The 144,179-nt window shown below is 49.6% G+C and overlaps 2 protein-coding genes across 2 annotated transcripts; one reads left to right on the plus strand and one right to left on the minus strand.

Annotated features, from left to right (window-relative positions):
• Positions 1-17,987: 17,987 nt before the first annotated feature.
• On the plus strand, positions 17,988-65,913 carry adar (adenosine deaminase RNA specific). The gene is made up of 15 exons (XM_060820720.1): positions 17,988-18,360; positions 22,950-24,548; positions 28,582-28,762; positions 30,163-30,329; positions 36,380-36,515; positions 37,241-37,455; positions 39,803-39,956; positions 41,591-41,762; positions 48,372-48,465; positions 54,702-54,821; positions 60,349-60,482; positions 61,734-61,916; positions 63,348-63,460; positions 64,425-64,552; positions 65,648-65,913. The coding sequence occupies exons 2-15, from the start codon at positions 23,056-23,058 to the stop codon at positions 65,886-65,888; spliced, it is 3,531 nt and encodes a 1,176-aa protein (XP_060676703.1). The 5' UTR covers positions 17,988-18,360; positions 22,950-23,055; the 3' UTR covers positions 65,889-65,913.
• Positions 65,914-73,158: 7,245 nt separating this feature from the next.
• LOC132805520 (neuronal acetylcholine receptor subunit beta-2-like) lies at positions 73,159-103,532 on the minus strand. The gene is made up of 6 exons (XM_060820632.1): positions 103,475-103,532; positions 93,253-93,398; positions 87,808-87,852; positions 79,795-79,904; positions 76,097-77,087; positions 73,159-73,323 (listed from the first exon to the last, which is right to left on the minus strand). Exons 2-6 carry the CDS (start codon positions 93,280-93,282, stop codon positions 73,159-73,161), a joined length of 1,341 nt encoding a protein of 446 aa, XP_060676615.1. The 5' UTR covers positions 93,283-93,398; positions 103,475-103,532.
• Between the last annotated feature and the right edge of the window lie 40,647 nt (positions 103,533-144,179).

The following is a 144,179-nucleotide window of genomic DNA, read 5'->3' on the forward strand; positions in this document are numbered from 1 at the left end:
GCAAGGATATTGGTCCCTTTCAAGTTAAGGTGAAACCTGTCCCTTTTAACAGGTCTTTTCTGGAAGAGATTCCAATGATTCAAAAATCTGAATCTTTGCACATTGCACCATCTATTAACCAATTGATCTCTCTGCTCTATCTTTTTATTCCTACTGATTAGAACATGGAAGTAAAACAGAGATTGCGATTTGCGAGGTTCTGCTTTTTAGCCTTCGAGTTAACCTCGTATTTACTCTGCAAAGTCTGAACCCTTTACTACCTCTGTCCTACCAATGTCTTTCGGCTACTCACTCTTCCCTTTGGCAGTATGCTTCAACTGCTTTGAGATGTCCTTAACCCTGGCACGAGGAGGGCAACGTAATATCCGAGATTCATGCTCATGGCTGCAGGATCTCCAGTCTGTGCCCCTGACAGGGCAGTCCTCTTTAACAATTATTCTTTTGAAACTTAAGCCCCAGTTAACGTAAGACTAATTTAATTCTTAGTGCCCAAGATCTGACTGCTGTTTCTGCTTTCCTCTGAAAGACTATCCCCTTTAACCGTATCCAAAATGGGATATCTGTTTGAGAGAGGAATAGCTATAGGACATTTCTGAACTAGCCTCTTGCCTTCCCTGACAGTCAGATAGATGGGTGACTGATCCATCACTACTCAACATTAGCTTGCTGTCCCTCCATGGATGCTGTCTGACCCGCTGTGATCTCCACCATGTTGTTTGCAGTATCTGACTGATCGTGCTATGTAACCACCTCTCTAACCTTCACAGTGTGTCTCTTGAGTGCCCTCAGTGACCTTAGGCCTAAAAAGAAGCTCTTAGATGCACCTTCTGTTTTTTTTTTAAAAAACTACCCTTCCTTACCCACATATTTTAATGTAAAAAGTGAGGTCTGCAGATGCTGGAGATCAGAGCTGAAAATGTGTTGCTGGTTAAAGCGCAGCAGGTCAGGCAGCATCCCAGGAACAGGAAATTCGACGTTTTGGGCAAAAGCCCTTCATCATGAAGGGCTTTTGCCCGAAACATCGAATTTCCTGTTCCTTGGATGCTGCCTGACCTGCTGCGCTTTAACCAGCAACACATTTTCACCACAGATTTTAATCTTAAGCATGCAAAAGATAAAAACAAATTTAAAATCTGACAATAACAATCAAGCACTTAGCTGAAACTCTCCATCAAAAAAAAAGCCATCTCCTCATTTACTTTCTATCTGATTGATGGGGACAGTGTAGAAGGAGCTTTATTCTGCATTTAGATCCTTGCTATACCTGCCCTCTGAGTAAACCTAATGGCAGCATTGGCTGCCTAACTGGAAAAGGTGAAAGTTTTAGCTGGGATTGAAGCGTTTGGTTTGAGTGTATGGTTAATAAAGCGCAGAGCACAGTTCTGCTTTCTACATAGCATGTTCCAGCTGCAGTCTTTGACCTTGGAATGGCAGCATTGACGTCAAATATCAGAATCAGAAGAGGTGCCTATTTATGAACATTCAGGCAGTGCAGTGGTTTGTGCTAGGACCCAGTGCAGAGTGCTTTCCTATGCTAGAGTATTCCAATCTCAGCCTGCTGCCTTAATGACCCAGGTGGGTTTTTTCTGTCAAAAACAGATGGTTACTTGGTGTCCTTAAACCCCACCAAAAAAAACTGCATGTGACATTTGTCCTGCTGTTTGTGGGAACTTTGCATGAAACAGCTATAAGGCGCACATTTATTTGAGATATATTAAATACACAGACAAGTCTCTCTTTCAAAATCTATATGCCTAATGTTCGTAACAAAAATAGAGATTGCTGGAAAAGCACAGCAGGTCTGGCAGCAACTGTGGAGAGAAATCTGTTAACATTTCAGGTAGAGTGACCCTTTCTCAGAAATGTCTAATGTTTGTACTTCACAAACCTTCTGCATTAGTGAAACTATGTGAATGCAGTTCTTTCCAGCCATTATTTTTCCCTGGGGTGGGTGGGGGAAGAGATAAGAGAACAGGGGAAGTTTGCATTTGCCCCCATTCCCTCCAGACCTCCGCCTTTCGTTCACATGCGCACGCGCACAACCACAACCACCAACTCTTCTTTCCTCACCCCGGCAAAGTCTCTACCACAGAAGATTGTGAAGCTCAGTCTGAGGTATGTTTCAGGTAGAAATTGATAGATTTCTGCATGCAGTGCATTCAAGGTTATGGGAAATAGATGCGTAAAAGGCATGATCTTTTTTGTGGGTGGGGGAGGCTCAGTGGGCTACTAATATTTGTAAGTTTCCATCTTCTGGAACTGAAATGTCCAGACCCACCTATCCCAACTTCTGTTATAGTTGGAAACTTTCGTTTCCAAAGGGCACCTTTACATTATAATTTATGTTAGAGGAAGGGCTCCTTGACATTACAATTTATGTTACTGAGAGGAAGTTTAAAATAAATTCCCAAATTCCTGCTATCTGTTCAGTGGCCTCCTGGTAAAGTGCATCTGCTGGTGTTTGGGATGAATGGGACTTTGTCTTGTCTATGATTTCTTCTCTTCTCTCCTCCCAGCCCCCCTCTTCCCTCTGTGCACCTGCTAGAAAAGTGCACACGTGTTGGTCATTGAGGGCCAGATTGATTCTGCAAGCACATAGTCTGTCAGTGTTAGTTGTCTGAATTCCAACATAATGTGAGTAATGGAGGTGTTGGAGAGATGCTGATGACTAAAGCTGTGCTCTATCATTATTATGTATCCTCTGAAGAGGAGTGAAAATTAGACAAGGTGATGGAGGAGTGTGTAAATTAATTACTTGTGAATTTTGATCAGCTAATCCTTGAGCCCGTCAAATGCACTTGGTCAATGTAAATAGATAAGTAGTCAAAGTAATCGTTCCACCTCGGGTGCGATGGGTCACAGTGAAAAATCACAGTTGTGAACTAAGGAATTTTAACAACTCCGCATGCAATTTTTTTACCATTTTATGTGTATATTTTTATATCCAAACAGCAAACAGGAATGCCATGTGTTGTTGAAGCATTCTTGACGTTCCCCATCACAAAATCAGAAGCAGTAATGAATACAATTGATTGACTTTGCAAGGTGTTTAGATAATTTGTCCATTGATTTCATGATGTCCTTGTAACCTCTGTAACGGAAGAGATTCTATTGCTAGAAGCAATATAGCAGGAATGCAGCAAGCATTGCTAGATACTGACATTAAAAGCATAGTTTCGATATAGCAAATCCTATTATGTTGGGTCTGAGTCAGCCTGGTTGCACTGCTTTTTTTTAAAGCAAGTGTGCGGAGGTGCTTGTCACTTCTGTTCGAAGGGTTTGTTTTCTAGTGATAATTAAAACTTTAATGTTGTTAGTGGGCAGCTGAGAGAGTGGTGCACAATCTGGAAGCCTGTAATTTTGGGGATGACAAAAATGCCAGAAGGATCAGAGGTGCTTGCTTCTCTGGTACATGCAGTTCATTACCTTGGAGAAATGATGTGGAGGAGCTGGTGTTGGACTGGAGTGGACAAAGTTAAAAATTGCAACACCAGGTTATAGCCGAACAAGTTTATTTGGAAGCTTTCGGAGCGCTGCTGCTTCATCAGGTATCCTGTCACCAAGTTACCCTTTACTTACTTGTGGCTAGCCAGCTTGCAATCAATCTCCTGTACTGAGGAGATTCTAAATCTCCTGTTTATACCTATTTTTTTCCTAATCAATCTATTCAGAGATGCTTGCATATGCCTGGAGTAGGAGGGACTTGAACCCAGATCAGAGATAGGGGCTATATTTCTTTACAAGGCCCAATCCCCTTTTTTTTCTTTTATTTTACACTGGCTGTTTGGCTAGCCGGCTTGGAGTCAGTCTGAACTGATTCCAAGTCCCCTGTTTATGTTTGTCAGCCAGGGATTCCTGATTGGGAGAGCAGGAATATCGACATTTCGCGAATGAGCTCTTCATCAGGTTTCCTGCTCGAAACGTCAACTGTCCTGCTCCTCGGATGCTGCCTGACTGGCTGTGCTTTTCATCTCTGATCTCCAGCATCTGCATCCTCACTTTCTTCCAGGACTTTCTGGTTTGCCCAGGTTAACAGATCCAATCAAGGATCTCGAAGTCAACAAGCACCACATGGTGCCTAACAGCTTCCATTTAATTTATTCTAAGCAGACGACATGAGGGATCTGTCTAATGCTTTGTCTGAGGACCCGTGATGTGTGAGCACCACCTTATCCAAGTGAGTTTAAAACACTAAGCATTAAATTGAGTTGCTGTGGGCTAAGTAGATGATCTACTAAGTAATATCTGCTCTGGATTTTTTTTTCTTTGGTAGAGACTAATTTTGACTAATTTAGGTGTGGTTGAAGGTGGTGACAGGATACCTGATGAAGAAGCAGCGCTCCGAAAGCTAGTGCTTCCAAATAAACCTGCTCGGCCTTAACCTGGTGTTGTGATTTTTAACTTTGTCCACTCCAGTCCAACACCAGCTCCTCCACATCATGTCTCCAAGGTAACGAACTGCATGTGCCAGAGAAGCAAGCATCTCCAATCTTGTCCAGTAGCAGTGTGCAGGGAATAATTGTCTAGAGTGAAATTTATCTTTATATGACTGAAAGAAGAGAAGCTGTTCAAGATTTGGTTTAGAAAGGAATATGTAGGTGTTGTACTTTTTAATCCAAATCCTCCTCTTCTCAAAAAGTAAGTACCTTGTATTTCTTTTCAAATGTCAAATCTCCTTGAGGAGTGGGAACTTGCCAAATCTTTGGAAGGGGTAGACTCTGTAAATACAAAGACAAGACAAATGTTATTGACTGAGACCCCCCCCCCCCAACTCCCACTCCATCCCTCCAGAGTGGGTAGAACCTTGATCTGAAATGCACTGGACCAACTGCAGGAGGTAAATTTCATTGATAATTCTACACAGAGTAGGGGTCTCATTTAATTAGAATATGGATTGCAAGTGAAAACTGACTGTGAATCATAACTGCTCTGGATTATCAATTTAGCTGATTTGTGATATTACACAATTAGCTGTTGTGCAGGCCCTTATCCTGCCCTCCTTCATCTCCTGCCTTTCTGATCTCCATTTCATTTCAGTTTTATGCCTGTGTAGTGTACTTGTGTAATTTCAATAGTGTCCCTCTGCCTCCCCATTGGAGAGAGACATTTCACTTCTGTCCATGTGTGAAGGGCACCATTCTGTCAGCAATAGGCAAGGTGTGGAGACAGGCTTTCAACCACTGTTGGCAGATATTCTGCATGATGCTCTAGCCAACTGTGCTAACCAGTCCTCTTTATATAATTGTACAATTATTACCACAGAGCTGGAGGCCATTTGGCTCGTCTTCACCGTTCTTGATCTCTGCCACAATTCAACTCCTCCTGCTTTTCCAGCCTTTTAAGCCCTGCGGATATCTTCGGGTGCTTTTTGCACCCACTTATGAAAGCCAAAAGAAATGAATGTGTGCACCCTAAAAAGCCTTTACCTCCTGTTGTCTTTATTGTTTTGCTATTCGCCTTTATATCTGTATCCTCTGACTCTTGACCGTTCTACCATTAGGTAGTTTTTCTCTGTAAACTGTCAAGATTCATCTATAAATTTTGATGATCTCAATGAAATCTCCTCTCTGGTGTCTCAAAAGAAAGCAACCCAGCTTCTCCAGTACCCAGAATCCCTGAGGTGCTTGCCAACCTTTTCTGCATCCTTACTAAAGCCACACATCTTTCCTAAAGAGCTGGGCCCAAACTTGTCGTAACTTCCTTGTTTGTGTTCTGTGTCTGGGATATTACGTGGCCTTTTAACCAACATTCTTAACTTGCCTTGGCACCTTCATCGATGTGTATACGCTCCAGATCTCCCTTCCTGCACTCCCTTTAGGGCTTAGTTGAGGTTCACCATGTGTTGACTTTTTTAAAAAAAATCTTATTCAGCTTTTAATACAACTGCTTGTTGTTTTCTATTTTTCAATCATTTACTAGCTTTGACCCGAGCTTTTATTTACTCATTTCATTCAGTTATTTTTTTCTTAGCTGAAAATGTGTTGCTGGAAAAGCGCAGCAGGTCAGGCAGCATCCAAGGAGCAGGAGAATCAACGTTTCGGGCATGAACCCTTCAGGGCACATAGTTGAGTTAGTTGAGTTATCCCTGCCCACAAATTAATGCCTTTTGTCTTTACAGATGATGGCAGATGGCTTTGTCTTTATTGTGTTTTCTCTTCCATTCAGATTCCAACTGTTCATGAAGTTGTTCTTATTCTGGATCTTCATTCTAGTTTTCACCCAATTATCATAGAACCCCTCCAGTGTGAAGCTGATCATTGGGCCCATCGAATCCACAATGACCCTCCAAAGAGCGTTCCATCCAGATTCCTATATTATTCCTGTAACTCTGCATTTCCAATTGCTGATCCTCCCAATCTTTGATTTTTCTTTTTGCTTATTCAATAATGGCATCTTCCATATCAGTGACACCCTTTGGTGGCCATGATGCTAGCTGCTAATGTTTAGCGCAATGGCTCACTAGCCTCTGAGTGTGAAAACTGTGGGTTCAAAGCCCACACCAGGGCCTGAGCACATCCGTTTAGGCCGACAATTCAGTACAATGCTAAGAAAGTGCCTTTTTCTTTTGAGATTCGATTAAGGACCTGTCTGTTCTCTCAGACCGATCTGAGAAAAGGTACCTCTTTCACCATTTTTAAGGAGGAAGTTCTTGCTTGTTTCTTGATTTTGTCATGTCTTGGAATTTGTTTTCAAAATTCTACATAATTGGTTTGAAACTTCCCGTTTTTAATAACTGTTCTTGTTTTTAAAAATGTTTTGCTGTTTATCCTGCAGAGATTGCTAACCTTTGTCTTGGTTGCCGTCTTGGCATTTTATCTTCTTGATCTCCTGGTCTACACTTGACTGCCAATGAAACTACTTTGTCTGAGTTATTATTGCAGTAATTTATGCTTGTGCATTAATCTGCCTTGACCTGCAGAATTGCCAAAGCCACATTTGGGCTGGTGTGGTGTCAGGTGGCCATGTTCAGGGACAAATGATTCCATTGTCACGATGAGAGTTTGACACGGGTGTGGTGCATTAATAAATGGGTCAGCTGAACTGGCTGGGTTGAACAGTGGTGTACAATTAGGAGTTTCCTTGGATGTCCTTAACATTGACTTTGGAACCCATGAAGTCTCCTGGCATCAGGTCAAACATGTGCAATGAAGTACCCTGCTGTTTAGCTTGTGATGTGAGTTTACGTGGTAATGAATCAGTACTCTTTCGCATTGACCATCACTTGCAGGAAGCACTGAGGATGGCAAGGGTGCGGAATGTGCTATATTCAATGTCCATCACCAAGGGTGACTCAGCTGTACTGCTACTGATTTGAGCTGATAGAGTTCTAAGGGGCATAACTGCTAAACTGGGTCTGTCAAGTGTTGAAGGAATCAACATAAAGGCAAAGCATACTTGGACCACATCCTCTCAATCCAGCAACACTCCTGAAGACTTGTTCTCTGGAATTTACTGCACTCCTATCCAAACTGTTCCGGTATGCCTACCACACTGGTCTCTGTTGACAACATGGAAAATTGTTCAGGGGTATTATTCCTGTGCACAATGTGAAACAAATCCAACTTGGCCAATTATTACCCCATCAGTCAATGCTCAAGCATCAGTAAAATGATGGAAGGGCTTACCAACAGTGCTGTGCATAGTGTAAGCAGATCAGCTAGACGTACCTCACAGACCTCCAGATTAACGGTCACAATCGGCAAGCCCTGGCTGACCGGTATAAACAGGAGTCTGAGGATCTGTCCACTGAGAACAGGCTCGAGGGAGCTAGATCAGTGTTAACGTCTCTCCACATGTAAATAAAGGGTGACTTGGTGAAAGGATACCGGCCACTGCGGAACAGCACTCAATCAGTTAAAAAAAAAACTGCCCACTAATCTGCTCCCGTTTGCATTCCACCAGAGTGTTTTTGCCTCATTACAGACCTTGGCTCAAACATTGCAAATAAACTGAATTCCAGAGAGGAGTCAAGGCAGCATTCCACTGAGTGTTGCATCGAGGTATTCCAGCAAAACTGGAGACAACAGGAAAGGGTTGTGGGGGGAGCTCTCAGCTGTTTCGAGTCATGCCTGGAATAAAATAAGCTGGTTGTGGAAGTCAGCCATCTCGGCTCCTGACATCACTGAAGAAGTTCCTCAGGATAACGTCCCAAGCCCAACCATCTTCAGCTGCTTCTACCAGTGCCCTTTTCTCCAGTATAAAGTCAGAACCAGAGATGATTACAGGATACTCTGCACCATTTTTACACACAGTGGTTCTTGTAAGGAATAAACTTTCAGATAGAGGTGAATGCATGCACTGTTACATCATTTAAAAGACATTTAGGTAAGTGCGTAAGAAAGAAATACTTGGAGTGATATAAGCCAAGTGCAGGCAAGTCGGGACCAGCTTAGTCTAGGAACATGGTTGACATGGACTGGTTAGACCAAAGGGTCTGTTTCTGTGCCGTATGATTCTATGGCCCAGAAATTTAAGGCGTGTGTCTGACTTCAGATATGCAGCAAACACGGCTTGTATTGTGTTCTCCTTCACTTGGATTATTTTCCAAGTGAATAAGATGGATGGTATACATTACCTGCCAAAGCAGACTGCATTTGAAATATAACCTAGTCCAAGAAGATGGTGGCCTCTAGAATGTCAGCTTTGAGAGGCGTAGAATGATTGGTGGGTGAAACTTTTGCCAATGTTGTTGATTACTGATGACCACGTCACCTCTCTGTGGTGTTTATTCCAGTGTTCAAAGAAACAGTGAAATGAAGTGTCATGGATTTGAAACATTTGCACTCTTTCTCCCTCTACAGATACTGCCTGATCAGTGTTTTCTGTTTTTAGTTTATATCTGTCAACTGGTAGCTGTTTGCTAGCTATGCAGTATGGTAATGACATTCCAATTACCAGCTTTTTCCTCTCTAGCTCGGAAATGCAGTCGACTATTCACAATTGTAGTCAATTGGAATTTGACATAACCGGCAGAATTGTACCTGTAACTTTGAAACACTCATTGTCCTGTAGCTTGTTACCTCCTAGTGTAGCTGTTGAGGGAATGACTGAGTCAATACACCAAGCCATTTTGATCCATCGGGTGTATGCTTGAGTTTGTTTCACTGTGAGGGAGAGGTTGGGGTGATGAGAGAGGAGGAATGCTGTCTGTGTGTGTGTGTGTGTGTGTGTGCGTGCTGTCTTATGTTACTTTTTTCTTTTGTAAGTTTCCTGCCTTCTCTCTAGTTTACGGTGCTTGGACTGATCAGTTTCACCATTGCTAATTTCTGCAAAGGCAGCAGGGATCCAGGAAACTGCGTAGCCCCATGTAAATTCTGAGTATTTGGTTACTCACATGTTTCCTTCACTGATTGAAACTTGATTTACAATTGAACTGAAGTGATCGAGAGACCAGCTCCGTTCTCTGCTTTCACACATTTTTAAATGCTCCTGCATGTCCTAGTTCTATACTGATGCAGTTTTCCATCCTGCTCCTCCCATTTAGTTTGTTTCCAGTTTAAATTTGCGAGAGCACAGGTATAAAGTAATTGGCAAGTAGGTAAAGATGGCATGAGAAACATTTTCATACTGAGTGGTTAGGATCTGGTGAATACTTCCTGATAGTGGTAGAGGCAGGTTCAATTGAGGCATTCAAAATGGAATGAGGCTGTTATTTGAAAAGGATCAATGTGCAGGATCATGGGGAGAAGGCAGGAGAGTGGCATGGAGTGAAATCCTCGGGGGCTGAGGGACAACCTGAGAAATATTTTAAAAATCATGAAAAGCACAGATAAGATGGGTTGCGGAATCTTTTTTCCCAGAGTGGAAATGTCAAATATAGGGGAGGGGCATAGGTTTAAGGTGAGAGGGGGAAAGTTTAAATAAGATACGTGTTTTTAAGAGTGGTAGATGCCTGGAATGCGTTGCTGGGGCGATGCTACCATATCTGCTTCTAGCAATGTTTGAGAGATGTTTAGACCGACGGGAAGGAACCATGTGTAGACAGATGGGATTAGTTTCGAATGGCTTCATGGTCAACATAGAGATGAAGGGCCAAAGGGCCTGCTCGTATGTTGTACTTTGCTATAGTATATTCAGAGTATCGGTGCAGACATGACACGCTAAACCTCTTCTAGTGGTGATAATTCTGTGACTATGTTCTGCACTCCTGAGCTGCACATGAATTTCCAAGCTCAGTAAAGTCACTGAAGATTGAGTGAACTGTTTTTTTTAAGTTATGTGGTACTTAGCAGTTTCTACATTTGGGATATGGCACTTCTTTGGAATCGAGGAATAATACCGAATAGGGTCATGCCTTGGCTAAGCGCACAATTTATTCTCGGGAAGGGCAACAGGGTTCCTGGGAGTGTGATAGTAATTGACCTGTGTGGGAGGCTTGCAAGTGGAAAGTGCAAAGGATCGTGTTGGGAACGGGTCTCTTGCGCTTCTAGTTCCGGCAAATTGGTACGCCGGTGAAACTGAAATGTGAAATGACCTAGTGGGTTCTAAAATAAACAACCATCTGCTTTGCACATATAAGCTACAGTAAGTTTGAGAAGTTGTCTGGAGCTGAAAAAAATTATCATATTGATGGAAACAGTAAATGGTCGGCAATTTGTATTCATCTCTGTCACATATGCTGTCATTCTAGCACATTTCGGGCATCATTTATATGCCAGCAGTTACTTTTTTTTTTAAAAAGCCATTTATATTCGACACAGCTTTTATTTTGACTGTATTCACATTAGAGTGCAAAGACACTTAGCTAAGTTACTTAGATGTTAAGCAGGCCATGCATATGTATGCAGAGTGTTAAGTCGAGTTTGAGATGCCTGATTTTGAGATGCAATAGGGGAAACCCAATTCTTAATATAGATCGGACTGTGAGGATGGAAATTAAAACAGGAAAATACAGACTGAACTGAGCAAACTTCAACACTGGGAACTGAACCAAATGGTATTACATCTGTGTTTTCTGTATTTGAAACCAGGAGAGATTCAGCACATTGTCTTCAAACAGTCACATGCTATTGAGGAACTTTAGTGTTGCTGAACAAAACAAAGATGTTGAAGGAGAAAGGGGCACTGACCATAAAATGCTGGAGCAGATGTAGGCCATTCAGCCCATTGCCTCTGCTCCTCCATTCAATGTGATCATGGTCGATCTGATAGTCCTCAACTCCATTTTCCTGCCTTGTCCCCATACTCCTTTGAACCCTTGATGATTTAAAAATCTGGGAGAAAGTGAGGACTGCTGATGGAAATCAGATGAGAAGTGTGATGCTGGAAAAGCACAGCCAGTTCAGGCAGCATCTAAGAAACAGGAGAGTCAATGTTTTGGGCATAAGCCCTGGTAAATAGCAAGTGGGACAGAATACCAATACTTCACCAGAGGCTCACTGATTATCTGGCATGTGACGAAATGTCTGAGAACAAATCTACCAGCTCAGCGAGCAAACTTAAAACCTGATAAGCCCTTCATCAGGAAGGGCTCGATTTTAAAAACCTGTCTATCTCAGCCATGAATATACTTGATAAAGCAGCCTCAATATTCCTCTGCAGTAAATAATTCCACAAATTGACTACCCTCAAAGAGCATTCTTTATCTCTGTCTTAAATGGGCAATCCCTTTCTCTGAGGTTTGTGAAGGTTTGGAGCTCAGGTTGAGGTTTAGGGTGTAGGTTTGCTCACTGAGCTGTAGGTTTGATATCCAGACATTTCATTACCTGGCTAGGTAACATCATCAGTGGTGACCTCCAAGTGAAGCGAAGCTGTTGTCTCCTGCTTTCTATTTATATCTTTCTCCAGGATGGGGTTCGTGGTGATGCCATTTCCTGTTCGTTTTGAGGGGTTGATAAATGGCATCTAGATCTGTGTGCTTGTTTATGGCGTTGTGGTTGGAGTGCCAGGCCTCTAGGAATTCTCTGGCGTGTCTTGGCTTAGCCTGTCCCAGGATAGATGTGTTATCCCAGTCGAAATGCCCCATTTCTCAGCGAGCAAACCTACACCCCTTTCTCTGATATTATGCCCTTTGCAAGAGCAAATGACTGCTCCGTGTCAATTTTGCATGCTCAGTTAGCAAGTGGAATCTCATCTCATTTGTTGAGATATTGCCATGGAGAAAACAACTGGGGAATTGTAAGATTCCTAAGTTCCCAAGTAAGTCAACAAAAAGTGTGAGGCTTGAACATCATTCTTTTGTAAGAACAGGTCCCTTCATATGAATATGGTTGCCTCCAGCATGCGTGTTTAAGCCTTGTGCCTCAATTTCCCAGGAGATAGAGAACCTATAGTTCACTGTACTCTCTGTGGCAGGCTATAGCCAATTGAAGTTTACCTGCTAGCCAGTCAGTCCCTTTTTTTTCCTCTTGCGGTATAAGTTGTTGTAATGATTTGAAATTTGACAATCTTCCGTTTGTCCTGGTGAGGTCAAAACTGAAAGGTTTGGTTTCTCTGCTCAGCCAGGTTCGAAATTGACATGAAATGTCCTTCATTTGCCAACACAATTTACATACTAAACATCAATCATGTTGCCTTATTACAAAAGGTTGCAGAATTGTGGATTTCAATTGTCTGTCTTGTGGGCTGTCTTTCTTTTCCCTGCCCAAGGCCACTGTGTCCTATATAGCAGCCACTTTTAAATATGATTTTCTGCTGAGTTGCCTGCTGTCAGTGGTAAAGGCACAGTGCTCTGTTATGAGGAACAGAGAATATCTTTATTGTTTTGGCCTTCAGCACACATGTTAAAAATCAGTTGTGACGCTCAACCAATCTAGTAGATAGGCCATCCCTTCCTAATGCAGTGCTGTACTGGACTTGGCATGGGATCGGGGTATTGACCTACGTCAGTTTGAAAGCTGAAAATGTGTTGCTGGAAAAGCGCAGCAGGTCAGGCAGCATCCAAGGAGCAGGAGCATCAACGTCGATTCTCTTGCTCCTTGGCTGCTGCCTGACCTGCGCTTTTCCAGCAACACATTTTCAGTTCTGACCTCCAGCATCTGCAGTCCTCACTTTCTCCTATGTCAGTTTGAAACCCTACCAATGCTACCTTGGCACTAGCTTTGTGTAAACCTGATGTTACAGCTGCAGCAGAACAGAATTAAAGCCTGCTTAATACTGTCCAATTGCTTTCACTGCCACCAGTGACCACGACACTTATTCAACTTTATTATGTAAGGCCAATCACATTCTCTAGGCACCAGTGACACTTCGGAGCATCGAGTCTAAATGCACTGCTAAAGCTCAAGTGGACACTGTGTGTGAATATCACGTTCCTTATCATGCTACCTATCACATAACAGAGCATCAAGGATAAATAAAGCCTGTGGTTGGATTTCTGATCACAAAATTACTGCTGCCTGTGAACACCCACCTATACACTGGTGTATCATGTGTTCAGTCGCTGTGTATAAAAATTCACCTAAATTTATTCTGTAGTCTGAGCAACGTGTAGTATCCAGCCTCCAGTTTCTAGATATGCATTTTGTGTTTATCATCACCCATGAGCAAAAGCTCATGAGTACTTCAAGTCCGATGGAGAATACTGAGACAGCATGAGAAGAGTGATTATTGTGGCAGCCTTTTCTGTGTGCTCAAGAAAATTCTTGTATAGGAGGAATGGTAACAAATTCTGTAACCAACATTCTTTGTCTGTTTCTAGTATCTGACTCCCTGAGGGCATAGAATTCACAGATCCTTGGCCCAATTGATTAAATTAGATTACTTAGTGTGGAAACAGGCTCTTTGGCCCAACAAGTCCACACTGACCCTCTGAAGAGCAACCCACCCAGACCCATTCCCCTACATTTACCCCTTCACCTAACACTGGGCAATTTAGGGTGGCCAATTCACCTAACCTGCACACTTTTGGACTGTGGGAGGAAACCAGAGTGGGCGGCACGGTGGCACAGTGGTTAGCCCTGCTGCCTCAGCGCCTGAGACCCGGGTTCAATTCCCGACTCAGGCGACTGACTGTGTGGAGTTTGCACGTTCTCCCCATGTCTGCGTGGGTTTCCTCCAGGTGCTCCAGTTTCCTCCAGGTTGCGCTTCGGCGGGTCGTTGTGGACTTGTTGGGCCGAAGGGCCTGTTTCCACACTAAGTAATCTAATCTAATCACCCGGAGGAAAGCCACGCAGACACAGGGAGAATGTGCAAACTCCACACACTCAGTCACCTGAGGTGGGAATTAAACCCGGGTCTCTGGCGCTGTGAGGCAGCAGTGCTAACCACTGTGCCACCGTGCCATTGTGAGGACAGACTGGGCTAGGAGTGTGAAGGAGGGTGACTGGGTGATGTGAGTGACGTGTCTAAGATCCTAAATGGTATTGAAATGATAATGCCTTCATAGAGATGTACCACATGGAAACAGACCCTTCACCCCAACTCATCCATGCCAACCAGATATTCTAAATTGCTCTACTCCCATCTGCCAGCATTTTGCACATATCCCTATAAACCCTCCCTATTCACATATCCATCCAGATGCCTTTTATTTTTTTTTCCCTGTTTGTATTTTTTATTTTATTAAAAAAATTACAAAAGTTTACAATAAACATTTACAGCTGTACAAGAGACAGCAATTTTACAAGGGAGAGGAGCAGCAAAGCTAGGCCCCAAACCCTATCGTTTGACCATTTTACAGGGAAATGAGGACAACCCTCAAATCCCAGTTCCACATTTAACAAGACAGTGACAGTGACATTTGTACTTTAAACAATACGATTACATACAGAAGTGCACCAGATACCTTTTAAATGCATCAATGTTTATGCTCCACACATGTCCCCTCGTTGAACATCGTTGTGAAGTGTTCTTAATCCATTCCTGAATGTGTCGAAAAATCTTAACACATCAATCCATATCCTTTTGCTCAATGTACATTTTTTTCCCGTGATTGGCATGACATTTGGCTATAGGAAGGATGTTTTAAACTGGAAGGGGTGCAAAAATTAAACTTACATGCATGTTACTCAGACTGGAGAGTTTGAACTATAGTGAGGGTCTGGATAGGTTGAGGTTTAGTTCCCCCTGGAATACAGGAAGAGGCTGAGTGAGGGGCATGGATAGGGTGAACAGCCAAGGTCTGTTTTTCCTGGGGCGGGGGTAGCGGGAGGGGAGTCCAAAACTATAGAGGGCTTAGGTTTAAGGTGAGAGGGGAAAGATTTAAAAGGGACTTGAGGGGAAACCTTTTCACCTTGAGGGTGATGCATCTATGGAACGAGCTGTCAGAGAAAGTGGTGGAGGCTGGTACAATTACAACATTTAAAAGATGTTTGGCCAGGATATGATATTGATCAAGAAGTGCGGTGCTGGAAAGGCACAGCAGGTCGGGCAGCATCTGAGAAGCAGGAGAGTCGATGTTTTGGGCATAAGCTCTTCAGCAGGAGTGTGGAAGGGGAAGGGGGCTGAGATAAAATACGGGGGGGGGGGGGGAGGTAAGTAGGTGGATGCAGGTGGGAGGTAATTGTGATAGATCGAGGGGAGGGTGGAACTTACTTTGGAAGGGAGATGGACAGGTCAAAAGGGCGGTATGCTGTGTTGGATGGTTAGAGCTGAAGTTGATATTGATGCATAGAGACCTGAGGCAGAAGGGTGGCATAGTGGCTCAGTAGTTAGCGCTATTGCCTCACAGCGCCAGGGACCCAGGTTCGATTCTAGCCTTGGGCAGCTACCTGTGTGGAATTTGCAAGTTCTCTCTGTGTCCATGTGCGTTTCCTCCCACAATCCAAAGATGTGCAGGTGAGGGTGGGTTGGCTATGCTAAATTGTCCCATTGTGTTCAGGGTTGTGTAGGTTAGGTGCATAAGTCAGAGGTAAGTGGAGAGTAATAGGGTCGAGGAATTGGTCTGGGTGGGTTACTTTTTCGAGGGTCGCTGTAGGGATTCTGAGAAAGATGAGGTGTTCTTCCTTTAGATGGCGGGTGACATTGATTTGGTAGTGGAGGCGGCTCAGGACTTGCATGTCCTTGGGGGGAGAGGTTGAAGTAGTTGGCCACAGGGCGGTGTGGTTGTTTGGTGCGTGCGTCTCAGGTGTTCCCACTCCAAGTTGGTGTTCTGGTATGGGCTAAGCTAACAAAAACTGCGACAGAAGTAGAAATTGCTGTAAAACCTCAGCAGGTCTGGCAGCATCTTTGGAGAGTAATCAGAGTTGATGTTTGAGGTGAAGTGACCCTTCCTCAGAACTGGCCCACCTGGTTGGCACGGACGAGTTGGACAAAAGTCTGATTCTGTGCTGTATGACTTGTATTTGGTATTGTCTGTGACCCACTGTCCTCTGATTGCAAAATTTGATAGCAAATTATGTGCAAAAATTACAATAGACAATAGGTGCAGGAGTAGGCCATTCAGCCCTTCGGGCCTGCACTGCCATTCAATATGATCATGGCTGATCATTCCTAATCAGTATCCTGTTCCTGCCTTATCTCCATAACCCTTGATTCCACTATCCTTGAGAGCTCGATCCAACTCTTTCTTAAATGAATCCAGAGACTGGGCCTCCGCTGCCCTCTGGGGCAGAGCATTCCAAACAGCCACCACTCCTCATCTCTCTCCTAAATGGTCTACCCTGTATTTTTAAGCTGTGTCCTCTGGTTCTGCACTCGCCCATCAGCGGAAACATGTTTCTTGCTGCCAAAGTGTCCAATCCTTTCATAATCTTATATGTCTCAATCAGATCCCCTCTCAGTCTTCTAAACTCAAGGGTATACAAGCCCAGTCGCTTCAATCTTTCAGTGTAAGGTAATCCCGCCATTCCAGGAATTGAATTACCCTGAAAATTGTCAAAAAAAAACAGGAAAATGTTTTTGGGGTGGTGGCTAACCAGATTACTAAGAGCAATGCTCAGAGGCAGAATTTCAGAGATTCACAGAATCCCTGCAGAGTGGAAGAAAGGCCTCCCAAAGAGCATCCCACTCATTCGCAGCCCCGCATTTCTGGTAGCTAATCCATCTAACCTGCACGTTCTTCAGGCGGAAACGGGACGAACGTGCAAACTCCGTGTGGGGGGAAGATGTCTCTAACACTGAGAGATGAGATTAGATTAGATTAGCTTACTTACAGTGTGGAAACAGGCCCTTCGGCCCAACAAGTCCACACCGACCCGCTGAAGCGCAACCCACCCATACCCCTACATTTACCCCTTTACCTAACACTACGGACAATTTAGCACGGTCAGTTCACCTGACCTGCACATCTTTGGACTGTGGGAGGAAACCCACGCAGACACGGGGAGAACGTGCAAACTCCACACAGTCAGTCACCTGAGGTGGGAATTGAACCCGGGTCTCTGGCGCGAAGAGGCAGCAGTGCTAATCACCGTGCCACCGCAAATTCGGGGGGGGGGGTCTGAAGTGCCCATACCATTGCTGTATTTGTCATCAATTGAATGAGTGGATCTGCATTCCTATAACGCCATGTGCGACCTTTGGACACCCCCCCCCCCCCCCCAATATTTACAGTGACGTCTATCTAATGTGTGGTGATGCTCGGGTGGCTTTACCTTCCAAGTTTACGAAACTTCGTCGATGACCGTCATTCTCCTCCTTTGAACATTTGACCATGCTAGTCAGTCTGTGGCGTTTTACTGCAGAAAGGCTTCGGTCGGTTCACTGGCTGGGTGTCATGAAAGAAAAATCCGGCCACCAGTAGCGATCAGCCTGTGCAGTTAAAGGCATGACTATGTGTGTTTTCAGAATGGGAGCGGGTACGGAAGATTTCGAGTAGTTCCTATTATTGGGTGAGCATGGAAGTTGCAGGCAACTCGTGAGCCCTCTGAACCGAATGTGTTTTTTAATGTGGGAATCGAAAGTGAAACTAGCCCGGGCGGTTTTATAAACCGGGAAGGTGGAGCTGAGTTTTTTTTCAATCAATCAGCCAGTGTTTAAGGAGGTCTGTAAATCCCCACCCGAGAGAGCAAATCATTCTCTTCATTGTGACCAGGCAGGGCGGATCAGAAACAAAACTGAAACTAGGGCCTTTCTGTAGGGTCGGTTCAGAACAGTCTGCGGTGCCGAGCAAGTGCTGGTTATTTTACTTATTCTTGTCAAAACTGTGCCAGTTAGACTAATAGAAAAGATAGATGATTTGTCTGTGAAGGCTAATTTACTTGATTGTGGCTTGTTCCCAAGTGGAATGAGCTGTTCTGTGTGGGGCTTCTGGAATACTCTGTTCTGGGGACCAAGTTTTGTAATCTGTCCCCTGCAGAATTTGGTAAATTTTAGACTCTGGAAATCTCACATCCTGAAGTTCCAGGTCGCAATTCACCTGACTTTCGCTGGCTCGGAATCTTGAATCTAGTTGATTTCCTGCAAGGAGACTGGCGATTAGAACCTGATCCTCCCCTCTCTGAAAAGGTGTTGCTGTTCCAGGAACTTATTCAGCCACAGGTACTCCTCATTGTTGAAGTGTGTTTGTTTGTGTTGTGACTTGTGATTCATTCTGGACTGAAGCATTTTGTTCAACTCTTCTGCTGAGCTGTTTGGTCCTGATTTGTTACACTAAGTATCTGATAGTCTAAATCTCTGTGCCTGCTCACATTTCTGTTCCAGATATTTTCTAATCAACCTGTTCAGGGGTGTTATTAAACTCCTCTGGAACAGGTAGGACTTGAACCCAAGATCAGCACCTCATTTTCCACTTGGGAACCCCTGCAGCCTTCTGGATTCAGTATTGATTCAATAACTTGAGACCTTGAGCTCTCCCATGTTCTTACCCCAATTCCCACACACCCAAGCCTTGTTATCTCACAGTCTGCTAATACACACAATCCATCATCCGTCACTAAAAGTCCCCATTAACAGCTATTACTCTCCTAGCCAGATCCTTATCCACCCCTTTGTCTGTCCAACTGCTCTTCTCTCTCTCTCTCTTTGGGCTCTATCTTCACCTATCATTTACTCCTTAACCCCCCTCCCCCAACCCTGTCTTCTGTATACCTGTATAAACTCACATTTTCCTGGCTTCCATCAGTTCTGGGAAAGGGTCACTGATTTCTCTGCAGACGCTGCCAGACCTGCTGAGCTTTTCCAACAACCTAAGCCTTCTGGCTCAGAGATAGGGACATTATCACTAAAGCACCATAAGTCGTTTTATACTGTTTGTGTTGGCTTGCACTTGCTTTGGCAACCCAGATACTAATATTGAAATGATACAGAGAAGGCTGCCTGATGCAAATGCAGTGATGACTTTTTTAAAATGCCAGGAGCTGGTAGTTTATTTTTCAATAGATGATTATTGGATGATTATTGTAGAATGTGTGCAGTGTGACAGGCCATATGGCCCAACTGATCTGATGTGTTTATGAGGTAAAAACAATGACTGCGGATGCTGGAAACCAGATTCTGGAGATAGTGATGCTGGAAAAGCACAGCAGTTCAGGCAGCATCCGAGGACCAGTAAAATCGACGTTTCGGGCAAAAGCCCTTCATCAGGAATACAGGCAGGGCGCCTGAAGGGTGGAGAGATAAATGAGAGGAGGGTTTATGAGCCTCCTGACATGAACCCTAATTCAGTTTTTACAAAAATAAAAAACAAACTTGTGCAGATGCTGTACATCTGAAGCAAACGCAGAAAATGTTGGAGAAGCTGAGCAGGTCTGGCAGCATGTATGGACAGAGAAACAGAGTTAATGCTTTCAAGTCCAGTATGACGAAGCCTCAGAACTGAAAGGGGTTGAGAACAATGTTTTAAATATTATTTACACACAGATAGAAGAGGGGCGAAGGGAATCGGTGGTTCGGAGGTCCTGTGCAAAATGATGGTGAAAGAGAAACAGCCGTGTAAGTTAAGGTGTGAAAGGGGGAGAATGGGTCTGCTCTGGTGAGATCAAAAAACAACTTCATCTCATCCTGCCTTTGAATTCATCTCTCCCTAGAGTATATTCCATTACATGGAAAACTCCCTTTGGTAACACCATTCTCTGAGAAAGGGAGTTTTTTTGAATTTGTTAGGGGCTTCAAGCCTCCTGGCTTTGAATGTAATTCCTCACCATTCCATGGACAGTGAGCATTGCTGTACTGGCTCACTGGTCCACCCTATTAAATGAACTTCAGTGTGATATTTCAGCAATATCAAAGCTGGTTCAGCACCGAATCAATGTTGCAGTGTTTTAGAATAGGTATCTGATTTGACAGCACGTGGGAGTTTTTTTAAAAAATGTATTCATTAGTGGGATTTGAGTGGCTGGCTGGCTGGCCAGCATTTATTGCTCATACCTAGTTGCCCTTGAGAAGGTGGTGGTGAACTGCCTCCTTGAACCATTGCAGGACTATGGTGGTTCTGTTACTGGATTGAGGAACCAGGATTAATGAGAGTCTGGGGTTAAAAAGCCTTAGTGACCCATGTACAGTAGCTACTGAATTGCCCAGAAAAGAAACCATCTGGTTCACTGAAGATTGTCTTGAAAGGAAATCTGCTGTCCTTATCAATACTCAACCCTAGACCCACAGCAGTGAAAAGTTTGTTCAAATCATTCAGACATTTAAAAGGTGGGTCACTGCCAGCTATCTCTCAAGGGTAATTAATAGAACATAGAACATTACAGCGCAGTACAGGCCCTTCGGCCCTCGATGTTGCACCGCCCTGTCATACTAATCTGAAGCCCTCCCACCTACACTATTCCATGTACGTCCATTTGTCTGTCCAATGGCAACTTAAATGCCCTTAAACTTGGCAAATCTACTACCAATGCAGGCAAAGTATTCCATACCCTTACTACTCTCTGAGTAACGAAACTACCTCTGACATCTGTCTTTTATACCTACCTCCCCTCACTTTAAAGTTGTATCCCCTCGTGTTTGCCGTCCCCATACTTGGGAAAAGGCTCTCCCTGTCCACCCTAAACAACTCTCTGATTATCTTATATGTCTCTATTAAGTCACCTCTCAACCTTCTTCTCTCCAATGAAAACAGCCTCAAGGCCCTCAGCCTTTCCTCGTAAGACATTCCTTCTATACTAGGCAACATCCTAGTAAATCTCCTCTGCACCCTTTCCAAAGCTTCCACATCCTTCTTATAATGTGGTGACCAGAACTGTACACAATACTCCAAGTGTGACCATACCAGAGCTTTGTACAGCTGCAGCATAACTTCCTGATTCAGGAGCTCAATCCCTCTATTAATAAAGGCTAAAACACTGTATGCCTTCTTAACAACCCTGTCAAATCTGGGTGGCAACTTTCAGGGATCTGTGTACATGGACACCGAGATCTCTCTGCTCATCCGCACTCCCAAGAATCTTACCATTAGCCCAGTACTTTGCATTCCGATTACTCCGGCCAAAGTGTTTCACCTCACATTTGTCCACATTAAACTCCATTTGCCACATCTCAGCCCAGCTCTGCATCCTATCTATGTCTCTCTGCAACCTACTACATCCTTCTTCACTATCCACAATTCCACTGACCTTAGTGCCGTCCGCAAATTTACTAACCCACCCTTCTAAGCCCTTATCCAGGTCATTTATAAAAATGACGAACAGCAGTGGACCCAACACCGACCCTTGCGGTACGCTGCTAGTAACTGGACACCAAGATGAACATGTTCCATCAACTACAACCCTCTGTTTTCTTTCAGCAAGCCAATGATGAGCTGTTAGTGATGAACTTGTATCTATTAACTTTTTTTAAAAAAAATTGCAACAACCAAATAGTGTGAAATAGCATTAAAATTTATATTTAAAATTTAAATACAGGATACATGTTATTTCTAAGTTCTTTTAATTCCCTGAAGTGTGCTCTTGACATACATTTAAGATGAGTCCGGTGCTATCAGAATTAGTGCTTGGTGTGCTGAAATGCCTGCTGATGCTAGTTAGAACTGACCCTTATTCTTTCAACCAACACCATTTGCTAGTTACCTGCTCTGAAGAAATATGGATTCTGGCAGTTTTGGAGTTACCTTCATTGCTTACCATGGTGCTGTTTCTAGAAATTCTAATTGTTCTGTTCTCTGGAGGGATATGACGACAAGTAATTGAAGCCACAGATTTCAATATGTTTTCTTAATTAAAATGTAATTCTGCAGCAGATAACTTGCAGTAATCTTTTTGTTCTCTGTGGTCTTGCAACTTTTATTACATCTACCTATTTATCCTAGAGCGGAGTTGATAGCTCAGCACCAACATACGTTGGTTGAAGCTGGATGGATGGATGCCTGCATGAGAGGAAATGTAGAAGAACATGTTGGTGGGGTGGGGTATAAACACTGGCTTGGATCTGTTGGGCTGAATGGCTGTCAAATTCTGTGTGCAGTTGTGAACATGCAGTGTTCATTATGCACAATGAAAAGACTTGGAGAATGGTGTGGTCAGGATATATTTAATGGCTTACACCAGCTGGCAGGTGGTAGCTCTGCAGAGCAAGTAACACTCGAAGCAAGCTTCTTATTTAGTTCATCGTGTTTGTTTGCTGAATGGAGCATTGGTATGATGTGCTTTCAGAGAGATTGAGGTCCTGTATACTGCTGGTTACCACCAAAGTAAAAAGGAAAAGCTCTTCGAATTTCTTGGGTCCCTGAGCTGAATGGCACTGGGAGCTGTGGACAGGGGGAGCACAAAATACAGACTTTTCTTTATCTGTGTCACACTCTTGCTGTCTCTGTCTTTCTCTCTCTGTCTCGGTCTGTCTGTCTGTCGAGCTCTCCCTCCCACTCCTCCTCTTTGTCTGTTCTCTATCGATTAAAGGTGTGATTATGGAGTGCTTTTCCATGCTTTATACAGGGTATTTTGTCCACCTTCGATGGTGTTGAGCTTACAGTGCTATTTTGCAGGTTCCAGCAACCCTCCATTCCCCTGTTCGTGTGGCTGTTCTCCTTGACCATTCCAGCCAGTGAGCATCGGCAGGGATCATAAGCTATCCAGTCATCACCCCAAAACCTCCATGTTTCTTTTCCAGCAAGAGGACTGGGAACCCCAACTTATTTTATGGTATAAATGTTTTCCACTGCCATAACTTTAATTTTCTGTTTTTTGTTTCAGGTGTGCGCAGGTGATTTGATCGATTGGATCAAGGTCCCCATTCAATCTGCATGCCCTTAGTGTGCCATCAAAGGCAAACATACCCCACAGTTCGTATTAAAGAGCTATGAGCAGAGGTAGTGGTGGTGATAAAAAAGCATATAGAGGTAAAGGTAAAGGTTCTCATCGATATAACCACCCCCACGATCAGTACAACTCTCATACAGCTCTGAACTCCTCGAACCAAGGAACGGGAATTGATTATTTTCGAAACCAGCAGATCCTGTTTCTCACGGGGCGGATCCCGCAGGCTCCTGCCTTTGTGCATCAGCAGCCTTACAGGAGCCAAGTATCGTACCAGCAAAAGCAGCGGGTTCTCCGTCCGCCAGCCAAGAGCTGGAGCAGCAACTTCAGCCCGCAGCCTGTTAAGACCATCTGGGCCCCAGCTCCCCCCGTCCAGAAAGTGAAAAACCCCAAGACTGAGCCGGAATTAGATAAGTTGTTCTCGCGTTTTGAGAATATCTCACTGGGTGGCAACACTCGCCAAGACATCCTGTCTATTTTGGGAAGACTTAGACCAACGGAAAGATTACCAGCACGTCAGATAGCCAGGCAACTCTGCATTCAGAAAAAAATAGTCAACCACGTCTTGTATGATCTGCTGAAGGAAAACCGAGTAAGGAAGGAAGGCATCTCGCCCCCTCTGTGGCATCTTGCAGGCCACACTGAAACCAGAGAGCAGGTCCCTGAAAGCCAGCGGTCCTCGCCCGAGGGCATAGCTTCACCTGTGTCGCCCAGCAAAGAAGAGCAAGCCTCTGACGACGAAGACAGCACTGACAGCACGGCGGATCACTCCAACATGGAAGACGGTGAAACCCAAAAGAACAAAATCTTCTCCTTCCTCTTGGAGAAGGAGAAGGCCACTGCCCTTGAGATTGCCAAAAACACTGGACTAAAGACAGCTCGGCAAATCAACCCCACCCTTCACTTGCTTGAAACTCAAGGTGACCTCTACAAGGAGTCTGCCTTTCCACCAATTTGGACCCTTTCAGACCGAAGGAAAGAAGTGCTGTTCAGGAAAAGGAAGCTGCATGAACTGGGTGAGCCCAGAATTGAAACATTGGAGAGAATACCAATGACCATTCAAGATGCAAGTGATGTTTCTCAAGAGGTCATTGAAGGGATCAAAGTCAAGGAAGAGGGCAGTGTAGGGAATGGCCAGGCAGTCGCTCTGCAAGAGGAAGCAAATGATTTGCATTCGCTGGCCACTTCAGCTCCGCTGCTTCTCGATGTTAAGGTGGAGAAACACAAGGCCAATCATGCTGAGGCAAACTACTACGACAGCACTACAGGAAACGGCCAGTGGGCATCTGACGATATCCCTGACGACCTGAACATCATCAACCGTGTGAGCGAGGCTGGCGAAACAGTTGGTCTGCCACAGGGCGTGTTGGCTGGCAAGCCTGGCGCTGATCAACACCCAACCCTTTCACCAACTGACCGGCTACGTGCCTGTTTAACGAAAAACCCAGTTAGTGGTCTCATGGAATATTCGCAGGGCTCAGCATTGCAGTGTGAATTCATCCTCCTCGCCCAGACGGGACCATCCCATGACCCACGGTAAGAGAACTCTACACCATGTATGCCTAGTGTGCTGATTCTGGTGGATCTTTCATCCTTGAGCAGGTGAAGCATGCATACCAGAGCAGTTTCTGGTCTGTACTGATACCAATCATTGCAAAGTCAGTATCACTGCCTGAATATTCCAGGTTAAGGCAAGAATACATATGCATGTCACAAATTTACACTTGAATGATCTTGCCTATTTTACACAATATGATTATGCTAGAGGAAGGGTGCACGCTGCTGCTCACGCGCTCTCAGTTGCTTTTCCTTGGTGCTAGAGGTGACGAGGGTCCGAGATGTCTTGCACAGCAACTGTGGTGGATGAATGACGTAGCATGTTACTTACCTATTGCTCTTCATCCCAGTCCTGTTGTGTCAGATGTGCTGGCAATACCAAATTCTTTGTAGTTTGTCTTCTCCCATGCCATAAGGAACTTTAATTCATTGTTCCAATATCTGTCTCTCTGGTAGGAGGTAGACATTAACAGGGGTCACCATGAGAACTGCTGGGTAGGGCATGAAGTGAGAGGCTGTAGATCCAGAGAGAGTTTGAAATTGGTCATCTTTTCACTGCTGAAGCATTGCTGGGACCCTGTTGATCACCACAGTCAGAATCATTTTGCAATTTTTAAACCCTTGCCTCTGATGTAAAAAGCCACTGGGACTTGGTTTTGAACATGGTGCAGCAACACCCACTTGAGTGGAGTGAACCTTAGGACATGAGGCATTCACCCTCTGAGCCAATCAGTTAAATTGTGGCTGATTAGCATTTCAGCTCCATTGACCAGTTGTCATTACCCATCATTATTGGCTATTACATTTTAACTTGACCCCACATTTTTAAAAACAAACAGTTTTGGAGATGGAAATCTCCAGTTTTCCATCGCCCTTAGTGAAGAGGGGCACTTTGTGACGGCACAAATGAATCATCTATGTTTTTAAGGTTTTTTCCCCCTCCTGCTTGGAAAACTGGTTATGATCAGTTTGCCCTCTGCCTTGATCACAGGCATTAAATGACCACTGGAGCTGTCTAAAGCTAGGAATCGGTTTGCTCTGGAAACCTGAACAAATGTGTGTGTTTGGAACTGGATGGCCTTGCTGATTGGCAACTTAGTTGAGTTGGCAAGGCAGGAGCGTGAGAGGGGCTGTTCTCGGGCCTCATTCTAAACTCAACTCAATGTCTACTGCCAGAACAGGGAGAAGTATACCGACAGTATATATAATCAGCATCTGAAATGAAGAATGTGTTTGGCACAGACTTCCTCCTTCACAGTTCTGTGTAATTCCAGTATCCACAAATGGCACCGTTCTCCTTTCCGTTGTGGTTGTTCCGCTGCCATGCAGTTAATTGAAGCCCGATCTGTACTTCCTCTTTCTAAGCCCGTTCGAGTACTCTTCACTAAACATTCCTACCCAACAAAGATTCATATTCATCCATCTGAGCTCTGAGGACTTCAGTTAACCTGTCCCACCCTCCACACAGGAGGAGAGAGTGATTTTCCCACTCGTAGATGAAACCAGTGGTCATTGGAATCACTGCAGTCCTGTGCTTGAGGCCACAGTGTTGAATTACTCACCATTTAGAATTAATTCGCACAAAATTGTCCATCTTAATTGGGACTATAAGAGCGCGATATTGAAAGGGGAAGTGTCATTGTTAATTGGTTGGATCATTCTAGTTTGTAGAAAGAGCTTTTCTAACAACGCTGTTGTGTCGAATCTGGGTTTTGGTTTGCGAGGGGAACATTTGCATCCAGAAATTGCTGGAGGAACTCAGCTAGTCTGGCAGCATCTTGAGAGAAAATAAGAGTTAACGTCTCGAGTCCAGTGACTGTCCTTCAGAACAAAGGACAATTCTGCTTTCTGTCCAAAGATGCTGCCAGACTAGCTGAGTTTCTCCAGCAATTTGTTTTTGCTTCACATGTGTTGCTTTTTGTTTTATTTCCAACACTTTTATCCACATTGGATTTATATACCTCAGAATCGTTGTGATTTGTGTAGCCATTTCTTTCTCGGAAACTGCAGATAAGTTTGGAGAATTACCTAACCTGTGTGGTTTAGCATCGTACTGCTAAACCACAGAGCTGAGAAACATTAAATTTTTTTTCTCAAATAGGAAACATTACTACTGGGCACCCATTGTTGCAGATGTGCCTTTAAATCAAGCTGTGAGAAACTTGCGTATAAATGTCAAGCCAATACTTTTAACACTTCCCAGGATGACTACCAGAGCTAATGTCTTGTCAGCCCTCTTCCCATCCAACATCTAGGAATTGCACCATAAAGATCTGAGAAAGCTGAGTGGCATTAGGGGTTAGAATCCAAATCAGAACAGAATCAGTAAGACAAAAGACAAATAGAGGTAGAAAGTGCTGGAGAAACCCAGCAGGTCTAACAGCACCAATGGAGGGAGAACGGAGTCAACGTTTTGAGCCCATTATGACTCTTTGTGACTTGAATGTTAAAACTTGCTTCTTGCTCTCTCGCTTACTCTCTGTCTTGCGCACTCTCACTTTCTATCTTGCTTATGTCCATGCTCTGTCTCTCGCTCTGTCCATATAGATGCTGCCAAACCTGTTGAGTTTCTCCTGTTTTTATTCCAGAGCCAGTCAGGTTCTGAGTTGCAGGGAGACCTTCTTGCCTGAGATATTCTGTGGGTCCAGGCTCAGTCTAGGATTCATTGAAACCCAGGCTTCAGACTACACAATGAAATACATTACAGCTACTGTTTATTGCCATTCTTTCAAAATCGACATTGGGAAGCAGTGTAAACATGCTGAAGCCTCCTCAGGCTTGTTTTCGGTTTTCAGCATTGGCAGTTTCTCAGAGCTTGGAGTTGGTGGTAAACGTGTTTTATTGCACAAGGTCTTTCATTGCTACATTTGGTGCTAGTTGTAGAGTGCATGTTCCAGCCTTCTGATAGTGTATGATCGCAAGACTGACCACTGTATCCCATACTGCATAAAGACAGTGCCGTCATGTCAACTAAGTACTCTAATTGACTGTGGGGCTGTTTGGAATACAAAGAACAGTACAGCACAGGAATGGCCCTTTGGCCCACCAAGACTGCGCTAACACACCCTTTCTAAACTGAAAATGTTTTACCTCTGCGCAGTCCATATCCCTCTATTCCCTGCCTATGTGTGTGTGTATATGTGTATATAGATGCCCCTCAGACATTTCTGTTGTATCTGCCCCCAATGCCACCTCTGGCAGCACGTTTCAGGCACTTCCTACCCTGTATATTTAAAAAGATTTAGCTTTCTCAACTCCTTTAAACTTACCCCCTTTTGCCTGTCTCATTGTAATTGATATTTCTATCCTTGCGAAAAAGACTTCATCGCTCTATATGATTGAGTATGAGTTGGGACATTAAGTTGAAGTTGTACAGGATGTTGGTGAGGCCTCTTCTGGAATACTGTGTCCAGTTCTAGTCACCCTGTTTTTGGAAGGATATTATTAAACTGGAGAGGACTCAAGAGATTTACCAGAATGTTACCAGGAATGGAGGGTTTGAGTTAGAAGGGGAGGCTAGATATGCTGGGAAATCTTTCACTGGAATGTAGGAGGTTGAGGGGTGACGTTATAGTGGCTTATAAAATTATGAGGGATGTAGATGAGGTGAATGGCAGATATTTATCCCTAAGGTGAGAGGAGGAATATCTTTTTTTTAAATCTGAAGGGCGGATTTTTAACTCCAGAATGGTTCATGTGTGGAGTGATCTTCCAGAGGAACTGGTGGTTGGGAATACAGTTACAATGTTTAAAGGCATTTGGGTAAGTACACGAATAAGCAATGTTTGGAGGGATATGGGCCAAGTGCAGTCAGGTGGGACTAGTTGTAGTTTGGGATTATGGCCAGCATGGACTGGTTGGACCGAAGGGTCTGTTTCCTTGCTGTATGACTCTGTGACTCTGACTAACTGTTCTGTCCATGTTTCTCATAATGCCTGGAAGTTTGGCAAAGCACTGTATAAAAGTCCTGTTTCTTTAACTGACCACCACTCTTTTTCCCTTGTGACGAAAGGTTCAGGATGCAGGCATCTATAGATGGCAGGAGATTTCCTCCGGCTGAAGCTAACAGCAAGAAGACAGCTAAGAAGGATGCAGCAACCAATGCCCTGAAAGTGCTACTGAAAGAGATTCTGGGTGAAGACATAGAGATTCCTCCTTCCTCTCCCCATTCTGAGCCTCTGGTCACAATGGAGGTTGGTATAGTATGTGCTCCGTGTATGCCACACCTTTTCTGAAACCAGTGGACTAGAAAGGCTTTGGCGTAAATGTCTGATTGTTGCAGTGAGTTAGACTCCAGGAACCAACAGGGAATATTTTGTGTGCTAAATTTTAATTAATTTTTAAGATTTCAATCTAACATTTCCCTGAAGGTGATTGTACCAGAAACCCCTGCATTGGACTGATTTGTGGAATTACTGTTTTCTATGCAGTATGAATGGTCCTCTGACATCTTGAACCAGCTCCAGAGGAGAGAGGTTCTTTCAGCCATGTCCGCTTATTATGCAGTAATGAAATGTCATTAGTTTTTTTGAACACTAGTGTAATGTAAATAATTGACAGGCAGGAAAAGACCAGCTGGTACAGCAGTCATGGTTGCTTCCTGCCACCCTCCCACCTTGCAGAGATAAATGTGCTCTGAGTAACTCCTGTCCCTCCGAGGATGGAAGCAAGTCCAAGTCACTGTACCTGCCTTCCATGCAATATAATCTCTGCTGTGGTGAGGGACCAGTCCTGCTCCCTGTAAACTGAGCACAGTATCAGCACTCCTTGCACCAGGCAGCGGCGTACTCCAGGGAATCGGTACTGTTTGGGAAATGGTTAATCACCTGATATCCCATCTGTCCTACTCTTTCACATTTTGCACTCGCGTTCCCTGATCCCTGTCCATCTGTTAAACTGGAATAATCCATCAACAGGGACATTAACCAACCTCTCCATTGTTTTGTAGGTCTCAATCAGGTCACCTGCACATTAAGCTGCCCAAAACTCAGTAGACCATGGCTGCTGCATTAAAGCAAGTGTTTCTGTGCCAACCTGTCTCTACCTTTCATAATTTTAAAGCTTTGTCAGTGGGCAGGACTCTGGCAATCAAAAGCCATTCTGCAGGCTTCAATTGCTTGTATTACTGAGGACTGTGGTGATTCTCTGCGCTGATGGTGTGAAACATACAGACTGCTTCACTTCTTCAGGGACAATAATCTGAATGTCCTGTTACCTTTTACTTCATTTGAGTGAAGATTTGTGTTGTGAGCAGTATTTCTGAATCACCTGTCAAGTGTTCCACCAGCAAGCAGTCATTGCATGAGCACCAACTGTGCTGAGAGCCGAGGGAGCTTCGCTGGTTCTAACCTTTTTCTGTAACTGCACGTGAAAGTAATTTATGTATCAGGATTAATGGGATGTTGGGATCTTCAATGTTGGATTAAATCTGAGATGGGTATGTTGACAGGATGAAATAAGATGGGCTGGGAGAAGACTGGTGTGGACAGGCGCATTGCATCTGAACTGTGCCCTGTGTTCTATAAATCTATGATTGTTTGTCTCTGAAATATGAACCTGGTATTGTATCTCTCCTCCCCACTCCCCTTCCCAGTGTACAGCTCTTCCAAGTGAAATGAAGACTGAACCGTGTACTCTGTCTCAACCCTCGCTGCCCACAGGGAAAAATCCAGTCTGCATGTTAATGGAGTATGCACAGAAGTCAGGCAATGCATGTGAATTTCAACTTGTATCACAGAGTGGTCCTCCCCATGACCCTAGGTATGTGGTGTCACATACAGATGTTCTGAGCTCTGGAAATAACTTTTAAGGAAGACGATTTTTTTTTTAAAAAGTCTGTTTTGTTTTCTTTGGGGGTTTGAAATGCTGATAAATGGAACCATGCCAATTTCAGGCTGTAGTCTTTCAAGCATAAGATGTGGAAAGCAAGGTGTGGTTAAACGTTTGAACTTGTTAATAATTCCAGGGCTGAATGTAGAAAGTTGGAGTAGGCTGTTCAGCCGGGAAAAGGTGAGGACTGCACATGCTGGAGATCAGAGTTGAGAGTGTGGCATTGGAAAGGCACAGCGGGGTCAGGTAGCATCCAAGGAGCACAAGAATCGACATTTCGAGCAAAAGTCCTTCATCAGGAATGAGGCTTGTAGGCCGGGATGGGTGGATAGATAAATGGGAGGGGGGTGGGAGTGGGGCTGAGGGGATGATGTTTTGATGTATTATTTTGGCACGTAGTTTGTGTGATGCCTCCTCGTTGGCCCCGCTGGTAAGCTCAGTAGCCTTGGCTGCTGAGTGATGAAACGACTGAGAAAAAAGTACGAGACGGCTGTGGTCTGAGCAAACTGGATACCTCGGTATCACTCTCGAAAAAACGGAACGAGTTTTCCATTTTCAATGGAGCAGTCGGCTGGGAAGCGTCCCGGATAACCAACCTCCCAGCAGCCTTGCAAATTGTAAATGCGCCTGCTCTACAAAGCTGGCAACAAGATCAGTCTCGAGTCAAACCGAGACAGTGATCTTGGGACAATACCTTTTGCTCTCTTGAAGCTGAGCTCGGCTACTCCTCCAAGGAGCCGACTAGTGGAGTAGTCGATGACATGGATAATGGTGTAGAAGGACCCGCATGGATGGCCCAGCCACCAGATGATATAAGCATCACTACCCAAATCTTCCACAACAAGGATTATCAAATATTGAAACCGGGCACAGAGCATTCGGCAATCGAGATTGATGGTATGACAACCGAGACAGCTGCCTTCATGGAAGGAGTTGTTATTGAACCAGCATATGACAGAACATCTGTCCGAGGGGTAATAATCCATTACCCCATTGACTGGTTGTTCTGCACAGACTGTGATACCCTCTTCCTCACGGTGAGCCTGTTCAAGCACATCACCAAGGTGCATTGAATTAAGAACATTCGGACAAAATGTTTACAATGCGATAGAGTAGGAGAGTACCACGCAATCTCCTGCCATTACCCTGTACGCAAAGGTAAGAAATCCCCTCCAGAAGGGGACTCTGCATGCAGTGCGTGACCAGTGGTTTACAACCCAGGCTGGACTTGGTCAACACGAGAGGCCTCAATACCCCGTTCTACAAAATTAAAATCGCCTCAAAATAGCACTCGAGGTCAAAGGCAAATCGGGGAGAAGTGACCACATATAATCACAGGAGGAAGTTGCACTCCTGAGGCAGTGAGAAAAGAGTTTTTCAGGATGCAAATTCATTAACAAAGAGTTCGCTAGCATCCTTAAAACAAAAACACACCAGCAAATAGCTGACAAATGCAGAACCCTTGCGAACACCCTGGCGGAGATCCAAATTCCAAATGGTGTGAGCATAGCTAACGACTTGCATGAATCTGAGACAATGTGTGTGTTTGGGATAATTCCGACGAACCAAGCCCACGCTAAAGAGCCAATCGCAGAACATCAGCTTCAATGCCTAAGCACAGGGATGTAGATGACCAGCTAAAACAAGTCGAGGAACGCCCCAGGCACTCTGGCCCTTGGGTTGGACTATTGGAGAATATTACCGACCTACTCGTGAATGGTAGGGAGAGACAGAATAAACGGAGAAAGCCTCAAGGTGGCCAGATTAAAAAAGGACACACGGACGGGCAATAATAACAGCACAAAGAAAAGATGGGTAACACTTAGAGCTGTGTTCAGAGTGACGCAGCAGCTCTACAAAACCAGCCGGCGCCAGCTAGCCCGAGAGATCATGGGGGTGCCAGGGCTTGTCCTGTCCCAAAAGAGGAACTGGAGGCATGTTTCCAGGAGAAACTGTTGGTACCAAATCATAAATCCCATATTGGTAAATACGCCCTGTATACTGGGAACATAGATGATGGATCCTTGATGAAACCCATAGAGGAAGTTGAGACCACTATCAGGGGGATAGACTAGCACAGTGCCGCTGGACCGGACACCCCGAAACTGGGTGATATAAGATCCATTCACGAGGAGGAGGAAACTCCTCTATCCCAACTCTTTTCCTTGTAGTTAAAATCAAGCACGATACCGGAATTACTAAAAAAAAAGAGTCAAATGGTCTTGATGAAGACAGCCTGAAAAACATTGACAGCTGGCCAATGCTGCTAAGAATTTTCACAAAACTAATGGCAAAAATGCCTCTGTGAAACTGTCAGAATTAACAACAGACAAAAGGGGTTTCTAGCAGCCATTTCCAGTTGCAATGAGAACGTTGTCATCCGAGAGGACATAATTAATGGAGCGAAACATAACCGTAAAGACCTTCCCGTTGTCTTTGTTGATCTGGCGAAAGCGTTCGACTCGGTTGGGCACAAATTACTATTGAAAACGCTGCAGAGAACACATCTCCCGAAAGCCTTTGTAGACCGGATCCAGGATCTCTACGCTGGCAATACAACTGTGATAGAAGGGAATGGAACTTATACCACTCCAGTAAACATTGAGAGGGGCGTAAAACGGAGGCGACCCACTCTCGCCCATATTATTTAACATCGCTCTGGATCCTTTGATATGCTGTCTGGAGAAGGTTGACTCTGGGGTCACCATGCCCCTAGGTGGCAGAAGAGTTAACTGCTTGACTTTGGTTTTCCCGGATGTCATAGTCCTTCTGCGTTACTCTCACACTGGTATGGCAAGGAATCTGAAGTTGCTCCAGTCATAGTGACCATAGGGACTCAATATTAACATCGTGAAGACAAAAGAGTTTCCACTTTGCATTCAAGAGGAAGGCATTACTGTATAATCACTTGGTTAACTGGAAGCTGTGTATTGAACCTCTATTCTATATACCCTCAGGCGATACTGAGAAATACCTGGGTGCCTGTATTGACTGGCGGGCAGGTGTGTTGGAAGGAGAATGGGAGGAGAGGCTTAAGACCTGGGTGAAAGGAATACAGGCAGCATCTCTCTGACCAAAGCAATGCCTAGAAATCCTAAAAACGCATGTTGTCCCAAGATTGTATTTTCGGTTAATCCTGTCCGAAGTATTTGAAAGCATACTCATAAAGTTGGACCAGATCATACAGAGCGCCATGAAAGAGTTCCTCCCCTTCCCACCTCATACCAACGATGGAATCCTGTATGCCAGCAACAGGAACGGTGGTCTGGGCATGTCAAAACAAGAAGTGTGGATTCTAGCCACGATTGTCTGCAAACGCCAGGCACTAGGGCTGTCCAAGGATGCGATCATATGGGTCTCCTTTCAATATAGAGGAGAATGCAACGGTTTCTCTCTCAAAGTCCTCAAAGAACTCGAAGATTTCCTGCCTTGCAGTCACAGTGGTAGTGAAGGGGAAATGGACCCAGTGACTCACCTCCAGGCCATTATGCCAGCACTTCAGGAGGTGGATGCTGGGCAACCAGAAACCACCTGAGCAGGTATGCAGGATGGAGAGAGGGGGAATGCCAAAAGTGGCGAAAGCTTGAATGTCAAGGAGCAAGCATTCAGTATTACAGAGATGACAGGATCGCAAACTCTTGGTTGAAACCCGCAATCCAACTAAAGTCTTCGCAGCTCGTAAACTGAGCAGTAATCTATACCTGACAAGAGCCACCTATCAAGAGGAACACCAAACAGAATCAACACTTGCCAAAAGTGTGAGACAGCAATCAAAACCATTTCGCACATCTCCGGTTGTTCCCCATTCATTTAAAAAAGCTTGAATGAAGCACCATAATAGTATTGTAGACAAGCTGCAGAAGCATGTCAGTAAGTTCAGCTGGACGTCATATGTTGAGCCGAGATTGTTCGTGAAAGATGGAAACCCGATCTCCTGTTAAGAAAGATCAAAAGATCGTGGTGGTCGATGTTACAGAGCGGTACGAAAATGACAGCAAAGCTCTGGAAATGGGGTGGTAGGAACAAATACAACCACCTTAACGCCAAGATAATGGAATTGACGGAAGACTCTGAGTCTAAGGCGGCTTCATAATGGGCGCTTGTGGCAAGTGGTGGGGCTTGAATAACAGCTTCATAAAATTCCTCGGCATTGAACGATTCTGAACATTGGCCCAAAAGACATCCAGGCTCACCTTATCACTGACACTCGAATTACTACAACTCGTCAGTGATAGGTGAGCAGAATACCACAGACTGGCCCTGGTCAGAGACAAGGTCCGGCCAAGCCCACCAAAAAAAAATTTAAAGAGCAAAACCAAGATGAGTTATGACGCCAGACTGATATATTACATCTTAGTTCGAGCCTCGTAATACCAGTACGACCCGGACCCTGGCCCGTGGTAATGTCAGAGAGTACATGTCATCGATAAGCGACGTAAAGACTCTGAAAAGGCACTCGTGTGTTTTTCAAAATAGATGGAGATAGGTCAGAGAGGAGGGTGGAGCAGATAGATGGGAAAGAAAATGGACAGGTCATGAGGGCGGTGCTGAGTTGGAAGGTTGGATCTGGGATAAGGCGGGGCGGGGGGAGCGGTGGCAAATGAGGGAACTGTTGAAATCCACATTGATGCCATGTGGTTGGAGGGTCCCATGGCATAAGATGAGACATTCTTCCTCCAGGCGTCAGGTGGTTAGGAAGCAAGGTTGGAGGGTGGAAATGTTCACCAACGATTGCACATTACTCCTCAGATTTTGAATCAGCCGTGTCCAAATATAGCAAGACCTGGACGCTATCCAGGCTTGTCTGAAAAATGGCAAGTAACATTGCTTGGCATCTGTGTGACATTATTGACCATCTCCAACAAGAGAGAGAACCTCCTAATCAACCCTTGACATTCAATGGGGTTCAGCGGTGGTAATGCCAACTGTCAACATCCTAGAGATCACCATTGAACAGAAACTGAACTGGACTAGCCATAAATACAAGAGGCTACAACAGCAGGTCATCCTGCAGCGAGTAACTCGTCCCTGACTCCCCAAAGCTTGTCCACCATTAACAAGGCGCAAGTCAGGAGGGTGGTAGAATGCTCCCCACTTGCCTGGATGGGGTTAGTGCCAACTGCACTCCAGAAACTTGACACCATCAGGACAAGCAGCCACTTAATTGACGTCACATCCACAAACATGCACTTTCTCCACATCAATACTGTCTAGCAGCAGTGTGTACCATCTTCAAGATGCACGGCAGAAACTCACCAAGGCTCCTTAGACAGCACCTTCCAAACCGTTTTCATCTCTAGGAACTAGGGCAGCAGATGCATGGTAACATCACTGTCTTCAAATTCTTCTCCAAGCTGCTTATCATCCTTGGAAATATTTCATCCTTCCTTCAGTGACAATGGGTCAAAATCTTGGAATCTCTACCCACAGCATTAACTGTAGTGCTTCAAGCTGGCAGTTCACCACCACCATCTCGAGGCCAGCTGGACTGACTGGGCAATAAATGTTGGCCACCCAACAACACCCTGTTCCTGTGAATGAAATTTTGAAAAATTTGGATGGGCTGTATGGTTAAATTCTTATCCAATTGTGCAACACTCCCACAATAGCACACCGTGAGGGTCGGTCTGGATTGGTGTTTGAGTCTTCGATGAGGGACTGTTCCACAACCATCTGACTCATTGGAAAAGAGGCCATTCTGATATTACTGTGGAGCTGATGAGTGAACTGGTTTGCCATCAGACCAGTTGTTAATCACATGCCCAGGCATGTGTGAATTTAACTTCTGACATTAAAGTGGTGAATTATTTAACTTCTAACCTTCAGAGAAACTCAATTATTTCTTTATAGTAAATCCTGAAGGGATAGTTGGGTCCCCATAGATTAAGGCTACTTGAGTGTATATTGTAAAAAGCCATTTGTTTCCAGTATGACCTGTTTTGCTGCACTCTAACCAATCTTGATGCTGTCCTTCCGTGTAGATTCACCATCATGGTTAAGCTGGGCAATGAGACCTTCCCGACAGCAACAGCTAACAGCAAGAAGCTGGCCAAGATGTTAGCGGCGAAGGCTGCTGTCGTCAATCTCTTGGGAAATTCTCCCCCCTTTCATTCCAAGGTAAGCTGTGGACCCACATGGCTGCAGCGTTGACTATTCCAACACCAGTGATGATGGTGTGGGTGTGGTGCTGAGGGCAATCCAAGAGTAGCACATGGAGTACAGAAGTGACCAGTGTAAAGTCCACATGTTCCGTTTGCTCCCTAGAATTTCCCGAGGCTGCTGTAGTCCTAAGCAATGTCATGTGCTGATTTTCAAACAGTCTTGGGCTTCAGGCATTCGACCTGCTTGAAGGGTCAATGCCAGAAGCTAATGTTCTCCTTTAACCTTTTTCTGAAATTCTCCTTCCTTGTACTGTCTTTTCCAAAGTGCTTACTTCATCACTTGTGTGAGAATACGTCACATTGGTACTCTGCACTGATCCGCTGTTGGAGAGAAGGACAGCCTGCAGGTCTGTTCTTTCACTGAACCCTTTACTTGGGCAACGAAGCTTTCTGTGCACTACGTAGCTGCGTCAGTAATAATTCCACCTCCGCACGGTTAAGGTCAAGCTACACCATAGCATAATCTGTGTCAATATTGTAGTTAACCTGAGGTCCCATCAATTCATTCAGTTATACTTTCAAGATCCCATTGTCTTGTTTGAAAAGAGAATCCCACAAAACTGAAATACTCCAGGCATGGATCCTCAGAATTCGCTTCTGATTGTCTTTAAGGCTCCCACCTTCTTCCTATTGAACTGTTCCAATCAGTGTCACTGGTAACTTTTCTTTTCTCTGTGTTAGCCCTCAGACACAAACACAGAGAATTCTGTTGCTCAGGGCTCCATTCCATCCCTGTCATCGATGGAGCTGGAGGCTGCCCACGCAGCTGGCCTGGGGGAGCTGATCACCTACCTGAACAAGAACCCTATTGGAGGGCTCCTGGAATACGCACGCTCAAAGGGATTTGCAGCCGAGCTCAAGATGATTGACCAGTCAGGGCCGCCACATGATCCCAGGTTGGTACCTCCCCCTCTTTCAAAGTGGTTGTTGAAATTGCTACCCCACAGGCAGAGCACGGAGCATACCAAATCATAGTAGCTCACTGCACTTTTTTTAAAAAATCAACAGAACCTGGATTTTTGCCCATTATCTGAAATCTGTCTCCCCTGATCCTCCCAGCAATGGGAATAGTTTCTCCACTGATGACTCTACAGGGTTTTTTTTAACACCACTGTTACATCTCACTGTAACCTTCTCTGTTCTGAAGGTACAATCGCAACATTTAAAAGGCATCTGGATTGGTAGATGAATAGGAAGGGTTCAGAGGGTAAAGGGCCAAATGCTGGCACACGGGTCTTGATTAATTTAAGAAATCTGATTGGCATGAATGCGTTGGACAGAAGGGTCTGTTTCTGTGCTGTCTGACTCGGAAAACAATCCCAACTTCTCCAACCTTTTCATAGTGATTGAAATCTTACCCTCCCGGGTGCCATTCTCGTAGATCCCTCCCCTGCCAACGATCTTTAGCTTTCCGCTGAACTTTCAATGAAGTGACTCTCAGCCTGTGGAATTTCTGTGCTGATGAACTAGACTTTTGCTTTTAAACAAACGCACATTAATTAGTTATAAATTCCATCCTTCTGAAATTGGATTGTGCCTGGGCGAGAGCTTTTTAAACCATACAACACCTGCAACAAAACAACGACAGGTTTGCTTATTTGTGAGGGGAGCATTTTAAGGTGATAAATTTAAGAGCATTGCACAGTACTGAAGTGTGAGACCTTTCCAATCCAGTGGTGTGCATTTACTAAATGAGCCTCATGACCAAACCGTTTGCTTGATACTGTGCACCATGTAGGGTTTTGGTCCTATTTCAGTAAATATATCAGCGTTATGGCACAGAGACTAACCTTAAGGTGTGAGGGATGAAAAGAATCTGATCATTGCTCTTTTAAAATCGCTGTTTGACATAGTTGAAGTTCCTGCTGTTAGCGTATTGTCTTGAGTTTTTGTCAGGAGGAGTCACAGAAACCTGGATCACAGGAGGAGCTTATTTCTCTGGCTCTTTGAAGAGCAAGCAGTTGAATGTCACACCCCAGTTTTGCTTCCTATAACCAATCTGATTCCACTTTGCAAGCAGTGAGTTTTAAGTCCTAGCAGCCCTCGGTGTGAAAGGTTTTGCTTTCAAGAAGCAAGTAATATTTGCAGTTTCTAAGCCTACCTTCTCTGTTTGTTCATGATGCTATTAACATGACCTTTCCCCCTTATTCATGTATGTAGCTATCTCTTAATTGTATCTCTGTTTTCCCTTTTAACCACTCCTTCCATGTTCTCAACACTCCTGAATTCTCTGAATGACTTGAATTTATGAGTGATCCCCTTACACTTGTGGTGCCAATTCTGGTTTAAGTCACCCTTTTTTTTTCAGCCTCATCCTGTTAAACCTGTTTATTTTCTATCCAATCATTCCTTAATCTTCTCCTTTCTAGGGGAAAAGGACCCCAGCCTTGTCAGTCTTTCCTGGATGTCATAGCTTTTCAATTTTGTGCTTGATTGAGTTCGCAATTACCCCTGCGATCATGGTGTCAGAGAGGTCTATAGTGTAGAAAAAGGCTCTTCAGCCCATCACAGCTGTGCCAGCCAAAAAAACAAGCCCTGCGTACTGTCATCCCATTTCCCAGCACTAGGCCCATAGCCTTGTATATCTGGGTATCACAAGTGCATGTCTAAATGCTACTTAAATGTTATACGGTTTCTGTTTCTCTCACCCTTACAGACAATGAGTTCCAGATTCCCAACGCCCTGTGAGTGAAAAAGCATTTCCTCGTTCCCCTCTCAACCTCCTGCCCCTCACTTTTAATCCATATCCCCTGTTCATTGGTCACTCCACAACAAGCAACCTTCCTTCTTGTCTACCCTATACATGCCCCTCATGATTTTATGACACTCCCTCTGTCTTCAAGGTTAACTACCCCAGTCTACTCAATCTCTCTCCATAACTGAAGCTCTCCAACCCCAGGCAACATCCTGGTAAAACTCTTCGGCAGCCTGTCCAATGCAGTCACATCCTTGCTATAATGTGGATTTCAGAACAGGACTCTCATTCTTGGATTGTGAAGTAACCACGACTTTATAGAGTTTACGACGTAATGTCCGTGCTCTCGATTAGGGAGCCTGCTCATGCCTCCATTAGCCCGTTGACCTCGTGCACAAGTTACCACTTGTTAGCAAATGCCTGTCATGATGATGCTTGAGCACAAAGCTGGGAGAGAAACAGGTGCTATTATTTAATGGTGGTACTCAATATTCTGTGCTGACTTAAGAAAGATTAACATTATTTTTCTTGCTTCTATTTTGGTGCAGGTTTACCTACCAGGCGAAGGTTGGAGGTCGCTGGTTTCCTCCAGTGAGCTCCAGCAGTAAAAAACAGGCGAAGCAGGAGGCGGCGGATGCTGCCCTTCGTGTCCTCATTGGCGAGGGCGAGAAGGCAGCTCGGACTGGAGAGTTTCCTTCAGAGGTAGGCTCTTCTAAAGTAAGAGACCTCGGAGTGCAGGTACACAGTTGTTTGAAAGCTGCGACACAATAATCAGGGTGGTGAAGATATTTAGCACGCTTACCTTTTATTGCTGAGACCTTTTGAGTATCGGAGTTGGGATGTCATGTTGAGATTGTACAGGAAATTGAGGCCTCTTCTGGAATTCTGTGTGCAGTTTCTGGTGGCCTTGTTATAGGAAGGATATTATTAAACTGGAGAGGGTTTGAAAGATTTATCCAGGACGTTGCCAGGACTGGAGGCTTTGAGTTATAAGGATGGGCGGGGACCTTTTCACTAGACCATAAGAGGTTGAGGGAGTGACCTTCGAGAGGTTTATGAGATGAGGGGATAAATAAGGTAGATAGCAATGGTTGTTTCCCTAGGGTGGTGGTGGTTGGGGGGGGGGGGGGGGGGGGGAGGTTAGGAGGTTAAAACTAGAGGGCTTATTTTTAAGCTGAGAAAAGAAAGATTTAAAAGGGATCTGAGGGGCAACCTTTTCTCACAGAGTGTGGTGCGTATACGGAGTGAACTGCCAGAGGAAGTGGTAGACGCAGGTACAGTTACAGCATTTAAAAGACATTTGGACAGGTTCGTGAATAGGAAATGTCTAGAGGGATGTGGGATAAAAGGTGACAAGTGGGACTAGTTTAGTTTGGGAAACTTGGTTGGCATGGACTAGTTAGACCAAAGGGTCTGTTTCTGTGCTGTATGACTCTTTACCACAGCATGTTGGGGTTGAATTGTGTAACTGGTTGGAGATTCAATACATCCAGCCTCTGTGCCAGAGACAAAAGCAGTGGCGGCTTACCTATTCCTGATCAGATCTGGCATACTCCTGCATACTTATGTGAGAAAGAGAGAGAACCTGGCCCAGGGCTACCATTGTGTACTACAGTGAAGTGCCCCACACTGCTCGCTGCAATCTTGCAACTGCTAAACATAATATGGAAGAAATTGAGTGGGCAATCTCCTTTTACTTCCCAAAGCCACCCATCCATCCACCACCACCTCAAAAGGCAGGAGAAACAGGGACACCATTACCTCCATGCCAAACACATCGCCCTGACCTGGGCACGTGTTGGCCATTCCTGTTAGGATGTTTTGGGTCAAACTTCCTTTCTGCCATCGATGTGGGAGCACCTGTGGCGTGGGTTGCAAGGAGTTCAAGAAGTTGGCTTGCCACCAGCACCTCGAAGGCATGAGCAATAAATGTCAGCCTTCCCAGCAACACCCACATCCCGAGACTGAACTGTGAATAAAAGCTGCACTCTGGCCTGAGTCAGCAGCCTCAGCTGAAGAGAGGGAAAACTGTGGGCGGGCGAGCGAGTTCAACCTCGTAACGTGGGAATTGTTTGGCTGCTGAGTGGAGTTGTTTTGCAGAGTATAGCTTGCCTTTGCTGCCATGGTAACTGGGGTACCGTGTGGAGGCGATGGGCTGTGTCAGTGGAAATGGTGCCACATTGCAGTACAGTAAGCAACAAAGGAACAATATTTGCTGATAATGTAACTGAGGGTTAAATTGCCTGTGAAGAGATGAGCTGTGCTTCATCTCAGCAGTCTCCTGCTCCCACCGCTGAGTAATTCTCTCTCTCTCTCTCTCTCTCTTGTTTCTGCAGTTGCCTGTGTCCGGGGGTACAATGCATGATCAGATTGCCATGCTCAGCCACCAGTGCTTCAACAATTTGACTGCACGGATCCAGCACAGCTTGCTGGGTCGAAAGATCCTGGCAGCCATCATCATGAAAAAAGGCGATGATGATCTGGGGACCACCGTCAGCCTGGGCACAGGTACGCATCACGGGGTTGTGGTGGCTGTGCGCCTGCTATAATCAATCATGAGGGCCTACCGCATGGAGCTTCCCACAGGATTGCAAACTTACAATTTTGGAGCAGGATTAGGCCATTCCAGTTTGCTCTGTTATTTACCAACATTATGGATGACCTTCAGTTGACAACTCTACATTCCTGTCTCTCTTCCAACCCCCACCTACCCACACTCCATTAATCTTCCATCCCCTTTTGCTTAGGAAGATGCTAACCACCTCTGTCTTTGGGAATATTTCGAGAAAGAGATTGCATCCCACTGCCTTTTTAAGGACAGAGTCCCAAAGACTTGCTACTCTCTCAGCAAGTAAACATTTGCTTCATTTTTATCTTAAATGGCCTTGGATTCACCCGAAGGAGGAAACCTTTATTTTCCATGTCCACGTTGTCAAAGCCCTTCAGGATCTTTCTTTCAGCCGTGCCGCTGCTCATTCTCGCAAACTCTGGCGGATACAAGCCTAGTCTGTCCACCTTTTCCTCATAACACAACCTGGCCATTCCAGCTATTAGTCTCAGCTCCTTCCTTCGTGTTTATGTCCTTATTTAAATAAGGAGACCAGACCATGTGCAGTACTTCAGGCGTAGCTTCATCTATAACTGAAAGATAACCTCCCTACTTTGTTATTATTGTGAGGGGAACTGAAAACCATATTCACTTTTCCTAATTGCTAGCTATATCTGCATACTAACCTTTTGCAATTGATAACATTGCATAGGATCAATGGCACAGAAAAACACTCTCTTTGACCCAACAACTTTGTCAGATTATATCCCCACTCGAGCCTTCTCTCGTCTTTTTTCCTCTAGATCTACTACCTTAACCACACTTCTCCCTGTGCTTAGAGTCAGAGAGAAGCACAGCACCGAAACAGACCCTTCGGTCCTACTCATCCATGCTGACCAGATATCCTAAATGAATCTAGTCCCATTTGCCAGCACCCGGCCCATATCCCTCTAAACCCTTCCTATACATGTACCCATCCAGATGTCTTTTAAATATGGTAATTGTACCGGCCTCCATCACTATTTCTGGCAGCTCACACCACCCTCTGTGTGAAAACTTTGCCCCTCAGATCCCTTAAGTCTTTTCCCTCTCACCTTAAACCTATGCCCCCTCTAAATTTTGGAGCCTACCCCTTCCCCCTAAAAGAAACGGGAAAAGACCTTGACTATTCACCCTGTCCATGCCCCTCATGATTTTATAAACTTGAATAAGGTCACTTCTCATCCTCTGGTGCTCTATGGAAAGCAGCCCCAGCCTATTCAGCCTCTCCCAATAGCTCAACCCCAGCAACATCTTTCCTATAGCTTGTCCTTTGTCCCTAAATTCATCTATTTGGATTCGCTACAACCACTCCGTGCTAGTGAGTTCCAAGTTCCTACCACCCTCTGGGTAAATGAATTTCTTCTGAATGCTTCATTAGATTTCTTTATGTCTTATTTTGATAGCCTATATTTATGCTGCTCTGTGCTTTATGCTGTGTACCCACTGTACTGAAACCTTCCATCACTTTAAAGGTCTCCACTAGGACCCCTTTGACTTGGTTTCAGCAGGAAAGAGGCTCACCCAGTAAGTCCTTCCCGGATACGTACACTGTCACATCCCTGGAATTGTCCTTGTAATCTTCTCTTCACCCTTCCCTGTGTCTGTGTATCCAGAACTGCATGCTACACTCCAACTAGAGTTTGATATAGGTTCAGCATAACTTCCTTACTTTTCAGTTCTGTCCTTGCAGAAGTCAAAACAAATGCTTAGCCATGCTAACCTGAGGTGTGCTATTGTAGTGATTGATGTGTTTGTTCTCTATAATCCCTTTCTTTGTCCACACCACCCTAGACTTGAACCTTCTGAGTTCAAAGTGACTTTCACGTTGTTCGTACCGAAGTGTGTTACCTCGCCACACCACTCTGTGTGGTAACAAATCTCACAAACAGTTAAAAAGATATGACCAGCTTTTTTGAAATCTCTCCCTCTTTAAAATGTCCTCATAGAGTGCAAGGGTGGACAAAAATGATTGTAGATTTATACGAAACAAGGTCTCAGTTTTGAACTCAACATCAGAAAAAGGGCCATCAAAACATACAGATTAGATTGACCAGGCTGATGCCAGTGGTGTGAGAATTGTAGTTCCAAGAAAAACTTGTGATCCTGAGATTATTTCTCCCAAAGCAGAGACGGCAATATTAGGTTAAATTGAAGCTGTTAAAGTTATGAACTGTCTTAAAAGAAGTAGGGAGAAACCATTCCTTCTGGTTGTAAGGTCAGTGACAAGATGTCATTAATTTTAAATCCTCATTAAAAGTGAGGGGGAAAATGTGCAGAAGTTTCTAAACATAGGTCTGTTTGAGCATGAAGCAAAACAGAAGCTGCTGGAAAAGCTTAGCATTAGATTACTTAGTGTGGAAACAGGCCCTTCGGCCCAACAAGTCCACACCGACCCGCCGAAGCGCAACCCACCCATACCCCTACCCCTACATATACCCCTTACCTAACACTATGGCCAATTCACCTGACCCGCACATCTTTGGACTGTGGGAGGAAACCGGAGCACCCGGAGGAAACCCACGCAGACACGGGGAGAACGTGCAAACTCCACACAGTCAGTCGCCTGAGGTGGGAATTGAACCCAGGTCCCTGGCGCTATGAGGCAGCAGTGCTAACCACTGTGCCACCGTGCCGCCCTGTGAAGAGAAATCATAATTAACCACAGTTCTAAGAAAGGGTCACCGGACCTGAAACGCTAACTCTGATTTCTCTTCACAGGTGCTGCCAGACATACTGAGCTTTTCCAACAGCTTCTGTTTTTTTTTGTTTTGAACTTGCAGCGTCTGCAGTTCTTTTGGTTTCTGTTAGAGTGTGATGTAACTTAAGTGAGAAGCAGAGGCAGCTGCCATTGTATCTCTTAAGAAGTGAAGAGGCCACTTGGTGGAATGCCTATCCTTACCACACTGTGTTAACTTCATGTTCTTACAATTATTCAGCTCGTCCTGCAGGCATTTTCCTGCTTCGTAACAACACGGCTGGGGGAATGGCAAAAAAAAGTCTTTTTAAGAGCTTCCATCTCTGTTCAGAATGGCTTTGAGCCATTCCACATCCATTGCTCTGAAAACTCTGCTCCCATTGTGTGTGAACTGTGATAAATTCCACCGTGGCAGCTGAGAACCCAAACCCTTGAAGCAGTTTGTCCCATCTCCCAGTGTTAACGGGCCCTTAAAGGAAACCCCAAGATCCAGATACTAACCTTTACTTAAAAACCATCAGTTCTGGTGTGGGCAGTATCATTCTTGTGCCAAATTTTGCTGGAAGTCATCAATTAATTCTTACAATATGTTTTATAAACCAGGGTGAAACTGTGTTTCTGTCAGTGGCAGAGGTAATGAAAAATTGAATGCACAATTGAAAAGGAGAAAGAAACAGGGATAGGAAGAAAAGCAGAGCAGTGAGGATCGGTTTTTGACTGTGCTGGTAAAATCAGCACAGCTATGGTGGGCTGAATTCCTTCAATAACTTGGCTTGTTACTCAGTTTGTTCTGTGTATTTGCTGTATCAATGTTATTTTTTAAAAAGAGGCTTGTGTTCAACTACATAAATCTGAAAACCCTTCACCTTCAGGTAGAGAGTTTTGTAGCCGACATGGTTTGATAAATGAGGACCCTAGAGGTTAGTGCAATACTTCCACATGCGTTTGGCGTCTGCTTGTTTCTCATTCTTCTTGGGAAGATTGTTGAGGCAGCTGACAGCTTGTTACATAATAGACCTTTTCTTTTTCTTTTAAGATAACTATAAGTAGAAACATCAATCTTAAACAAACTGTGAGAGAAAGTAAGATGTACATTTCTTGTGTTATGCTCAAGGTCCCTTCTAAATCTACCATTCTTTGTAACCTTCAATTTCTGCTTACCTCTCTGCAAAAGAGTGGAGTTTTGGTGCTGGATGTTAGATTACTTTCAGTTTTAAGCATCAGCTCCTCCAGGACAGGGCATTTAAACTGAATGTAAAACGTTGCCTACATTGTCCTCGACACTCCCTAAACGCGGTATAACGTAGGCTAGATAAAGATTAAATCTCCCTCTAACTTGTTCCATTCACACATCTCAGATTCCACCTCCAAAGTGTTTTCATATATCCTTCTCCATGCATTCCCTGGTAGTGGTACGGTCAGAAAGAGTAGCCTGGCTTCTCCATTTTCTGGCAAGACTATTGCGGGCTGTATAGAAATTACCTGTGGAATTCTCTGCCACAGAAAGTGGTTGAGACCATTGAATGTTTGCAGGAAGGAGTTGGATATAGTTCTAGGGGCTAATGGGAGAAAGTGGGAACAGGGGACTGAATAGAATGATCAGCAAAACTCAAAAGAGTTTAGCATTGATTTATTGCAAGGAGTCTATTAGCAAAGACAGAAATGTTGAGGTCTGGGAGGGTGAAGTGAATCCAAATGTAAATACTAGCCAGTCCTTTTAAAATGCCTCTTGTACAGGAACAGTCAAAGTTGTTTTTTATAAATTTTATTGAATGGCAGATAGGCTCGAAGGCCTGAATTGTGTTCTCCTGTTCCTATGTCTCCCAGGTCTCCAGTTGCAATGAATTTGGGTGGGTGTTTTACCAGTTGTATGACTTCTTTTGAAAGCCCAGCTTGGAGTGTTAACAGTGCTGCCTTGCCTGATTTGTCCTTTCGTCATGAGACTAACCATCTTTGTAAGATATTTCAGGCTCACTGGTGTCCCCCAAGCCTTAGCAGTAAAATGAGAGGCTGAAACCGTGTTAAGTTGCAGGTTTCTGAAAGCTAATCACAATTAGAACCCTTGTAAAAAAAAATCACACTTTGTCTCTCCTTTCATAAGGAGATAAATGATGCAAAGAGTGCTGAATTAGGGTTAAAGCATTGGAGTTACTGTGGCTAGCCAAATGCATTGGAGGTTCCAGCAAGTTAAATATTGCACCTGTACAATTGGCAACACACCAAACTGTTTTAACTAGTGAAGATATACATCACAAGTTGCTTGTGACGAGTATCTCCAGGTTTCCCCTCTTGTATCGTCTTTTTTTTTTCTGCCCGACCCTATGTCTTGCCAAGTTTTGCTTTCCACATTGCACAGACTATGGGTCATCTGCTCCATCATCTCCATTCGTCAACCTTGTGGTATTAACTTGTACAGGAGCAAAACTCAAGAGTTTAGCATTGATTTATTGCAAGGAACCTGTTAGCAAAGCCAGGAATGTCAAGGTCTGGGAAGTGAATCCAAATATAAATACTAGCCAGTCCTTTAAGAATGCCTCTTGTACCGGAACAGTCAAAGTTCTTTTTTTTTTAAATTTTGTGCTTTTAAGCGACAAATCATTTCCGTAATCTGTGGAGTGTAAATAATTATTTAATGTGAAATGGATTTAGCCGGGTTTGCACTGTAAGCTCTAACAGCATCGTGTGGCCCAGTGCGTTCAGCAGCCCCATGCACACCTGCTTAATACTGGATTACTGCCTGTACCCAAGCATTAAGGATTTTTTGTATTACAAATGACCAGAAACCAAGGCTATTCCTTGAGGCTTTTAATTTTAGTTTTTATTTACTGTAACCTTTCTCTGGACTGCAATTTCATGATGGAAGACAGTCTGCTAGAGCAGTCTTCGGCGGAGTGATCAAGCCCAGCTCACTGTCATACATCCCCAATTCTTGGATTATGTGGATGGGCAGTGAAGCAGGTTATTCTGTTGGGAAGGAGCATGGGAAGTAATGTTTTCAATGTGAGTCCTCAACCAATCTGAACTACTGTGGAAGAATCGTTTGAAATGCTCATGAGGTTTGCTGAGACCACATTTGTAATCTGTACCAACTTAACCGATCCCAGCCAAATGAATGTTTTGGGGACACCTCAGTTACAGCACGTGACTTTGAAAGAGGGGCCGGGGAGAAACCAGGTTTATTGAGATATCTGTGACCACACCAAGAGAGCGAAGTCAGCCAGGGTTCCTGATCCTAGTCACTGCCCATAACTCTATGTTTGAGAGAGAGAGTGTTTTGTGTGTGGGGGTTGGAATCAGCCAGGGTTCTCAATCCTGATTAATGTTTCCTTAGCCCCCATGTTTGAGCGAGCAAACGGATATCTGTCAGGGCTCCTGTCCAGTGACTTGTGCTCGCAAGGTTGTGTGTGGATGACCGCATCATGCCTGTTGTAAGTTCCGTAGTCAAATAGCCTGTTGAGTCATGAAGGTTAGTGCTTTAGTTCAGGTAAGGGAAAGTCTGATTAACTTTACTTTGGCAAATGTCAGAACATCAGGAGAAAGCAGTAAAGAATGCATAGGGAGCATCTTTAAAACAAAAGAAATAAAGTTTAATAAATTTTCACTGATTCTAAGAGTGGAGATTGTTTTTGGCACTTACTCTGTGGCTATTTAACATGGTCACAGTTGATGCCATTGCTGTGTGACCTGAGGATGTGAAAACATAATGACTGATGCATTTTTATCAGTTTGAGTTCAATCGAATCAGTCTTTTGGTAGAACCTTCAGGGTATACTGTTGAAATGTTAGGGTTTGCTGAGACTGTGCTGATACACTTTCTCCTGCTTTCTCACAGGTAACCGATGTGTTAAAGGAGAGGAGCTCAGCCTTAAAGGGGAAACCGTTAATGACTGTCATGCAGAAATCATCTCCCGGAGGTGCTTCATAAGGTAAAGGGGTTTGTAGAGACAGGGAGAAGAACTGAGAGGTTTAACCTTAGCAGGCAGTGGGCTTGTTTGCAATGATACTTTGCTACACAAACCAGGAAGATCATAATTTTAATTGCAGGTCTGTCCTCGGTTGATTGGAGAACCACAAACCACTAGCAAAAGAGGCTTAGTTAGCCTCCCCTCCCCATGTGTTGACTATGTATTTTGATTTTGTATCTTGTTGGCAGAGTAGACCCAATTTCTCCTTTCTACTGCTAACGTTTTCTGACAGAAAGTTGATATCGGACTCGACATGTTAACTTTGTTTCCACAGACGCTGCCAGATCTGCTGAGTTTTTCTACTGTTTTCAGTTTTTGTTTTTGCCAATAGAAGGGACTGCTATGATTCATGTGGGACCGTGAACATAATGACTGATGATCAGGGTACTGCAATTGAGTGGTAGAAGTTGGATGAATGGAATGATGTTTCTACATCTTACCATTGCTCATACTCTCTTCTGTCCCAGCTCATTGTGCAGCATCTCTCATTTGAGAGTACGTGTATACGTATGGGAACAATAAGGATGAGGACAGGGTCAGGCTCATAGCCCAGCAGAGAAATCAAGGGGCAGGATTAAACACACACCGTGGAAAAATTAAAAAATGGAAACGGGACAAGCCATGTTAAAATGACGAGCTTTAAGGCTTAATGCACAGCAAATTCGCAATAAAGTAGTAGAATTAATCATGCATTTAGATGAAAATAGGTATGATTATAATAGGGATTACGGAGACATGGCTGCAAGGTGACCAGGGATGGCAACTGAACATCCAGGGTATTCAGTTTTTAGGAAGGACTGACTAAAACAGAAAGGTGGTGGAGTTGCAACCCTAGTTAAAGAGGGGATTAACGCAACAGTAAAGAAGGATATTAGCTCTGATGCTGTGGAATTTGTATGTTAAAGCTGAGAAAGACTTGAGAAAAAAAATCAAACCTCATATGGTGGAGGTGAGCTCAGAAATAGCATTAAACAGAAAATTAGGTTCGTGTGCAATAAAGGAACATCTGGCTGACTTTAATTTTTTTTTATCCATTCATTGTGTATGGCTGGCTGGGCCAGCATTTATTGTCCATTGAGGATGAATGCAGATATTTAGCTGCTAGTTAAGAATAAAAAAGAATCGTATATTAGATATAAACTGTTGAATTCAAATGAATCTCCTGAACAGTATAAAGTGTTGCGGCGTTCTTAAGAGGGAGATCAGGAAGGCAAAGAAGGGGATATGAGATAGCCTTGGCAAATAAGGTCAAGGATAATTCGAAAGGATTCTTCAAGTGCTTTAAGAGTAAAAAAGCTACTCGAGAGAGAGAGTAAGGTCCCTTAAAGATCAAAGAGGTCATCTTTGTGTTGAACCCCAGGAGGTGGGACAGATCTTAAATAAATATTTCAAGTCAGTTTTTACTGTGGAGAAAGAAAGGGAGACTAGAGAGATGTAGAACTAAATATTGAACATTTGAGACAGTTCATATTACAGAAGAGGAAGTGCTGGAGGTCTTAGAAAATGTGTCCCCCATTATATTGAAAAAGGGAGGTAAAGAGAAACCAAGAATTATAGATCAGTTAGTCTGACGTCAGTCATGGAGAAATTGCGAGAGTTCATTATAAAACAATGAATAGCTGAGCATTTAGAAACTAGTGACGTGATTGGACGGAGTAGCGTGGATTTACAGAAGAGCAAACCTGCTTGGTGAATCTGTTGTTACTCTTTGAGGACATAGCTTGCAGAATTGATGAGGGGAGCCAGTGGGTGTGGTCTATGTAGACTTTTAAAAGGCTTTCAACAAAGCCCCACATAAGAGCCAAGTGTGTGGGATTGACTGGAGTGTTAAGATGGATAGAAAACTGATTGGCAAATGGAAAACAAAGAACAAGAATAAATGGGTCTTCTTCTGAAACTTGGGTAGTGATGGTGGGATACCGCAGGGGTCAGTGCTAAGACCCCTTACTATTCATAATACATACTAATGATCTGAACGAGGGAACTGAATGTAATGTATCAATTTGCAGATGACACAAAGTTGAGTGGGAGGGGAAGCTGTGAGGAGGATGCAGAGTCACCTCAGTGCAACTTTGACAAGCTGAGTGAGTGGGCAGATGCAGTATAATGGGAATGAATGGGAGTTATCCTTTTAGAAAGCAAAAACAGGAACGCGGATCATTGGCTATAAATTGGTAGAGGGGAATGTGCAGTGAGAACTGGGTCCCCTTGTTTCAACCCCCTTCCCCGCCCGCCCCCCCCACTGTGGCTCAACACTTTAACTCCCCCTCCCACTCCACCAAGGACATGCAGGTCCTTGGAATCCTCCATCACCAGACCACAACAAATCTGGGTTGAACTCAGATTTCTCCAGTTTCCTCATTTCCCCCCCCCCCCCCCCCCCCCCCACCTTGTCTCAGACCCAACCCTCAAACTCAGCACCGCCCTCCTAACCTGCAACCTTCTTCCTGACCTCTCTGCCCCCACCCCCACTCTGGCCTATCACCCTCACCTTAACCTCCTTCTGCCTATCGCATCTCCAATGCCCCTCCCCCAAGTCTCTCCTCCCTACCTTTTATCTTAGCCTGCTTCGCACACTCTTCTCATTCCTGAAGAAGGGCTCATGCCCGAGACATCGATTCTCCTGCTCCTTGGATGCTGCCTGACCTGCTGCGCTTTTCCAGCAACACATTTTCAGCTCAGTCACTGAAAGTAAGCATGTAGCTGTAGCAGGGAGTAAAGAGGGTAACTGTATACCACCCTTCATCGTGAGAGGATTCGAATACAGGAGCAGGGATGTCTTACTGCAAATACACTGGGCCTTGGTGAGATCACACATGGAGTATTGTGTGCAGTTCTGTTCTCCTTCCTGCAATGGAAGATGTTCAGCGAAGGTTTCCCAGACTGATCCCTGGCATGGCAGGACAGATGTAGGAAGAGGGACTGGATCGATTCGGGCTACATTCACTGGAGATCTCCTAGAAATAAAATTCTAACAGGTCTAGGCAGACTGAATGCAGGAAGGATGTTCCCAGTGGTGGGTGAGTCCAGAATTGGGTGACACAGTTTAAGGATATGGGGTAAACCATTTAGAATTGAGAGGAGGGACATTTTCTTCACCCAGAGAGTGAGGAATCTGAGGAATTCACTGGCATGGAAAGCGATCTATGCCAAAACATTGTATGATTTCAAGAAAGAGTGACATAAGCACTTGGAGCTAAAGAGACCAGTGGATATCGGGTTGGGGGAGAAGCAGGAACAGATATTGAGTTGGTTGATCATCACGAATGCTGGAGCAGAATTGAAGGGCCAAATGGCCTACTCTTGCTCCTTTTTTTAATGTTTCTGTGAATTTGAGGCACTTCATTTAGTGACGGTGACGGAACAGCCCTTTGGGAATGCTGCCTGCCTCAGGTGAGGCACTTCCTGTCGCTGTCCTTGTCGATGTCGTAGAGGTTGCATGGCTGGGGAGGTGCTGGGAAATAATCCCAGGAAGCAAAGATCTGGCGTATGATTCAGCAAAGTATACCAACCTGAAGGAAAAGATTCCTTGCTGCATGACTGGGCTTCTTCATAAAATGTATACTGCCTGTCAGCAATGGCGAGGGACATTTACTTGCTTCTCACCCCCCTCCATGGCATATAATTAAAGTTGGCCTTATCCCAGCCACAACTGTGCTGTCCAAATCTCTGCAGATCCTTATTTTTAATTCTCCTGACTAGAATCCTGCAGTGCTAAATCCCAGTTTAACCTTCACTCTCTCCTTCACGAGCTATCAAAGTCACATGCAATGGTCCGCTAAGCGAGTTGAAACCGAAATATCAAACAATGTTTACAGGATATTTTTCCCTCCAATGTTACAGTAGCAATGAGTTTGCAGTCTTGTGAGGAGTTTGGAGGTGAATATGAAAGAGCAGGAAAGCATCGCCCTGGAACAGATGGTTTGCAGATTGCTTCTGCCTCATGGATAGGAGCAGTATCACAATGGGCTGCTTCTGACAGCTTTGTAAGGACTGTTTAGGAGCAGGATTTAATAAGGTGGACTGTAGCAGAGACAGGTTGTAAGTCACTGGTGCACAGAATTAATTCAAAACATGAATGCAACAAAATAAAACCCTCTAATGAGCATGAGCTGACCTCCATTTCAGCATTCACTCCAATTTTTTTTGGTTAATCCTTTGAGAGCTGCAGACTGTACAGGCTTAAATGTCCAAATTTCTTCCACCTTCGTGCTCCCCCTCTTAATACGTTATTTTTCCACCAATCCTGCACCGAGGGAATGCCATCATGTTTCCTGAAGGATGCTGAAAATGTGTTTTGATTTGTGATGTTTTCCCCTCTCCATCTCAATATCGACACGAAACCCCTGCAGATATCAGCATATGTCCTGGGATTCTACTCTGTAACGGTTGACTTTCAGAAGATTCAGGGAGAAAGTGAGGACTGCAGATGCTGGAGATCAGAGCTGAAAATGTGTTCCTGAAGAAGGGCTCATGGCCGAAACGTGGATTCCCCTGCTCCTCGGATGCTGCCTGACCTGCTGCGCTTTTCCAGCAACACATTTTCAGCTCGTTTCAGAAGATACAGCCTCTCAATTCCAGTACAGCTTCTTCCCTGCTACTATCGAACTTTTGACCAAACCTCTCCATTCTCTCCTTCCCTCTCCATCCCCCCAACCCTGTCTCTCTTTTTCTCTCTCTCTCTCTCTCTCGTTCGTTCTCGCTCTCTCGTTCTCACTCTCTCTCGTTTTCTCACTTGCTCTCGCTCGTTCTCGTTCTTTCGCTCGTTCTCGTTCTCTCGCTTGTTCGCTCGTTCTCGTTCACTCTCTCGTTCTCTCATTCGTTCTCGTTCGTGCTCGTTCTCGTTCTCCTGCTCGTTCACTCTCTCGCACTCGCTCTCGCTCTCGCACTCGCTCTCGCACTCGCTCTCGCACTCGCTCTCGCACTCGCTCTCGCTCGCGCTCTCGTTCGCGCTCTCTCTCGTTTTCTCGCTCGCTCTCGCTCGTTCTCTCGCTCGTGTTCTCTCTCGTTCTCGTTCACTCTCTCTTGTTCTCGCGCGCGCGCGCTCTCTCTCGCGCGTGCGCTCTAGTTTTCTCGCGTTCTCGTTTTCTCGCTCGCTCTGGTTCTCGCACGCTCTCTTTATTATAAGAAGGATGTGGAAGCTTTGGGAAGGGTTCAGAGGAGATTTACTAGGATGTTGCCTGATATGGAGGGAAGGTCTTATGAGGAAAGGCTGAGCGACTTGAGGCTGTTCTCGTTAGAGAGAAGGTGGTTGAGAGGTGACTTAATAGAGATATACAAGATGATCAGAGGGTTAGATAGGGTGGACAGGGAGAGCCTTTTCCCAAGTATGTTGACAATGAGCATGAGGGGGCATAGCTTTAAATTGAAGGGTAACAAATATAGGACAGATGTCAGAGGTAGTGTCTTTACTCAGAGTATCAACAGTTGTAGATTTGCCAACTTTAAGTACATTTAAGTCGTCATTGGACAAGCATATGGACGTTCACGTTCATTGCGCTCTCTCTCGCGCTCTCTCTCCACCTTCTAACTGTTCACATTTTCCCAGTCTTATACCCCTAAAGCATCAGATTCTTTCATTTGCTTGTTAATATTGTCACAATAGTAAATTCAAACTTGATTGGAGTTTTTTTGGGCTTAAATTGGCTTAATTTGAATATGTTTTTGTTTCCTGGCAGCCAGCTACACTGCTGGACCAAAAGGTTACACGATACCTTGTTCAAAACACTTGGTGGTGTCAGGTAGTTCTGCTACCTTTTAACTTTCTTAAAGATACAGTCCACTTCCTACACCTTGTTGTTTGACAAATGGCCATACTTCGTGATGGGCTGCCTTCTCTTGCCTCTTTGCTGCTGGTAACTTGTTTAGTGGTACATGAGGCCACTCTTTCCCCATGACCTTGGTGATATTCTAGTGCTCCCGTCGGAAGAATGACGTCACAGAGAGGCACACAACTATTCTGCTTTAAGATATTTCAAGTATTAATAGATTAATTTTCAGCACATCGATGCAGATTTGGGCAGGAACGGAGAGAACAAAATTGGTGCAGTACACGCTGTACTGAAATAAAAGCTGGACTACCCAATCAGTTCAGTGGTATCTGTGGAAGGAGTAGTCTAGTTAAGGTTATAGCTGTTGTCTTTTTTAACATTTCCACTGTTCTGCCTTCTCACGTTAGCCTTGTGCTTTGTTTGCAGGTTCCTGTACAGTGAGCTGTTGAAGTATAATCCTGCGTCGCCAGATGACAGCCTTTTCATTCCAGCTCATGACAACCGGTTACAGATTAAACCGGGAATAACTTTTCACCTCTACATCAGGTCAGTTTAAACTTCCCCTCTGTGTGGTCGAATGTGGTGCTTGTCCGTGACAGACAGGGGGGACATTTGTTTTCTTTGCTTAAACGCTCGTTTGCACAGAGAGTTCTGGTTAAAATGAGGAAGACCATCTTTTCTGGAATGCGTTGAGCAGATTGGGCCAATGTTCATTAGAGTTTTGAAGAAATGAGAGGCAATCTGAGTTTATATGGCTTTGAGTTATAAGGAGAGACTGAGAGATAACCTTTTATATAGGTTTATAAAATCATGAAGGCTACAGATAAGGTGAATGGCAAGTGTCTTTTCCCCATGGTGAGGGATTTCAAGACTAGCGGGCTTATTTTTAAGGTAAGAGGAGAAAGATTTAAAGACATGAGACACAACTTTTTTTTCACGTGGAATGGTTCGTGTGTGGAATGAACTTCCCAAGGAAGTGGTGGCTGCAGGTACAATTAAAACATTTATGGTTCCTGGCCCCAAAGTGCTCCCCCACTGATACCTCAGTCACTTGTCCTGCCTTATTTCCCAAGAGTAGGTCAAGTTTTGCACCTTCTCTAGTAGGTACATCCACATACTGAATCAGAAAGTTGTCTTGTACACACTTAAGAAATTCCTCTCCATCTAAACTGGAAAAGGATAGGTCAGATCTAAAAGTTGAAGTTCTAAATTGGAGAAAGGCCAATTTTGACGGTATTAGGCAAGAACTTTCGAAAGCTGATTGGAGTCAGATGTTCGCAGGTGAAGGAACGGCTGGAAAATGGGAAGCCTTTAGAAATTAGATAACAAGAATTCCTGTTAGGGTGAAAGGGAAGGGTGGTAGGTATAAGGAATGCTGGATGACTAAAGAAATTGAGGGTTTGGTTAAGAAAAAGAAGGAAGCATATGTCAGGTATAGACAGGAGAGATCGAGTGAATCCTTAGAAGAATATAAAGAAAGTAGGAGTATACTTTAAGAGGGAAATCAGGAGGGCAAAACGGGGACATGAGAGAGCTTTGGCAAATAGAATTAAGGAGAATCCAAAGAGTTTTACAAATACATTAAGGACAAAAGGGTAACTAGGGAGAGAATAGGGCCCCTCAAAGATCAGCAAGGCGGCCTTTGTGTGGAGCCACAGAAAATAGGGGAGATACTAAATGAATATTTTGCATCAGTATTTACTGTGGAAAAGGATATGGAAGATATAGACTGTCGGGAAATAGATGGTGACATCTTGTAAAATTGCAGGATTACAGAGGAGGAAGTGCTGGATGTCTTGAAATAATTAAAAGTGGATAAATCCCCAGGACCTGATCAGGTGGACCCGAGAACTCTGTGGGAAGCTAGAGAAGTGATTGCTGGGCCTCTTGCTGAGATATTTGTATCATCGATAGTCACAGGTGAGGTGCCGGAAGACTGGAGGTTGGCAAATGTGGTGCCACTGTTTAAGAAGGGTGGTAAAGACAAGCCAGGGAATTATAGACCGGTGATCCTGACATCGGTGGTGGGCAAGTTGTTGGAGGGAATCCTGAGGGACAGGATGTACATGTATTTGGAAAGGCAAGGACTGATTAAGGATAGTCAGCATGACTTTGTGCATGGGAAATCATGTCTCACAAACTTGATTGAGTTTTTTGAAGAAGTAACAAAGAGGATAGTTAAAATCCCCTACCATCCTTATTATTCTTACGGATAGCTGAGATCTCCTTACAAGTTTGTTTCTCAATTTCCCTCTGACTATTGGGGGGTCTATAATACAATCCCATGAAGGTGATCATCCCTTTCTTGTTTCTCAGTTCCACCCAAATTACTTCCCTGGATGTATTTCCGGGAATATCCTCCCTCAGCACAGCTGTAATGCTATCCCTTATCAAAAATGCCACTCCCCCTCCTCTCTTGCCTCCTTTTCTATCTTTCCTGTAGCATTTGTATCCTGGAACATTAAGCTGCCAGTCCTGCCCATCCCTGAGCCATGTTTCCGTAATTACTATGATATCCCAGTCCCATGTTCCTAACCATGCCCTGAGTTCATCTGCCTTCCCTGTTCGGCCCCTTGCATTGAAATAAATACAGTTTAATTTATTAGTCCTACCTTGTCCCTGCCTGCCCTAACTGTTTGACTCATTTCTGTTCTCAACTGTACCCATCTCAGATCAATCTCTTTCCTCACTATCTCCCTAGGTCCCACACCCCCACCTTACTAGTTTAAATCCTCCCAAGCAGTTCTAGCAAATTTCCCTGCCAATATATTAGTCCCCTTCCGATTTAGATGCAAACCGTCCTCCTTGTACAGGTCACTTATATGTGATCTGTATGGACTTCAGTAAGGCGTTCGACAAGGTTCCCCCTGGGAGACTGATTAGCAAGGTTAGATCTCATGGAATACAGGGAGAACTGGCTCAAAGGAAGAAGACAGAGGGTGGTGGTGGAGGGTTGTTTTTCAGACTGGAGGCCTGTGACCAGTGGAGTGCCACAAGGATCAGTGCTGGGCCCTCTACTTTTTGTCATTTACATAAATGATTTTGATACGAACATAAAGGTACAGTTAGTAAGTTTGCAGATTACATCAAAATTGGAGGTGTGGTGGACAGCGAAGAGGGTTACCTCAGATTACAACAGGATCTGGACCAGATGGGCCAATGGGCTGAGAAGTGGCAGATGGAAATTAATTCAGATAAATGCGAGGTGCTGCATTTTGGGAAAGCAAATCTTAGCAGGACTTATACACTTAATGGTAAGGTCCCAGGGAGTGTTGCTGAACAAAGTGACCTTGGAGTGCAGGTTCATAGCTCCTTGAAAGTGGAGTCGCAGGTAGATAGGATAGTGAAGGCGGTGTTTGGTATGCTTTCCTTTATTGGTCAGAGTATTGAGTACAAGAGTTGGGAGGTCATGTTGTGGCTGTACAGGACATTGGTTAGGCCACTGTTGGAATATTGCGTGCAATTCTGGTCTCCTTCCTATCGGAAAGATGTTGTGAAACTTGAAAGGATTGAGAAAAGATTTACAAGGATGTTGCCAGGGTTGGAGGATCTGAGCTACAGGGAGAGGCTGAACAGGCTGGGGCTGTTTTCCCTGGAGTGTCGGAGGCTGAGGGGTGACCTTATAGAGGTTTACAAAATCATGAGGGACATGGAAAGGGTAAATAGGCAAAGTCTTTTCCCTGGGGTGGGGGAGTCCAGAACTAGAGGGGCATAGGTTTAGGGTGAGAGGGGAAAGATATAAAAGGGACCTAAGAGGAACTTTTTCACGCAGAGGATGGTGCATGTATGGAATGAGCTGCCAGAGGATGTGGTGGAGGCTGGTACAATTGCAACATTTAAGGGGAATTTGGATGAGTATATGAATAGGAAGGGTTTGGAGGGATATGGGCCAGGTGCTGGCAGGTGGGACTAGATTGGGTTGGGATATCTGGGTCAGCATGGACAGGTTGGACTGAAGGGTCTGTTTCCATGCTGTACATCTCTATGACTCTATTTAACAGACTTTTAGATGAGTGTATGGATAAGAAAAGTTTGGAGGGATATGGTCCAACTACAGGCAGATGGGACTAGTTTAGTTTGGGATTATAGTCAGCACGGACTAACCGAAGGATGGATGACTCTGACTCTATCGTGTTGAAGCACTTAAATTCTGAGGGACCTCGGTGGGGTTGGGGGGATTTCCCTGTTTCAACTGAAATGAAAAGGAGCTTCTTTGTTGAGGGGCACTTTGTATTTGAAGCACTCTTCACGGAGAGCAGGGAAGGCTGCATCATGGAATAGATTCAAGATCGAATTGTACTGGACAAGGGAGTCCAGGGGTTAGGGAAGAGTCAGGAATGTTGGAGTTCAAGCCAATCCGATCAGCCGTAATCTGAGGCTGGTGGGGAGCAGGCTCATGGGGCAAGCTGACCTCCCTTTATTTACAGTCTCTTTCAGGGTCACAGCACACCCTAACCTGGTCATCTTTGTACCCACTGAACTGTCGCGACTATTGCGATGTAGAAAACCTGTTTGTTGTTGATGGGATCTTCCTGTGCACAATGTGATAATCATTGGGCTAAGTTGTGGTGTCACTTGAGGAATAAATATTGTCACACTCTGGGAAGAATTCCATGCCCCGCTCTCCCATTAGTGCCATGGGATCCTTTATATCCAGCAGGCGAGGTTCCTGCTGAGGGTCTTATCCAAAGTCTTATCCAGTGGTTAGCACTGTTGCCTCACAGCGCCAGAGACCCGGGTTCAATTCCCGCCTCAGGCGACTGTCTGTGTGGAGTTTGCACGTTCTCCCCGTGTCTGCGTGGGTTTCCTCCGGGTGCTCCAGTTTCCTCCCACAGTCCAAAGATGTGCGATTCAGGTGAATTGGCCATGCTAAATTGCCCGTAGTGTTAGGTAAGGGGTAAATGTAGGGGTATGGGTGGGTTGCGCTTCGGCGGGTCGGTGTGGACTTGTTGGGCCGAAGGGCCTGTTTCCACACTGTAAGTAATCTAAAAAAAAATCTAAAAGTTTGGCACCTTCAGTGCAAACCCCCTGTCTCTCTAAGCTGCAGGGATTCATAGAGTCCTGCAGTAAAGGAGAGACCCATTTGTCCATCAAGTCTGTACCAACAAAACAAAACTATTCCAAGTCAACGCTATTCCCACTTTCCAGCACCTGGCCTTGAACAGTAGCACATTTTCACTGCTTCTCTAGGTACCTTTTGAAAGGTTGTGAGGTTTCCTGTCTCCGCTACCCTCCAGGCAGCACATTCCAGATTCCCAGCACCCTCTGGGTGAAAAGGCATTTCCTCAAATTCCTCAAAATCTCCTGGCTGTCACCCTAGAATGATGCCTCCCCTTGTTATTAATCTGTTATTGAGTGCAGTAGCTAGTTCCTATCCACCCTCGCTGTTTCCCTCTTATCTTTATATCGGGATCTGCTGTCAAGAAAACCACCTGAGCTTCCCCAGCCTGCTTTCATAGCTAACATTTCCCATGCCAGGCTGCATCCTGGTAAATCTGCTCTGCACCGCATCCCCTTCAGTGCAGTCACATCCTTCCTATAGCACAGTACTCCAGCTGTCATCTAGTCAAAGTCCTGCACAGCTCCGGCATAACCTTCCTTCTCTGATCATCTGTAACACAGCTGGTAAAGGCAAGTGTCCCGAATGCCATCCCAACCACCCTGTTAACCAGTCCTGCTGCCATCAGGGATTTTTGTTTACATTCTGGTTAAATCTCTGGCATTGCACTTGGACATGCAGTCTCCTAAAACAGGAGGGAAAGTCTTTCTCCACCTGCGCATGACTAACAGAAGCTGAGAGCAAGAAAACAATGGGAAAATATTTCCTATCTGAACATTGGCCTTCTGAAGTAGTGATCTAACTTTAAATACAGGACTGTACCCTAACAGTAGCAAAGGGTCAGCTTTAATTTCCATGGGAGCCATGGGTTTTATTCAGCAGCAATGAACGTCCCCATAAGACCATTAGATTACAGAATTTGACCATTCAGCCCCTCTAATCTGTTCCGCCATTCAGTCGTGAGACTCGAGAGCCCTCATTCTGAGCCTACCTTGAAACTGTACCTTTCCTCAGCACTGCCCCTTGTGGTGATGGAGCCCTGTTCGATAAATCATGCAGTGAACCTCCCACTAAAGAAGGAGATGACACACATCACCCGCTGTTTGAGAACATGAAGCAAGGCAAGCTGCGCACCAAGGTGGAAAATGGTAAGTGACAAACGTTAGAGACAGACAATCCTGTCAAATGTGACTGTACTTGAAATGAAACAGTTGAGTTCTCAACTGTAGGCATTTGTAACATTCAACTGGGTACGATGACTGCATTAAACTCAAGACACTGAGCTCCATTCTCTGTATCTAACCCCGTGCTGTCCCTGTCCTGAGAGTGTTTGAGTGGGGGGCACAGTATAGAGGGAGCTTTACTCTGTATCTGACCCCATGCTGTCCCTGTCCAGGGAGTATGTGATGGGGGGACGGTGTAGAGGGAGCTTTACTCTGTATCTGACCCCATACTGTCCCTGTCCTGGGAGTGTGTGATGGGGGGACAGTGTAGAGGGAGCTTTACACTGTATCTAACTCCCATGCTGTCCCTGTCCTGGGAGTGTGTGATGGGGGGACAGTGTAGAGTGAGCTTTACTCTGTATCCAACCCCATGCTGTCCTTTCCTGAGGCAGGTTTTGATAGAGACAGGGTACAATTGCTCTTTCTAACTCATCTAATGCCCGTATGATTGTTGGTGACACTGCGTACCAACGAAAATGTGAACATTCCGTTTCAAATAAATCTCTAGAAGCAAGTTTACTCGAGCTGAACTCTGATCGCAGTCCGTTGTCTGCACCAATGTATTGACTTCAGGCAAGTTACAGGTATAAACTCAGCAAGATGCCAGTGAATGCTTTGTGCTTTCGTGCCCTTTGTCTTAAAAGCACAACATACGTCTTCATTATCACCTGTGGATCCAGAGCTGCACCCCCTCGACAGTTAGATCCTGATATGACCTGTAGTCCCCCATTACAGTTCACAGCCAGATGTAGTGTAATGTTGTAATGTGCGAATGTAATGTTGTGATCCCACTGACTAATTCATTCCCCAGAGCTGAACTCATGTGCTGCAGCTCATCCTACTATTAATTCTTTGTTTTTATTGCTGGGGTGTTGTTTGAGGAGTTGCAGTTGGCCTCAGTTTCCCCTGATCTGGAATATTTGAAGATTGTTGATGTTTACACTCCTGTCAGCTATTGCACGACATGTCGTCCTTGTCCTTGTGGAGATGCTGTGTAAGGGCGCGGTTAGCCTGGGGACTGTTGCATCTGACAACCCGAGAGCTGGCTGCACCTGGTTTTACCTCCGGTGAACATTTAAATGAGGGAATAGATTGGTCTTTCTAACCTCGCTTCCTGCTTTAACTGTGAATGAGACTGTTGTGCATTTGAATGTTTCACCATTTTCTAATCTGCAGGCGAAGGCACCATCCCAGTGGAATCGAGCGACATTGTCCCAACGTGGGATGGGATTCAGCACGGGGAGAGACTGCGCACCATGTCCTGTAGTGACAAGATTCTGCGCTGGAACGTGCTGGGCCTTCAGGGGGCACTGCTCTCCCACTTCATCCACCCAGTCTATCTCAGCTCCGTGACCCTGGGTGAGCTTCCAGCATCACTTGCTAGCCTCTCTTCCCTGAACCATGATAACGAGGGAGTTAGGGTCCCGTTAGACAAGGAATCAGCATTGTCACATCAGCAGGAAGACTTTCTGTACAGTCTCTACCATACCCCCTAACAAAGACCCTTCATTCTTCACCCAATTCATTATTTTAAATGTAGTCTGCTGCTTTTCTTAGCTGCAAATGTGTTGCTGGTCAAAGCACAGCAGGCCAGGCAGCATCTCAGGAATAGAGTCTCTATTCCTGAGATGCTGCCTGGCCTGCTGTGCTTTGACCAGCAACACATTTGCAGCTGTGATCTCCAGCATCTGCAGACCTCATTTTTTACTTGCTGCTTTTCTTAGACAACCATGGAATTGCACAGACATTACTGCAGTGAAGGGAAACTGCTGCAGGAGATGTTCTGTCTGGGTAAGCGTGGGACTAAAGGAGGGCTGCCCCACCACAATGGAGGGTTGGAGGAGAATCCAGAAGGCTAATATGTAAATAATTCTTTTGCTACTTGTGCCTCTGAGCACCCCAAAGTGCCAGTAAAATACGCTGGGTGTGTCGTCATTGTTATAGATGAGGGAAAATGGTAGTGGTACAGGCCAAGTGACTGCATCTCTGACAGCATACTAACTCCTTGTCCTGGAGTACCAGCTGTGGCTTCTGGGGTTGGATCTGGAGCCCTTCTCCTTCCTAACTCAGGAGATGAGATCAGCTGGTCTGTCCTTACAAATTGGTGAAAGTCACAGAGTCTGTGCTTGGGTAGGGGCTGACGTCAGACTGGAGGGATTCAAACCTGGAGATGTGCAGAGAGAGTGATGGATTCTGGGAGGCCGTGGTTCAGCAGGCAGGTCACTGGACTAGTATTCCAGAAACACCAGGCTAATGACAGCTGAAGAAATCTGAATCCCAGAAAAATTCTGGGGATGGGGAAGAAAATAAGCTATCCCAATGGTGACCCACACAACTACTACCAGTTATTAGAAAAAGCTATCTGGTTCATGATGTTCTTTAGGGAAGGAAATCTGTCATCGTTACTGGGTCTCCAGACTTAAAGCAATGTTGCTGACACTTTACTACCCTCTGGACAATTAGAGATGGGCACTAAGGCTGGCCTAGCTGGAGATGCCTTCGTTCCATGAACAAAGAACAAAACTGATTGGTTGGAAATGGTGTGGCAATCTATGAGGAGTTTTAAATTGAGGGTGGGGGGTTTATTTTTGAGGAAGTAGATGACTGCAGTTTTAAGATGGGTGTTGGGAAGAGGGTGAGCGCTCCCTGAATCCACCATTCTGCACGGAATGGTGCTCCCTCACGCTGGGGGACAGTTATTGGGTGAATGTTGACCTGGGAGTTTTCTCTCCCCTTTAGCGTGGGAGTCTAGTGATACTGTTCAGGATAAACCACTTCCTCTTCCCACAGGTTACCTGTACAGCCATGGGCACCTGGCTCGAGCAGTCTGCTGTCGCATGTCTAGGGACGGTGAGGAGTTTCAGAGGAGTCTACCGTACCCTTACGTCCTGAATCATCCACAGGTAAAAACAAAGCAACGTCATGTTTGAGGTACTGGGCGAGAGTGCCGATAGAGGAGCAGAACGGTGCCGTTTGGTGTAGCTGATGGGAAGGTTGATATATGGCCAAGCTGGGTTACTGTGAGACCTGGATGTGTGGTTACATCTCCCTGAATACACTAGCTGGAGATCTTGGGAGCCTAGCACTTACCAACTCTGGACTACTGCATTCACGAAAGTGGCTGTTGATGAATTTAAACTTGGAAATGGAAACTTTCCCATGTGTGCTTCGAATTCGAAGCCGCTCTCTCCCTCCAAGGCGTACAGCTGGTGACACGCTGGTCTGGATCACCCACCCAGCAGAGTTGAGCTCCCTAAATAAGATGTACCTCCTTTAGAGAATGGAGAGCCATCAAGGCTGGGAAAGGTTAAACCAACTCAAAGTGGATAGAGGAGGGAAACATCTCGGCTTTGCAGACAAAATGAGTCAGGGAATAGGATATGTTAGTTTCTGTGTGTTTTTCTCTCTCTCGCTCTTGTGCTCTCCCTCACACCCCAACCACCCCCCCCCCCCACACACACATCCAACCCCCCCTCCCCCACACATCCAACCCCCCTCCCCCACACATCCAACCCCCCCTCTCTCCCCCCGTCTTCCCCTCTCTCCCTTCCTCTCTCTCTCACACACATGCTCCCTCGCTCCTTCACACACACTCCTTCGCGCTTACTCTCGTGCCCCCCTCTCACTACCTCTCACTCCCTCGCTCGCTCCCCCCCCTCTCTCCGTGCTCACACGCACCTCCCGTTCTCAGCCGTGCTCCCTCTCTCTCTCTCCCTCTCTCACACTCCCTCGCTCACTCTCCCTCTCTCTCCCTCCCCCTCTCCCATGTGCTCTCACGCACCTCCCCATCTCAGCCATGCTCTGTCTCACCCACTTGCTTACCCACATGCCCCCTCCTTGGATTGAAGGATTGCTTTCTGCTTGCAGATTGGCCGGGTTAGTGTCTACGACTCAACGCGACAGACTGGGAAAACAAAAGAATCGAGCGTCAATTGGTCTTTGGCAGATGGAGCAGAAGTGGAAGTTTTGGATGGAACCAAAGGAAAAGTTGACGGGTAATTTGAACTCCCAGCCCCTGGCATGTTTGAAACATTAGGCATTGTGACATTCCTGACAAGAACCAGGAGGTGATGGTGTAGTGGTATTATCGCTTGTCTGTCAATCCAGAAACCCAGGTAGTCACTGGGGACCCGGGTTCAAATCCCACCATGGCAAATGGTTCACTTTTAAATCAATTTTTTAAAAATCTGGAATTAAGAGTCTAATGATGACCACAAATCCATTGCCAATTGTCAGGAAAAATCCATCTGGTTCATTAATGTCTTTTATGGAAGGAAACAGCCACTCTGACTCAGTCTGACCTTCACGTGTCTCCAGACTGTCTGCAACATTGTCAACTCTTAGCTGCCCTCTGGGCAATTACGGATGGGCAATAATAAATAAAGGCCGAGCCCGCAACACCCACCATCCTGTGAATGAATTTTTTTTTAGAAGTTCCATCTTCCATTGGGAATTATTCTAGCTCAACAGAGTTCAGTACCTCTTGTTCACAGCTAAATGGACACCCAAGACTCATGGTACTGGCCATGAGCAGGTCATCCTGGGCTGTGTGCTCAGTCTCTGGAGGAGCACTTGAGACCCTGATTCAGTGAAACAGGTGTCTGTACCCACAGAGCCCATGGTCAAGACTGACCCAATCAGAGCACAAACCACTAGTGCAGGTCCAGTGCAGCACTGGATGCTGTAAAATCGTAGTATCCCGAAAAAGAATCCCACCCAGACCCACCACCCCACCCTATCCCTGTAACCCTGCATTCCTTATGGCCAATCCACCCTAATCTGCACATCCCTGGGCACTATGGGACAATTTCCCATGGCCAATCCACCCTAACCTGCACTTCCCTGGGCACTATGGGACAATTTCCCATGGCCAATCCACCCTAACCTGCAGATGTTTGGACTGTGGGAAGCAACCAGAGGAAACCCGCGCAGACATGGGGAGAATGTACAAACTCCCTGCACACAGTCACCTGAAGGTAGAATCGAACCTGGGTCCCTGGCGCTGTGAGGCAGCAGTCCTAACCACTGAGCCACCATGGCATGTTGATTCTCTTTTATTTTTGTTGTTGTCTTCTCTCCCATCCTGTCAGGCCTCAGCTGGATGTGTCCCGGGTCTCTAAGATCCACCTGTACGATCTGTTCCGGCAGCTGTGCAAGAAGAACAATCGACAGGATCTGCTGGCGATGGTCTCCTACTCTGACGCCAAGGCAGCGGCTGCCGACTTCCAGAACGCGCGCACTCTGTTCTTCAAAGCGCTGGAGCAGATGAACTATGGTAACTGGATCCAGAAACCTCTGGAAGAGAAGAGCTTCATGAACAGTGAAGCGTAATTTCCTGCCTCAGGGTTTGGTAGGGGAGAGGGTGGGGTGGGGTGGGGGTGGGGGCTGTGGGTTTACAGGAGGGGCAGCAATTCTGTACAGTGGTTGTAGAGAATTTAAAACAAAACTCCGAAAACCTTTTTAAAAAAAAAACTATTACCATATAATTCCCGACATTCCTTTATAAATCTGTCGAATGTTTATAATCGAATGTAGTTTAAAAAAAAATAATGTAGAATTGATTTTAAAAAAACAAAGTCTTTTAAGCTAAGGAGTAGAGAGATTGTTGAGGGTGGGAGCCTCTTTCACACAAAAGCCCCCACAACGGCCGAGGGGGTTGAGCGTTCCTCTCGGGAAGGAGATTGGAGACTCGCTCTCGGCATGGCATTGTCATACCTCAATCCCTGTATGTTATTGGACCAACTGCATGACTCTGGAAAAAAGGGGTGGGAAAGCAGGAGGTAAATGGATTGAAACAAACCCCTTGCTGGCACGCTGTGGTCATCTCGGCCGTCCACTTTGCCAGCTTCCTGCTCTGTTTCCACCCCATGCCCCTGAGACCCCGCCTGCATGCCTAGCAGCTTCGAGACTCCAGTTACATATCCCATGCTCGAGTTCAGGTTACGGAGCAAACAAGGTTCCGCCAAGACCCACTTCCCTCCCCATCTTGAATACGGGCAAGAAGGCTCTCTTTAAAAGAAAATGTATTCCCGCGCTCGCCTCCTGTTTTTTGTTTTGGAGAGCGATCTGTGCAATGTCGGCACGGCAACCTGGTTTTTTTCCCACCCATGTTACATTTCCTCGCCCAACGAACCGAAACACACTCCAGCTCACATTTCAGACTCTGCCCTCCATCCCCAGTTGCAGGACAAACCGGGAGGAATCCTCCCAGTTGACAGGATGGAATTAATGTGCATGCGCACAAGGATTGGGTGTGAATTTCTTCACTTCCTGTTCTGACCACCCACGTGTGATTCCAGCACCCATCCTCTCTTCTCTCTCTCTTTTTCTCAACCCCCAACCTCTCTCTCTCTCTTCTCTTCTTCTCTCCCTCTCTCTTGCTCCCCTCTCTTGCTCCCCTCTCTTGCTCCCGCTCTGTTCCCCATCTCTCCCCCTCTGTGTCAAGGCCTGTCACTGAAAATGAAATAACACCTAATAGAGCAGGGTAGGCTACCTGTTCTCCCCGTGCCTCTGATGCAGGTCCCCCTTACCTTCATCGCCAGGAAAGGCTGGGTGCTGAGGTGGTGGGGAACAGCGTGTGAATGTCAACAGATTGGGAGTTTGGTGAGGAGGCAGTGAGTTAGTTGCTGGGAGTCGCCATCTAACCTACCTGTCTCTGAGCTGGCTGCAGACGCCGATGACACCCTGATTTGATAGCCTGACATGCGTCCCCATGCGCTCTGCAAGTGTGTGAACTTTCGGCCAGGTTTCAGGGTTAGTGGCAGGAGGGGCTGGAGCCGGAGACTGGAACTCCTGCTACAGATGGGACCGTGAGCTCAGTGGGTTCAAAGAGTCTCAATTACCTGTGTGTACAAGTGAAACCACGGCGGCCCTGTTGGTGTTGCATGTTTTTTTTATTGTTCATTATTAAAAGACTGACCAACAACTGTGTGGAAGTTTAAAGCAAAAAGACAACTTATTAGAAGCTGCAGAAAGCTTCCACTCAGTGTTAAACATGACTCTCGCGCTCAGAATGACTGTTTCTCTCTGACCATGGTATTGAAACCTCAGGCAGTGGGCCCAATATACTGTCTCCTGGTCATTTTGGGAAGCTACAAGATGGGTTCATGAACAACAGGGCACCAATCTCCCCTCTGGGGCAGATGAATGTGATTGGGCGTGGGGCATGTGTGCTGACCCTGACAGCTGAGGGCATTGTATTTCCTGCAGCCACCTCCCTCTCACCTCAGACTTTCTCATCCTGACAGCAGAGAATTACTTATGGCTTTGCACTTAATCACCTGCTGTTCATTGTCGAAGAAGGGTAGCACAAGGTGGCTCTTTCTGTAACACAGGATACAGTTCTAGGGGTCAGGCCTATCACTGAATAACATTGGGGTACAGTTCCAGGGAGATAGGTCTGTCCCTGTATAACACTGGATACAGTTCCAGGGGGACAGTTCTGTCCCTGTATAACACTGGGATACAGTACTGGTGGGGGACAGGTCTATAAATGGGATAACACTGGGGTACAGTACTGGTGGGGGACAGGTCTATAAATGGGATAACACTGGGGTACAGTACTGGTGGGGACAGGTCTGTCCCTGTATAACACTGGGGTACAGTACTGGTGGAGACAGGTCTGTCACTGTATAACCCTGGGGTACAGTACTGGTGGGGGACAGGTCTGTCACTGTATAACCCTGGGGTACAGTACTGGTGGGGGACAGGTCTGTCACTGTATAACCCTGGGGTACAGTACTGGTGGGGGACAGGTCTGTCACTGTATAACCCTGGGGTACAGTACTGGTGGGGACAGGTCTGTCACTGTATAACACTGGGGTACAGTACTGGTGGGGGACAGGTCTATCACTGTAGAACACGGGTACAGTACTGATGGGGACAGGTCTATCACTGTATAACACGGGTACAGTACTGGTATGGGATAGGTCTGTCACTGTATAACACTGGGGTACAGTACTGATGGGGACAGGTCTGTCACTGTATAACCCTGGTGTACAGTACTGATGGGGGACAGGTCTATCACTGTAGAACACGGCTACAGTACTGGTATGGGATAGGTCTGTCACTGTATAACACGGGGGTACAGTACTGGTGAGGGATAGGTCTGTCACTGTGTAACACTGGGGTACAGTACTGGTGGGGGCAGGTCTGTCACTGGGGTACCGTACTGGTGGGGGCAGGTCTGTCACTGCACTGGGGTACCGTACTGGTAGGGACAGGTCTGTCACTGTGTAACACTGGGGTACAGTACTGGTGGGGACAGGTCTGTCAATGGAATAACTATAGGAATCAGTTTGTGCTCTTGACCTAATTGGTGGTGGTTTATTTGACTTGTCAGTTGGTAACGATGGGAAATATATGTTGTGGAGCGATGAAGGCATAAACAGGAGGTTGTTGAGAGATTTCTAACTGGTATTTTCACCTGTTAACGGCAGGTTGTGGGAATTGTGAGTGTAATTACCAATCTTGTGTTCTAGATGGAAACAGCCAAGTGTGCTGCACAGTGAAATATCTCCCTACCATGCTCCATTCCCTTCGTTGGGAAGAGGAGAGCAGTCCGGGTCATGCCCTACTGTTTGAGAGTGGAGATGTGTCTCTAAAGGCGAAGGAACCTGTCAGCGTTTCAGTTTCTTAAAAAAAAGTTTAATTACTCATAGTTTTGGAAAGTCTGCCTGAATTGGATTTGATTTTAGTTTCCATTCAACATTCTGCAGGATCCAAGCGCTGCATGTTCTGATGTGGTGGTGCAGTCCTGGTTCAGAACAAGTGTGCCCCTGTCCCAACCCTTCATTGAATTAGGGTGGGGAGTAGGAGAGTTTGTTGATACTTGACAGAAAACACACTCCACTTAAATAACCAACACCTCCACTTTTACTGCAGTCTCCTGAGGCATAGTGCTATCGAGGGGTGATAGTCGATTGGTTGTCAGATCAGCAACCGAGTCTGTTGTCACTCCATCACTACCCTCATGTGTTTATGCCCCCACACTGTTGCCCTGGATCATAGGAATATGGGGTGCTTTTGTTCAGAGTCGCAGAGTATGGGCAAGCCATAGACTTCAAAAGTAGGAGAGGCTGGTCAGTCCTCGGCGCCTCTGGTTTTGTCTGATTGAAGGGTAATGTGGCGGAGGTTGGGTGTCAGTGGGATATTGCACACAAGCCCTTGGAGGGAGCAGAGGGAACCACATACGGATTGTCTCAGCTTTCCAGACTATCCCTTTTTATCATCAACCTTTCTTGCAAGGTTAGAGTGCTGGAAAAACAGCAGGTCAGGCTGCGTCCGAAGAGCAGGAAAATCGATAGGTCGGTCGAAAGCCCTTAATCAGCAGCCTGACCTGCTGTGCTTTCCCAGCACCACTCTAATCTTGACTCTGCTGTGAAATGAACACCCCCTCCCCTCACCAACCCCACCCAGATCAATCAGCCCTATCCCATGTTTGTCAGTACTCTGGATCTAAAAGGCTTGAGAGCACAAGTATATTTTCTGCCCGTGTTCCCACACAGACACCACAGGAGGAGAATGTGCAAACCCCACACAAACATTTTCCATTCATCTTTACAGGGCTTTAGGTTTGGTTGTAACATATAGCAAGAGACCTGGTCTCATCCATTCTGACCTCCACAATAAATTTGATGTTCGTCTTTTCAGAATTGGTGTAGGATGTGATGTGTAGTGATGAATCTGTGGTAGTATTGTCCTCCGTCTCTTTTAGACTGAGATGATACTCACTGGGAGTTATTCACCCTAACCTGCACATCTTTGGACTGTGGGAGGAAACCCACGCAGACACGGGGAGAATTGCAAACTCCACGCGGGCAGTTGCCTGAGGCAGGAACTGAACCCAGGTCTCTGTCGCCGTGAGGCAGCAGTGCTAACCACTGAGCCACCGTGCTGCCCTAATATATCGCCATTCCTTCTCTGTTGTCGGGACACAATCCTGGAATTCCCTCCCTGAGTACATTGCGGGTCAACCCACAGCAGGTAACCTGCAGTGGTTCAAGAAGGCAGCTCAGCCCCCCCACCACCTCAGGGGGCAACTAGGGACAGGCAATACCATGCTGACCAGCCAGTGACGCCCCCAAATGAATAATTTTTAAAAATGAGTCCAATCTATTCGATCTCTCCTCAAAAGACAAACCCTCCGTACTCAGGAGGAGCCAAGCGAACCTTCTCTGTTTCCAATGGCAGTATATATATATTTTTTGTTATATATATCCTTCTCAAGGACAGCTATGGATGGGCAATAACTACTGGCCAGCCAATGAAACCCACATCCCTGGAATGCAAAGCAAAGGCCCCAAAACTATTCACGTTATCCCAGCTGTGAACTGACCAGTGTCTTTTACAATTTTAGCAAGACCTCTTCGTTTTTACACTCTCTTCCCTGTGAAATAAAGGCCAGCGTTCTATTTGCCTTCTGTCTTGACCTGCTGAACTTGGGTTTGTGATCCGTGTGACAGAAAATCTGTAATTTTCGGAGGAAAAACAAAGTCTAAACCTCGTTTCGGTTTGATTTTACAAACTACGTTTTTTTTTATTTGATAGCAAAGCACAGTGGGGTGTCAGTGAGTCATTGCTGTGTAGAGTCTGTCCCTCTAGTTAAAATATCAGTAACGGCAGCTAGCCTGCTGAATCAACTCAGTTGCATATAGCTCACCCCCATCAACCCACCCACAGGCAACTGATAGATGTGTTTCAGGTAGAATCAAGGTGGGGGGGGTGCCAGGCGCAGGGTAAATTACTTTGTGGGCTACCATCCCCGGGGGGTTAATACACATTGTGTGGGATCCTCTCCAGGGTAAATCAAAACATGTGGGCCTCCCTCCCTCCCCGACAGGGTGAATTGCACAGTGCAAGGTTCACCCACCCAGGGCACGCCACACTTTCCAATACCCCCATCTGCTGCAGTGCAATACAATGCAAGAGGTCACAGTGCTAGCTACTCTTGTCACCTGTTCAAACACCAGCCTTCCCTACCTACCTCTGCACGGCTTTCAGTTCCTCCCTGGTGCCCAGTGTGGGAGCCCATGCAGCTCACTCCCATTCAAGGGGCAGTACTGAGGACAAACAGTGCATGGCAGAGTTGAGCCACTATCTGAACTTGAGGGGTAGAATAGGCTTGGCACTGAATGGCCTCCCCCTTCCAAATCGTCCACAAAACCTTCGTGGCTTAACTTTGTGAATTTTGAGAATGTTGGAGAACTTTTCTCAGAGATAAAATAGGCTGTGAGTATGAGGTTAAATATTGAGGGGAATGTTGTCTTATAGCAGGGATGGGCACAAGGTTAACCCATTTAAGTTAAGTGTGGCTGGGAAATTCGCCACTCGACCAAGCTGATTGACAAAAGCATCACATTTACAAACGTCAGGCAAGACTGAGGTAGGCAGATATGCCAAAATATGTATTCCATCAAATTTACATCAAACAGTCCCAGGACAGGGACACAGCATGGGATTAGATACAGAGTAAAGGTCTCTCAAAACTGTCCCCCATCAAACACTCCCAGACAGGGACAGCACGTGGTTAGATACAGAGTAAACCTCCCTCTACACTGTCCCCCCATCAAACACTCCCAGGACAGGGACAGCACGTGGTTAGATACAGAGTAAAGCTATTTTATTTCAGAATGGACAGGATGTCTGACACCCCTGTTTATTTTTTTTTCCCCAAGCTGTGTGTGTGCAGGTGTGAGACACAGTGAGAGACACAAGGTGCATGAATCTCTATTCAGTTTCCACCACCAGGAAGAAAGGAAACACCCGAGTGGCCAGTGACAAGCAGTGCCCTTCACATCAAAGGGCAATGCTGTGTGATCAAACAGTGACGGGAGGGCAGGGACTAAATCAAAATAGAATTGAAGGGGGAAATGATGCACTCCACTCCCTGCGGCACCCACCTCTCCCTGAACAACTCCAGGGTGTTGGTGGACACCGCGTGCTCCTTCTCCAAGGACACCCGGGCTCTAACGTAACCGCGGAAGAGGGGCAGGCAGTCGGCCCTAACAACCCCCTCCACGGCCCGCTGCCTGGACCTGTTTATGGCCGGTGTGGCCAGGCCCGGGAGCAGATAAAGCTCCTTCTAAACTGCCCCAATTTCAGAGGTGTGATTTTTCCCTTTACTGATACTGATGTAAAGCTTTTGTGAGTGAGCTCTGTCCTGAGAAGGAAGCTGTGGAGATGAAAGTGTTCCTCCAGTCCCCTTTGGTTACCCCCCTTCAGCCTCCCCCCTCTCTGCTTCACTGGATGAACCCAGGGCTTTGAGGTTGGGTGGGATTCAATATGCCCTACCCTACTCGCTCACTTTAATCAGATTTGATGAGGACAGTGTAGAGAAAGCTTTACTCTGTATCTGAGTGAGATGAGGTCTGCCATCTGTGTTTGGCTCCCCAATCCATCCTGCTCATGAATGGGAGCCTGGCTGATATTTTAATCTCTTCTGTCTCTCTCCTCCCCCGCCCGCCCGCCCGCCTTGTAACCTGATCATCACAGCCAGTGGTATATGAGCCTGGACCCTCTCTTCCAGACAGTGGTCCCATTCAGCAGCAAGAGTGGAGGGGTGGTGCATTGAGCGTGGAGGGAGAATTGGCCTCGCCGAATCCTACTGCTGTTCAGGAGCGCCAAACGGGATTAATTTCTTGAGCTGGAAGTCCTGGCAGAGTGACTGCAAGAACATTGCTGTTGTCCCAAGCACACAGACCACCACAAACAGCCAGAGGAAAAGCCGGTCAGTCACTGCAGCAACGTACTTCCAGTCCTCCACCACCTAGAAACACAGAAACCAGAGAGTTTACAAAGGCCCCTCCTCCACCTCAAAGCATTCCCACCATACTTTACTGAAACCAAGGTGCAATGGAAGCCAGGCACAGAACGATCCCACAGACTGTAACAGGGTAATGATTGTGCCCACATCTTCTGATGTTGGTTGAGGGATGCACATGAACAGGAGGAGAAATCTCGCCTGCTCTTTGATGCAGCGGCTGAGGAAGGCAGATGGGACTTGGTTTTTAATGTCTCATCTGAGACAGTGTGTGTAGCATTCCTTCAGAACTACACCAAGGTTGGAGTTGGAATGGGTTTGTGCTCAGTTTTCTAGAACTAGTTCCAGATTCAAGACTTTTCTAACTTCACCTAGGCAGGGTGAGTGATGCTATCCCATGGTTAAAGATGGCTTTAAGGAGGCTTCAACTGATCACTTGCCCACAGTGGATTCTTCACAAGCGTTGAAGTGATGCAGTTTCACTGTTTCCATTCTTCCAATCCCCAATTACTGTCTCTCGGAGCTTTGGTTCCTAGCCCTTCCCTTTCTATTATCTACAACCTGCTGCCTTGTGAAAATCAGGAGGGGGTCTCTGAGCTTTCTGGGTCATTGACATATCCCCTGGGTTATACAGATAACAGGGTGGTGAGGCAGTGAAAAGAATCAGCTCCTCTGTCAGTCTGTTCTACACACCAACCCTGGAGTACCAAGACGACAGGCTTGGAATTACACAGCAGGGAAACATACCCCTCGGTCCAACTCATCCGCACCAACCAGATATCCTAAATTAATCAAGTCCCGTTTGCCAGCATTTGGCCCATATCCCTCTAAACCTTGCTTATTCATACATCCATCCAGATGCCTTTTAAATGTTGTAATTGTACCAGCCTCACCCACTTTCTCTGGCAGCTCATTCCACACACACCACCCTCTGCGTGAAAACGTTGCCCCTCAGGTCCTTTAAATGTTTCCCCTCTCATCTTAAACCTACACTTTCTCCACTTTTTGATTCCACCCATCCTGGGGTAAAAGACCTTGGCTATTCACCCTATCCATGATTTTATAAACCTCTATAAGGTCACCCCTCAGCCTCCGACGCTCCAGGGAAAACCACCTCAGTATGTTCACCTTCTCCACGTAGCTCAAACCCACCAGTCCCAACAACATCCTTATAAATCTTTCCTCAACCCTTTCAATTGTAACAACATCCTTCCTATAGCAGGGAGAATAGAATTGAATGGAGTATTCCAAAAGCGGCCTCACCAATATCCTGTACAGCTGCAATGTGACATCCTAGATGTTCTCCCCCCCTCCATTCTCCTCACCTTCCCCCCGCCCCCCCCCCCCCCCCCCCCCCCCCCACTCCATGACACCATGTAATCTCCCAGGAGAGGTGTACCACACCTGGAGTACTGTGTGCAGTTCTGGTCGCCAAATTTGAGGAAAGACATTCTGGCTATTGAGGGAGTGCAGCGTAGGTTCACGAGGTCGATTCCTGGAATGGCGGGATTACCTTACACTGAAAGACTGAAGCGACTGGGCTTGTATACCCTTGAGTTTAGAAGACTGAGAGGGGATCTGACTGAGACGTATAAGATTATTAAAGGATTGGACACTCTGGCAGCAGGAAGCATGTTTCCGCTGGTGGGTGAGTGCCGAACCAGAGGACACAGCTTAAAAATACGGGGTAGACCATTTAGGACAGAGATGAGGAGAAACTTCTTCACCCAGAGAGTGGTGGCTGTGTGGAATGCTCTGCTTCCAGAGGGCAGTGGAGGCCGAGGCTCTGGATTCATTTAAGAAAGAGTTGGATAGAGCTCTCAAAGATAGTGGAATCAAGGGTTATGGAGATAAGGCAGGAAGAGGATACTAATTAGGAATGATCAGCCATGATCATATTGAATGGCGGTGCAGGGCTCGAAGGGCTGAATGGCCTACTCCTGCACCTATTGTCTATTGAGAGAGTTGAAACAATCAAGGAACAATAAAAAGAAAGCAATGTGGGAGTATCCTCTCCGATCCCATGGAGCAGGAGCCCATGCAGATAGAAGGTCCACCTTATATATACTGAACTGCCAAATAGACACACTGCACTGGACAGGAGCCTACCCTAGACACTTGCTACACTCTGGGCAACGCTGAACCACTCGATGGATACACTACTACCACCCTCACACTGTTGGTCACCTTGGTGCACGAAGTGAGCTCTTTGTCATTGGTCCAACTCGCAAGTCCAGGGGCCCCTCAGCCCTGACATGGCACCTTTCAGCCAGGCTCTCTGTCTCCCTTCCCTTGCATTCGCTCCCTCTCCACTCTTCCATTTCCCAATCCCAGGAGGATTGTGACCATACGTGTCTTCAACTCCGAGCAGCTGACTCTGTGGAGAATTGAGCTTGGGATACAGCTAAATCTCTGGAAGTATCAACTGGTTTTTTTACATAATTCTGCACACAGGAATACAGCCCAGTGCACCCAATCAGGAGTTGACAGTAAATTTGAAGAGCTATTGGCCTCAGGGTCTTGGAAACCTGGTCAATGTTTTAACGTTAAGGAGGGAGGGCTGATCACGGTACAACATCCATTGATTATGTTTGTAAGGCGCTAGTATGGGCACAATTGGCCTTAATTTAGAAGGGTTTGACGAGGAAATTCCAGATTCAGGGCCATTTAGGCTAGGCCGGATGAGGTGAAAGACCTGGCAAGAGTTGAAGAAGCTAGGGGTTTGAAAGAATGTCTGAAGAGACCGCGTGCCCGGTAAATACAACGAGAATGGACTCACGCTTTCAGCATCATTGTTGCTCCTCATGTGATGGGCGATGAATTCCACTCCATCCATCATCTCTGCAAACCGTGGGCTGCCAGACTCATCACCCACCGCCTCCTCCTGGCAATCTCGCTTCCCATTCACAGCCTCTGGCAGCTCCAAGACACGGACCTTGCACCCACCCATGGATGCCCCCTGGTTGACGAGGCAGGTGCCACTCCTGGATGGATGCCACCTCCCACCTCCTCTTCCTCCTTGGCACCCTGGCAGGGTGCCCCACTGCTCCCGCAGCCGCCGCCTGGCACAGTGTTCCCTGGGCGGTTTCATGAACAGCAGGCCGGGCAGCTTGTCCAGGAAGACCAAGCGCACCCAGGCGGGCATGGTGTGGGTGGTGGGCGAGCGGTGGTGCACGTTGAGCACGCACACGCTGCTGACGATAGAGAAGGTGACCAGCACCATGGTGAACATCAGGTACTTGCCCATGAGCGGCACCTCCAGCGAGGTGGGTGGCACAATCTTGGAGATGAGGAGCAGGAAGACGGTGAGGGCCAGCAGTACAGAGATGCACAGGGTTATCTTCTCCCCACAGTCTGAGGGTAAGTAGAAGACCAGGATGGCCAAGGAGGTGATCAGCATGCAGGGGATAATCAGGTTGATGGTGTAGAAGAGAGGCTTCCTCCGGATGATGAAGTCATACGTGATGTCCACGTAGGTGTGGTCGTGCGGGTTCTCGTTACGCCGGCCCGGCAGGGCCACTATGTCCCACTCGCCACTCGGGGTGAAGTCATCCAGGCTAGCCACCTCCGAGCGCAGCACCAGGTCTATCTCCGTCCGGTCGTAGGTCCAGGAGCGGAACTTGAGGGTGCAGTTCTGCTGGTCGAAGGGGAAATGCCTGACTTCGATCCTGCAGGCGCTTCTGTAGATGGCGGGGGGCAACCAGAAGATGCTGCCGTCATGTGAGACCACTGCGTTGGAGTAAAAGGACACCTCGTAGGTGCCATCAGCGCTGTGAGGGGTAAGAGGCAAGACACGTCACCTGCGACAGCAAAGACCTGAGGCTAGAACAACGAAGGGGGCTGGATCTCATAGAAACCTGTAATATTCTAACAACAACTAGGCAGGGATCAGGAATGTTCCTGATGACGGGGGGTGGGGGAGGTCACACTCCACAGGAGGACGGAGAGGAGGATAAATATCTTCAGCCAGAGATGGGGGAGCCTGTGGAATTCTCTGCCTTAGAAATCAACTAGAGCCGAAAACACTGAATGTCCTCAATCAGGAGTAAGATATAGACCAAAAGGTCTGGCCAATCTAGTTATAAATAGGTCCAAGTAGTGGGCTGTGGAGGGGGTCATCTCTGATAATTGTCTTCCACAATTACATCATTGGAGAGAGAGCCCATTGATGCCTTTGGGGAGGGAGGTGGGCACCTGCAGGGGATACTGTGCTTTATTTCCCCCCCCCCCACTCCCTCCCTCATTTTTGATATTCTGCGTTGTCCATAATGGGTTTTGTTGGTAAATATCAAACACACGTGTTTTTACTGGTGGTGGTCAGTCGTTTAGAAAAAACAACAAACAGGGAGTGTCACGGTGATTTTGGTTATGGGATGGTCGCACACTTGTGGATGGTAATATTTCAAGATTGGAAATAAAGGGTGGCATGGTGACTCAGTGGTTAGCAGTGCTGCCTCACCGCACCGGGGATCTGGGTTCAATTCCAGCCTCAGGCAACTGTCTGTCTGCATGGAGTTTGCACATTGTCCCCGTGTTTGTGTGGGTTTACTCTGGGTGCTCCGGTTTCCTCCCACCTTCCAAAGAAGTGCAGGTTAGGGTGGATTGGCCATGGGGAATTGTCCCACAGTGCCCAGGAATGTGCAGGTTAGGGTGTATTGGCCATGGGAAATTGTCCCATAGTGCCCAGGGATGTGCAGGTTAGGGTGTATTGGCCATGGGAAATTGTCCCATAGTGCCCAGGGATGTGCAGGTTAGGGTGGATTGGCCGTGGGAAATTGTCCCATAGTGCCCAGGGATGTGCAGGTTAGGGTGGGTTGGCCATGGGAAATTGTCCCACAGTGCCCAGTGATGTGCAGGTTAGGGTGGATTGGCCATGGGAAATTGTCCATAGTGCCCAGGGATGTACAGGTTAGGGTGGATTGGCCATGGGAAGTTGTCCTGTGATGTCCAGACATGTGTGGATTAGCCATGGGTAATACAGGATTACAGGGATAGGGTAGAGGGGGGTTGGCTGAATCTGAGTGAGACGCTCTTTTGGTGGGGGGGGGGTGTCAGTGTGGACTTGTTGGGCCGAATGGCCTGTTTCTACACTGTAGGGATTCTATGGATGTGGATTCTTTGAAAGCCAGAACAGGGGACTGAGTTGGAATGTTTGCTGTGAGAGTATTGAACACTGGAGCAGCTCTTTCTTTCTGTGCTCCCACACGGTCTCGCAACCTCCCAATGTACTGAGGTATTTTACAGACAACGTTTCGGGGGTTTTTTTCACGTTTGGCCCCAGGAGATGCTGACAGTCAAATACTGTACAGCAAGATTCTGGGCACTGAGAGTCTGTGAGGCGTGTTGGCACCTGGCCCCGCCAAGCCTCAGTGAAGACCCATCTCCATAATGAGATGCCCCTGCCATTACAGAAGCAGGCCACTTTTGGAATAGTGCCTTCAATTCTGGTCTCCCTCCTCCAGGAAGGATGTTGTGAAACTTGACAGGGTTCAGAAAAAATTTACAGTGCCAGGGTTGGAGGATTTGAGCTGCAGGGAGAGGCTGAACAGGCTGGGGCTGTTTTCCCTGGAGCGTTGGAGGCTGAGGGGTGACCTTATAGAGGTTTATAAAATGATGAGGGGCATGGATAGGGTGAATAGACAACGTCCTTTCCCTGGGGTGGGGGAGTCCAGAACTAGAGGGGCATAGGCTTAGGGTGAGAGGGGAAAGATATAAAAGAGACCTGAGGGGCAACTTTTTCACGCAGAGGGTGGTACGTGTATGGAATGAGCTGCCAGAGGAAGTGGGTATGATTACAACACTTAAAAGGCATCCGGATGGGTATATGAACAGGAAGGGTTGAGGGATATGGGCTGGGTGCTGGCAGATGGGACTAAACCAGTTTAGGATATCTGGTTAGGATAGATGAGTTGGACTGAAGGATCTGTTTCCGTGCTGGACAACTCTGTAATTGTACCAAATCTCACTATTTTAGAGAAGACAGTGGAAATACAGAATTAAAACAGAACATCAGATCGTGGACATCTGAAACCAACCAAAACAGAAATTGGTGGAGAAACTCAGCAGGTCCGGCAGCGTCTGTGGAGAGAGAAACAACAGGAACTGTTCCACATCAGTGACCATTGTCCAGAACCGATTCTGAAGGGGCAGATAACTGTTTAAGTTTTAAAGGCGTCAAGGGTAACGGGGGATACAGCAAATGTGGTAGATTATCGATCATGATCCCATTGCATGACAGAACAGGCTCAAAGGGCCGAACGGTCTGTACCTGCTCCTGTTTTCCATGTTCCCTGAGGAGGTGGCCCACAAGATGCTCCACCAAGCCTCAACGAGTGGCTCGGGGGGGTCAGTGGTGGAGGGTGGGGTGAATTGGTCGGGGAGAGGGTAGCCAATATTCCTCAGTCTTCCCTTCCAATGTCAACGTTTCACCAATTGTCTCTGCCCCATGTACAAGGCAGGAGAAGGTCTGCTACCTACTTATTGTACAGGACCACGTCCGGGAGCCAGATGCGAGTAGACGGCAGCCGGACTTTCACAATCCCATCGTATTCAGCTGGGTTCCAGGCCAGTCGGTAATCAGTCCATTCCTGCAGGAGGACTACCAACAGGTTAGGCCTTGGGTCAGGCAGAATGGTTCGAATGGTACAAAGCCTCAGGCAGACTGCTGCCAAAGATCACTTCACACACTCCCAGGACAGGAATAGCACTGGGTTAGATACAGAGTAAAGCTTCCTCTACACTGTCCCCCATCAAACACTCCCAGGGACAGGGACTGCACGGGGTTAGATACAGAGTAAAGCTCCCTCTACACTGTCCCCCATCAAACACTCCCAGGGACAGGGACAGCACGGAGTTAGATACAGAGTGAAGCTCCCTCTACACTGTCCAACTCATCAAACGCTCCCAGGACAGTGACAGCATGGGGTTAGATACAGAGTAAAGCTCCCTCTACACTGTTTCCCCCATCAAACTCTCCCAGGACAGGGACAGCACGGGGTTAAATACAGAGTAAAGCTCCCTCTACACTGTCCAACCCATCAAACACTTCCAGGAAAGGGACAGCCACAGGGTTAAATACAGAGTAAAGCTACCTCTACACTGTCCCCCCATCAAACACTCCCAGGACAGGGACAGCACGGGGTTAAATACAGAGTAAAGCTCCCTCTACACTGTTCCCCCCACCAAACACCCCCAGGACAGGGACAGCACGAGGTGAGATACAGAGTAAAGCTCCCTCGACACTGTCTCCCATCAAACACTCCCAGGACAGGGACAGCATGGGGTTAGATACAGAGTAAAGCTCTCTCTACACTGTTCCCCCATCAAATACTCCCAGGAACAGGGACAGCACGGGGTTAGCTACAGAGTAAAGCTCCCTGTACATTGTCCCCCCATCAAACACTCCAGGACAGGGACACATGGGGTTAGGTACAGAGTAAAGCTCTCTCTACACAGTCCCCCATCAAACACTCCCAGGACAGGGACAGCACGGTGTTAGGTACAGAGTAAAGCTCTCTCTACACTGTCCCCCATCAAACACTCCCAGGACAGGGACTGCACGGGGTTAGGTACAGAGTAAAGCTCTCTCTACACTGTCCCCCATCAAACACTCCCAGGACGGGGACAGCACGGGGTTAGATACAGAGTAAAGCTCCCTCTGCACTGTCCCCCATCAAACACTTCCAGGACAGGGACAGCATGGGGTTAGATACAGAGTAAAGCTCCCTCTACACAGTCCCCCATCAAACATTCCCAGGACAGGGACAGCATGGGGTTAGATACAGAGTAAAGCTCCCTCTACACTGTCCCCCCATCAAATACTCCCAGGACAGGGACAGCATGGGGTTAGATACAGAGTAAAGCTCCCTCTATACTGTCCCCCCATCAAACACTCCCAGGACAGGGACTGCACGGGCTTAGATACAGAGTAAAGCTCTCTCTACACTGTCCCCCATCAAACACTCCCAGGACAGGGACAGCACAGGGTTAGATACAGAGTACAGCTCCCTCTACACTGTCCCCCATCAAACACTCCCAGGGGCAGCACAGGGTTAGATACAGAGTAAAGCTCCCTCTACACTGTCCACTCATCAAACACTCCCAGAACAGGGACAGCACGGGGTTAGATACAGAGTAAAGCTCCCTCTACACTGTTCCCCCCATCAAACGCCCCCAGGACAGGGACAGCACGAGGTTAGAAACAGAGTAAAGATCCCTCTACACTGTCACCCCATCAAACACTCCCAGGGACAGGGACAGCATGGGGTTAGATACAGAGTGAAGCTCCCTCTACACTGTCCAACTCATCAAACGCTCCCAGGACAGTGACAGCATGGGGTTAGATACAGAGTAAAGCTCCCTCTGCACAGTCCCCCATCAAACACTCCCAGGACAGGGACAGCATGGGGTTAGATACAGAGTAAAGCTCCCTCTACACAGTCCCCCATCAAACACTCCCAGGACAGGGACAGCATGGGGTTAGATACAGAGTAAAGCTCCCTCTACACTGTCCCCCCATCAAATACTCCCAGGACAGGGACAGCATGGGGTTAGATACAGAGTAAAGCTCCCTCTATACTGTCCCCCCATCAAACACTCCCAGGACAGGGACTGCACGGGCTTAGATACAGAGTAAAGCTCTCTCTACACTGTCCCCCATCAAACACTCCCAGGACAGGGACAGCACAGGGTTAGATACAGAGTAAAGCTCCCTCTACACTGTCCCCCCATCAAACACTCCCAGAACAGGGACAGCACGGGGTTAGATACAGAGTAAAGCTCCCTCTACACTGTTCCCCCCATCAAACGCCCCCAGGACAGGGTCAGCACGAGGTTAGAAACAGAGTAAAGATCCCTATACACTGTCCCCCCATCAAACACTCCCAGGACAGGGACAGCACGGGGTTAGATACAGAGTAAAGCTCCCTCTACACTGTCCCCCCATCAAACACTCCCAGAACAGGGACAGCACGGGGTTAGATACAGAGTAAAGCTCCCTCTACACTGTTCCCCCCATCAAACGCCCCCAGGACAGGGACAGCACGAGGTTAGAAACAGAGTAAAGATCCCTATACACTGTCCCCCCATCAAACACTCCCAGGACAGGGACAGCACGGGGTTAGATACAGAGTAAAGCTCCCTCTACACTGTCCCCCATCAAACACTCCCAGGACAGGGACAGCACGGGGTTAGATACAGAGTAAAGCTCCCTCTACACTGTCCCCCATCAAACACTCCCAGGGACAGGGACAGCACGGAGTTAGATACAGAGTGAAGCTCCCTCTACACTGTCCAACTCATCAAACGCTCCCAGGACAGTGACAGCATGGGGTTAGATACAGAGTAAAGCTCCCTCTACACTGTTTCCCCCATCAAACTCTCCCAGGACAGGGACAGCACGGGGTTAAATACAGAGTAAAGCTCCCTCTACACTGTCCAACCCATCAAACACTTCCAGGAAAGGGACAGCCACAGGGTTAAATACAGAGTAAAGCTACCTCTACACTGTCCCCCCATCAAACACTCCCAGGACAGGGACAGCACGGGGTTAAATACAGAGTAAAGCTCCCTCTACACTGTTCCCCCCACCAAACACCCCCAGGACAGGGACAGCACGAGGTGAGATACAGAGTAAAGCTCCCTCGACACTGTCTCCCATCAAACACTCCCAGGACAGGGACAGCATGGGGTTAGATACAGAGTAAAGCTCTCTCTACACTGTTCCCCCATCAAATACTCCCAGGAACAGGGACAGCACGGGGTTAGCTACAGAGTAAAGCTCCCTGTACATTGTCCCCCCATCAAACACTCCAGGACAGGGACACATGGGGTTAGGTACAGAGTAAAGCTCTCTCTACACAGTCCCCCATCAAACACTCCCAGGACAGGGACAGCACGGTGTTAGGTACAGAGTAAAGCTCTCTCTACACTGTCCCCCATCAAACACTCCCAGGACAGGGACTGCACGGGGTTAGGTACAGAGTAAAGCTCTCTCTACACTGTCCCCCATCAAACACTCCCAGGACGGGGACAGCACGGGGTTAGATACAGAGTAAAGCTCCCTCTGCACTGTCCCCCATCAAACACTTCCAGGACAGGGACAGCATGGGGTTAGATACAGAGTAAAGCTCCCTCTACACAGTCCCCCATCAAACACTCCCAGGACAGGGACAGCATGGGGTTAGATACAGAGTAAAGCTCCCTCTACACTGTCCCCCCATCAAATACTCCCAGGACAGGGACAGCATGGGGTTAGATACAGAGTAAAGCTCCCTCTATACTGTCCCCCCATCAAACACTCCCAGGACAGGGACTGCACGGGCTTAGATACAGAGTAAAGCTCTCTCTACACTGTCCCCCATCAAACACTCCCAGGACAGGGACAGCACAGGGTTAGATACAGAGTACAGCTCCCTCTACACTGTCCCCCATCAAACACTCCCAGGGGCAGCACAGGGTTAGATACAGAGTAAAGCTCCCTCTACACTGTCCACTCATCAAACACTCCCAGAACAGGGACAGCACGGGGTTAGATACAGAGTAAAGCTCCCTCTACACTGTTCCCCCCATCAAACGCCCCCAGGACAGGGACAGCACGAGGTTAGAAACAGAGTAAAGATCCCTCTACACTGTCACCCCATCAAACACTCCCAGGGACAGGGACAGCATGGGGTTAGATACAGAGTGAAGCTCCCTCTACACTGTCCAACTCATCAAACGCTCCCAGGACAGTGACAGCATGGGGTTAGATACAGAGTAAAGCTCCCTCTACACTGTTTCCCCCATCAAACTCTCCCAGGACAGGGACAGACGGGGTTAGGTACAGAGTAAAGCTCTCTCTACACTGTCCCCTCATCAAACACTCCCAGAACAGGGACAGCACGGGGTTAGATACAGAGTAAAGCTCCCTCTACACTGTTCCCCCCATCAAACGCCCCCAGGACAGGGACAGCACGAGGTTAGAAACAGAGTAAAGAACCCTCTACACTGTCCCCCATCAAACACTCCCAGGGACAGGGACAGCATGGGGTTAGATACAGAGTGAAGCTCCCTCTACACTGTCCAACTCATCAAACGCTCCCAGGACAGTGACAGCATGGGGTTAGATACAGAGTAAAGCTCCCTCTACACTGTTTCCCCCATCAAACTCTCCCAGGACAGGGACAGCACGGGGTTAGGTACAGAGTAAAGCTCTCTCTACACTGTCCCCCATCAAACACTCCCAGGACAGGGACAGCATGGGGTTAGATACAGAGTAAAGCTCCCTCTACACAGTCCCCCATCAAACACTCCCAGGACAGGGACAGCATGGGGTTAGATACAGAGTAAAGCTCCCTCTGCACAGTCCCCCATCAAACACTCCCAGGACAGGGACAGCATGGGGTTAGATACAGAGTAAAGCTCCCTCTATACTGTCCCCCCATCAAACACTCCCAGGACAGGGACTGCACGGGCTTAGATACAGAGTAAAGCTCTCTCTACACTGTCCCCCATCAAACACTCCCAGGACAGGGACAGCACAGGGTTAGATACAGAGTACAGCTCCCTCTACACTGTCCCCCATCAAACACTCCCAGGGGCAGCACAGGGTTAGATACAGAGTAAAGCTCCCTCTACACTGTCCCCTCATCAAACACTCCCAGAACAGGGACAGCACGGGGTTAGATACAGAGTAAAGCTCCCTCTACACTGTTCCCCCCATCAAACGCCCCCAGGACAGGGACAGCACGAGGTTAGAAACAGAGTAAAGATCCCTCTACACTGTCACCCCATCAAACACTCCCAGGGACAGGGACAGCATGGGGTTAGATACAGAGTGAAGCTCCCTCTACACTGTCCAACTCATCAAACGCTCCCAGGACAGTGACAGCATGGGGTTAGATACAGAGTAAAGCTCCCTCTACACTGTTTCCCCCATCAAACTCTCCCAGGACAGGGACAGCACGGGGTTAGGTACAGAGTAAAGCTCTCTCTACACTGTCCCCCATCAAACACTCCCAGGACAGGGACTGCACGGGGTTAGGTACAGAGTAAAGCTCCCTCTACACTGTCCCCCCCCATCAAACACTCCCAGGACGGGGACAGCACAGGGTTAGATACAGAGTAAAGCTCCCTCTGCACAGTCCCCCATCAAATACTCCCAGGACAGGGACAGCACGGGGTTAGGTACAGAGTAAAGCTCTCTCTACACAGTCCCCCATCAAACACTCCCAGGACAGGGACAGCATGGGGTTAGATACAGAGTAAAGCTCCCTCTACACTGTCCCCCCATCAAATACTCCCAGGACAGGGACAGCATGGGGTTAGATACAGAGTAAAGCTCCCTCTATACTGTCCCCCCCATCAAACACTCCCAGGACAGGGACTGCACGGGCTTAGATACAGAGTAAAGCTCTCTCTACACTGTCCCCCATCAAACACTCCCAGGACAGGGACAGCACGAGGTTAGATACAGAGTAAAGCTCCCTCTACACTGTCCCCCATCAAACACTCCCAGGGGGAGCACAGGGTTAGATACAGAGTAAAGCTCCCTCTACACTGTCCCCCCATCAAACACTCCCAGAACAGGGACAGCACGGGGTTAGATACAGAGTAAAGCTCCCTCTACACTGTTCCCCCCATCAAACGCCCCCAGGACAGGGACAGCACGAGGTTAGAAACAGAGTAAAGATCCCTATACACTGTCCCCCATCAAACACTCCCAGGACAGGGACAGCACGGGGTTAGATACAGAGTGAAGCTCCCTCTACACTGTCCCCCATCAAACACTCCCAGGGACAGGGACAGCACGGGGTTAGATACAGAGTGAAGCTCCCTCTACACTGTCCAACTCATCAAACGCTCCCAGGACAGTGACAGCATGGGGTTAGATACAGAGTAAAGCTCCCTCTACACTGTTTTCCCCATCAAACTCTCCCAGGACAGGGACAGCACGGGGTTAACTACAGAGTAAAGCTCTCTCTACACTGTCCCCCATCAAACACTTCCAGGACAGGGACAGCACAGGGTTAGATATAGAGTAAAGCTCCCTCTACACTGTCCCCCCATCAAACACTCCCAGGACAGGGACAGCACGGGGTTAAATACAGAGTAAAGCTCCCTCTACACTGTTCCCCCCACCAAACACCCCCAGGACAGGGACAGCACGAGGTTAGATACAGAGTAAAGCTCCCTCTACACTGTCCCCCCATCAAATACTCCCAGGGACAGGGACAGCACGGGGTTAGATACAGAGTAAAGCTCTCTCTACACTGTTCCCCCATCAAATACTCCCAGGAACAGGGACAGCACGGGGTTAGCTACAGAGTAAAGCTCCCTGTACATTGTCCCCCCATCAAACACTCCAGGACAGGGACACATGGGGTTAGGTACAGAGTAAAGCTCTCTCTACACTGTCCCCCATCAAACACTCCCAGGACAGGGACTGCACGGGGTTAGGTACAGAGTAAAGCTCTCTCTACACTGTCCCCCATCAAACACTCCCAGGACAGGGACAGCACAGGGTTAGATAAAGAGTAAAGCTCCCTCTACATTGTCCCCCTTCAAACACTCCCAGGACAGGGACAGCACAGGGTTAGATACGGAGTAAAGCTCCCCCTACACTGTCCCCCCATCAAACACTCCCAGGGACAGCACAGGGTTAGGTACAGAGTAAAGCTCTCTCTACACTGTCCCCCATCAAACACTCCCAGGACAGGGACTGTACGGGGTTAGGTACAGAGTAAAGCTCTCACTACACTGTCCCCCATCAAACACTCCCAGGACAGGGACAGCACAGGGTTAGATAAAGAGTAAAGCTCCCTCTACATTGTCCCCCTTCAAACACTCCCAGGACAGGGACAGCACAGGTTTAGATACAGAGTAAAGCTCCCTCTACACTGTCTCCTCCCCCCCCCCATCAAACACTCTTAGGGACAGGGACAGCACAGGGTTAGATACAGAGTAAAGCTCCCTCTACCCTGTTCCCCATCAAACACTCCCAGGGACTGGGGCCGTATGGGGCTAGATACAGAGTAAAGCTCCCTCTACACTGTTCCCCCCATCAAACACTCCCAGGGACTGGGACAGTATGGGGCTAGATACAGAGTAAAGCTCCCTCTACACTGTTCCCCTCCCCCATCAAACACTCCCAGGGACAGCACAAGGTTAGATACAGAGTAAAGATCCCTCTACCCTGTTCCCTCCATCAAACACTCCCAGGGACTGGGACAGTATGGGGCTAGATACAGAGTAAAGCTCCCTCTACACTGTTCCCCTCCCCCATCAAACACTCCCAGGGACAGGGACAGCACAGGGTTAAATACAGAGTAAAGCTCCCTCTACCCTGTTCGCTCCATCAAACACTCCCAGGGACTGGGACAGTATGGGGTTAGATACAGAGTAAAGCTCCCTCTACCCTGTTCCCTCCATCAAACACTCCCAGGGACTGGGACAGTATGGGGTTCGATACAGGGTAAAGCTCCCTCTGAAGGGGACTATGTTGTCACTGACCTGTGTGAGCCAGACGTTTGTGGTCATTATCTGTTCCCGTTCATGCTGCAAAGCAAGACACCAACAATCACCAACAACCACCAACAATCACCAACAACCACCAACAATCACCAACAACCACCAACAAACACCAACAATCACCAACAACCACCACCAATCACCAACAATCACCACCAACCACCACCAATCACCAACATACACCAACAACCACCAACAACCACCACCAATCACCAACAACCACCAACAATCACCAACAACCACCACCAATCACCAACAACCACCAACGTACACCAACAACCACCAACAAACACCACCAATCACCAACATACACCACCAATCACCAACAATTACCAACAACCACCAAAATACACCACCAATCACCACCAATCACCAACAAACACCAGAAATCACCAACAAACACCACCAATCACCAACAAACACCATAAATCACCAACAAACACCACCAATCACCAACAAACACCAGAAATCACCAACAACCACCACCAATCACCAACAAACACCACCAATCACCAACAAACACCAGAAATCACCAACAAACACCACCAATCACCAACAAACTCCAGAAATCACCAACAACCACCACCAATCACCAACAAACACCACCAATCACCAACAAACACCAGAAATCACCAACAAACACCACCAATCAACAACAAACACCAGAAATCACCAGCAACCACCACCAATCACCAACAAACACCAGAAATCACCAACAACCACCACCAATCACCAACAAACACCAGAAATCACCAACAAACACCACTAATCACCAACAAACACCAGAAATCACCAACAAACACCACCAATCACCAACAACCACCAACAATCGCCTACAAACACCACTAATCACCAACAACCACCAACAATCACCTACAAACACCAACAACCACCTACACTCACCACCAACCACCAACAATCACCAACAACGACCACCACCAATCACCAACAACGACCACCACGAATCACCAACAACCACCACCAATCCCCACTAATCCCCATCAATCACCAACAACCATCAACAATCACCACCCATCACCAACAATCACCAATCACCAACAATCACCTACAAACACCATCCATCACCAACAATCACCAATCACCAACAATCACCTACAAACACACCCATCACCAACAATCACCAATCACCAACAATCACCTACAAACACCATCCATCACCAACAATCACCAACAATCACCTACAAACACACCCATCACCAACAATCACTAATCAACAACAATCACCTACAAACACCACCCATCACCAACAATCACCAACAATCACCTACAAACACACCCATCACCAACAATCACTAATCAACAACAATCACCTACAAACACCACCCATCACCAACAATCACCAACAATCACCTACAAACACCACCCATCACCAACAATCACCAACAATCACCTACAAACACACCCATCACCAACAATCACTAATCAACAACAATCACCTACAAACACACCCATCACCAACAATCACCAACAATCACCTACAAACACACCCATCACCAATAATTACCAATCACCTACAAACACACCCATCACCAACAATTACCAATCACCTACAAACACACCCATCACCAACAATCACCAATCACCAACAATCACCTACAAACACCACCCATCACCAACAATTACCTATCACCAACAAACACCAACAACCACCAACAAACACCACCAATCACCAACAAACACCAACAACCACCAACAAACACCACCAATCACCAACAAACATTACCCATCACCAACAATTACCAATCACCAACAACCACCAACAAACACTAGCAATCACCAACAAACACCACCAATTGCCAAACACCAACAACCATCAACAAACACCACCAATCACCAACAAATACCACCAATCACCAACAACTACCAACAAACACCACCAATCACCAACAAATACCACCAATCACCAACAACTACCAACAAACACCACCAATCACCAACAAACACCAACAATCACCTACAAATACCACCCATCACCAACAATTACCAATCACCAACAAACACCACCAATCACCAACAAACACCACCAACCACCAACAAACACCAGAAATCACCAACAAACACCACTAATCACCAACAACCACCAACAATCACCTACAAACACCAACAACCACCTACACTCACCACCAACAATCACCAACAACGACCACCACCAATCACCAACAACGACCACCACGAATCACCAACGACCACCGCCAATCCCCACTAATCCCCATCAATCACCAACAACCATCAACAATCACCACCAATCACCAACGACCACCACCAATCACCAACAATCCCCCCAATCACCAACAACCACCACCAATCACCACTATTCCCCACTAATCACCAACGATCACCACTAATCACCACCAACCACCACCAATCACCAACGACCACCACCAATCACCAACAATCCCCCCCAATCACCAACGACCACCACCAATCACCAACGACCACCACCAATCACCAACAATCCCCCAATCACCAATGACCACCACCAATCACCACCGACCACCACCAATCACCAACGACCACCACTAATCACCAACAACCACCAACAATCACCTACAAACACCAATAACCACCTACAATCACCAACGACCACCACCAATCACCGCCAACGACCACCACGAATCACCAACAACCACCACCAATCCCCAATAATTCCCATCAATCACCAACAACCATCAACAATCACCACCAATCACCAACGAACACCACCTATCACCAACGACCACCACCAATAACCAACAATCCCCCCAATCACCAACAACCACCACCAATCCCCACTATTCCCCACCAATCACCACCGACCACCACCAATCACCAACAACCACCACCAATCACCAACAATCCCCCCAATCACCACCAACCACCACCAATCACCAATGACCACCACCAATCACCAACAATCCCCCTATCACCAACAACCGCCACCAATCACCACCAATCACCAATGACCACCACCAATCACCAACAATCTCCACCAATCACCAACGACCACCACCAATCACCACCAATCCCCACCAATCACCAACAATCACCACCAATCCCCATCAATCACCAACAACCACCACCAATCACCAACAATCACCACCAATCCCAACCAATCACCACCAATCACCAATGACCACCACCAATCCCCAACAATCACCACCAATCACCAACAACCACCACCAATCCTCACCAATCACCAACAACCACCACCAACCACCACCAATCACCAACGACCACCACCAATCACCAACGATCACCACCAATCACCAATGACCACCACCAATCACCAACAATCACCACCAATCCCAACCAATCACCACCAATCACCAATGACCACCACCAATCAGCACCAATCCCCACCAATCACCAACAACCACCACCAATCCCCACCAATCACCAATGACCACCACCAACAATCACCAACAATTACCAACAAACACCACCAATCACCAACAATGACCACCACCAATCCTCACCAATCACCAACAACCACCACCAACCACCACCAATCACCAACGACCACCACCAATCACCAACGATCACCACCAATCACCAATGACCACCAACGACCATCACCAATCCCCACCAATCCCCAACAATCACCACCAATCCCCAACAATCACCAACAACCACCACCAATCACCAATGACCACCACCAATCCCCACCAATCAGCACCAATCCCCACCAATCACCAATGACCACCACCAATCACCAATGACCACCACCAACAATCACCACCAATTACCAACAAACACCACCAATCACCAACAACGACTACCACCAATCACCAACAACCACCACCAACAACCACCACCAATCACCAACAACCACCACCAACAACCACCACCAATCACTAACAACAGCATTCTATGTGTTACTGAGCCCACTGCTAGGATCCATTCTAGTCCATTGGGCTTCAGGGGCCATTGGAACGTGTGTTTGTCTGTCTGGCCTTATTGAAGACCTCTGGAGATATTCATCCATGTATCAGGTGGGAAAACTAAACCAAGCTCTCTGCTATCCATCACCACTCCCCCAGCAACCCCAGGTTCTCGATGTGTCTGTCAAACCTCTCTGTCTTTCTCACTCTTCTGTCTCCACACAGCCTCTCTCCTATTCACATTCTCTAACTCACACTGACTCCCTCACACACTCATACACTCACACTGACTCCCTCACACACACTCACACTGACTCCCTCATACACTCACACTGACTCCCTCACACACACTCACACTGACTCCCTCACACACTCACACTGACTCCCTCACACACTCACACTGACTCCCTCACACACACACATACACTCATAGTGACTCCCTCACACACACACTCACACTGACTCCCTCACACACTCACACTGACTCCCTCACACACTCACACTGACTCCCTCACACACACACATACACTCATAGTGACTCCCTCACACACACACTCACACTGACTCCCTCACACACACACACACTCACACTGACTCCCTCACACACTCACACTGTCTCACACACTCACACTGACTCCCTCACACACTCACACTCTCACACTGACTGTCTCACACACTCACACTGACTCCCTCACACACTCACACTCTGACACTCACACTGACTCCCTCACACACACACACTCATACTGACTCCCTCACACACTCACACTGTCTCACACACTCACACTGACTCCCTCACACACTCACACTCTCACACTCACACTGACTCCCTCACACACTCACACTGACTCCCTCACACACTCACACTCTCACACTCACACTGACTCCCTCACACACACACTGACTCCCTCACACACTCACATTCTCACACTCACACTGACTCCCTCACACTGACTCGCTCTCCCACACTGACTCGCTCTCCCACACTGACTCGCTCACACTGACTCCCTCCCACACTGTGTGTGTCTCTCTCTCTCTCTCTACCCCCCTCCACTATTCTCACTGTGTGTGTGTGTGTCTGTGTTGTGTATCTCTCTCTCTACCCCCCTCCACTATTCTCACTCTGTGTGTGAGTGTGTGTGTATCTCTCTCTCTCTCTACACCTCCCTCCACTATTCTCACTCTGTGTGTGTGTGCGTCTCTCTCTCTACCCCCCTTCACTATTCTCACTGTGTGTGTCTCTTTCTCTCTCTCTCTCTCTACCTCCCTCCACTATTCTCACTGTGTGTGTGTCTCTCTCTCTCTATATACCCTCCTTCATTATTCTCACACTGTGTGTGTGTTTGTGTGTCTCTCTCTCTACCTCCCTCCTTCACTATTCTCACTCTGTGTATGTGTGTGTGTCTCTCTCTCTCTACCCCTCTCCACTATTCTCACTCTGTGTGTGTTTTGTGTGTGTGTGTCTCTCTCTCTCTACCCCCCTTCACTGTTCTCACTGTGTGAGTGTGTGAGAGTGTGTGTGTGTGTGAATGTGGATTACACTCACCACACTGATGAGCTGTGCGAGGGACACCATCAGTTGCACTGACACCAGTTGTGAGCTTGTTATTGCGGGGCGGATCAGTTTGTTGTAATGTGCTGGGTTCAGCAGGTGGATCACTAGCCTCTCCTCCGTGGAGATTGATAGATCCCCTGACACAGACACAGACACAGGAAACAGACTCTGTTCACAACATAATCCCGAATCTGCTGTTCACACTACAACCCCCTCCTGAAGGGGCTGACTCTTACTGGGGTACGGGGTCCCCCTCCCCCTCCTGAAGGGGCTGACCCTCACTGGGGTACGGGGTCTCCCTCCCCCTCCTGAAGGGGCTGACTCTTACTGGGGTACGGGGTCCCCCTCCCCCTCCTGAAGGGGCTGACCCTCACTGGGGTACGGGGTCTCCCTCCCCCTCCTGAAGGGGCTGACTCTCACTGGGGTACGGGGTCGCCCTCCCTCTCCTGAAGGGGCTGACTCTCACTGGGGAATGGGGTCTCCCTCCCTCTCCTGAAGGGGCTGACTCTCACTGGGGTACGGGGTCTCCCTCCCCCTCCTGAAGGGGCTGACTCTCACTGGGGTATGGGGTCTCCCTCCCCCTCCTGAAGGGGCTGACTCTCACTGGGGTATGGGGTCCCCCTCCCCCTCCACCTCCCCCTCCTGAAGGGGCTGACTCTCACTGGGGTACGGGGTCTCCCACCCTCTCCTGAAGGGGCTGACCCTCACTGAGGTACGGGGTCTCCCTCCCCCTCCTGAAGGGGCTGACTCTCACTGGGGTACGGGGTCCCCCTCCCTCTCCTGAAGGGGCTGACTCTCACTGGGGAATGGGGTCTCCCTCCCTCTCCTGAAGGGGCTGACTCTCACTGGGGTACGGGGTCTCCCTCCCCCTCCTGAAGGGGGTGACTCTCACTGGGGTATGGGGTCTCCCTCCCCCTCCTGAAGGGGCTGACTCTCACTGGGGTACGGGGTCTCCCTCCCCCTCCTGAAGGGGGTGACTCTCACTGGGGTACGGGGTCTCCCTCCCCCTCCTGAAGGGGCTGGTGTATGACTGAGTTTAATCGTCTGTTTGTTGAACACACAGTGACCATGATGTGTAGTCAGCTGAGACCATGGCCAACAAACCAACTCTGCCTAACTGGCACCATCCTGGCAGCACGTCCTCATTAATTGCCCTTCTCTCTGGCTCCGTGTCCACGTCTCTCTGTCATATCTTGTTGGATTGGTCCCCATTCATTGCCTCGCTGGAGAGTGAGAGGCTGGCTTAGAATGGCAACTAGATCTTGTTTCCATGGTTATCCGTCAGGTCGTCCACAACAAAATGAGCCTGGACCTCTCTTGGGATGAACACAATTGCCTTACCTGTCGTTGTAGATACCTTCATTCACAGCTCACCAAAACAAAAACAGAATCTTTCCCTTTTGACCCCTCGCCTGTGGGATGTCCACTGACCTGAAACTGAGTGGGACCCAGTCAGGTACACTCAGTGGCTACAAGAGCAGGTCAGAGGCTGGGAATCCTGCAGAGAGTAACTCCCCTCCTGCCTCCCCAAAGCCCGTCCACCATCTACAAGGCACAAGTCAGGAGTGTGATGGAATACTCCCCACTTGCCCCTGGATGGGGGCAGCTCCAACAACACTCAAGAAGCTCTACACCATCCGGGACAAAGCAGCCCAAGTGATTGGCACCACATCCACTCCCTTCACCACCAGCACTCAGTAGCAGCAGTGTACCTCATCTACAAGATGCATTCCACCAAGGCTCCTTAGACAGCACCTCCCAAACCCAGGACCCCTCCCACCTTTGGAGAACAAGGGCAGCAGATACATAATAAGAAAAACCAAATGCAGATGCTGTAAATCGGAAACAGAAATGGAAATTGCTGGAAAAGCTCGGCAGGTCTGGCAGCGTCTGTGGCGAGAAATCGGAGTTAATGTTTCGGGTCCAGTGACCCTTCATCAGAACAAGAACCGGGCCAGCAGATACATGGGAACACCAGCCCATGCACATTCCCCTCCTAGACACTCCACCATCCTGACTTGGAAATATATCGCCGTCTCTTCACTGTCGCTGGGTCAGAATCCCATCCCAGAAACTTCTCCACGTGGGCTGCAGGGTGTAAGAAGGCAGCTCACCATCACCACACCAGCTCAAGGGGCAACTAGGGATGGGCAAAAAAGTGCTGGTTTATCTAATAACACTCACACCCCATGGCAGAGTGAAAATATCCAACACCGACCTGTGAACGAATTCTCAAAGCTAGGGGAAGCAGGATGTTTGGCCACATGTAGCTGCACAATGAGGCTACGTTCTCCAGCAGGAGGGCGTCTGCCAGGGACGAGAAGCCAAAATGACCCATCATGCCCTGCAGCCCCACCCCATTAGTCTGTGGGAGGGGGAGTCACTAAGGGCAATTATTTCAAAGTACCCTCCAAGCCCTCACTGAGTTTCTGAGCCACTTTTCGAATACGAGCTGACCTTGCAACATGCACCCGCCCTTGAGGCAATACCTGAGCTCCAGTTAGGCCAACGATGCACAAGAGTAGCACAGGCAGCGGTGCCCAGTTAACAGGCCTCTCCCAAGCATTGGGATCATGCTGTGTATAAAGTGACTTCCTACCCACAATAAAAGCAGTCAGTAAGCCGCACTTTGACAGCACACTCAGTGCGGTAGGACAACAAACTGTTCTCTGCCTTTCAAAGGTTGCAGGAGGTGATTTGACGAGAGGCCCAAACCCCCCAGTCCCAGGAGTCCAGGGCACTGTGGAACATCTACAACATCAACTGTTCCCTCCACGCAATATCTGCCATGGTCAGTGCTGAGGAAGTGCCGCACTGTCGGAGGGTCAGTGCTGAGGGAGTGCCGCACTGTCGGAGGGTCAGTGCTGAGGGAGTGGGCACTGTCGGAGGGTCAGTGCTGAGGAAGTGGGCACTGTCGGAGGGTCGGTGCTGAGGGAGTGGGCACAGTCGGAGGATCAGTGCTGAGGGAGTGCTGCACTGTCGGAGGGTCAGTGCTGAGGGAGTGGGCACTGTCGGAGGGTCAGTGCTGAGGGAGTGGACACTGTCAGAGGGTCAGCACTGAGGGGGTGCCGCACTGTCAGAGGGTCAGTGCTGAGGGAGTGGGCACTGTCGGAGGGTCAGTGCTGAGGGAGTGGGCACTGTCGGAGGGTCAGTGCTGAGGGAGTGGGCACTGTCGGAGGATCAATGCTGAGGGAGTGGGCACTGTCGGAGGGTCAGTGCTGAGGGAGTGGGCACTGTCGGAGGGTCAGTGCTGAGGAAGCGCCGCACTGTCGGAGGATCAATGCTGAGGGATTGCTGCACTGTCGGAGGGTCAGTGCTGAGGGAATGGGCACTGTCGGAGGGTCAGTGCTGAGGGAGTGCCGCACTGTCGGAGGGTCAGTGCTGAGGGGGCGCCACATTGTAGGAGGGTCAGCGCTGAGGGGATGCCACACTGTCAGAGGGTCAGTGCAGAGAGAGTGGGCGGTCAGAGGGTCACTGCTGAGGGAGTGCCGCACTGTCGGAGGGTCAGTACTGTGGGAGCGCCACACTGTTGGAGGGTCAGTGCTGAGGGAGTGGGCACTGGTGGAGGGTCAGTGCTGAGGGAGTGGGCACTGGTGGAGGGTCAGTGCTGAGGGAGTGCCGCACTGTCGGAGGATCAGCACTGAGGGGGTGCCGCACTGTCGGAGGGTCAGCGCTGAGGGAGCACCACACTGTTGGAGGGTCAGTACTGAGGGAGTGGGCACTGGTGGAGGGTCAGTGCTGAGGGAGTGGGCACTGTTGGAGGGTCAGTGCTGAGGGAGTGCCGCACTGTCGGAGGATCAGCACTGAGGGGGTGCCGCACTGTCGGAGGGTCAGCGCTGAGGGGTCGCCGCACTGTCGGATGGTCAGTACAGAGGGAGTGGGCACTGTTGGAGGGTCAGTGCTGAGGGAGTGTCACACAGTCGGAGGGTCAGTGCTGAGGGAGTGCCGCACTGTCAGAGGGTTAGTACTGAGGGAGTGCCGCACTGTCGGAGGGTCAGTGCTGAGGAAGTGGGCACTGTCGGAGGGTCAGTGCTGAGGGAATGGGTACTGGTGGAGGGTCAGTGCTGAGGGAGTGGACACTGTCGGAGGGTCAGTGCTGAGGGAGTGCTGCACTGTTGGAGGGTCAGTGCTGAGGGAGTGGGCACTGTCGGAGGGTCAGTGCTGAGGGAGTAGGCACTGTCGGAGGGTCAGTGCTGAGGGAATGGGTACTGGTGGAGGGTCAGTGCTGAGGGAGTGGACACTGTCAGAGGGTCAGCACTGAGGGGGTGCCGCACTGTCAGAGGGTCAGTACTGAGGGGATGCCGCACTGTAGGAGGATCAGTGCTGAGGGAGTGGGCACTGTCGGAGGGTCAGTGCTGAGTGAGTGGGCACTGTCGGAGGGTCAGTGCTGAGGGAGTGCCGCACTGTCAGAGGGTCAGTGCTGAGGGAGTGAGCACTGTCAGAGGGTCAGCACTTGAGGGGGTGCCGCACTGTCAGAGGGTCAGTGCTGAGAGAGCGCCGCACTGTCGGAGGGACAGTGCTGAGGGAGTGAGCATTGGTGGAAGGTCAGTGCTGAGGGAGTGGGCACTGTCGGAGGGTCAGTGCTGAGGGAGTGGGCACTGTTGGGCAGTCAATGTTGAGGGAGTGCAACACTGTCGGAGGGTCAGTGCTGAGGGAGTGCCACACCGTCGGAAGGTCAGTGCTGAGGGAGTGGGCACTGTCAGAAGGTCAGTGCGGAGGGAGTGCCACACTGTCGGAGGGTCAGTACTGAGGGAGCGCCACACTGTTGGAGGGTCAGTGCTGAGGGAGTGGGCACTGGCGGAGGGTCAGTGCTGAGGGAGTGGGCACTGTCGGAGGGTCAGTGCTGAGGGAGTGGGCACTGGCGGAGGGTCAGTGCTGAGGGAGTGGGCACTGTCAGATGGTCAGTGCTGAGGGAGTGGGCACTGCCAGAGGGTCAGTGCTGAGGGAGTGCCGCACTGTTGGAGGGTCAGTGCTGAGGGAGTGGACACTGTCGGAGGGTCAGTGCCAAGGGAGTGGACACTGTCGGAGGGTCAGTACTGAGGGAGCGCCTCACTTTCGGAGGGTCAGTGCTGAGGGTGTGCCACACTGTCAGAGGGTCAGTGCTGAGGGGGTGCCGCACTGTCAGAGGGTCAGTACTGAGGGAGTGGGCACTGTCAGAGGGTCAGCACTGAGGGGATGCCGCACTGTCAGAGGGTCTGTGTTCAGGGAGTGCCACACTGTCGGAGGGTCAGTGCTGAGGGAGTGGGCACTGGTGGAGGGTCAGTGCTGAGGGGGTGCCGCACTGTCAGAGGGTCAGCACTGAGGGGATGCCGCACTGTCGGAGGGTCAGTGCTGAGAGAGCGCCACACTGTCGGAGGGTCAATGCTGAGGGAGTGAGCACTGGTGGAGGGTCAGCACTGAGGGAGTGCCACACCGTCGGAAGGTCAGTGCTGAGGGAGTGGGCACTGTCGGAAGGTCAGTGCTGAGGGAGTGGGCACTGGTGGAGGGTCAGTGCTGAAGGAGTGCTGCAGTGTCGGAGGGTCAGTGCTGAGGGAGTGCTGCACTGTCGGAGGGTCAGTACAGAGGGAGTGGGCATTGTCGGAGGGTCAGCGCTGAGGGGATGCCGCACTGTCAGAGGGTCAGTGCTGAGGGAGTGGGCACTGGTGGAGGGTCAGTGCTGAGGGAGTGGGCACTGTCAGAAGGTCAGTGCTGAGGGAGTGCCACAGTGTCAGAGGGTCAGTGCTGAGGGAGTGGGCACTGTCGGAAGGTCAGTGCTGAGGGAGTGGGCACTGTCGGAGGGTCAGTGCTGAGGGAGTGGGCACTGGTGGAGGGTCAGTGCTGAGGGAGTGGGCACTGTTGGAGGGTCAGTGCTGAGGGAGTGCCGCACTGTCGGAGGGTCAGTGCTGAGGGAGTGGGCACTGTTGGGCAGTCAGTGCTGAGGGAGTGCCGTACTGTCGGAGGGTCAGTGCTGAGGGAGTGGGCCCTGTCAGAGGGACAGTGCTGAGGGAGTGGGCACTGTTGGAGGGTCAGTGCTGAGGGAGTGCCGCACTGTCAGAGGGTCAGTGCTGAGGGAGTGGGCACTGTCGGAGGGTCAGCGCTGAGGGAGTGAGCACTGTCAGAGGGTCAGCACTTGAGGGGGTGCTGCACTGTCAGAGGGTCAGTGCTGAGAGAGCGCCGCACTGTCAGAGGGACAGTGCTGAGGGAGTGAGCATTGGTGGAGGGTCAGTGCTGAGGGAGTGCCGCACTGTCGAAGGGTCAGTGCTGAGGGAGTGCCACACTGTCGGAAGGTCAGTGCTGAGGGAATGGGCACTGTCAGAAGGTCAGTGCTGAGGGAGTGGGCACTGTCAGAAGGTCAGTGCTGAGGGAGCGCCACACTGTTGGAGGGTCAGTGCTGAGGGAGTGGGCACTGTCCGAGGGTCAGCGCTGAGGGAGTGGGCACTGTCGGAGTGTCAGCGCTGAGGGAGTGGGCACTGTCGGAGTGTCAGCGCTGAGGGAGTGGGCACTGTCAGAGGGTCAGTGCTGAGGGAGTGGGCACTGTCGGAGGGTCAGTGCTGAGGGAGTGGGCACTGTCGGAGTGTCAGCGCTGAGGGGAGGCTGTTGGACATGTCATTATCTTGATGAAGGTCAGACCCGGGAGTGTCCACTGACCTGAAGCCCTCCAGCTGCCCCAGGACCTCTGTCTGCCTCTCCCTGGCTAGCCATTGCTCAGTGCTGACCCTCTGCCTGAATCCTGTCTCCTGCAGCAGCACAGAGCGCTGCAGACTAGCGCCAATGTTGAGCAGAAGGAGAGGAAGCTGGTATTTAAATGGCGTGAAGCCCAGCAATGGAAGGACACTCACCGGCCACGCCAGCCCCGAACCAGAAACAGGACAGAAAATAGACTGATGGCAGCCCAAGGAAGAGACTCCGACTCGGCATGATGGACCGGGAGGGAAGGGCAGGAACCTGGGCTGTCACTGTCCTTGGTCCTGAATTGGGACTCTGGATAATTCCGATAATTCTGCCGGATGTTGGGGGGGCTGTGCCTTCTGTCCAAGTCTTATGTGGCCCCCCACAAGGATGAGCTGCAGGATCGAGGGAATACTGTGTCCTCTTCTGGCCACCCCCGATGTCACCCAGCTGGGGAGGATTCAGAAGAGGACTTTGCCATTTTGAGTGATAAGGAGCGTGGGAGTTGAGAGGTGACCCTTATTAAATCATGAAGGGCACAGACAGAGTTAAAGGGAAATGCTTTCACCCTAGGGTTTGGGATTTCAAGGCCAGGAGGCATGTTTTTAAGTTGAGAGGAGACAGATTGTTACAAAGATGGGAGGGATAATTTATTTTTTACACAAAGGGTGATTTGTGTGTGGAATGAAGGGGTGGGTGTGGGGACAGTTACAATCGTTAAAAGACATTCGGATAGATACACCAATAGGAGATGCATGGAGGGGTATGAGCCAGGGAGTGGGCGGGGGAGACTAGTTTAGTTTGGGATTCTGGTCAGCAAGGAGTGGATGGGCCGAAGGGCCAGTCTCCAAGCTGTACAGCTCTGTGGCTGCCCACAGCTATTACCAGTGTGTCATGGAAATTCACTTCTGGGGCTACTCATTAACACAGTAAAAACTCTCCACCCACCTCACATACATATACACTCACACACACACACACTCACACTCACACTCACATTTACACACACACACTCACATACACACACACGCACACACACACTCACACACACACTTACTCACTCACTCACTCAAACACTCACTCACTCACACACACACATTTACACTCACATACACACACACTCACACTCACTCACATTCACACACACACACTCACTCACACACATGCACACACACTCACACACAGTCACACACACTCACTCACACTCACACTCACACACTCACACTCACACACTCACACTCTCACTCACTCACACACACTCTCACTCACTCACATTCACACACATACTCACACACACACATACATATATACACACACACTCATTCACTCTCACACACAAACTCACACACACACACTCACATTCACACTCACTCACTCACACACACACTCTCACTCACTCACTCACACACACACATACATACACACTCATTCACTCACACACACTCACTCACACACACACTCACATACACACAAACTCACACTCATATACACAAACTTGCACACACACACTCTCTCTCTCTCTCTCACACACACACACACACATATCTGGGCCAACACAATATATAGAGATATACTCAGCAAGGCCAATCAGCTTCTTGTGCAGAGGGAATGTTAGGCTTCCAAGGGTTTGGATCACATCAGTAGGGATAGGAGGAGGACCTCCATTCGTTGCCCATCCCTTGGTCAGATCCTAGCCCACTCCTTTTCCCTTTTTACTGCCATTGCTCCCAGGAAGGAATTGACTCCATTTTGACATTTTGAAGTGAACACCCACCCACACACTTGGCAGTTTTTTGATCTTACTTTTGGTCAGGGGCAAGATGAGGAAGAGAGTTGCAGACACCCTTTCCCCTCTGTGTCTCTGGACATCACCCCCCCCCCCCCCCCCAATGGCCCAGCTCAAGATTCTAAGAGTTTGTCCCTTGTTATGAACATCTTTCCATCTGCCAACAGAAAATAGTTCCTCTCAATCAACTCCTTTCACCGTCTTAAGCCCTCTCCTTCAAACTAGATCTACCCTGAATCTCCTCTAATCACAGAGTCATCCAGCACGGAAACAGACCCTTCGGTCCAACCAGTCCGTGCTGACCATAATCCCAAACTAAACTATCCCCACCTGCCTGCTCCTGGCCCATATCCCTCCAAACCCTTTCCTATTCATGTCCTTATCCAAATGTCTTTCACATGATATTATTGTGCCCACAATCCTCACATCCTCAGGAAGTTCATTCCACACACAAACCACACTTTGTGTAAAAGATTTGCCCCTCATGTCTTTTTTAAATCTCTCTCCTCTCACCTCAAAGATGTGCCCCCCCCCCAGTCTTAAAATCCCCCATCCTCAGGAAAAGGCAACTACCATTAACTCTATCCATAGCCGTCATTATTTTATAAACTTCTATGAATTTGCCTCTCGACCTCCAGTGAAAAATGTTGCAGCTAATCCAGCTGTCCTTTATAACTCAAACCTTACACACCCAGCACCATCCTGGTAAATCTCTTCTGAACTCTCTTCACATTCATCAAGGGAGTGCAAGTCTAGATCACCTTGTCTGATCCCAGAGATCGCTCAGGTGAATCTACACTGAACACCCTGCAAGACCCAAGAGATGTTTTTCTGATAACCTGCTCACATCTTTAGAGTCATACAACATGGAAACAAACCCTTTGCCTGAACTCGTCAATGCTGACTGAGTTTCCCAAACTAAACCGGTCCCACCTGCCTGGCCCATATCTCTCCAAATCTTTCCTGTTCATCTATCTATCCAAACGCCTTTTTAGATGTTGTACCTGAACTGCATTTACCACTTCCTCCGGCAGCTCGTTCCACGTACCCTCTGGGTGAAAAAGCTGCCCCTCAAGTCCCTTTTAAATCTTTCTCCACACCCTGGCATCCCAGCCCAGAGGGAGGGACGTTACCACTGTGCCATCGGAGCCCCCTCACCAAAGTTACCGCACTGCCGCTGAGCTGAGGGACCCAGCACTCAAATGCATTAATCTAAATGTACCCCAAACTGGAGAATTGTAGGGAATGGACAGCTTTTACAAGAAATGTGTGCGCACCATCAATAAATGGTGAAGGAAACAGTGCAATCGTTACATGTACAGCAAGATCCCAAAAACATCAATCGAATGGACAACCAGTTAGGTGGCGCGAGTCTTTGTTTCTTTGGTGGTGCTGTTTGAGGAAGAAATGTTTTCTCAAATACCCGCTGTTACCCACACAATTTAGCGACAGGGCTGATTCACAAACCTCATGAAACTCACACTGTCCAACCCTGGTGGTGGGGCACCTCATATTTATACAAACACTTCATTCGCATATCCCCTAGCTGTGCTCTCATTCCATTTTGGATTTTTCTACGTCAAATAATCAGAAGTCCCAAGGGTTCAATGCTTCATCCAAACGGCCCGCGGATTACTAACGCAATATCATATTCCCTGCTGCTATATAACAGTTACCTCCCAGTGTGTGTTCACCAGTGAATCACATCACAGTTGCTGGTGAAGGAAGGTGAACTGTGGCAGGAAATACTAGTGGAGCCCTGGGCAGTTAATGTCTTACCTGAAAGTTTGTCTTTGCTGGCACTGTTGCACTCCTTCAGTGGTGGAACCTCAGCGTAGATTCTGCATATCAAAAGAAGATGGGGACTTCTCCTAGCCGACAGCTTAACATACAAGTTAGGAGCAGAAAGAGACCACTCATCTCCTTGATTCTGCATTCAATATAATCAACTCAGAGCAGATATGGCTCCACGCCACTCTCCTGCCGAGCCACGCTAACTTTCGATTTCCTTCTCAGTCAAGAATCAGGCTATCTAAATACAGAAAATGGTTTCGCAAATCTCAAAATGCAACAGAATTTCTCTTTCGACTGACTTGCCAACACAATCAATTTTCAGAAATTTAAACCCCTCTATGTCGTGTTAATAAAGTCAACTGGATCTTCCTGTGAATCATAAGGTCTTTTCCTACGAAAATTCACAAAACTGAAGCTTAGACTTTCTCAGTGTTTCAACAACCAGTAAATTTCTAACCAAACACTTCTGGTCTGGAACATTCACACACTAGAGTCATAGAGATGTACAGCATGGAAACAGACCCTTTGGTCCAACCCGTCCATGCCAACCAGATATCCCAACCCAATCTAGTCCCACCTGCCAGCACCCGGCCTATATCCCTCCAAACCCTTCCTATTCATATACCCATCCAAATGCCTCATAAATGTTGCAATTGTACCAGCCTCCACCACTTCCTCTGGCAGCTCATTCCATACACACACCACCCTCTGTGTGCAAAAGTTGCCCCTTAGGTCTCTTTTATATCTTTCCCCTCTCACCCAAAACCTAGGCCCTTTAGTTCTGGAATCCCCGACCCCAGGGATAAGACTTTGTCTATTTATCCTATCCATGCCCCTCATAATTTTGTAAACCTCTATAAGGTCACCCCTCAGCCTCCGACGCTCCAGGGAAAACAGCCCCAACCTGTTCAGCCTCTCCCTGTAGCTCAGATCCTCCAACCCTGGCAACATCCTTGTAAATCTTTTCTGAACCCTGTCAAGTTTCGCAACACCTTTCCAATCAGGAGGAGACCAGAATTGCACGCAATATTCCAACAGGGGCCTAACCAATGTCCTGTACAGCTGCAACATGACCTCCCAACCCCTGTACTCAATACTCTGACCAATAAAGCATAATATTCACTGAATTGTCCAATCTTCCTCTCTAGGAGATAAACTATACCGTGCTAGCGACACCAGTGATGGTCAAAACCATCCAATTTGTAGGTTACCAAAACCAAAACCAATCTTTGATTATCCTGAAATCAAGAACAAGCTGATGGCCCTCAATGTTTCCCCTCCCTGTTGTAAACTACGTGCACCTTCCATTCACAATCCAGGGGTTACTTGCTCTCTCGCACCCACTGGATTGGATCATGTTCCAGGAAAACTGACTGTTTGAGTTATTTTTTAAGTCCTTCACAAGAGAAACCAACACCCATATGCCGCTAATTTGAAATCCAAACACAAAAATTAAGTTGATATATATGATATTTAACACAACACCATCAATTCTAACACTAGCAACCGTGACTTACACAACAAATCCAACTTTGGGAATTAGGATTTTGTTTATATAATTTCAGAATAAGGCACTATTACAAATGAAGGTAATAGTGAAGTCTCCAAATCAATTCAAGCAGACAAGAACAGGCCCTTATGGATGGGCATTTCCTATCCTTTCCAGTCTGCGTGTCTCCTAAGTAACCTTAGAAACGGCCCAGCAAAGTACAGTATTTGGACAGAATAAACGATGGACAGTTACAGATAAATGATGCAAGTTACACATGGAAGAGGAGGCTGGCAAGAAATACTTGGGAAAACATTGATAATGTCAGACAACAGAAGGAAAACTTCCCAAAATATTCACTACTTTAAATACCGGATACAATTCTGACATGTTCACGAACATAGAAAATGAAATAGACAGTGTTTCCAACCCCGTGCTGTCCCTGTCCTGGGAGTATTTGGTGTGGGACAGTGTAGAGGGAGCTTTACTCTGTATCTAACCCCGTGCTGTCCCTGTCCTGGGAGTGTTTGATGGGGGGACAGTGTAGAGGAAGCTTTACTCTGTATCTAACCCCATGCTGTCCCTGTCCCTGGGAGTGTTTGATGGGGGACAGTGTAGAGGGAGATTTACTCTATATCTAACCCCGTGCTGTCCCTGTCCCTGGGAGTGTTTGATGGGGGACAGTGTAGAGGGAGCTTTACTCTGTATCTAACCCCGTGCTGTCCCTGTTCCTGAGAGGGTTTGATGGGGACAGTGCAGAAAGAGCTTTATTCTGCATTAACCCAACAGTTTATTTGTCCTGGGAGAATACAGTAAGGTTTCAACGGAAGTACTTTTAACAAGGGAGTCTAATCTAATCAAAAAACCGGAAAGAGAACACAGATTGACAGAAGCATCTTGACCCAATACTGTGATCGGAAAAACAGAGAGACATCACCCAGACAGTGCAGTGCATTGTGAGTATATGCTGCCCTCCGCTGGTCATGACAGTTTGGTGCTGAATTTTAGGCTTTTGGGCCTATATACACAGAACACTCAGGGTCCCACACACACACTGACTCTCACTGGGATACAGGATCCCACACACACACACTGACTCTCACTGGGGTACAGGGTCCCACACACACACTGACTCTCACTGGGGTACAGGGTCCCACACACACACTGACTCTCACTGGGCTAGAGGGTACCACACACACACTGACTCTCACTGGGGTACAGTCCCACACACACACTGACACTCACTGGGGTACAGGGTCCCACACACAAACACTGACTCTCACTGGGGTACAGTCCCACACACACACTGACTCTCACTGGGGGACAGTCCCACACACACACTGACTCTCACTGGGGTACAGTCCCACACACACACTGACTCTCACTGGGGTACAGGATCCCACACACACACTGACCCTCACTGGGGTACAGTCCCACACACACACAGACTCTCACTGGGGTACAGGGTCCCACACACACACACTGGCTCTCACTGGGGGACAGTCCCACACACACAATGATTCTCACTGGGGTACAGTCCCACACACACACACTGACACTCAGTGGGGTACAGTCCCACACACACACAGACTCCCACTGGGGTACAGGGTCCCACACACACACACACTGACTCTCACTGGGGGACAGTCCCACACACACAATGATTCTCACTGGGGTACAGTCCCACACACACACACACACTGACACTCAGTGGGGTACAGTCCCACACACACACACTGACTCTCACTGGGGTACAGTCCCACACGCACACTGACTCTCACTGGGATACAGGGCCCACACACGGACACTCACTGTGGTACAGTCCGACACACACATTGACTCTCACTGGGGTACAGTCCCACACACACACTGACTCTCACTGGGGTACAGTCCCACACACACACTGACTCTCACTGGGATACAGGGTCCCACACACACACACTGACCCTCACTGGAGTACAGGGTCCCACACACACACAGACTCTCACTGGGGTACAGTCCCACACACACACTGACTCTCACTGGGGTACAGGGTCCCACACACACACTGACTCTCACTGGGGTACAGTCCCACACACACACACACTGACTCTCACTGGGGTACCGTCCCACACACAAACTGACTCTCACTGGGGTACAGGGTCCCACACACACACACACACACACACACACACACTGACACTCACTGGGATACGGGGTCCCACACACACACTGACTCTCACTGGGGTACAGTCCCACACACACACACTGACTCTCACTGGGGTACAGAGTCCCACACACACACTGACTCTCACTGGGGTACACTCCCACACACACACTGACTCTCACTGGGATACGTGGTCCCACACACACACTGACTCTCACTGGGGTACAGTCCCACACACAAATTGACTGTCACTGGGGTACAGGGTCCCACACACACACTGACTCTCACTGGGGTACAGTCCCACACACACACACACTGACTCTCACTGGGGTACAGGGTCCCACACTCACACAGACACTCAGTGGGATACGGGGTCACACACACACACTGACACTCACTGGGATATGGGCTCCCACACACACACACTGACTCTCACTGGTATACGGGGTCCCACACACACACTGACTCTCAACTGGGTACAGTCCCACACACACACACTGACTCTCAATGGGGTACAGTCCCACACACACACACTGACTCACACACACACACACACACACACTCTCAGTAGGGTACAGTCCCACACACACACTGACTCTCACTAGGGTACAGGGTCCCACACACACACTGACTCTCACTGGGGTACAGTCCCACACACACACTGATTCTCACTGGGGTAGAGTCCCGCACACACACAGGCTCTCACTGGGGTACAGTCCCACACACACACTGACTCTCACTGGGCTACAGTCCCACACACACACTGACACTCACTGGGGTACAGGGTCCCACACACATACACTGACTCTCACTGGGCTACAGGATGCCACACACACAATGACTCTCACTGGGGGACAGTCCCACACACACACTGACTCTCACTGGGGTACAGGGTCACACACACACACTGACTCTCACTGGGGTACAGTCCCACACACACACTGACTCTCACTGGGGTACAGGGTCCCACACACACACACACTGACTCTCACTGGGGTACAGGGTCCCACACACACACACTGACTCTCACTGGGGGACAGTCCCACACACACAATGACGATCACTGGGGCACAGTCCGACACACACATTGACTCTCACTGGGGTACAGTTCCACACACACACGGACTCTCACTTGGGTACAGGGTCCCACACACACACTGATTCTCACTGGGGTACAGTCCCACACACACACTGACACTCACTGGGGTACAGGGTCCCACACACACACTGACTCTCACTGGGGTACAGGGTACCACACACACACTGACTCTCACTGGGGTACAGTCCCACACACACACTGACACTCACTGGGGTACAGGGTCCCACACACAAACACTGACTCTCACTGGGGTACAGTCCCACACACACACTGACTCTCACTGGGGGACAGTCCCACACACACACTGACCCTCACTGGGGTACAGTCCCACACACACACTGACTCTCACTGGGGTACAGGGTCCCACACACACACACTGGCTCTCACTGGGGTACCGTCCCACACACAAACTGACTCTCACTGGGGTACAGGGTCCCACACACACACACACACACACACACACTGACACTCACTGGGATACGGGGTCCCACACACACACTGACTCTTACTGGGGTACAGTCCCACACACACACACTGACTCTCACTGGGGTACAGAGTCCCACACACACACTGACTCTCACTGGGGTACACTCCCACACACACACTGACTCTCACTGGGATACGTGGTCCCACACACACACTGACTCTCACTGGGGTACAGTCCCACACACAAATTGACTGTCACTGGGGTACAGGGTCCCACACACACACTGACTCTCACTGGGGTACAGTCCCACACACACACACACTGACTCTCACTGGGGTACAGGGTCCCACATTCACACAGACACTCAGTGGGATACGGGGTCACACACACACACTGACACTCACTGGGATATGGGCTCCCACACACACACACTGACTCTCACTGGTATACGGGGTCCCACACACACACTGACTCTCAACTGGGTACAGTCCCACACACACACACTGACTCTCAATGGGGTACAGTCCCACACACACACACTGACTCACACACACACACTGACTCTCAGTAGGGTACAGTCCCACACACACACTGACTCTCACTAGGGTACAGGGTCCCACACACACACTGACTCTCACTGGGGTACAGGGTCCCACACACACACTGACCCTCACTGGGGTACAGTCCCACACACACACAGACTCTCACTGGGGTACAGGGTCCCACACACACACACTGACTCTCACTGGGAGACAGTCCCACACACACAATGATTCTCACTGGGGTACAGTCCCACACACACACACTGACACTCAGTGGGGTACAGTCCCACACACACACAGACTCTCACTGGGGTACAGGGTCCCAAACACACACACACTGACTCTCACTGGGGGACAGTCCCACACACACAATGATTCTCACTGGGGTACAGTCCCACACACACACTGACTCTCACTGGGGTACAGGGTCCCACACTCACACTGACTCTCACTGGGGGACAGTCCCACACACACAATGATTCTCACTGGGGTACAGTCCCACACACACACTGACTCTCACTGGGGTACAGGGTCCCACACACACACACTGGCTCTCACTGGGGTACCGTCCCACACACAAACTGACTCTCACTGGGGTACAGGGTCCCACACACACACACACACACACACACACACTGACACTCACTGGGATACGGGGTCCCACACACACACTGACTCTTACTGGGGTACAGTCCCACACACACACACTGACTCTCACTGGGGTACAGAGTCCCACACACACACTGACTCTCACTGGGGTACACTCCCACACACACACTGACTCTCACTGGGATACGTGGTCCCACACACACACTGACTCTCACTGGGGTACAGTCCCACACACAAATTGACTGTCACTGGGGTACAGGGTCCCACACACACACTGACTCTCACTGGGGTACAGTCCCACACACACACACACTGACTCTCACTGGGGTACAGGGTCCCACATTCACACAGACACTCAGTGGGATACGGGGTCACACACACACACTGACACTCACTGGGATATGGGCTCCCACACACACACACTGACTCTCACTGGTATACGGGGTCCCACACACACACTGACTCTCAACTGGGTACAGTCCCACACACACACACTGACTCTCAATGGGGTACAGTCCCACACACACACACTGACTCACACACACACACTGACTCTCAGTAGGGTACAGTCCCACACACACACTGACTCTCACTAGGGTACAGGGTCCCACACACACACTGACTCTCACTGGGGTACAGGGTCCCACACACACACTGACCCTCACTGGGGTACAGTCCCACACACACACAGACTCTCACTGTGGTACAGGGTCCCACACACACACACTGACTCTCACTGGGAGACAGTCCCACACACACAATGATTCTCACTGGGGTACAGTCCCACACACACACACTGACACTCAGTGGGGTACAGTCCCACACACACACAGACTCTCACTGGGGTACAGGGTCCCAAACACACACACACTGACTCTCACTGGGGGACAGTCCCACACACACAATGATTCTCACTGGGGTACAGTCCCACACACACACACACTGACACTCAGTGGGGTACAGTCCCACACACACACACTGACTCTCACTGGGGTACAGTCCCACACACACACTGACTCTCACTGGGATACAGGGCCCACACACAGACACTCACTGTGGTACAGTCCGACACACACATTGACTCTCACTGGGGTACAGTCCCACACACACACTGACTCTCACTGGGGTACAGTCCCACACACACACTGACTCTCACTGGGATACAGGGTCCCACACACACACACTGACCCTCACTGGAGTACAGGGTCCCACACACACACACAGACTCTCACTGGGGTACAGTCCCACACACACACTGACTCTCACTGGGGTACAGGGTCCCACACACACACTGACTCTCACTGGGGTACAGTCCCACACACACACACACTGACTCTCACTGGGGTACCGTCCCACACACAAACTGACTCTCACTGGGGTACAGGGTCCCACACACACACACACACACACACACACTGACACTCACTGGGATACGGGGTCCCACACACACACTGACTCTCACTGGGGTACAGTCCCACACACACACACTGACTCTCACTGGGGTACAGAGTCCCACACACACACTGACTCTCACTGGGGTACACTCCCACACACACACTGACTCTCACTGGGATACGTGGTCCCACACACACACTGACTCTCACTGGGGTACAGTCCCACACACAAATTGACTGTCACTGGGGTACAGGGTCCCACACACACACTGACTCTCACTGGGGTACAGTCCCACACACACACACACTGACTCTCACTGGGGTACAGGGTCCCACACTCACACAGACACTCAGTGGGATACGGGGTCACACACACACACTGACACTCACTGGGATATGGGGTCCCACACACACACACACACTGACTCTCACTGGTATACGGGGTCCCACACACACACTGACTCTCAACTGGGTACAGTCCCACACACACACACTGACTCTCAATGGGGTACAGTCCCACACACACACACTGACTCACACACACACACACACACACTGACTCTCAGTAGGGTACAGTCCCACACACACACTGACTCTCACTAGGGTACAGGGTCCCACACACACACTGACTCTCACTGGGGTACAGTCCTACACACACACTGATTCTCACTGGGGTAGAGTCCCGCACACACACAGGCTCTCACTGGGGTACAGTCCCACACACACACTGACTCTCACTGGGCTACAGTCCCACACACACACTGACACTCACTGGGGTACAGGGTCCCACACACACACACTGACTCTCAACTGGGTACAGTCCCACACACACACACTGACTCTCAATGGGGTACAGTCCCACACACACACTGATTCTCACTGGGGTACAGGGTCACACACACACACTGACTCTCACTGGGGTACAGTCCCACACACACACTGACTCTCACTGGGGTACAGGGTCCCACACACACACACACTGACTCTCACTGGGGTACAGGGTCCCACACACACACACTGACTCTCACTGAGGGACAGTCCCACACACACAATGACGATCACTGGGGCACAGTCCCACACACACACTGACTCTCACTGGGGTACAGTCCGACACACACACTGACTCTCACTGGGGTACAGAGTCCCACACACACACTGACTCTCACTGGGAGACAGTCCCACACACACAATGATTCTCACTGGGGTACAGTCCCACACACACACACTGACACTCAGTGGGGTACAGTCCCACACACACACAGACTCTCACTGGGGTACAGGGTCCCAAACACACACACACTGACTCTCACTGGGGGACAGTCCCACACACACAATGATTCTCACTGGGGTACAGTCCCACACACACACACACTGACACTCAGTGGGGTACAGTCCCACACACACACACTGACTCTCACTGGGGTACAGTCCCACACACACACTGACTCTCACTGGGATACAGGGCCCACACACAGACACTCACTGTGGTACAGTCCGACACACACATTGACTCTCACTGGGGTACAGTCCCACACACACACTGACTCTCACTGGGGTACAGTCCCACACACACACTGACTCTCACTGGGATACAGGGTCCCACACACACACACTGACCCTCACTGGAGTACAGGGTCCCACACACACACACAGACTCTCACTGGGGTACAGTCCCACACACACACTGACTCTCACTGGGGTACAGGGTCCCACACACACACTGACTCTCACTGGGGTACAGTCCCACACACACACACACTGACTCTCACTGGGGTACCGTCCCACACACAAACTGACTCTCACTGGGGTACAGGGTCCCACACACACACACACACACACACACACTGACACTCACTGGGATACGGGGTCCCACACACACACTGACTCTCACTGGGGTACAGTCCCACACACACACACTGACTCTCACTGGGGTACAGAGTCCCACACACACACTGACTCTCACTGGGGTACACTCCCACACACACACTGACTCTCACTGGGATACGTGGTCCCACACACACACTGACTCTCACTGGGGTACAGTCCCACACACAAATTGACTGTCACTGGGGTACAGGGTCCCACACACACACTGACTCTCACTGGGGTACAGTCCCACACACACACACACTGACTCTCACTGGGGTACAGGGTCCCACACTCACACAGACACTCAGTGGGATACGGGGTCACACACACACACTGACACTCACTGGGATATGGGGTCCCACACACACACACACACTGACTCTCACTGGTATACGGGGTCCCACACACACACTGACTCTCAACTGGGTACAGTCCCACACACACACACTGACTCTCAATGGGGTACAGTCCCACACACACACACTGACTCACACACACACACACACACACTGACTCTCAGTAGGGTACAGTCCCACACACACACTGACTCTCACTAGGGTACAGGGTCCCACACACACACTGACTCTCACTGGGGTACAGTCCTACACACACACTGATTCTCACTGGGGTAGAGTCCCGCACACACACAGGCTCTCACTGGGGTACAGTCCCACACACACACTGACTCTCACTGGGCTACAGTCCCACACACACACTGACACTCACTGGGGTACAGGGTCCCACACACACACACTGACTCTCAACTGGGTACAGTCCCACACACACACACTGACTCTCAATGGGGTACAGTCCCACACACACACTGATTCTCACTGGGGTACAGGGTCACACACACACACTGACTCTCACTGGGGTACAGTCCCACACACACACTGACTCTCACTGGGGTACAGGGTCCCACACACACACACACTGACTCTCACTGGGGTACAGGGTCCCACACACACACACTGACTCTCACTGAGGGACAGTCCCACACACACAATGACGATCACTGGGGCACAGTCCCACACACACACTGACTCTCACTGGGGTACAGTCCGACACACACACTGACTCTCACTGGGGTACAGAGTCCCACACACACACTGACTCTCACTGGGGTACAGGGTCCCACACACACATTGACTCTCACTGGGGTACAGTCCCACACACACACTGACTCTCACTGGGGTATAGGGTCCCACACACACACACAGACTCTCACTGGGGTACAGTCCCACACACACACTGACTCTCACTGGGATACAGGATCCCACACACACACTGACTCTCACTGGGGGACAGCCCCACACACACACTGACTCTCACTGGGGTACAGTCCCACACACACACTGACTCTCACTGGGGTACAGGATCCCCAAACACACACACACTGACTCTCACTGGGGTACAGGATCCCACACACACACTGACCCTCACTGGGGTACAGTCCCACACACACACTGACTCTCACTGGGGTACAGGGTCCCACACACACACACACTGGCTCTCACTGGGGTACCGTCCCACACACAAACTGACTCTCACTGGGGTACAGGGTCCCACACACACACACACACACACACACACTGACACTCACTGGGATACGGGGTCCCACACACACACTGACTCTCACTGGGGTACAGTCCCACACACACACACTGACTCTCACTGGGGTACAGAGTCCCACACACACACTGACTCTCACTGGGGTACACTCCCACACACACACTGACTCTCACTGGGATACGTGGTCCCACACACACACTGACTCTCACTGGGGTACAGTCCCACACACAAATTGACTGTCACTGGGGTACAGGGTCCCACACACACACTGACTCTCACTGGGGTACAGTCCCACACACACACACACTGACTCTCACTGGGGTACAGGGTCCCACACTCACACAGACACTCAGTGGGATACGGGGTCACACACACACACTGACACTCACTGGGATATGGGGTCCCACACACACACACACTGACTCTCACTGGTATACGGGGTCCCACACACACGCTGACTCTCAACTGGGTACAGTCCCACACACACACACTGACTCTCAATGGGGTACAGTCCCACACACACACACTGACTCACACACACACACACACACACTGACTCTCAGTAGGGTACAGTCCCACACACACACTGACTCTCCCTGGGGTACAGGGTCCCACACACACACTGACTCTCACTGGGGTACAGTCCCACACACACACTGATTCTCACTGGGGTAGAGTCCCGCACACACACAGGCTCTCACTGGGGTACAGTCCCACACACACACTGACTCTCACTGGGCTACAGTCCCACACACACACTGACACTCACTGGGGTACAGGGTCCCACACACACACACTGACTCTCACTGGGCTACAGGGTGCCACACACACACTGACTCTCACTGGGGGACAGTCCCACACACACACTGACACTCACTGGGGTACAGGGTCACACACACACACTGACTCTCACTGGGGTACAGTCCCACACACACACTGACTCTCACTGGGGTACAGGGTCCCACACACACACACACTGACTCTCACTGGGGTACAGGGTCCCACACACACACACTGACTCTCACTGGGGGACAGTCCCACACGCACAATGACGATCACTGGGGCACAGTCCCACACACACACTGACTCTCACTGGGGTACAGGGTCCCACACACACTGACACTCACTGGGGTACAGTCCGACACACACATTGACTCTCACTGGGGTACAGTTCCACACACACACGGACTCTCACTGGGGTACAGGGCCCATACACACACTGACACTCACTGGGGTACAGTCCGACACACACATTGACTCTCACTGGGGTACAGGGCCCCACACACACATTGACTCTCACTGGGGTACAGTCCCACACACACACTGACTCTCACTGGGGTATAGGGTCCCACACACACACACAGACTCTCACTGGGGTACAGTCCCACACACACACTGACTCTCACTGGGGTACAGGGTCCCACACACACACTGATTCTCACTGGGGTACAGTCCCACACACACACTGACACTCACTGGGGTACAGGGTCCCACACACACACTGACTCTCACTGGGGTACAGGGTACCACACACACACTGACTCTCACTGGGGTACAGTCCCACACACACACTGACACTCACTGGGGTACAGGGTCCCACACACAAACACTGACTCTCACTGGGGTACAGTCCCACACACACACTGACTCTCACTGGGGGACAGTCCCACACACACACTGACTCTCACTGGGGTACAGTCCCACACACACACTGACTCTCACTGGGATACAGGATCCCCAAACACACACACACTGACTCTCACTGGGGTACAGGATCCCACACACACACTGACCCTCACTGGGGTACAGTCCCACACACACACTGACTCTCACTGGGGTACAGGGTCCCACACACACACACTGGCTCTCACTGGGGGACAGTCCCACACACACAATGATTTTCACTGGGGTACAGTCCCACACACACACTGACACTCAGTGGGATACAGTCCCACACACACACACTGACTCTCACTGGGGTGCAGTCCCACAGGCACACTGACTCTCACTGGGATACAGGACCCACACACAGACACTCACTGGGGTACAGTCCGACACACACACTGACTCTCACTGGGGTACAGGGTCCCACACACACACTGACTCTCTCTGGGGTACAGTCCCACACACACACTGACTCTCACTGGGATACAGGGTCCCACACACACACACTGACCCTCACTGGAGTACAGGGTCCCACACACACACACAGACTCTCACTGGGGTACAGTCCCACACACACACTGACTCTCACTGGGGTACAGTCCCACACACACACTGACTCTCACTGGGGTACAGGGTCCCACACACACACTGACTCTCACTGGGGTACAGTCCCACACACACACTGACTCTCACTGGGGTACAGGGTCCCACACACACACTGATGCTCACTGGGGTACAGTCCCACACACACACACACACTGACTCTCACTGGGGTACAGTCCCACACACACACACACTGACTCTTACTGGGGTACAGGGTCACACACACACACACTGACTCTCACTGGGGTACAGGGTCCCACACACACACACTGATGCTCACTAGGGTACCGTCCCACACACAATCTGTCTCTCACTGGGGTACAGGGTCACACACACACACACACACACTGACACTCACTGGGATACGGGGTCCCACACACACACTGACTCTCACTGGGGTACAGTCCCACACACACACACTGACTCTCACTAGGGTACAGAGTCCCACACACACACTGACTCTCACTGGGGTACACTCCCACACACACACTGACTCTCACTGGGATACGTGGTCCCACACACACACTGACTCTCACTGGGTTACAGTCCCACACACAAATTGACTGTCACTGGGGTACAGGGTCCCACACACACACTGACTCTCACTGGGGTACAGTCCCACACACACACACACTGACTCTCACTGGGGTACAGGGTCCCACACTCACACAGACACTCAGTGGGATACGGGGTCACACACACACACTGACACTCACAGGGATATGGGATCCCACACACAAACACTGACTCTCACTGGTATACGGGGTCCCACACACACACTGACTCTCACTGGGGTACAGTCCCACACACACACTGATTCTCACTGGGGCAGAGTCCCGCACACACACAGGCTCTCACTGGGTTACAGTCCCACACACACACTGACTCTCACTGGGCTACAGTCCCACACACACACTGACACTCACTGGGGTACAGGGTCCCACACACACACACTGACTCTCACTGGGGTTCAGTCCCACACAAACACTGACACTCACTGGGGTACAGTCCCGAACACACACTGACACTCACTGGGGTACAGGGTCCCACACACAAACACTGACTCTCACTGGGGGACAGTCCCACACACACACTGACACTCACTGGGGTACAGTCCCACACACACACTGACTCTCACTGGGGGACAGTCCCACACACACACTGACTCTCACTGGGGTACAGTCCCACACACACACTGACTCTCACTGGGGTACAGGGTCACACACACACACTGACTCTCACTGGGGTACAGTCCCACACACACACTGACTCTCACTGAGGTATGGGGTCCCATACACACACTGACTCTCACTGGGATACAGGGTCCCACACACACACACAGGCTCTCACTGGGGTACAGTCCCACACACACACTGACTCTCACTGGGGTACAGTCCCACACACACACTGACTCTCACTGGGGTACAGGGTCCCACACACACACTGATTCTCACTGGGGTACAGTCCCACACACACACTGACTCTCACTGGGATACAGGGTCCCACACACACACACTGACCCTCACTGGAGTACAGGGTCCCACACACACACACACAGGCTCTCACTGCGGTACAGTCCCACACACACACTGACTCTCACTGGGGTACAGTCCCACACACACACTGACTCTCACTGGGGTACAGGGTCCCACACACACACTGACTCTCACTGGGGTACAATCCCACACACACACTGACTCTCACTGGTGTACAGGGTCCCACACACACACTGATGCTCACTGGGGTACAGTCCCACACACACACACACTGACTCACTGGGGTACAGGGTCCCACACACGCACTGACTCTCACTGGGGTACAGTCCACACACACACTGACACTCACTGGGGTACAGTCCCACACACACACTGACTCTCACTGGGGTACAGGGTCCCACACACACACTGACTCTCACTGGGGTACAGTCCCACACACACACTGACTCTCACTGGGGTACAGGGTCCCACACACACACTGATGCTCACTGGGGTACAGTCCCACACACACACACACTGACTCTCACTGGGGTACAGGGTCACACACACACACACACACACTGACACTCACTGGGATACGGGGTCCCACACACACACTGACTCTCACTGGGGTACAGTCCCACACACACACACTGACTCTCACTGGGGTACAGAGTCCCACACACACACTGACTCTCACTGGGGTACAGGGTCCCACACACACACTGATGCTCACTCGGGTACCGTCCCACACACAAACTGTCTCTCACTGGGGTACAGGGTCACACACACACACACACTGACACTCACTGGGATACGGGGTCCCACACACACACTGACTCTCACTGGGGTACAGTCCCACACACACACACTGACTCTCACTGGGGTACACTCCCACACAAACACTGACTCTCACTGGGATACGTGGTCCCACACACACACTGACTCTCACTGGGGTACAGTCCCACACACAAATTGACTGTCACTGGGGTACAGGGTCCCACACACACACTGACTCTCACTGGGGTACAGTCCCACACACACACACACTGACTCTCACTGGGGTACAGGGTCCCACACTCACACAGACACTCAGTGGGATACGGGGTCACACACACACACTGACTCTCAATTGGGTACAGTCCCACACACACACACTGACTCTCACTGGGGTACAGTCCCACACACACACACTGACTCTCACACACACACACACATACACACACTGACTCTCAGTAGGGTACAGTCCCACACACACACTGACTCTCACTGGGGCAGAGTCCCGCACACACACAGGCTCTCACTGGGGTACAGTCCCACACACACACTGACTCTCACTGGGCTACAATCCCACACACACACTGACACTCACTGGGGTACAGGGTCCCACACACACACACTGACTCTCACTGGGGGACAGTCCCACACACACACTGACTCTCACTGAGGTACAGTCCCACACACACACTGACTCTCACTGGGGTACAGGGTCACACACACACACTGACTCTCACTGGGGTACAGTCCCACACACACACTGACTCTCACTGGTTACAGGGTCCCACAGACACACTGACTCTCACTGGGGTACAGTCCCACACACACGCTGACTCTCAACTGGGGTACAGTCCCACACACACACACTGACTCTCACTGGGGTACAGGGTCCCACACACACACTGACTCACACACACACACACACTGACTCTCAGTAGGGTACAGTCCCACACACACACTGACTCTCCCTGGGGTACAGGGTCCCACACACACACTGACTCTCACTGGGGTACAGTCCCACACACACACTGATTCTCACTGGGGTAGAGTCCCGCACACACACAGGCTCTCACTGGGGTACAGTCCCACACACACACTGACTCTCACTGGGCTACAGTCCCACACACACACTGACACTCACTGGGGTACAGGGTCCCACACACACACACTGACTCTCACTGGGCTACAGGGTGCCACACACACACTGACTCTCACTGGGGGACAGTCCCACACACACACTGACTCTCACTGGGGTACAGGGTCACACACACACACTGACTCTCACTGGGGTACAGTCCCACACACACACTGACTCTCACTGGGGTACAGGGTCCCACACACACACACACTGACTCTCACTGGGGTACAGGGTCCCACACACACACACTGACTCTCACTGGGGGACAGTCCCACACACACAATGACGATCACTGGGGCACAGTCCCACACACACACTGACTCTCACTGGGGTACAGGGTCCCACACACACTGACACTCACTGGGGTACAGTCCGACACACACATTGACTCTCACTGGGGTACAGTTCCACACACACACGGACTCTCACTGGGGTACAGGGCCCATACACACACTGACACTCACTGGGGTACAGTCCGACACACACATTGACTCTCACTGGGGTACAGGGCCCCACACACACATTGACTCTCACTGGGGTACAGTCCCACACACACACTGACTCTCACTGGGGTATAGGGTCCCACACACACACACAGACTCTCACTGGGGTACAGTCCCACACACACACTGACTCTCACTGGGATACAGGATCCCACACACACACACTGACTCTCACTGGGGTACAGGGTCCCACACACACACTGATTCTCACTGGGGTACAGTCCCACACACACACTGACACTCACTGGGGTACAGGGTCCCACACACAAACACTGACTCTCACTGGGGTACAGTCCCACACACACACTGACTCTCACTGGGGGACAGTCCCACACACACACTGACTCTCACTGGGGTACAGTCCCACACACACACTGACTCTCACTGGGATACAGGATCCCCAAACACACACACACTGACTCTCACTGGGGTACAGGATCCCACACACACACTGACCCTCACTGGGGTACAGTCCCACACACACACTGACTCTCACTGGGGTACAGGGTCCCACACACACACACTGGCTCTCACTGGGGGACAGTCCCACACACACAATGATTTTCACTGGGGTACAGTCCCACACACACACTGACACTCAGTGGGATACAGTCCCACACACACACACTGACTCTCACTGGGGTGCAGTCCCACAGGCACACTGACTCTCACTGGGATACAGGACCCACACACAGACACTCACTGGGGTACAGTCCGACACACACACTGACTCTCACTGGGGTACAGGGTCCCACACACACACTGACTCTCACTGGGGTACAGTCCCACACACACACTGACTCTCACTGGGATACAGGGTCCCACACACACACACTGACCCTCACTGGAGTACAGGGTCCCACACACACACACAGACTCTCACTGGGGTACAGTCCCACACACACACTGACTCTCACTGGGGTACAGTCCCACACACACACTGACTCTCACTGGGGTACAGGGTCCCACACACACACTGACTCTCACTGGGGTACAGTCCCACACACACACTGACTCTCACTGGGGTACAGGGTCCCACACACACACTGATGCTCACTGGGGTACAGTCCCACACACACACACACACTGACTCTCACTGGGGTACAGTCCCACACACACACACACTGACTCTTACTGGGGTACAGGGTCACACACACACACACTGACTCTCACTGGGGTACAGGGTCCCACACACACACACTGATGCTCACTAGGGTACCGTCCCACACACAATCTGTCTCTCACTGGGGTACAGGGTCACACACACACACACACACACTGACACTCACTGGGATACGGGGTCCCACACACACACTGACTCTCACTGGGGTACAGTCCCACACACACACACTGACTCTCACTGGGGTACAGAGTCCCACACACACACTGACTCTCACTGGGGTACAGGGTCCCACACACACACTGACTCTCACTGGGATACGTGGTCCCACACACACACTGACTCTCACTGGGTTACAGTCCCACACACAAATTGACTGTCACTGGGGTACAGGGTCCCACACACACACTGACTCTCACTGGGGTACAGTCCCACACACACACACACTGACTCTCACTGGGGTACAGGGTCCCACACTCACACAGACACTCAGTGGGATACGGGGTCACACACACACACTGACACTCACAGGGATATGGGATCCCACACACAAACACTGACTCTCACTGGTATACGGGGTCCCACACACACACTGACTCTCACTGGGGTACAGTCCCACACACACACACTGACTCACACACACACACACAAACACACACTGACTCTCAGTAGGGTACAGTCCCACACACACACTGACTCTCACTGGGGTACAGTCCCACACACACACTGATTCTCACTGGGGCAGAGTCCCGCACACACACAGGCTCTCACTGGGTTACAGTCCCACACACACACTGACTCTCACTGGGCTACAGTCCCACACACACACTGACACTCACTGGGGTACAGGGTCCCACACACACACACTGACTCTCACTGGGGTTCAGTCCCACACAAACACTGACTCTCACTGGGGTACAGTCCCGAACACACACTGACACTCACTGGGGTACAGGGTCCCACACACAAACACTGACTCTCACTGGGGGACAGTCCCACACACACACTGACACTCACTGGGGTACAGTCCCACACACACACACTGACTCTCACTGGGGTACAGTCCCACACACACACACTGACTCTCACACACACACACACACATACACACACTGACTCTCAGTAGGGTACAGTCCCACACACACACTGACTCTCACTGGGGTACAGTCCCACACACACACTGATTCTCACTGGGGCAGAGTCCCGCACACACACAGGCTCTCACTGGGGTACAGTCCCACACACACACTGACTCTCACTGGGCTACAATCCCACACACACACTGACACTCACTGAGGTACAGGGTCCCACACACACACACTGACTCTCACTGGGGTTCAGTCCCACACAAACACTGACTCTCACTGGGGTACAGTCCCGCACACACACTGACACTCACTGGGGTACAGGGTCCCACACACAAACACTGACTCTCACTGGGGGACAGTCCCACACACACACTGACTCTCACTGAGGTACAGTCCCACACACACACTGACTCTCACTGGGGTACAGGGTCACACACACACACTGACTCTCACTGGGGTACAGTCCCACACACACACTGACTCTCACTGGTTACAGGGTCCCACAGACACACTGACTCTCACTGGGGTACAGTCCCACACACACACTGACTCTCACTGGGGTACAGTCCCACACACACACACTGACTCTCACTGGGGTACAGGGTCCCACACACACACTGACTCTCACTGGGGTACGGTGTCCCATACACACACTGACTCTCACTGGGGTACAGGGTCCCACACACACACACTGACTCTCACTGGGGTACAGGGTCCCACACACACACACTGACTCTCACTGGGGACAGTCCAACACACACAATGACTATCACTGGGGTACAGTCCCACACACACACTGACTCTCACTGGGGTACAGGGTCCCACACACACTGACACTCACTGGGGTACAGTCCGACACACACATTGACTCTCACTGGGGTACAGTCCCACACACACACTGACTCTCACTGGGGTACAGGGTCCCACACACACACACTGACCCTCACTGGAGTACAGGGTCCCACACACACACACAGACTCTCACTGGGGTATAGTCCCACACACACACTGACTCTCACTGGGGCACAGGGTCCCACACACACACTGACTCTCACTGGGGTACAGTCCCACACACACACTGACTCTCACTGGGGTACAGTCCCACACACACACACTGACTCTCACTGGGGTACAGGGTCCCACACACACACTGACTCTCACTGGGGTACAGTCCCACACACACACTGACTCTCACTGAGGTATGGGGTCCCATACACACACTGACTCTCACTGGGATACAGGGTCCCACACACACACACAGGCTCTCACTGCGGTACAGTCCCACACACACACTGACTCTCACTGGGGTACAGTCCCACACACACACTGACTCTCACTGGGGTACAGGGTCCCACACACACACTGACTCTCACTGGGGTACAGTCCCACACACACACTGACTCTCACTGGGGTACAGGGTCCCACACACACACTGATGCTCACTGGGGTACAGTCCCACACACACACACACTGACTCTCACTGGGGTACAGGGTCACACACACACACACACACACACACTGACACTCACTGGGATACGGGGTCCCACACACACACTGACTCTCACTGGGGTACAGTCCCACACACACACACTGACTCTTACTGGGGTACAGAGTCCCACACACACACTGACTCTCACTGGGGTACAGGGTCCCACACACACACTGATGCTCACTCGGGTACCGTCCCACACACAAACTGTCTCTCACTGGGGTATAGGGTCACACACACACACACACTGACACTCACTGGGATACGGGGTCCCACACACACACTGACTCTCACTGGGGTACAGTCCCACACACACACACTGACTCTCACTGGGGTACAGAGTCCCACACACACACTGACTCTCACTGGGGTACACTCCCACACAAACACTGACTCTCACTGGGATACGTGGTCCCACACACACACTGACTCTCACTGGGGTACAGTCCCACACACAAATTGACTGTCACTGGGGTACAGGGTCCCACACACACACTGACTCTCACTGGGGTACAGTCCCACACACACACACACTGACTCGCACTGGGGTACAGGGTCCCACACTCACACAGACACTCAGTGGGATACGGGGTCACACACACACACTGACTCTCAATTGGGTACAGTCCCACACACACACACTGACTCTCACTGGGGTACAGTCCCACACACACACACTGACTCTCACACACACACACACACATACACACACTGACTCTCAGTAGGGTACAGTCCCACACACACACTGACTCTCACTGGGGTACAGTCCCACACACACACTGATTCTCACTGGGGCAGAGTCCCGCACACACACAGGCTCTCACTGGGGTACAGTCCCACACACACACTGACTCTCACTGGGCTACAATCCCACACACACACTGACACTCACTGAGGTACAGGGTCCCACACACACACACTGACTCTCACTGGGGTTCAGTCCCACACAAACACTGACTCTCACTGGGGTACAGTCCCGCACACACACTGACACTCACTGGGGTACAGGGTCCCACACACAAACACTGACTCTCACTGGGGGACAGTCCCACACACACACTGACTCTCACTGAGGTACAGTCCCACACACACACTGACTCTCACTGGGGTACAGGGTCACACACACACACTGACTCTCACTGGGGTACAGTCCCACACACACACTGACTCTCACTGGTTACAGGGTCCCACAGACACACTGACTCTCACTGGGGTACAGTCCCACACACACACTGACTCTCACTGGGGTACAGTCCCACACACACACACTGACTCTCACTGGGGTACAGGGTCCCACACACACACTGACTCTCACTGGGGTACGGTGTCCCATACACACACTGACTCTCACTGGGGTACAGGGTCCCACACACACACACTGACTCTCACTGGGGTACAGGGTCCCACACACACACACTGACTCTCACTGGGGGACAGTCCAACACACACAATGACTATCACTGGGGTACAGTCCCACACACACACTGACTCTCACTGGGGTACAGGGTCCCACACACACTGACACTCACTGGGGTACAGTCCGACACACACATTGACTCTCACTGGGGTACAGTCCCACACACACACTGACTCTCACTGGGGTACAGGGTCCCACACACACACACTGACCCTCACTGGAGTACAGGGTCCCACACACACACACAGACTCTCACTGGGGTATAGTCCCACACACACACTGACTCTCACTGGGGCACAGGGTCCCACACACACACTGACTCTCACTGGGGTACAGTCCCACACACACACTGACTCTCACTGGGGTACAGTCCCACACACACACACTGACTCTCACTGGGGTACAGGGTCCCACACACACACTGACTCTCACTGGGGTACAGTCCCACAAACACACTGACTCTCACTGGGGTACAGGGTCCCACACACACACTGACTCTCCGTGGGGTACAGTCCCACACACACACTGACTCTCACTGGGGTACAGGGTCCCACACAAACACTGACTCTCACTGGGGTACAGTCCCACACACACACTGACACTCACAGGGGTACAGGTTCCCACACACACACACACACACACACTGACTGTCACTGGGGTACCGTCCACACACAAACTGACTCTCACTGGGGGACAGTCCAACACACACACTGACACTCACTAGGGTACAGGGTCCCACACACACACTGACTCTCACTGGGGTACAGTCCTACACACACACTGATTCTCACTGGGGTAGAGTCCCGCACACACACAGGCTCTCACTGGGGTACAGTCCCACACACACACTGACTCTCACTGGGCTACAGTCCCACACACACACTGACACTCACTGGGGTACAGGGTCCCACACATACACACTGACTCTCACTGGGGTACAGTCCCACACACACACACTGACTCTCACTGGGGTACACTCCCACACACACACTGACTCTCACTGGGATACGTGGTCCCACACACACACTGACTCTCACTGGGGTACAGTCCCACACACAAATTGACTGTCACTGGGGTACAGGGTCCCACACACACACTGACTCTCACTGGGGTACAGTCCCACACACACACACACTGACTCTCACTGGGGTACAGGGTCCCACACTCACACAGACACTCAGTGGGATACGGGGTCACACACACACACTGACACTCACTGGGATATGGGGTCCCACACACACACACACTGACTCTCACTGGTATACGGGGTCCCACACACACACTGACTCTCAACTGGGTACAGTCCCACACACACACACTGACTCTCAATGGGGTACAGTCCCACACACACACACTGACTCACACACACACACACACACACTGACTCTCAGTAGGGTACAGTCCCACACACACACTGACTCTCCCTGGGGTACAGGGTCCCACACACACACTGACTCTCACTGGGGTACAGTCCCACACACACACTGATTCTCACTGGGGTAGAGTCCCGCACACACACAGGCTCTCACTGGGGTACAGTCCCACACACACACTGACTCTCACTGGGCTACAGTCCCACACACACACTGACACTCACTGGGGTACAGGGTCCCACACACACACACTGACTCTCACTGGGCTACAGGGTGCCACACACACACTGACTCTCACTGGGGGACAGTCCCACACACACACTGACTCTCACTGGGGTACAGGGTCACACACACACACTGACTCTCACTGGGGTACAGTCCCACACACACACTGACTCTCACTGGGGTACAGGGTCCCACACACACACACTGACTCTCACTGGGGTACAGGGTCCCACACACACACACTGACTCTCACTGGGGGACAGTCCCACACACACAATGACGATCACTGGGGCACAGTCCCACACACACACTGACTCTCACTGGGGTACAGGGTCCCACACACACTGACACTCACTGGGGTACAGTCCGACACACACATTGACTCTCACTGGGGTACAGTTCCACACACACACGGACTCTCACTGGGGTACAGGGCCCATACACACACTGACACTCACTGGGGTACAGTCCGACACACACATTGACTCTCACTGGGGTACAGGGCCCCACACACACATTGACTCTCACTGGGGTACAGTCCCACACACACACTGACTCTCACTGGGGTATAGGGTCCCACACACACACACAGACTCTCACTGGGGTACAGTCCCACACACACACTGACTCTCACTGGGATACAGGATCCCACACACACACACTGACTCTCACTGGGGTACAGGGTCCCACACACACACTGATTCTCACTGGGGTACAGTCCCACACACACACTGACACTCACTGGGGTACAGGGTCCCACACACACACTGACTCTCACTGGGGTACAGGGTACCACACACACACTGACTCTCACTGGGGTACAGTCCCACACACACACTGACACTCACTGGGGTACAGGGTCCCACACACAAACACTGACTCTCACTGGGGTACAGTCCCACACACACACTGACTCTCACTGGGATACAGGATCCCCAAACACACACACACTGACTCTCACTGGGGTACAGGATCCCACACACACACTGACCCTCACTGGGGTACAGTCCCACACACACACTGACTCTCACTGGGGTACAGGGTCCCACACACACACACTGGCTCTCACTGGGGGACAGTCCCACACACACAATGATTTTCACTGGGGTACAGTCCCACACACACACTGACACTCAGTGGGATACAGTCCCACACACACACACTGACTCTCACTGGGGTGCAGTCCCACAGGCACACTGACTCTCACTGGGATACAGGACCCACACACAGACACTCACTGGGGTACAGTCCGACACACACACTGACTCTCACTGGGGTACAGGGTCCCACACACACACTGACTCTCACTGGGGTACAGTCCCACACACACACTGACTCTCACTGGGATACAGGGTCCCACACACACACACTGACCCTCACTGGAGTACAGGGTCCCACACACACACACAGACTCTCACTGGGGTACAGTCCCACACACACACTGACTCTCACTGGGGTACAGTCCCACACACACACTGACTCTCACTGGGGTACAGGGTCCCACACACACACTGACTCTCACTGGGGTACAGTCCCACACACACACTGACTCTCACTGGGTTACAGGGTCCCACACACACACTGATGCTCACTGGGGTACAGTCCCACACACACACACACACTGACTCTCACTGGGGTACAGTCCCACACACACACACACTGACTCTTACTGGGGTACAGGGTCACACACACACACACTGACTCTCACTGGGGTACAGGGTCACACACACACACACACTGACACTCACTGGGATACGGGGTCCCACACACACACTGACTCTCACTGGGGTACAGTCCCACACACACACACTGACTCTCACTGGGGTACAGAGTCCCACACACACACTGACTCTCACTGGGGTACAGGGTCCCACACATACACACTGATGCTCACTAGGGTACCGTCCCACACACAATCTGTCTCTCACTGGGGTACAGGGTCACACACACACACACACACACTGACACTCACTGGGATACGGGGTCCCACACACACACTGACTCTCACTGGGGTACACTCCCACACACACACTGACTCTCACTGGGATACGTGGTCCCACACACACACTGACTCTCACTGGGGTACAGAGTCCCACACACACACTGACTCTCACTGGGGTACACTCCCACACACACACTGACTCTCACTGGGATACGTGGTCCCACACACACACTGACTCTCACTGGGTTACAGTCCCACACACAAATTGACTGTCACTGGGGTACAGGGTCCCACACACACACTGACTCTCACTGGGGTACAGTCCCACACACACACACACTGACTCTCACTGGGGTACAGGGTCCCACACTCACACAGACACTCAGTGGGATACGGGGTCACACACACACACTGACACTCACAGGGATATGGGATCCCACACACAAACACTGACTCTCACTGGTATATGGGGTCCCACACACACACTGACTCTCACTGGGGTACAGTCCCACACACACACACTGACTCACACACACACACACAAACACACACTGACTCTCAGTAGGGTACAGTCCCACACACACACTGACTCTCACTGGGGTACAGTCCCACACACACACTGATTCTCACTGGGGCAGAGTCCCGCACACACACAGGCTCTCACTGGGTTACAGTCCCACACACACACTGACTCTCACTGGGCTACAGTCCCACACACACACTGACACTCACTGGGGTACAGGGTCCCACACACACACACTGACTCTCACTGGGGTTCAGTCCCACACAAACACTGACTCTCACTGGGGTACAGTCCCGAACACACACTGACACTCACTGGGGTACAGGGTCCCACACACAAACACTGACTCTCACTGGGGGACAGTCCCACACACACACTGACACTCACTGGGGTACAGTCCCACACACACACTGACTCTCACTGGGGGACAGTCCCACACACACACTGACTCTCACTGGGGTACAGTCCCACACACACACTGACTCTCACTGGGGTACAGGGTCACACACACACACTGACTCTCACTGGGGTACAGTCCCACACACACACTGACTCTCACTGAGGTATGGGGTCCCATACACACACTGACTCTCACTGGGATACAGGGTCCCACACACACACACAGGCTCTCACTGGGGTACAGTCCCACACACACACTGACTCTCACTGGGGTACAGTCCCACACACACACTGACTCTCACTGGGGTACAGGGTCACACACACACACTGACTCTCACTGGGGTACAGTCCCACACACACACTGACTCTCACTGAGGTATGGGGTCCCATACACACACTGACTCTCACTGGGATACAGGGTCCCACACACACACACACAGGCTCTCACTGGGGTACAGTCCCACACACACACTGACTCTCACTGGGGTACAGTCCCACACACACACTGACTCTCACTGGGGTACAGGGTCCCACACACACACACTGACTCTCACTGGGGTACACTCCCACACAAACACTGACTCTCACTGGGATACGTGGTCCCACACACACACTGACTCTCACTGGGGTACAGTCCCACACACAAATTGACTGTCACTGGGGTACAGAGTCCCACACACACACTGACTCTCACTGGGGTACAGTCCCACACACACACACACTGACTCTCACTGGGGTACAGGGTCCCACACTCACACACTGACTCTCACACACACACACACATACACACACTGACTCTCAGTAGGGTACAGTCCCACACACACACTGACTCTCACTGGGGTACATTCCCACACACACACTGATTCTCACTGGGGCAGAGTCCCGCACACACACAGGCTCTCACTGGGGTACAGTCCCACACACACACTGACTCTCACTGGGCTACAGTCCCACACACACACTGACACTCACTGGGGTACAGGGTCCCACACACACACACTGACTCTCACTGGGGTTCAGTCCCACACAAACACTGACTCTCACTGGGGTACAGTCCTGCACACACACTGACACTCACTGGGGTACAGGGTCCCACACACAAACACTGACTCTCACTGGGGGACAGTCCCACACACACACTGACTCTCACTGGGGTACAGTCCCACACACACACTGACTCTCACTGGGGTACAGGGTCACACACACACACTGACTCTCACTGGGGTACAGTCCCACACACACACTGACTCTCACTGGTTACAGGGTCCCACAGACACACTGACTCTCACTGGGGTACAGTCCCACACACACACTGACTCTCACTGGGGTACAGTCCCACACACACACACTGACTCTCACTGGGGTCCAGGGTCCCACACACACACTGACTCTCACTGGGGTACGGTGTCCCACACACACACTGACTCTCACTGGGGTACAGGGTCCCACACACACACACTGACTCTCACTGGGGTACAGGGTCCCACACACACACACTGACTCTCACTGGGGGACAGTCCAACACACACAATGACTATCACTGGGGTACAGTCCCACACACACACTGACTCTCACTGGGGTACAGGGTCCCACACACACTGACACTCACTGGGGTACAGTCCGACACACACATTGACTCTCACTGGGGTACAGTCCCACACACACACTGACTCTCACTGGGATACAGGGTCCCACACACACACACTGACCCTCACTGGAGTACAGGGTCCCACACACACACACAGACTCTCACTGGGGTATAGTCCCACACACACACTGACTCTCACTGGGGCACAGGGTCCCACACACACACTGACTCTCACTGGGGTACAGTCCCACACACACACTGACTCTCACTGGGGTACAGGGTCCCACACACACACTGACTCTCACTGGGGTACAGTCCCACAAACACACTGACTCTCACTGGGGTACAGGGTCCCACACACACACTGACTCTCCGTGGGGTACAGTCCCACACACACACTGACTCTCACTGGGGTACAGGGTCCCACACAAACACTGACTCTCACTGGGGTACAGTCCCACACACACACTGACACTCACAGGGGTACAGGTTCCCACACACACACACTCACACACTGACTGTCACTGGGGTACCGTCCACACACAAACTGACTCTCACTGGGGGACAGTCCAACACACACACTGACACTCACTGGGGTACAGGGTCCGACACACACACTGACTCTCACTGGGGTACAGGGTCCCACACACACACAGAGACTCTCACTGGGGTACAGTCCCACACACACACTGACACTCACTGGGGTACAGGGTCCCACACACACACTGACTCACACACACACACACACACACACACACACACACACACACACACACACACACACACAGACTCTCAGTAGGGTACAGTCCCACACACACACTGACTCTCACTGGGCTACAGGGTCCCACACACACACACACTGACTCTCACTGGGGTCCAGTCGAACACACACACTGACTCTCACTGGGGTAGAGTCCCGCACACACAGAGACTCTCACTGGGGTACAGTCCCACACACACACTGACTCTCACTGGGGTACATTCCCACACACACACTGACTGTCACTGGGGTACAGGGTCCCACACACACACACTGACTCTCACTGGGGTACAGTCCCACACTCACACTGACTGTCACTGGGGTACAGGGTCCCAAACACACTGACTCTCACTGGGGTACAGTCCCACACTCACACTGACTGTCACTGGGGTACAGGGTCCCACACACACTGACTCTCACTGGGGTACAGTCCCACACACACACTGACTCTCACTGGGGTACAGTCCACACACACACACTGACACTCACTGGGGTACTGTCCCACACAGACACTGACACTCACTGGGGTACAGGGGCCTACACACACACTGACACTCACTGGGATACAGGGTCCCACACACACATGACCCTCACTGGGGTACAGGGTCCCACACACACACACAGACTCTCACTGTGGGACAGTCCCACACAGACACTGACTCTCACTGGGGTACAGGGTCCTACACACACACTGACTCTCACTGGGATACAGGATCCCACACACACACTCACTCTCACTGGGGTACAGGCTCCCAAACACACTGACTCTCACTGGGGTACAGGGTCCCATACTCACACTGACACTCACTGGGGTACAGGGTCCCACACACACTGACTCTCACTGGGATACAGGGTCCCACACACACACAGACTCTCACTGGGGTACAGTCCATACACACACTGACACTCACTGGGGTACCGTCCCACACACACACTGACACTCACTGGGGTACAGGGTCCTACACACACACTGACACTCACTGGGATACAGGGTCCCACACACACATGACCCTCACTGGGGTACAGGGTCCCACACACACACACAGACTCTCACTGGGGTACAGTCCCACACACACACACTGACTCTCACTGGGGGACAGTCCCACACAGCCACTGACTCTCACTGGGGTACAGGGTCCTACACACACACTGACTCTCACTGGGATACAGGGTCCCACATGCACATGACTCTCACTGGGGTACAGTCCCACACACACACTGACTGTCACTGGGGTACAGGGTCCCACACACACACTGACTCTCACTGGGGTACAGTCCCACACACACACTGACTGTCACTGGGATACAGGGTCCCACACACACACAGACTCTCACTGGGGTACAGTCCATACACACACTGAAACTCACTGGGGTACCGTCCCACACACACACTGACACTCACTGGGGTACAGGGTCCTACACACACACTGACACTCACTGGGATACAGGGTCCCACACACACATGACCCTCACTGGGGTACAGGGTCCCACACACACACACAGACTCTCACTGGGGTACAGTCCCACACACACACACTGACTCTCACTGGGGGACAGTCCCACACAGCCACTGACTCTCACTGGGGTACAGGGTCCTACACACACACTGACTCTCACTGGGATACAGGGTCCCACATGCACATGACTCTCACTGGGGTACAGTCCCACACACACACTGACTGTCACTGGGGTACAGGGTCCCACACACACACTGACTCTCACTGGGGTACAGTCCCACACACACACTGACTGTCACTGGGGTACAGGGTCCCACACACACACTGACTCTCACTGGGGTACAGTCCCACACACACACACTGACTCTCACTGGGGTACAGGGTCCCATACACACTGACTCTCACTGGGGTACAGAACCACACACACACTGACTCTCACTGGGCTACAGTCCCACACACACTGACACTCACTGGGGTACAGTCCCACACACACACTGACTCTCACTGGGGTACGGAGTCCCACACACACACTGACACTCACTGGGGTACAGGGTCCCACACACACACTGACTCTCACTGGGGTACAGTCCCACACACACACACTGACTCTCACTGGGATACGGGGTCCCACACACACACTGACTCTCACTGGGGTACAGTCCCACACACACACTGACTCTCACTGGGGTACAGGGTCCCAAACTCACACTGACACTCACTGGGATATGGGGTCCCTCTCACACACCCTGACTCTCACTGGGGTATGGGGTCCCATACACACACTGACTCTCACTGGGGTACAGAGTCCCACAGACACATTGACTCTCACTGGGGTACAGTCCCACACTCACACTGACACTCACTGGGATATGGGGTCACACTGACACTCACTGGGATATGGGGTCCCTCTCACACACCCTGACTCTCACTGGGGTACAGGGTCCCACACACACACTGACTCTCACTGTGGTATGGGGTCCCATACACACACTGACTCTCACTGGGGTACAGAGTCCCACACACACACTGACTCTCACTGGGGTACAGGGTCTCACACACACACTGACTCTCACTGGGGTACAGTCGCACACACACACTGACTTTCACTGGGGTACTGTCCCACACACACACTGACTCTCACTGAGATATGGGGTCCCACACACACACTGACTCTCACTGGTATACGGGGTCCCACACACACACTGACTCTCACTGGGGTACAGTCCCACACACACACAGACTCTCACTGGGGTACGGTGTCCCAAACACACACTAACCTCTCACTGGGGTACAGTCCCACACACACACTGACTCTCACTGGGGTACAGGGTCCCAAACACACTGACTCTCACTGGGGTACAGGGTCCCACACTCACACTGACACTCACTGGGATACGGGGTCCCACACACACGCACTGCCTCTCACTGGGGTACATTTCCACACACACACTGACTCTCACTGGGGTACAGGGTCCCACACACACACTGACTTTCACTGGGATATGGGGTCCCACACACACACTGACTCTCACTGGGGTACAGGGTCCCGCACACACACTGACTCTCACTGGGGTACAGTCCCACACACACACTGACTCTCACTGGCGTACAGTCCCACACTCACACTGACACTCACTGGGATATGGGGTCACACACACACACTGACTCTCACTGAGATATGGGGTCCCACACACACACTGACTCTCACTGGGGTACAGTCCCACACACACACTGACTCTCACTGGGGTCCGGTGTCCCATACACACACTGACTCTCACTGGGGTACAGGGTCCCACATACACACTGACTCTCACTGGGGTACAGTCCCACACACACACTGACTCTCACTGGGATACAGGGTCCCACACACACACACTGACCCTCACTGGAGTACAGGGTCCCACACACATACACAGACTCTCACTGGGGTACAGTCCCACACACACACTGACTCTCCGTGGGGTACAGTCCCACACACACACTGACTCTCACTGGGGTACAGTCGCACACACACACTGACTCTCACTGGGGTACTGTCCCACACACACACTGACTCTCACTGAGATATGGGGTCCCACACACACACTGACTCTCACTGGTATACGGGGTCCCACACACACACTGACTCTCACTGGGCTACAGGGTCCCACACACACACTGACTCTCACTGGGGTCCAGTCGAACACACACACTGACTCTCACTGGGGTAGAGTCCCGCACACACAGAGACTCTCACTGGGGTACAGTCCCACACACACACTGACTCTCACTGGGGTACATTCCCACACTCACACTGACTGTCACTGGGGTAAAGGGTCCCACACACACACACTGACTCTCACTGGGGTACAGTCCCACACTCACACTGACTGTCACTGGGGTAAAGGGTCCCAAACACACTGACTCTCACTGGGGTACAGTCCCACACTCACACTGACTGTCACTGGGGTACAGGGTCCCACACACACTGACTCTCACTGGGGTACAGTCCCACACACACACTGACTCTCACTGGGGTACAGTCCACACACACACACTGACACTCACTGGGGTACTGTCCCACACAGACACTGACACTCACTGGGGTACAGGGGCCTACACACACACTGACACTCACTGGGATACAGGGTCCCACACACACATGACCCTCACTGGGGTACAGGGTCCCACACACACACACAGACTCTCACTGTGGGACAGTCCCACACAGACACTGACTCTCACTGGGGTACAGGGTCCTACACACACACTGACTCTCACTGGGATACAGGATCCCACACACACACTCACTCTCACTGGGGTACAGGCTCCCAAACACACTGACTCTCACTGGGGTACAGGGTCCCATACTCACACTGACACTCACTGGGGTACAGGGTCCCACACACACTGACTCTCACTGGGATACAGGGTCCCACACACACACAGACTCTCACTGGGGTACAGTCCATACACACACTGACACTCACTGGGGTACCGTCCCACACACACACTGACACTCACTGGGGTACAGGGTCCTACACACACACTGACACTCACTGGGATACAGGGTCCCACACACACATGACCCTCACTGGGGTACAGGGTCCCACACACACACACAGACTCTCACTGGGGTACAGTCCCACACACACACACTGACTCTCACTGGGGGACAGTCCCACACAGCCACTGACTCTCACTGGGGTACAGGGTCCTACACACACACTGACTCTCACTGGGATACAGGGTCCCACATGCACATGACTCTCACTGGGGTACAGTCCCACACACACACTGACTGTCACTGGGGTACAGGGTCCCACACACACACTGATTCTCACTGGGGTACAGTCCCACACACACACTGACTGTCACTGGGATACAGGGTCCCACACACACACAGACTCTCACTGGGGTACAGTCCATACACACACTGAAACTCACTGGGGTACCGTCCCACACACACACTGACACTCACTGGGGTACAGGGTCCTACACACACACTGACACTCACTGGGATACAGGGTCCCACACACACATGACCCTCACTGGGGTACAGGGTCCCACACACACACACAGACTCTCACTGGGGTACAGTCCCACACACACACACTGACTCTCACTGGGGGACAGTGCCACACAGCCACTGACTCTCACTGGGGTACAGGGAAGTGACTCTCACTGGGGTACAGTCCCACACACACACTGACTGTCACTGGGGTACAGGGTCCCAAACACACACTAACCTCTCACTGGGGTACAGTCCCACACACACACTGACTCTCACTGGGGTACAGGGTCCCAAACACACTGACTCTCACTGGGGTACAGGGTCCCACACTCACACTGACACTCACTGGGATACGGGGTCCCACACACACGCACTGCCTCTCACTGGGGTACATTTCCACACACACACTGACTCTCACTGGGGTACAGGGTGCCACACACACACTGACTTTCACTGGGATATGGGGTCCCACACACACACTGACTCTCACTGGGGTACAGTCCCACACACACACTGACTCTCACTGGGGTACAGGGTCCCACACTCACACTGACACTCACTGGGATATGGGGTCACACACACACACTGACACTCACTGGGATATGGGGTCCCACTCACACACACTGACTCTCACTGGGGTACAGGGTCCCACACACACACTGACTCTCACTGGGGTACAGTCCCACACACACACTGACTCTCACTGGGGTACAGTCCCACACACACACTGACCTCACTGGGGTACTGTCCCACACACACACTGACTCTCACTGAGATATGGGGTCCCACACACACACTGACTCTCACTGGTATACGGGGTCCCACACACACACTGACTCTCACTGGGGTACAGTCCCACACACACACTGACTCTCACTGGGGTCCGGTGTCCCATACACACACTGACTCTCACTGGGGTACAGTCCCACACACACACTGACTCTCACTGGGGTACAGGGTCCCACACACACACTGACTCTCACTTGGGTACAGTCACACACACATACTAACTCTCACTGGGGTACAGTCACACACACACACACACACACACATACTGACTCTCAGTAGGGTACAGTCCCACAAACACACTGACTCTCATGGGGTACAGTCCCACACACACACTGACTCTCACTGGGATACGGGGTCACACGCACACACTGACACTCACTGGGATATGGGGTCCCACACACACACACACTGACTCTCACTGGGGTACAGGGTCCCACACACACACTGACTCTCACTGGGATACAGTCCCACACACACACTGACTCTCACTGGGGTACAGGGTCCCAAACACACTGACTCTCACTGGGGTACAGGGTCCCATACTCACACTGACACTCACTGGGGTACAGGGTCCCACACACACACTGACACTCACTGGGGTACGGGGTCCCACACACACACTGACACTCATTGGGATACGGGGTCCCACACACACACACTACCTCTCACTGGGGTACAGTCCCACACACACACTGACTCTCACTGGGGTACAGGGTCCCACACTCACACTGACACTCACTGGGATATGGGGTCCCTCTCACACACCCTGACTCTCACTGGGGTACAGGGTCCCGCACACACACTGACTCTCACTGTGGTATGGGGTCCCACACACACACTGACTCTCACTGGGGTACAGTCCCACACACACACTGACTCTCACTGGGGTACAGTCCCACACACACACAGACTCTCACTGGGGTACGGTGTCCCATACACTGACTGAATCTCACTGGGGTACAGTCCCACACACACACTGACTCTCACTGGGGTACAGGGAAGTGACTCTCACGGGGGTGCAGTCCCACACACACACTGACTTTCACTGGGATACGGGGTCCCACACACACACTGACTCTCAGTGGGGTACAGGGTCCCGCACACACACTGACTCTCACTGGGGTACAGTCCCACACACACACTGACTCTCACTGGGGTACAGGGTCCCACACTCACACTGACTCTCACTGGGGTACTGTCCCACACACACACTGACCTCACTGGTGTACTGTCCCACACACACACTGACTCTCACTGAGATATGGGGTCCCACACAGACACTGACTCTCACTGGTATACGGGGTCCCACACACACACTGACTCTCACTGAGGTACAGTCCCACACACGCACTGCCTCTCACTGGGGTACATTCCCACACACACACTGACTCTCAGTGGGGTACAGGGTCCCACACACACACTGACTTTCACTGGGATGAGGAGTCCCACACACACACTGACTCTCAGTGGGGTACAGGGTCCCGCACACACACTGACTCTCACTGGGGTACAGGGTCCCACACACACACTGACTCTCACTGGGGTACAGTCCCACACACACACTGACTCACACTGGGGTACAGTCCCACACACACACTGACCTCACTGGTGTACTGTCCCACACACACACTGACTCTCACTGAGATATGGGGTCCCACACAAACACTGACTCTCACTGGGGTCCCACACACACACTGACTCTCACTGGGGTACAGTCCCACACACACACTGACTCTCACTGGGGTCCGGTGTCCCATACACACACTGACTCTCACTGGGGTACAGTCACACACACACACACACACACACACACACACATACTGACTCTCAGTAGGGTACAGTCCCACACACACACTGACTCTCACTGGGATACGGGGTCACACGCACACACTGACACTCACTGGGATATGGGGTCCCACACACACACTGACTCTCACTGGGGTACAGGGTCCCAAACACACTGACTCTCACTGGGGTACAGGGTCCCATACTCACACTGACACTCACTGGGGTACAGGGTGCCACACACACACTGACACTCACTGGGGTACGGGGTCCCACACACACACTGACACTCACTGGGATACGGGGTCCCACACACACACACTGACTCTCACTGGGGTACAGGGTCCCACACACACACTGACTCTCACTGGGGTACAGTCCCACACACACACTGACTCTCACTGGGGTACAGGGTCCCACACTCACACTGACACTCACTGGGATATGGGGTCTCACACACACACACTGACACTCACTGGGATATGGGGTCCCTCTCACACACCCTGACTCTCACTGGGGTACAGGGTCCCACACACACACTGACTCTCACTGTGGTATGGGGTCCCATACACACACTGACTCTCACTGGGGTACAGAGTCCCACACACACACTGACTCTCACTGGGGTACAGTCCCACAAACACACTGACTCTCACTGGGGTACAGTCCCACACACACACTGACCTCACTGGGGTACTGTCCCACACACACACTGACTCTCACTGAGATATGGGGTCCCACACACACACTGACTCTCACTGGTATACGGGGTCCCACACACACACAGACTCTCACTGGGGTACGGTGTCCCATACACTGACTGACTCTCACTGGGGTACAGTCCCACACACACACTGACTCTCACTGGGGTACAGGGAAGTGACTCTCACTGGGGTGCAGTCCCACACACACTGACTGTCACTGGGGTACAGGGTCCCACACACACACTGACTCTCACTGGGGTACAGTCCCACACACACGCACTGAATCTCACTGGGATACAGGGTCCCACACACACACTAACTCTCACTGGGGTACACTCACACACACACACTGACACTCACTGGGGTACAGGGTCCCACACACACACTGACTTTCACTGGGATACGGGGTCCCACACACACACTGACTCTCAGTGGGGTACAGGGTCCCGCACACACACTGACTCTCACTGGGGTACAGTCCCACACACACACTGACTCTCACTGGGGTACAGGGTCCCACACTCACACTGACACTCACTGGGATAATGGGGTCACACACACACTCTGACACTCACTGGGATATGGGGTCCCACACACACACTGACTCTCACTGGGGTACAGGGTCCCACACACACACTGACTCTCACTGGGGTACAGTCCCACACACACACTGACTCTCACTGGGGTACAGTCCCACACACACACTGACCTCACTGGGGTACGGGGTCCCACACACACACTGACTCTCACTGGGGTACAGGGTCCCGCACACACACTGACTCTCACTGGTATACGGGGTCCCACACACACACTGACTCTCACTGGGGTACAGTCCCACACACACACTGACTCTCACTGAGATATGGGGTCCCACACACACACTGTCCTCACTGGTGTACTGTCCCACACACACACTGACTCTCACTGAGATATGGGGTCCCACACACACACTGACTCTCACTGGTATACGGGGTCCCACACACACACTGACCTCACTGGTGTACTGTCCCACACACACACTGACTCTCACTGAGATATGGGGTCCCACACACACACTGACTCTCACTGGTATACGGGGTCCCACACACACACTGACTCTCACTGGGGTACAGTCCCACACACACACTGACTCTCACTGGGGTCCGGTGTCCCATACACACACTGACTGTCACTGGGGTACAGTCCCACACACACACTGGCTCTCACTGGGATACAGGGTCCCACACACACACTGACTCTCACTGGGGTACAGTCACACACACATACTAACTCTCACTGGGGTACAGTCACACACACACACACACACACATACTGACTCTCAGTAGGGTACAGTCCCACACACACACTGACTCTCACTGGGGTACAGGGTCCCACACACACACTGACACTCACTGGGATACGGGGTCCCACACACACACTGACTCTCACTGGGGAACAGGGTCCCGCACACACACTGACTCTCACTGGGGTACAGTCCCACACACACACTGACTCTCACTGGGGTACGGGGTCCCACACTCGCACTGACTCTCACTGGGATATGGGGTCCAACTCACACACACTGACTCTCACAGGGGTACAGGGTCCCACACACACACTGACCTCACTGAAGTACTGTCCCACACACACACTGACTCTCACTGAGATATGCGGTCCCATACACACACTGACTCTCACTGGTATACGGGGTCCCACACACACAATGACTCACACTGGGGTACAGTCCCACACACAGACTGACTCTCACTGGGGTACGGTGTCCCATACACACACTGACTCTCACTGGGGTACAGTCACACACACACACACACACACACACATACTGACTCTCAGTAGGGTACAGTCCCACACACACACTGACTCTCACTGGGGTACATTCCCACACACAGACTGACTCTCACTGGGGTACGGTGTCCCATACACACACTGACTCTCACTGGGGTACAGTCCCACACACACACTGACTCTCACTGGGGTACAGTCACACACACATACTAACTCTCACTGGGGTACAGTCATACACACACACACACACACACACTGACTCTCAGTAGGGTACAGTCCCACACACACACTGACTCTCACTGGGGTACAGTCCCACACACACACTGACTCTCACTGGGGTACAGGGTCCCACACACACACTGACTCTAACTGGGGTACAGTCCCACACACACACTGACTCTCACTGGGGTACAGTCCCACACACACACTGACTCTCACTGGGGTACAGGGTCCCACACACAGACTGATTCTCACTGGGGTACAGTCCCACACACACACTGACTCTCACTGGGATACAGGGTCCCACTAACACACACTGACCCTCACGGGAGTACAGGGTCCCACACACACACACACAGGCTCTCACTGGGGTACAGTCCCACACACACTGACTCTCACTGGGGTACAGTCCCACACACACACTGACTCTCACTGGGGTACAGGGTCCCACACACACACTGACTCTCACTGGGGTACAGTCCCACACACACACACTGACTCTCACTGGAGTACAGGGTCCCACACACACACTGACTCTCACTGGGGTACAGGGTCCCACACACAGACTGATTCTCACTGGGATACAGGGTCCCACACACACACTGACTCTCACTGGGGTACAGTCCCACACACACACACTGACTCTCAATGGAGTACAGGGTCCCACACACACACTGACTCTCACTGGGGTACAGTCCACACACACACTGACACTCACTGGGGTACAGGGTCCCACACACACACACTGACTGTCACTGGGGTACCGTCCCACACACAAACTGACTCTCCCTGGGGGACAGTCCCACACACACACTGACTGTCACTGGGGTATAGGGTCCCACACACACACTGACTCTCACTGGGGTACAGGGTCCCACACACACACTGACTCTGACTGGGGTAAAGGGTCCCACACACACACTGACTCTCACTGGGATACAGGGTCCCACACACACACTGATTCTCACTGGGGTACAGTCCCACACACACACTGACTCTCACTGGGATACAGGGTCCCACACACACACACTGACCCTCACTGGAGTACAGGGTCCCACACACACACACACAGGCTCTCACTGCGGTACAGTCCCACACACACACTGACTCTCACTGGGGTACAGTCCCACACACACACTGACTGTCACTGGGGTATAGGGTCCCACACACACACTGACTCTCACTGGGGTACAGGGTCCCACACACACACTGACTCTCACTGGGGT

Source organism: Hemiscyllium ocellatum, chromosome 50, assembly GCF_020745735.1.
Source record: "Hemiscyllium ocellatum isolate sHemOce1 chromosome 50, sHemOce1.pat.X.cur, whole genome shotgun sequence".
Lineage (NCBI taxonomy): Eukaryota > Metazoa > Chordata > Chondrichthyes > Orectolobiformes > Hemiscylliidae > Hemiscyllium > Hemiscyllium ocellatum.

Coding starts and splice junctions, on each gene's coding strand:
- LOC132805520 (XM_060820632.1), bottom strand. CDS start 93,282: ATGGTGTCCCTCGCACAGCTCATCAGTGTG. Junction 87,853..93,252: donor TCGCACAGCTCATCAGTGTG/GTGAGTGTAATC, acceptor CTTGCTTTGCAG/CATGAACGGGAACAGATAAT. Junction 77,088..79,794: donor GACGTGGTCCTGTACAATAA/GTAGGTAGCAGA, acceptor TACCCCTCACAG/CGCTGATGGCACCTACGAGG.
- adar (XM_060820720.1), top strand. CDS start 23,056: ATGAGCAGAGGTAGTGGTGGTGATAAAAAAGCATATAGAGGTAAAGGT. Junction 37,456..39,802: donor GGGCCGCCACATGATCCCAG/GTTGGTACCTCC, acceptor ATTTTGGTGCAG/GTTTACCTACCAGGCGAAGG. Junction 63,461..64,424: donor ACGTCCTGAATCATCCACAG/GTAAAAACAAAG, acceptor TTCTGCTTGCAG/ATTGGCCGGGTTAGTGTCTA.